The 144,179-nt window shown below is 46.5% G+C and overlaps 1 protein-coding gene across 1 annotated transcript; it reads left to right on the plus strand.

Moving 5' to 3' along the window:
* The first annotated feature begins 4,512 nt into the window (after positions 1-4,512).
* LOC144805848 (uncharacterized) lies at positions 4,513-112,181 on the plus strand. Its single transcript, XM_078672327.1, has 4 exons — positions 4,513-6,398; positions 30,801-30,895; positions 81,076-81,198; positions 110,688-112,181. Exons 1-4 carry the CDS (start codon positions 4,658-4,660, stop codon positions 112,044-112,046), a joined length of 3,318 nt encoding a protein of 1,105 aa, XP_078528453.1. The 5' UTR covers positions 4,513-4,657; the 3' UTR covers positions 112,047-112,181.
* The last annotated feature ends 31,998 nt before the right edge of the window (positions 112,182-144,179 follow it).

The raw sequence follows: 144,179 nt of genomic DNA on the forward strand, positions 1-144,179 counted from the left end.
CGTACACTGCCTATCATGTTTTCATTTTTCATTCCAACCTCGAGCTACTTGCACTTTCTAATATTCGTTTCTTACACCTCGGGTAAACGTGATACATTCATGGTTTATTTCTGATCAGGATTTCTAGGGACTATCAACTTATCTTCCTCTTCATAGTGCTTGATATCTTGGTTTTATGCTACTCGTTTTTTGTAATTTTACTTATGGTTTTTGATACAATTATGTTTGAATCAGTAATGATTTTGCAGCATGTGATTTATTTTATTCTGTAAATGTGTTTGTGCAATGTGACACTTGAAAAGATCCTACATATATTTTTTCTACATTATTTTCAGACTACCCCTGACGAAGGACTTTAAAAGTCTGAAATGCATTGGGTGAACTCTCAATGGTCTTTTTGAAAATCTTGGGAAATTTAAGGATGTTAAACTAGCAATCAGCTACAGGATACATACAATTTCCTGTGAAGAAACATGGAATAAATTACGATGGAAATCATGATTTTTTGAAGTTTGAATATATTCTTCAAGACATTCACACATCAAATTGGTTTTGCTCAGAGAGACGACACTCATTCCAAGTGTCGCAACCTGTTTATAGATGATTAGAGGACAGCCGTGTTGGAGACCTTAAATGTTTAGTGATGTTTGTTTTAAAAACACTGTGGTTGTTGCACACTGGGTTGCTCGGTTGAAGGCGTGAGTCGAAACGCGTAGGCATTGTGTGTTGAGTGTTGCTGCATTATAGAATTAATAAAACAGTAGTGAGTGCTTGGACAATGGTGTGTCGTCTTCGTGGGACACAGAGTGAGAGTGCGGCTGATCGTCCTTTGAATGAAGTCGTTTTGAGGTGGCTTATCGCAGGGCCATTGTTGTAAATCATTATGCGTGGTTAAGGCATATGCATGGTAAAGACTTGCGTGGTAAAGGTGTTACGTGGTCAAGGCATATGCATGGTAAAGACTTGCGTGGTAAAGGTGTTTCGTGGTAAAGGCATACGTGGTAAAGGCATTTGTTGGATTGTATGACATTACAATTATTCTAATCCTACACTATCTCTTGACTTGAAACTAAACCCTGAGCGTTGATAAACTGGACACAGACAGCCCAAAAAAAGTGTTCACCTCCTCAGTTAGGACCTCCCAGGTGAGCTTCTGAAATGAAGCTTGTGAGCTCCGTACTGCCAACCATGGCCTCTTCACTATCAGGCCATTATCATACATCTGCTGTGTGCATGCTTCAAGTGTGTACCCTGCCACAGCTAACAATGAACCCTGTCGAGTGAGTACACAGACCGAGGGGATTAGGGAGCTGAAGGACATGGAATGAGGTAAACCTGGATAAAAGAAATATGGGAATGGAGAAATGAGACTTCACCTGTGGACATCAGACACCTCCTCCCGCTCTACCAAAGCCCTGTTGAGTCACAAAGTAGCATCCTGGCCTTCAGACAGACAACAATAAGTCAAATATCTTGTTAATGTTGAAAAACAAAAACAATTATTAATATGCACACATCTGTTTGATGCTTGATATTTCAGTTAAATTATTGGTTGTGATGGATTCTCTATAAGGATTAAATGACTGATATCGTTGAATAATAAATTACATGATTTAATGTTTGTTTGCCAAATCTGTGTGCGCAACATAAAGTCGGGCCCATTATAATAACCCCTCATTCTGTTTTACAAAAAACCCTGGAAGGAGCTGCTGATTGAAATACAACATGATCTTAACTTTAACTAGTTTAGGAAGAACTAAAGTCTTAGGGGCAGATTTATGTCAGACTTGCGCCACGTTTACGCCGCCGTTGCGTCACGCAACGGCACAGAAACGTGGTGCATCCCTGCGACCTATTTACAACGTGACGCATCTAGGCAGATGCATCACGTTGTAAAGCCCTGCGACACATGGAACCTGCGTCAGGTTTCATGTGGGCGTTCTGTCGCAGGGTGGGCGTTCCCTCGTAGGAAAGCCCCGTAAAACTGACGCAGTGAAATCTACAAGATTTCACTGAGTCAGTTTTACGAGGCTGCTGCGTCAAATCCTTACGCCTGCTTGAAGCAGGCGTAAGGAGTGATGCACCACGTTATGTATGGGTGGCCTCTGTACATTGCAGGAGTTGCGTCGCACTTGCGACGCTACTCCAGCAATGCGCCGCCCGTATACCACAAGATGCGTCACACATCTGCCCTTCCTTACACCATGGTGCGCCGCATTCTAAATGCGGCGCATCTGTGGTGCAGCAAGGAGGGAATTGCGTGACGCATCAGTTCTGGCGCATCCCTGCTGATTTGCAGAGATGCGCCAGAACTCATAAATCTGCACCTCACTTTTGTAAGTTGTCATTCAGTTCAGAATCAGGCACTAGTTTAAGGGAGATGGATATATATTACGCTGATAGAAAATCCACCTCAACTCAGGATAATGCTCCACTCTTCTAGGTTACTAGGATCCAGAAATGCTTGAGCCAGGAGGGCTGTAAATGTGTTGAAGGGGACTTAGGGGCTTATTACGAGTGTGGCGGTCTTCCAATGGGACTACCACAGCGGCGGTACCAGGCAGACTGCCAAGCCCATTGAGAGCCCGCCGCCGGATTATGACCTAAATCCAGGGTGGGTGGGCGGTGAAGCAGCAGTCTCCCGGCGGCTGTATTAGGCTCATTGGAGAACCTAAACAGCATATAACCACCTTAAGAGTGCCTGCAGCACGTTCCTGCACCATGTCATGAATGCCACACTGTGCAGGAACAAGGGCGCAATTCCATGGGGTGGCACAACATGTGCCCCCCGCATGCAACCCCAGGAGCAGAATCGTCCGGGGCCCTGTGAGGGCCCCCTTACCTGCATGTCCTTGATCCTTTTCATGGCGGGGTCCCCGCCAGGGAAAAGGACGGTGGATATGCAGACCGTAATATGATCGGCGATGTCGGCATCGGCACTGCCAACATATTCGGGGTGTTTGCAGACCGCCTCCACAGCAGGATCCTTGATCCTGGCGGGGGGGGCGGTCCCACCACCACACTCATAATACAGCGGACAGTCTGCCTGGATGGTGGCAGTTGGACCGCAACCGCGAGTACGGCGATCATGAGGACCGTCGCACTTATAGAAAGACACTTAATAAGCTGCCAGGTAAAGGCGGGAGTTGACATTTGAGCTGATCCAGTATGAACAGGAAAGCATTGTGGAAAAAGGTGTCTGGAGTTACCTTTGTCATATATACTTCCTAAAGAGCTAACTTTGTCATGTATACTTCCTGAAGAGTTACCTTTGTTATACACTTCCTAAAGAGTTACCTTTGTTATATACTTCCTGAAGAGTTACCTTGGTTAAATATTTCCTGCAGAGTTACCTTTGTTATACACTTCCTAAAGAGCCACCTTTGGTAGATACTTCCTGAAACTGAATTAACGGCAGCGCTTCCTGATTCCTCTCTTTTTCCACAATCTGTTCTGTTTAATTGAAATCTTGTCCATGTACATCTACCTAAAACTGTACCTGTAGCACGAGTGCTCTGTGACTGCCCTTTCTTTAGTAAGTTACTCAGTGAATAATGGTAAATCACTGCCTTTTCAGAAGTAAATACAATGTGACATGTTCAACCACAGTTTTAATGAAATATCCATGTATGGTAAAATGTTCCTTACTAAATTTCAAATATGGTAGAGAAGAGATGTCTTCTACAGCTGGTTAAATATTGTGTATTCACATTCTTTACGTTTGCATTTAGTAATATTGCATTTCTTTACATCCAACAGAAAATAAGTCTTAAATGCATGGATTGATTATGAATAATGAAGATAACACATCAAACCTGCAAAAATTATCAAAAATAAGGAGCTCCAAAAACATCAGTGAAATCAGAGGCAGAGGACAGATCCAGGAAGAAGCAGTCAAAGGCAATTCAGTGAATACGAGTCTGAGCTCTGCACCTCGACACCCGAAGACGAAGAAATGACCTCAACAAAACCAAGACAACAAAACTGATAAACCACCTGCAGATCAGCTTTGATCATGAGGCCGGTATGAGAGTTGGAGGAAGGTCTAGTGTCTATTTGGGATCCATAGCTTGGAACAAACTCCCTCTTCAGCTTTGAGCTGTTAGTAACGTGATAATGTTTAAAAAATGTTGGCAACTTGGCTTTTTGTCCATGTTTGAAACAACCGGATTTACTTTCTTTTCTGACCTGTGCATTGCCCCGGGACACTCTTTGGAGTAGCTGTACACATTACGAGTCGCTTCAACATCATGATATGGCTAGAGCAGTGCTTCGCTATCAAAACTGGTAACAGACCAGCATTCAGTGCTCTAGGTGTATTGCAAACTCTTTCTAGCCAAACCACAGGCACCAGGGAAAAGCACAACGAAGTGGAGCCTAACAACTGAAGGCTAAAGGAAAGCGGAGATCTGCTCTCTGAAGTACAGAGTATTGTCCCAATTTACACCTACCGGAACAAAGATTAAGCTTTACCCGCAAGCATGCAAAGCCATTATCCATTCTAAAGATGCAATCACCCACAAGGAAGCCTTACTGATATTATGAATGTGGCAGGTATTTAGTGAGTCTTGTATTTTATTGTTAAATCGGAAATCAAGCGTCCACAATATCAGACACATACAGGGAATGTGAAAATAACACAAGTGGTTTATTAACTATGCTGACCCTTCAGGAAACACGGTCAGGAGAAAAATCGTGCAATTCCACTGAATATGTCAAGAACTTTAGCCAATTAGAAACCATAAAAGAGCATCAGCGAATACAAACAGGGGAAAAACCATACCATTGCAATGAATGTATAAAGAGCTTCAGTCGGTTAACAGACCTCCAAACACATCAGCGAACACACACAGGGGAAAAACCATACCATTGCAAGGAATGTGTAAAGAGCTTCAGTCAAATTTCAAACCTCCACACACATCAGAGAATACACACAGGGGAAAAACCATACCATTGCAACAAATGTAAAAAGAGCTTCAGTCAAATAGCAAACCTCTACACACATCAGAAAATACACATAGGGGAAAAACCATACCATTGCAGTGAATGTGTAAAGAGCTTCTGTCGGTTACAAGAACTCCAAAAACATCAGCGAACCCACACAGGGGAAAAACCATACCATTGCAAGGAATGTGTAAAGAGCTTCAGTCTAATATCAAACCTCTACACACATCAGAAAATACACATAGGGGAAAAACCATACCATTGCAGTGAATGTGTGAAGAGCTTCTGTCGGTTAACAGACCTCCAAACACATCAGCGAACACACACAGGGGAAAAACCATACCATTGCAGTGAATGTGTGAAGAGCTTCAGTCAATTATCAAGCCTCCATAGACATCATAGAATACACACAGGGGAAAAACCATACCATTGTAAGGAATGTGTAAAGAGCTTCAATCACATTTCACAGCTCCACACACATCAGAGATTACACACAGGGGGAAAACCATACTATTGCAGTGAAAGTGTGAAGAGTTTCAGTACGTTAGCAAAACTCCAAACACATCAGCGAACACAAACAGGGGAAAAACCATACCATTGCAAGGAATGTGTGAAGAGCTTCAGTCAATTATCACACCTCCGCAGACATCAGAGAATACACACAGGGGAAAAACCATACCATTGCAGTGAATGTGTGAAGAGTTTCAGTACGTTAGCAAAACTCCAAACACATCAGCGAACACACACAGGGGAAAAACCATACCATTGCAGTGAATGTGTGAAGAGCTTCTGTCGGTTACAAGAACTCCAAATACATCAGCGAACCCACACAGGGGAAAAACCATACCATTGCAAGGAATGTGTGAAGAGCTTCAGTCAATTATCAAACCTCCACACACATCAGCGAACACACACAGGGGAAAAACCATACCATTGCAGTGAATGTGTGAAGAGCTTCTGTCGGTTACAAGAACTCCAAATACATCAGCGAACCCACACAGGGGAAAAACCATACCATTGCAAGGAATGTGTAAAGAGCTTCAATCACATTTCACAGCTCCACACACATCAGAGAATACACACAGGGGAAAAACCATACCAGTGCAGTGAATGTGTAAAGAGCTTCAGTCAGTTAACAGACCTCCGGAGACATCAACGAATACACACTGGGGAAAAACCATACAATTGCAGTGAATGTGGAAGTAGTTTTAGGTCACAATCAAACCTCCACACACATCAGAGAAAACACACAGGGGAAAAACCCTACCATTGCAATGAATGTGGGAGTAGTTTTAGCGTACCATCAAACCTCCGGACACATCAGCGAATACACACAGGGGAAAAACCATACAATTGCAGTGAATGTGGCAGTAGTTTTACTTACTCTTCAGCATTAAGAAATCATCAGCGAGCTCACAAAGGGGAAACAAATCTTTTAAATGCCATGAATGATTGAAAAGCTGAAGTCCATTATCAATCCTAAACAGGCATCAGCAAACAAACGCAGAAGAAAAGCCTTCAAGTGCAATGAATGTGTGAAGAAATGTAGTCAATTATCAAGCCTATGTAGACATCAGCTTGCTCTCACTCTGTAAATACCATACAACTGTAGTGAGTGTAGAAGTACCTTTAGGAAATCTTTTGCATTAAGGATTCATCAGTTAATGCTCACAGAGAAAAATCCTTTCAGGTGCAGTGAATGTGTGAATATCTTCTGTCAGTTATAAAACCTACGAATACATCAACTAACATACACAGAGTAAAAATGGGCATTGCAATGAATGTCAGAAGTGATTTTGTCAATTGTGAACACACCTGGGGTAAACCGTACAATTGCACTAAAAGTGTGACGAGCTTTTGTCAATTTCTGATCCTACAGAGCCTCAGCGAACACACACCTTCATTATAAATAATACTAGAGATGCAGTGAATTCAGAAAGAACTTAATAACAATAGCAATAATTTAGACTCATCTGAGGACATTGACAGGAACAGAAGAGTGCAGTTATTGTGAGATGAAGGAATTACAGGAAAAATATGTATAATTATGTGGGATATTCAAATACCAGATGAATAAAGACTCGACTAGATGAAAAGAAGAAAACCAAAGATTTGTAGAATAATAAAAGTGTCTGTTCCCAGTGATTGTTCACTTCGGTACACATTGAAAAAAACAATGTGATATAACAGGAAATCCACTGGGAGACTAGCACAATGTGGAATAAAAGAAAAGAAACACTGGCGGTTTTTATTTGGCGGTGAAGAGTTACAAAGAAAAACATCCAAGAGATCCTGTTCATGCTACTTGTAAAAGTGTAGGGATGAATACGATTCTGCCTGCACACATTGCTATATTAGCATAAGTGAGTTAGTTGCTCAAACGCCATTTTGCTGTTTTTGCACATGACACTACATGTCTCTGTTTTTATAAAGACAAACAGCTTGCTTTTCCTTCACATGAGAACGGTCTGTTTTTCACATCTCTAGACTCACACTGCGACCTCAAGTCTGCACAAAGTGTTCAATGTTAAAATAACAATGTATGCTGTTGATGCAGGTTGATCGGTCCACGCTCTAGACACAACACAAACAGAGCTGCTCATTTTTGAAACTCAGGTGCTTTTAATATTGCACTGCATGCATGAGACTAGCACTTGGAAAAAACCTTTCAATCGACAAAGAGCTGTGCTGATCTGGGATGTGATTCACTTCACCTGACTTTGGAGGTATGGGGTTCCCGGTTTTAACCTAGAGAACTTCTATTATTATAATACCTAGCTCCTAGCAAGGGGAGGGTGGTACACAAGGCGCTATAGACCTGGTTCCACTATCATTATAATATGATTTCTCCCTTTGTATTTTATGGAATTGTAACAATGTTGATTGTATTGATTTTATGCATCTTTTTACTTATGTTAGCAAAGATACTGCATCTTAGAGCACGTAGTTGAAATAAACATTTTAAACTATACATTGACTCTGATTACTCACATTGTGGACATTTATGAGAGTAAAATCAAAAGAGTGTTCTTGATTCCCACTATTCCTGAGAGGTCCCAAAGTCGCTTGTTCATTGGTAGCTTTGCTGTAGTACGGAGAATGAATGAGGCACTGTTGCTAGTCGGATAGGGGTTCTGGGCACTGAGGTGGATTTTTGGTACACCACAAAACACTGAGGTCCTGGTTTCCTGCGCATAGTTCTGTGCATGAGCAGAATTCCCGCAACATGGCGCCCAAAGTCTTGATTAGTGCTTGTATCTGTCCACAATACCCTCAACACCTTTTCCGGTTAACAGGCGTGACGGATGAACCTACCTATACAAATGTGTTATAGGTTAATTCAAGCATGAGATTCATGAAAAGGTTCACATTTTGAATTACATCAACATTATTATTATTATTAATGTGAATATTTACACACAGGTACATATTTTAGATTGTTTAGTGCAATACCAGAAAGAATAGAGGCTTCAAGCTAGATAATTAAAACTTTATTGTGTTTCTGCATTTTACACAGAAAAGTGACAAAGCCCTGATGATAGTCTGGGAACTGGTTTCCTCGGACTAGAAATGCGTCGGCACATCTGAGGGAGCAATCAATATCACTAAGCATTTGAACTAGCTCTGGCTGGTTGTAAAAGTCATCCTTATTTTAGGACGTGCTCCTTCCTTTTGACTTTGTCTCTTCATTCTTTATTAATTCAGATTAACTTTTTTGAACATTTCAATTGTTTGTGTTTGTATAGTGAATTTTTTTGTGGAATGTATGATAATTGTGTATATGAATTGTAAATATTTTGTTTGTAAATAGTTAGATGCTGGAATTTAAATGTATTGAATGTACAGTTTTTCCTTTTTTGCGAAACTTTCAAAAGAAGAATGACATTTTTTTTCGAAATAGACAAGTATAAATAAATATACCGGGTCAAACTCAATAAGTTTGTGTTTCTCCTATGATCTGATATAAGTTTTGGGAAATTAATTGGGTGTAGACATATTCTTGTGTTTTCTGGTTTTGGATTATCGACATTTAAATTCATGTTGTCGTACAAGTGCGGTACAGAACACCCACAGTTCAGCTCTCGTTAACAGTCTGATGTGAAAAAGATTTAAGATCACACAAGAAATTTCAAATAGCTTTTTTAGTCATAACCTGTCCTCCGTTAGTTGTCAATGGACAGTGTTCACTTGTGGCGGCAAACAAAAACAATTTAAAAGATTGGCCATAGGCTATAAAAACAGCCCAGGTGTCTTTGCCGCACGTGTCGTCTCTTTGTTAGATGGCATTTATCCTAATGGGTACTCGTACATTGATGATATTTATCTAATGGACGACGAATTATGGCCGCATCTGTGTCGCATTGACCGCATCATAGTTATGTTTGCGGACTTCAGTTATAAATTTATCTTTGCAAAGTCAGACATTGCGGAGTTCACTGTTGAGCCCAGTGTTGTTCCTGGGCTCAACAATGAAGGTAGAGGTCTTGCACCTCACTGCCTGGAGAAATGTGCATGTTTATGGTCTCCTAAAACTCTGAAAAAACTACAATCCTTGCTGGGATTTTTGAAATTGCGGGCGTACTTATATTCCCAATTATGCCCAGCGTATCAAACCTCTATATGCTTTGATACAACCAACTTTTACCAAGTCATGCTGGCTGCCGGGACATTCAGCTATTCTGCAATTTTTGCAGTCTGATCTTCTTGAATCTAAGTACTTATTGACTCATGATAACCACACTAACCTGGTAATAAGAATTGTGCCTGGTGCCATGGGTTTCATGTACTTGACGGTTAATGAAGGAGACACAGTGCTTATCGCTTACAAGTCACACTTGTACGCTTCGGCTGAAAAGCGATTTTCTTCTGTCGAGAAAGTCTTGACAGCTGTACAGATGGCGATTCTAAAAGAGAGAGCGCAGTCACAAGGAAAACACATGTTGGCTGTTACACCTTATACTGCATTTGAAGAAGTGATGAAAGCCAGTGTACCAAATTCTAAAGTTTTATATCCTAATTTGATACAATGGGCAACTTCGTTGACATCTCCGGATGTCACATTTATCTTTGCCCCTTCATTGCAAACTCAGGAGTTCTTACAGTATGAGTTTGTTCATCCTGCTCCTATGTTCATGCGCACGCTTGAGGATTACCATTGTATCATTAACACTGACAGTTCGGCGCAACCGGCAATAGGATCTAAGCATTCTTATTCAGTGGCCTGCGCAATCGTGGCTGGTACCATGGTGAATGGAGAATTCAAGTCCGATGTCGTGCACACGCAGACATTAGGTGACTGTACCGCCCAGTTGGCAGAGCTACGTGCTCTAGTGCTTGGGTCAGTGAGAATGAGGGGTAAAATGTCCCAACCCCTTACTAGCTGTTTATTGAGCAATGGTCCCTCTTTTCTGTCAAGCTTGCCCTCGGCATGGGGAAACCCCTAACCCCCTATTATAGCAAAGTTTGAGAAAGGTGTGTCAGGGCAAGCTTTGTTTTTTATAGTCTATTATGGAAAAATTCCAATTGCACGAGAGGACTCGTACCGGCATTACACCAAAATCAGGGAATCCCTATTTATCCACAGAAAAGAACGACCAGATATACTTCTTCAACCTGATTCGTAACACCCTGAGGAAGCCCCAGGCCGGATGGCCATGTAAGGGGTGAAACAAGTGTTGGCTGTTCTCCTACGTACTATCACGAATATAGTAACACCTTCATTAAAACAAAAAAATGAACCATTGTGTGATTGGAATTTTTCCATAATAGACTATAAAAAACAAAGCTTCCCTGACACACCTTTCTCAAACTGTGCTCTAGTGATTGCATTGGAGTTTGCAGACCCTCGTGTGACTACTTTAATTGTGAGTGACTCTTATTACTGTGTTCAGTCCTTCAATAAAAATGTATTCTTTTGGACTCAGAATGACTATCGTGATTCCAAAGGGGGCACAATTAAGCACAAGATGAAATGGGTTTGAGTCGCAGAAATAAAGAACGTCTGCTTCTCGTAAATGTAATTCATACTCTTGGTCACCAGCGTGTAGGAGTACACGCTGTTGGCAACAGTCTTGTTGATGAAGCAGCAAAGACCGCAGTAGCAACATATGTAGTAGCAGCAGTTACAAGGTCCAACAGTAAGAATGATGATGACATCTTGGCAGCTATAGCTGCTACAGAGATCGGTGATAATTACCCTAAGGGTTTCCCTTCTAAATACTCTTGTCATTTAAGTCCTGATAAAGTTCCCTATGTGAGAATTAACAACGTTGGTGACAGGATGATTCCCGACGCGGACCACAGGCTACCCTTGATAACAGTCTCTCACAAAGGCATAGCCTCGGTTCATGCCGACGTTTCAGAATACACACAGGGGAAAAACCATACCATTGTAAGGAATGTGTAAAGAGCTTCAATCACATTTCACAGCTCCACACACATCAGAGATTACACACAGGGGGAAAACCATACTATTGCAGTGAATGTGTGAAGAGTTTCAGTACGTTAGCAAAACTCCAAACACATCAGCGAACACAAACAGGGGAAAAACCATACCATTGCAAGGAATGTGTTAAGAGCTTCAGTCAATTATCACACCTCCGCAGACATCAGAGAATACACACAGGGGAAAAACCATACCATTGCAGTGAATGTGTGAAGAGTTTCAGTACGTTAGCAAAACTCCAAACACATCAGCGAACACACACTGGGGGAAAAACCATACCATTGCAGTGAATGTGTGAAGAGCTTCTGTCGGTTACAAGAACTCCAAATACATCAGCGAACCCACACAGGGGAAAAACCATACCATTGCAAGGAATGTGTGAAGAGCTTCAGTCAATTATCAAACCTCCACACACATCAGCGAACACACACAGGGGAAAAACCATACCATTGCAGTGAATGTGTGAAGAGCTTCTGTCGGTTACAAGAACTCCAAATACATCAGCGAACCCACACAGGGGAAAAACCATACCATTGCAAGGAATGTGTAAAGAGCTTCAATCACATTTCACAGCTCCACACACATCAGAGAATACACACAGGGGAAAAACCATACCAGTGCAGTGAATGTGTAAAGAGCTTCAGTCAGTTAACAGACCTCCGGAGACATCAACGAATACACACTGGGGAAAAACCATACAATTGCAGTGAATGTGGAAGTAGTTTTAGGTCACAATCAAACCTCCACACACATCAGAGAAAACACACAGGGGAAAAACCCTACCATTGCAATGAATGTGGGAGTAGTTTTAGCGTACAATCAAACCTCCGGACACATCAGCGAATACACACAGGGGAAAAACCATACAATTGCAGTGAATGTGGCAGTAGTTTTACTTACTCTTCAGCATTAAGAAATCATCAGCGAGCTCACAAAGGGGAAACAAATCTTTTAAATGCCATGAATGCTTGAAAAGCTGAAGTCCATTATCAATCCTAAACAGGCATCAGCAAACAAACGCAGAAGAAAAGCCTTCAAGTGCAATGCATGTGTGAAGAAATGTAGTCAATTATCAAGCCTATGTGGACATCAGCTTGCTCTCACTCTGTAAATACCATACAACTGTAGTGAGTGTAGAAGTACCTTTAGGAAATCTTTTGCATTAAGGATTCATCAGTTAATGCTCACAGAGAAAAATCCTTTCAGGTGCAGTGAATGTGTGAATATCTTCTGTCAGTTATAAAACCTACGAATACATCAACTAACATACACAGAGTAAAAATGGGCATTGCAATGAATGTCAGAAGTGATTTTGTCAATTGTGAACACACCTGGGGTAAACCGTACAATTGCACTAAAAGTGTGACGAGCTTTTGTCAATTTCTGATCCTACAGAGCCTCAGCGAACACACACCTTCATTATAAATAATACTAGAGATGCAGTGAATTCAGAAAGAACTTAATAACAATAGCAATAATTTAGACTCATCTGAGGACATTGAGAGGAACAGAAGAGTGCAGTTATTGTGAGATGAAGGAATTACAGGAAAAATATGTATAATTATGTGGGATATTCAAATAACAGATGAATAAAGACTCGACTAGATGAAAAGAAGAAAACCAAAGATTTGTAGAATAATAAAAGTGTCTGTTCCCAGTGATTGTTCACTTCGGTACACATTGAAAAAAACAATGTGATATAACAGGAAATCCACTGGGAGACTAGCACAATGTGGAATAAAAGAAAAGAAACACTGGCGGTTTTTATTTGGCGGTAAGAGTTACAAAGAAAAACATCCAAGAGTTCCTGTTCATGCTACTTGTAAAAGTGTAGGGATGAATACGATTCTGCCTGCACACATTGCTATATTAGCATAAGTGAGTTAGTTGCTCAAACGCCATTTTGCTGTTTTTGCACATGACACTACATGTCTCTGTTTTTATAAAGACAAACAGCTTGCTTTTCCTTCACATGAGAACGGTCTGTTTTTCACATCTCTAGACTCACACTGCGACCTCAAGTCTGCACAAAGTGTTCAATGTTAAAATTACAATGTATGCTGTTGATGCAGGTTGATCGGTCCACGCTCTAGACACAACACAAACAGAGCTGCTCATTTTTGAAACTCAGGTGCTTTTAATATTGCACTGCATGCATGAGACTAGCACTTGGAAAAAACCTTTCAATCAACAAAGAGCTGTGCTGATCTGGGATGTGATTCACTTCACCTGACTTTGGAGGTATGGGGTTCCCGGTTTTAACCTAGAGAACTTCTATTATTATAATACCTAGCTCCTAGCAAGGGGAGGGTGGTACACAAGGCGCTATAGACCTGGTTCCACTATCATTATAATATGATTTCTCCCTTTGTATTTTATGGAATTGTAACAATGTTGATTGTATTGATTTTATGCATCTTTTTACTTATGTTAGCAAAGATACTGCATCTTAGAGCACGTAGTTGAAATAAACATTTTAAACTATACATTGACTCTGATTACTCACATAGTGGACATTTATGAGAGTAAAATCAAAAGAGTGTTCTTGATTCCCACTATTCCTGAGAGGTCCCAAAGTCGCTTGTTCATTGGTAGCTTTGCTGTAGTACGGAGAATGAATGAGACACTGTTGCTAGTCGGATAGGGGTTCTGGGCACTGAGGTGGATTTTTGGTACACCACAATTCACTGAGGTCCTGGTTTCCTGCGCATAGTTCTGTGCATGAGCAGAATTCCCGCAACATGGCTCCCAAAGTCTTGATTAGTGCTTGTATCTGTTCACAATACCCTCAACACCTTTTCCGGTTAACAGGCGTGACGGATGAACCTACCTATACAAATGTGTTATAGGTTAATTCAAGCATGAGATTCATGAAAAGGTTCACATTTTGAATTACATCAACATTATTATTATTATTAATGTGAATATTTACACACAGGTACATATTTTAGATTGTTTAGTGCAATACCAGAAAGAATAGAGGCTTCAAGCTAGATAATTAAAACTTTATTGTGTTTCTGCATTTTACACAGAAAAGTGACAAAGCCCTGATGATAGTCTGGGAACTGGTTTCCTCGGACTAGAAATGCGTCTGCACATCTGAGGGAGCAATCAATATCACTAAGCATTTGAACTAGCTCTGGCTGGTTGTAAAAGTCATCCTTATTTTAGGACGTGCTCCTTCCTTTTGACTTTGTCTCTTCATTCTTTATTAATTCAGATTAACTTTTTTGAACATTTCAATTGTTTGTGTTTGTATAGTGAATTTTTTGTGGAATGTATGATAATTGTGTATATGAATTGTAAATATTTTGTTTGTAAATAGTTAGATGCTGGAATTTAAATGTATTGAATGTACAGTTTTTTCCTTTTTTGCGAAACTTTCAAAAGAAGAATGACATTTTTTTTCGAAATAGACAAGTATAAATAAATATACCGGGTCAAACTCAATAAGTTTGTGTTTCTCCTATGATCTGATATAAGTTTTTGGAAATTAATTGGGTGTAGACATATTCTTTTGTTTTCTGGTTTTGGATTATCGACATTTAAATTCATGTTGTCGTACATGTGCGGTACAGAACACCCACAGTTCAGCTCTCGTTAACAGTCTGATGTGAAAAAGATTTAAGATCACACAAGACATTTCAAATGGCTTTTTTAGTCATAACCTGTCCTCCGTTAGTTGTCAATGGACAGTGTTCACTTGTGGCGGCAAACAAAAATAATTTAAAAGATTGGCCATAGGCTATAAAAACAGCCCAGGTGTCTTTGCCGCACGTGTCGTCTCTTTGTTAGATGGCATTTATCCTAATGGGTACTCGTACATTGATGATATTTATCTAATGGACGACGAATTATGGCCGCATCTGTGTCGCATTGACCGCATCATAGTTATGTTTGCGGACTTCAGTTATAAATTTATCTTTGCAAAGTCAGATATTGCGGAGTTCACTGTTGAGCCCAGTGTTGTTCCTGGGCTCAACAATGAAGGTAGAGGTCTTGCACCTCACTACCTGGAGAAATGTGCATGTTTATGGTCTCCTAAAACTCTGAAAAAACTACAATCCTTGCTGGGATTTTTGAATTTCGGGCGTACTTATATTCCCAACTAAGCCCAGCGTATCAAACCTCTATATGCTTTGATACAACCAACTTTTACCAAGTCATGCTGGCTGCCGGGACATTCAGCTATTCTGCAATTTTTGCAGTCTGATCTTCTTGAATCTAAGTACTTATTGACTCATGATAACCACACTAACCTGGTAATAAGAATTGTGCCTGGTGCCATGGGTTTCACGTACTTGACGTTTAATGAAGGAGACACAGTGCTTATCGCTTACAAGTCACACTTGTACGCTTCGGCTGAAAAGCGATTTTCTTCTGTCGAGAAAGTCTTGACAGCTGTACAGATGGTGATTCTAAAAGAGAGAGCACAGTCACAAGGAAAACACATGTTGGTTGTTACACCTTATACTGCATTTGAAGCAGTGATGAAAGCCAGTGTACCAAATTCTAAAGTTTTATATCCTAATTGGATACAATGGGCAACTTCGTTGACATCTCCGGATGTCACATTTATCTTTGCCCCTTCATTGCAAACTCAGGAGTTCTTACAGTATGAGTTTGTTCATCCTGCTCCTATGTTCATGCGCACGCTTGAGGATTACCATTGTATCATTAACACTGACAGTTCGGCGCAACCGGCAATAGGATCTAAGCATTCTTATTCAGTGGCCTGCGCAATCGTGGCTGGTACCATGGTGAATGGAGAATTCAAGTCAGATGTCGTGCACACGCAGACATTAGGTGACTGTACCGCCCAGTTGGCAGAGCTACGTGCTCTAGTGCTTGGGTCAGTGAGAATGAGGGGTAAAATGTCCCAACCCCTTACTAGCTGTTTATTGAGCAATGGTCCCTCTTTTCTGTCAAGCTTGCCCTCGGCATGGGGAAACCCCTAACCCCCTATTATAGCAAAGTTTGAGAAAGGTGTGTCAGGGCAAGCTTTGTTTTTTATAGTCTATTATGGAAAAATTCCAATTGCACGAGATGACTCGTACCGGCATTACACCAAAAACAGGGAATCCCTATTTATCCACAGAAAAGAATGACCAGATATACTTCTTCAACCTGATTCGTAACACCCTGAGGAAGCCCCAGGCCTGATGGCCATGTAAGGGGTGAAACAAGTGTTGGCTGTTCTCCTACGTACTATCACGAATATAGTAACACCTTCATTAAAACAAAAAAATGAACCATTGTGTGATTGGAATTTTTCCATAATAGACTATAAAAAACAAAGCTTCCCTGACACACCTTTCTCAAACTGTGCTCTAGTGCTTGCATTGGAGTTTGCAGACCCTCGTGTGACTACTTTAATTGTGAGTGACTCTTATTACTGTGTTCAGTCCTTCAATAAAAATGTATTCTTTTGGACTCAGAATGACTATCGTGATTCCAAAGGGGGCACAATTAAGCACAAGATGAAATGGGTTTGAGTCGCAGAAATAAAGAACGTCTGCTTCTCGTAAATGTAATTCATACTCTTGGTCACCAGCGTGTAGGAGTACACGCTGTTGGCAACAGTCTTGTTGATGAAGCAGCAAAGACCGCAGTAGCAACATATGTAGTAGCAGCAGTTACAAGGTCCAACTGTAAGAATGATGATGACATCTTGGCAGCTATAGCTGCTACAGAGATCGGTGATAATTACCCTAAGGGTTTCCCTTCTAAATACTCTTGTCATTTAAGTCCTGATAAAGTTCCCTATGTGAGAATTAACAACGTTGGTGACAGGATGATTCCCGACGCGGACCGCAGGCTACCCTTGATAACAGTCTCTCACAAAGGCATAGCCTCGGTTCATGCCGACGTTTCAGCGTATGTCTCTATCTTACAGCAGCATTACTGGTGGCATGGATTGTATAAATAAACTTGTAAATATGTCCTTTCTTGTTAAGTATGTCAGCAGATTAAACCTTCAACTGCTGCACGGCCGCCACAAACTCAGCTGTACATATCCAATAGACCACTTGGTTGTGTTTATTTAGATCACTGCTGACGTTTTTCTGCTGATACTGCGTATAAGTATATCTTAGTTGCAGTGGATTCATGCACACGTTTTCTCTGCGTTTGGCCACAAAGGAGTGCTGATGCTTGAACTGCCATCAGGGATTTGCATGTCTTTGTGGGAATTTTTGCATGTGGCACCTTCCATTCTGATCAGGGTTCAGCGTTCACCTCTAAGGCGTACAAGGTAGCCATGGGGTCTTTGGGGGTGCAGGTGAAATTTTTGTCTCCATACTGGCCTGAGGGCAATTCTGTTGTGGAGCGAATGAACTGTGACTTAAAGCAATCTTTGACAGCTAGGGTCTTAGGTACTACGTGCACTAAATAATCTTCCTAGAAGATCTCTGGGTGGGCAGACCCCATACGAAATGCTCTTTGGCATAAAAATGTTTTTCCCGGACCTTGATGGTCTAGACATGGCGGCGACAGCCGTAACTTTTGACGTAGATAATCATTCTGCTGTGTTACAGAACCTACAAGAGACTCGAGACAGTCTTGCAAAGGAACACTTGCCCTCCACATCTGGAGCTGAAGCTGATCTACAGATTCCGGTAGTTAGCTGGCTATCCCGAGTCGGTGACCTGGTCCGTGAGAAGGTGGAGATTAGAACAAGAAGGAGTTCAGCCCCTCTTATCATGCACCCACTTCCAGGGAAACAGGTACGACTCCATTGACAATTTCAAACTACAACGAGTGGCCGATTCTTCTTAGTATGACTCCTGCTGTCTCTTGTCCAGCAATGCTGAGAAATTCTGTTTTGGCCTTGGCTGACACCAACAGGCCTGACCTTGCTATAGAGATGTCCACAGTCACTAATCCATTATTAAATCCGCCAGCTGGCGATCCAAATGAAGATACTGAGTATACATATCCCACGGATGTGTCTTTGCCTGGTGTGTAGACAAGTCCAGGTGACCAGTCATGTTTTTCCTTTGACTCTGACTCTATAACATCAAGTGTACCATTGAGGTTTTCTATTTTTGTTACTTGTTTTAAAAGACATTTTTTGGTTCCACCTTGGACTTACGTCTGGTTGGTTCTCAACTCCATTTTTTTGTTTATGTCAGTTGGATTTGTGATGGTATTTTGTCGTCTGGTAAATGGACACTATATAACTGAACGATCAAAAATCATATTAATTGATGGAAGTTTGGCCCCACACTCCTTTTCACACATCATGAAAAGAGACCATACTTTTGTCAACATCACAGCCTAGCCTGTGCTAGATGGGATTATATGAGATGCTGTAAAATTTCAAATTCATGGACCCACAGAGGTGGTTAATGTTCCTAATGTACTTCGTGTTTCAATGGGAGATGTTGTGAAGCAAAACATACATTCTGATGATTAGGATGTCCAAGCCATTGAATCTCTCTTTTCTGATTTGAAATATTATGCTGCCTTTGATGCTGAGGATTTATATTTAGACTCTGCAAACTACGCCGACTTGTTCTGTTACCAACACTATGGCCATCACTTTCTGCATAAGGCTAATACATTTAGAAATATGGTTAATTACACCCAATGGGAACATTGTCCTACTCCCATAGAAGGCAGCTCAAATACCCTTTTGAATAAATTCACATATTTTACTGACTTTGATCGGTCTAACCTGAGCTCATTTTATTTTAAATTAAATTACAAATTGAATTCAAAAGCGAGTCTTACTCACTCAAAATTGTTGTATTCCAAATCCTTCATGGATCAGTTAGTAGTGGGTGGCTACGAGCTATGGAAAGATACCATAGATCTTAAATCTGTTTGGGGTTCTAGACCTTGCCAAGTGCAGGGCACTGACGATTTACACCGAGCATGTCTTATTCCGGGCCACATGTTGTTTTTAAATATTACGATCTCACAAACAACTTGTCTTGGTTTGGCCACTTCAAAACACATGAATAAAATTCCCCTAAAATTCCTAATCTGCATTCTTACCCTAATTGGAACAATCATACCGATAGGTCCTTTGATGAATTACAATTGTTAATTGCAAACTCCTCCTTTAATATTTTGTCCCTGGATCCTGAGTGTTGGCTGTTGTGGCCAACAAGTTTTGATTCTTGTCAACATGGCTTTCTGGGTTTAGCCCCTGGCCTTACACAGGACAGAACAGAACTGATCCCCGTTTCGACACTTCCCATTCAGTTACCACCTATTCAGTGAGGAAATTATGTCAAAATTGGCTGAAACATTCCACCCTTTCATCTGTTAAACATCATTTATCTTTGTTGACTGACAATGTTGGTTTAACTGATTTTGTTAAGGGTCCTGTGAGTGGAGGATCTAAAAGATATGTATATGTGCTACTTACTATGAAGTTTGGAAACTGTCGCAGGTTGAGGCTGCTTCCCGTTTAAGAGCAATAGATCAGTCTAATTTGGAAAAAGTGCTTGCTGTCATTGATAATAGCATTACCACACTCTCTTTTAGGATTTACACCTTCGATAATATTGTTTCATCTGTTGTGGATATTGTGTAAGATGATGTTTCTGTTTTGTTCCATGGTCAAAATCAATTGCGCTCCATCACGCAGTTTGCATGGACCTTACAAACTTTAAAATCTGGGAAAGTGCGTTGGAACTACATTAATATTTCGTCAGTGTTTTTACTGGTTATTTTAACAGAATAACAACAGTTCATGTCTATGAAGGATGCGTCATATTCTCTATTGCATATAAAAAAATTAGAACCATTACCATTTTCTGTAGCCAAATCTAATTCAGCTGTGTGGCTCAGCCATGGTTTAATAACATTGCCTTATCCTCTGTTTAAGTTTAGTTCATGTATGAAACACTATGCCCTGGGTAGATGTGAACCACTTGGTACCGCTTTTCTCCATGAAGTTTGGTCTCTGCCCTTCACACTGCGAGCTCAAGTCTGCACAAAGTGTTCAAGGTTAAAATAACAATGTATGCTGTTGATGCAGGTTGATTGACACACGTCCTAGACACAACACTAACACAGCTGCTCATTTCTGAAACTCAGGTGCTTTTAATATTGCACTGCATGCATGAGACTAGCACTTGAAAAAAACCTTTCAATCGACAAAGAGCTGTGCTGATCTGGGATGTGATTCACTTCACCTGACTTTGGAGGAATGGGGTTCCCCGTTGTAACCTAGAGATCTTCTATTATTGTGATACCTAGCTCCTTGCAAGGGGAGGGTGGTACACAAGGCGCTATAGACCAGGTTCCACTATCATAATAATATGATTTCTCCCTTCGTATTTTATGGAATTGTAACAATGCTGATTGTATTGATTGTATGCATCTTTTTACTTATGTTAGCAAAGATACTGCTTCTTAGAGCACGTAGTTGAAATAAACATTTTAAACTATACCGTGTCTCTGATTGCTCACGTTGTGGACATTTATGAGAATAAAAACCAAAGAGTGTTCTTGATTCCCAGTATTCCTGAGAGGTCCCAAAGTCGCTTGTTCTGGGTTTTTCTATTCATTGGTAGCTTCGCTGTAGTACGGAGAATGAATGAGACACTGTTGCTAATTGGATCGGGGTTCTGGGCACTGAGGTGGAGTTTTGGTACACCACAATACACTGAGGTCCTGGTTTCCTGCGCATAGTTCTGTGCATGAGCAGTATCCCCGCAACAATAGCAGCTCTAGAAACAATGCTTGGAAGGGTATTAAGGGTATTAAGGGTATTAAGGGTTTAAAGGGTACTAAGAAGGGTATTTTCAGCTAACTTTAGGGATTAGTGATAAAACCTATAAACTCAAAAAACTTGGACTGAGTCCCTGCAAGAAGAACTAATTTAACAAGCACACACTGGTGAATAGTCACAGCTGATTGTGGTGTTTGGTTGTATTCTACAACAGTAATGATTCAGTGACAGCGGTCAGAGAACAGTTTCCAAAAGCAAAGTGAAAGGAGAAGAATGTGAACTGTCACTCTCGGAGTTATTGCTTGCAGTACACAACATTTACCACCCAAGCCCTGATGCGGAACAAGTAAAAGGATCAGAATGAGATCTGCGAATCTCTGTGTTAATGCTTGCAGTGCACTGCATTTACCACCCAGGCCCTGACATGAAAGAATGAAAGGAGAAGAATGTGAGCTGTGACTCTCATGGTTAATGCTTGCAGTGCATGGCATTCACCACCCAAGCCCTGATGTGGAAGAAGTGACGCCAATGTCCATTGTTGCATCTGTAAATGCACCCATCATAGTGGCCCTTTACCAGAGGTGTTTGTCATCAAGCTGGATTTTAATGCACCGCTGACTCTGTAGCTGATTCATGATTAGATGGATTATATACAACAGAGGTGTTTATCATGAAGCTGGATCTTAACTCACCGCTGACTGTAACTGATTCACGGTTAGATCAATGGTATATAGCAAAGGTGTTTATCATCGAGCTGGATCTTGGCTCACTGCTGGCTATGTAAATGAGTCACGGTTAGATCAATGGTAGATAGCAAAGGTGTTTATCATCGAGCTGGATCTTGGTCACCGCTGGCTCTGTAAATGATTCACGGTCAGATGAAGTGTATATAACAGAGGTGTTTATCATCGAACTGGATCTTAACTCACCAATAGTTGTGTAAACGTGTCACGCTTAGATGAATTGTATATAACAGAGGGGTTTATCATCGAGCTGGATCTTAACTCACCCAGCGCTGTTTATGCAACTGATTCATGGTTAGATGGATTGTATACAACAGAGGTGTTTATCATCGAGCTGGATCTTGGTCACAGCTGGCTGTGTAAATGAGTCCCAGTTAGATTCATTGTATAAATATATGTTATGAATTTCTTATTTACAGAGATTCATTCAACCAAATTCTAACTAGTTATAGGACAGAATCAATGCATGACAGCAAAATTATTGATAGTAATTATTGTGGAATGGAGGAGCACAGTACAAAGAGCGTCTCATAAACCTATAGTTCAAGTTCAAGTTCAGGTATTTATAAAGCGCACTACTCACCCAGAGGGTCTCAAGGCGCTAGAGGGAGGGGTTCATTGTTTATCGAATAGCCAAGTTTTCAATTCTTTTCTGAAGGAGATGTGATTCTGAGTAAGGCGGAGGTGGGTGGGGAGTGAGTTCCAGGTCTTGGCAGCCAGGAAGGAGAAGGATCTGCCGCCCATGGTGGTTTTTCGGATGCGCGGGACTGCGGCGAGGGCTTGAATGGATGATCTTAGTTGGCGGGTGGGATAGTAGAAGGACAGTCGGGAGTTGAGGCATTCTGGTCCTAGATTATAAAGGGCCTTGTGTGCGTGGGTAAGAAGGCGGAAAGTAATTCTTTTGTTGACGGGAAGCCAGTGGAGGTTTTTTAAGTGACCGGTGATGTGCTCTTGGCGCGGGATGTCTAATATGAGTCTCGCTGATGCGTTTTGGATGCGCTGGAGCTTTTTCTGCAATTTTGTTGTAATTCCGGCGTAGAGAGTGTTGCCATAGTCCAGTCGACTCGTGACCAGTGCATGGGTGACAGTCTTTCTTGTTTCGAGGGGGATCCAGCGGAAGATCTTTTTGAGAATGCAAAGCACGTTGAAGCAGGAGGACGATACGGCGTTGACTTGTCTGGACATTGAGAGAGAGGAGTCTAGAATGAAGCCAAGGTTACGTGCATGGTCAGTGGGTGTGGGCGCTGAGCCCAAAGCGGAAGGCCACCAAGAGTCGTCCCACGCTGAGGGGGAGGATCCAAGGATGAGCACCTCAGTTTTGTCTGAGTTGAGTTTTAGGCGGCTCTGTTTCATCCATTCGGCTACTTCTTTCATACCTTCGTGGAGGTTGTCCTTGGCGGTGTTGGGGTCTTTGGTGAGGGAAAGTATCAGCTGGGTGTCGTCGGCGTAGGAGATGATGTTGAGGTTGTGTCGACGTGCGATGGGGGCGAGGGGACTCATGTAGACGTTGAAGAGGGTGGGACTGAGTGAGGAGCCTTGAGGTACGCCGCAGATGACTTTGGTGGGCTCTGAGTAGAAAGGGGGAAGTCGGACTCTCTGTGTTCTCCCGGCTAGGAACGAGATGATCCAGTCCAAGGCTTTTCCTTGTATGCCGATGTTGTTGAGGCGTTGTATGAGGGTGCTGTGACAGACAGTGTCGAAGGCGGCGGAGAGGTTGAGAAGAATGAGGGCCACTGTTTCACCGTTGTCCAGGAGTGCTCGGATGTCGTTGGTCGCTGCAATGAGGGCAGTCTCGGTGCTGTGTTTGGCTCGAAAGCCGTTCTGTGAGGGATCCAGGGAGTTGTTGGATTCAAGGAAGGCTGCGAGTTGGCTGTTGACGGCTTTCTCGATGACTTTGGCCGGGAAAGGGAGGAGGGAGATGGGTCGGTAGTTTTTCAGTTCTGAGGGGTCTGCTGTTGGTTTTTTCCAATCAAGGGTGAAGGGTCAGCAGTTATAAAGTAATAGTTATTTGATTTTCTGTTTTTGTTGAACCGCTCCTGCAAAGGTCATAATCCAGAATGTTGCTCCTCCTAGTTCTCGGACTAACTCATCATTTTATACTTTTTCTCATAGTATGAGAGGCTATTTTTCCAAGCCCCTGTTTGTTCTTACAGTGATAAAGTTCTAGCAAAGGCTATCTATGGAGCTACTCCACTGTGATTACTGAGTAAGATCTTCTTACACCTTTGCCAAGTTACCTGTAAAAGAGAATTTTATGAGTTTGTCTAGGGGCTAGTAATTCCATAGTTCTATGAGTGCTTAACTATAAATATTATATATATATATTTATATATTTATAAACTGGAAAAAAACAACGTTTACAGGGACGTTCTAGTGAGGAAATAGAATTTAAAAAACCTGAGAAATTAGCTAAAAAACCAAAGATTACAGGGACGGTATAGTTCCGTTCACAATTTATACACAAAACCATAGAAATTCAGCAGTAATGGTTAGAGGTATCTCAAGAAACTATAACTCGTGCCCTCGGGTAACTATAACTTGCGCGCCCACCATGCAGTTTTCTTATCAATAATTTCACTGCAAATGATATCATCAATGATGGCATAGAAGTTATCAGGAGTGACGTAATATGTGGGGTAATTAGCAGTGCATGGCCAGGGTGCGAGTTATAGATACCTTAGGGCACTGCCCCAGATGCTCCAAAATCCAGCATTGATCCGGCTCGCAGGGAGAAGCTAAAAATGCTGCGCCCTGCATACAAGAGCAATTTTTTCATCTGTTTCTCTGCCCACTTCATAGAGGGCAGGGAACGGGGTCCCCAGACTTATTAATGGCCCTGGGAGGGGTGCATGTTGCCGCATTCCCATTTGCTTTTACAGCCTGCCCCCCCAGAATGGGGTTCCTGGGGCTGAAATTGTCCTGGGGAGGGGGCTGCATGTCCCCCTCCCTCATGATTTTTTCATTAGTGCCTGGGGATGCCCCCCTTTAAATCGAAATCGGCCCGGGGAGATGGGCTGCATGGCTCCCCTCATTACAATTACGGCTGGGTCCCGGGTAACGGGGTTCCCAGGTCTGAAATTGGCCCAGGAGGGGGGCATCTTCCCCCCTCCCCTCTGGTTTGGATAGCTGGGCCCCGGGGTGTTGTGGTCCCCAGGGCTGAAATCAGCCCGGGAGAGGGGCCACGTGCCCCCTCCCCTTAAGTTTGGATGGCTGGGGAGTGGTGGTCTCCAGGGCCATAACTGGCCTGGGGAAGTGGGGCCAAGTGCGCCCCCATCTCTCCTAATTCTGCTGCTAATTATCCCCAGGATCTGGCCCACCCGGGGCATTATAAAAAACAAGCAGGCCTCTCATTTCAGCTACTTCCTGGAAAGTTTTGAGGTGATCCATCAGGCGGGGCCCGAGAAAAACAGGGGTCCCCCCCTTGTATTTTCCATAGACTTCTTTAAACAGTGCTGTAGCAAAATCTGCTGAACAGCATTACACTAACTTTGGCATAAAGCTAGATCTTGGCCCGCAGATTTAGCTTTTTGTTATTTGGTGTAAATCCGATCAGTAGTTTTTGAGAAATGATGTGTCAAAAATAATTGTATATTTAGGCAGTTGGTGTCCAGAGGTGCTTTGATTGTCCAAATTAAGAGGCAGTAGTCAATCCTGATTGGTTGGTTTCAACCTGAACAATGTGTTTTGGCAGCCTTTACCAGACTCCGGGACATAATAAATTAATTAAACAAGCATTTTCAATGCAATAGGTTTCGCATCTGCAAGAGTTTAAGCTATAAGCACTGTGAATGACAATGCCTTTTATTTATGTTTTAAGAAACAAAACTTAAATAAAAGTGATTATCATGTACAATGCCAATAACACAAACTCTCGTAAATGCGAGACCCAGTGCACTGGGAATTGGAACCAGCAGAGAGATATAGGGAAAGAGAAAGATGGAAAGAGCGAAGGAACGAGTACACATGTCGAGACAGAGAGGAAGAGTGAAAACACTGTGACCGTAGATAAATTTCATTCTACTGAAACTAAACGCAAATGTAAAACTTCAAAACATGAAAGCATAATTATTCCACTTACCTTGGAGAAGTTGATTGAAGGGGGTAATGAAGCCCATGGCTGACTTGGTGGCCGGTTGCAAACAGAGTTGCAGTTTCAAAAGTGCAGGACACTGTAAACAATTTAGAATAACACTGAAAGCGGGAGCCAAAGCAACCCTAAGCTGGGTAACCAAAGCTGTTTTCATTGCCCCGTACAAGTCCTGCAGTGGAGCAGCGAGCACTAGGATTGGGTGATGGCTTCCAAGCCAATCATAGTAGCTCTCCACAAAAAGTCTGGGGTAACCATTAGAGCAAGCAGAAAGATACATTATGTACATTTCAGAACCAATGAAGGCACGTCCATCATGGAATTTTCCAAGCAGATGTCGTTAAACAGTGAAATACAAGGAGTAAGTTCTGATTCTGAGACCGGGCACACACTATCTGCTGTTCAAGGTCGTTCTTCCCATCCCTGCCACTGGACAAGTGGGAGAAGGCCTCTATATGGTGGGAAAGGTATGCGCTAATAAGAACAGCTCCTCATCCACACACACAAAGCCCTCCATGACACCGGCCCTGCGCACCTCAACAGACGACTCAGCTTTTACACCCCCACCCGCAAGCTCCGCTCTGCCAACCTCACCCTCGCCGCTGTCCCCCGCATCCGAAGAACGACAGCTGGAGTCAGATCCTTCTCCCACCTCGCAGCCAAGACCTGGATCACCCTCCCCACCGACCTCCGGCAGACCGAAGACCTCTCAAGACCTGGCTCTTCGATCAGTAGCAACTCCCCCCCCCCAGCGCCTTGAGACCCTCACGGGTATGTAGTGCACTTTACAAGTGTCCTGATTGATTGATTGATTAGTGAAGCAAAACTCAACCCTGGAGCAATGCAACTCAGAAAAGGTAATTTCTCAGAAATAGCAAATGATTAGTTTCAATCATGATTCAAAATGGCGCCCAAATAGAAAATGGTGCACCAAATGCTAACTTACATATAACAATACATAAACAAAATCATTTCTATTCTAACAGGGGGGTGGGTATCCAAGGAGGGGCATGGAGTAGTGCAGAGGGAGTAGGGAATCCAAAGAGTAAGATTGAGCAGCTCAGAGTGAGTAGGGAATCCAAAGAGCTGCTGGAGTAGGGAATCCAAGGAGCGGCATCGAGCAGCGCAGAGGGAGAAGGGATTCCAAGGAGCGGCATCGAGCAGCGCAGAAGGGAGTAGGGAATCCAAGGAGCGGCATCGAGCAGCGCAGAGGGAGTAGGGATTCCAAGGAGCGGCATCGAGCAGCGCAGAAGGGAGTAGGGAATCCAAGGAGCGGCATCGAGCAGCGCAGAGGGAGTAGGGATTCCAAGGAGCGGCATCGAGCAGCGCAGAGGGAGTAGGGATTCCAAAGAGCTGATCGAGTAGAAAATACAATGAGTGTCATCGAGCAGCTCAGAGGGAGTAGGGAATCCAAAGAGCTGATCGAGTAGAAAATACAATGAGTGGCATCGAGCAGCTCAGAGGGAGTAGGGATTCCATTAGTTGTTGTTGGGGTGCACCTCGCTTGCTGCACTCCACACTGTTCACACGTTTGGAATCACTTTACTATTGCACGTTGTACCAAATTCTGTCTCTCTGCTGGTGGCTTTGACTGTGCCCTGCCATACTCTGTCAAACACAGGGGTGATATGGGGTGCATAGCAAATCTTTTTGCTGGAAATAATATATCTGACATATCTCACTTTCTTCCTGTGAAGAGGCACCGGCTTTTTGCTCGTTTTCTTGCCAAGTCTTCTAACTTCTCATACACTGTAAGAAAGTAAGTTACTATTTCTCTTCCTGGTGAGGACCCTGGTCAGTCCACTCTCACAGTGGATGTAGAGTTGGGCCTGGCCTCTCTGGACCTCTCTGTCACCAAACAGAGTGAAGAGCTTGGCCTCTCCAGCCTGGGTCTCCCCTCCGTTACACTGGTTGCAAAGCCTGTTCTCTTTGGGGCTCTCCTCTGGCACACTGGGAGTAGAGCCTGGGTTCTAAAGTTCTCTCCTCCATCACACTGGGATCAAAGTTTGACCTCTCCAGATCTCTCCTTCATCACACTGATGATGGACATAGTGCTGAAACCTTTAAACCATTCACCCCCAGTCAAGAGATCTGGGTTTAAACCATTTTTCTTTTGCTCATTATATCACCCTAGTTTGGACCCAGGCATGTGGTAATCAGTCCTGACCTTGCTCCTCATGGCCACAGTCCAACCCGAATCGCCAGGCCAGGTCCTCACTGGACCGGAAACAAGCATCTTGGGACTGGTTTCAGGGTATAACCCCTCATCAGCCAGGCGAGCCTGAATCCAGTGGCACGGCGAGCAAGGGACCCACGTCTTGGAATACCCTTGGCCGTGTAAGGCATAGACAGCAAACACAACAAGACAATGAATGGAGGGCTGACAGTTTCTAACCACTCATCCCCAGTCACACTGTTAGCTTAGCCAGACTGCTCCAGGTCTTTACTCCATCACACTGGCCACAGAGCCTGGCATATACCGTCACTCTGGAAGAAGAGACTTGAACTTCAAAGGCTTCTCTTTGGTAACACTGGGAGCAGAGCCTGCCTTGTCCACCATCACCCTCAGCGTAGAGCCTGATTCTTTCCCTTGGTATGGAGCGTGTCTCTTCTCCACCATACTGGGCTCCTGGGGTCTATCCTCTCTAGCAGTGGGTGCAGAGCACGACACCTCTGTGCATTAATCCTTCACACTGGGTGCATAGACTCCTCTTTCCCCTGAAATATAGGTGCAGAGCCTAGTCTGAAACAGCACCTAAAAAAACACATGCTGATGGATTTCTGAATTCCTGTTTGTTGACACCCTTTGGTCCAATGTACTGGGCATCTTTGGAAGGCTTTGTAATTTGCTCCTTTAGGATACTTCCTCCCATAGAGATGCATGTTGTGAGTCGCATCATACTGATGTCCGCATTTTCACAGAAAAGTACCAATGGAACACTATGTAATATTCATGACAGAATATTGTCTACTACATTATATATGTATACAGCAAGCCTGTGATAAACAACCGACTTTCAATTCACTTCAGTCCATAAACACCAGTACCGCGGCTTCAATTTTACAGCGTGATTTAATCAAATACTGCCAGCAACATCCCAACGCGTTTTGGAGCCTTGCGCTCCTTGATCACGGATAAGGTTACATGTTACTTCCGATTCTTTTGAAGAACTCACCATGTGAAAAAGAAAACATCTTTAGTCTTTTTCTTATGATACATTATATAAACTTAAATGCAACTTTGGAGAGACAAAATTAATTCATCATTTTGTAACATCCTTATTTAGATTTCAAAAAGTGATACTTGTAAAATTCACATAACATTATGTAGCAATCACCGATATGCTACACTTTTAGAATCAATTGGTCCAATCCGCCCTGGTTGGTATACATGAATGTGAATAACTTTGTTAGATAATCCCATTTTTTTGTCATAATTAATGAAGATCAATCGATCATTCAAACAAAATTGATTCATTGTCACATGGTTGCACTACATCTGACTTTCAACCCTCCGCTGTTGATTAAAATAACTCCTTCAATTTCAATTCTGCCCAAGTGGGCCTATTATCATTTGATACGATATATTCAAACTGCATTGTCATAGTTTTGATTCATTAATTTGATTATACTTCACATCCATGTTTTTAACAATAAGAAAATAACATTCCTATCGTACAACACTAGTTAGATATTATAGCTCTCCTGCGTCTCAACGATATCTTCATGTATACTGCAAAAAAATAGACAAAAGATAGTGATTAAAATCAAATATGTAGCTATATATTTCAAATAAAAAACATATGAACCTAATAACTATTTTAATCCTTCAGTCAGTAATGATTAACTAAGATGTACCGCTAGTTCTTCATCAAGTGTAAGGCCTGTGGGATGAAGGGCGTTGTACCTGATAATCAATTTTGATTCTAATCTTCTTAGTTCTAATATTCTGTTGCCGCCCCGTCCTCGAATTGGAACACTATCAAGCACACTGAATTTCAGCAGGTTACAATTCTGGTTATGGAAGTTTTTCAAATGTCTCGCAATGGGGTATTGTTGATCTTCCTTGCAAATAGCTCGCATATGTTCTAATGCTCTTTTTTGGCCTTATGGACAGTACTCCCGATATAGAATTAATTGCATGGACATTTGAGAGCATATATTGCTAATTCTGTAATGCAAATAAAATGTATTAGGATATTGTATGCTTTTTTGTTTTTCGGATAGTTTAATTGCCTTGCCATTATCGCTAAACTTATATGCCTTGCATTTTCTACAAGTGAAAAATCCTTTGATGTCAGTCTTATCCCTTTTCAGATTATGTAAACAGTGACTCAACATGTCATTTAGGAATCTCACTTTTCTGAAAGTGATGGCTGGCTTGTCTCCAACAGGTTTTACTAAATCTGGGTCTGATTATAAAACTTCCCAGTATTTTTTAAACAAGGTTCACCTGCCAGGCGGGGTTTTTAAAAGATGGAATGAATCTATTTTGCTTGTCCTCATCCTCATCTGTCTTTTTCTTTGGTACTAGCAATTCATTACTTTTGAGTTTTTCAACCTTCTTACTAGCTTGTCTAATGGTTTTCTTACCCTCTCTCAACAAATCTTTTCATCATAAGCACCTTTTCTTTCTGAAATCCCTCTTCGGTGCTACAGTTTCTTTTCGAACGTAATAGCTCTCTGTAAGGGATGCTTTGGATTAGAATGGTAGGGTGGCAGCTGTCCGTGTGCAGTAGACTATTGCCCGCTGTTTCTTTTCCTACCTCCTCCAATTTCAGAACTAGAAACTCAATGGTAGTTTTGTTGATGTTGCTACTAAATGATAGGTTTAGGGACGTATCATTGAGTATGTTGACAAATTCGCAAGCTTTATTCTGGGTACTCTTCCAGATAAAAAAGATGTCATCTATGTATCTGACCCAGAGGACGACGTGGTCTTCAAAGTGTCTGATGTTACTGACAACTTGCTTCTCCCACCAGCCCAGGTACCACCCGGCAAAGCTGAGGGCAAAGCAAGTTCCCATCACCATTCCCTGGGTTTGTCTGTACAGTATTTTATTGAAAATGAAGAAATTGTTTATTAGGCAAATGTGTATCATATCTAAAATCAAAAAACTGGAAAAGATGGTATACATTATAGATGTATCTAAACCTTGGTCCTGAACAAGGTGGCGATGTAAATTGAAGATGTCCATGAAAACGTGGATTGACGGGGTTAAAATTGTCCATTGTTGCCTGACTTCACAGGACAAATGTAAACAATGTATAATGTCTTGTACTCAAAGAAGAGTTTTTGTCTATTTGTCTGATATTTAATTGTGAAGTTCCTTTTTGAGTGTTGTGACAGATACATATCTACACAGATGTACAACATTAATTGGAAATGTGTATTGTTTTGAGATTGATTAAAGAAAAACCTTTTTGCACTCTCAGAGGTGACAAGTGTAGTATTGATTATTTACACATTGTGCAATATGATTGTACTAAGGAGGAACAGAAACAGCATTCTTGTTCATTCTTACCTATATCTCAGGTGTTGAGTTATTGTGTATTTTTTGAGTATTCATTGGCACTCTATTACCTAACGTTTCTCACTCCCTCTTTGGTTAACTTCAAGCAAACCCTTGGACTGTCCTCTGTTACTCTTAGTAAAGAGTCTGCCCTCTTTGGGTCTCCTAACTCATGCCCTGAGTGCAGTTTGTCTTGTCCCTGACATACTTCATGTAGAGCCTGGCCTCTTCTTTCCACGCAGGGCTCAGAGCCTGGCATCTCTCATGTGCCACTGGGTGTGTGCAGTCACTGTCACATTTGGTGCAGGGCCTCAGGCTTGTTTATGAGAGCCCTGCGTCACTTTTGCACCACGTAACGGGGTACATGCATTACGCAGTGCTCTCAATCGATTTAAGAAGCCACACAAAGCCTCCCTGCGTTGTTTTAAGTTGCCTCAGAAATCATGAGTAACGCAATGCAGTGCAGGTCACTATGTCGCCTTAATCTGTGCCCGAGAGGCTTTCCTTGGGTGTTGCGGTGGGCTTTGCCACAAGGCTTTCCTTGGGTGTTGCGGTGGGTTTTCCCGTGAGGCTTTTCTTGGGTGTTGCGGTGGGTTTTCCCACGAGGCTTTTCTTGGGTGTTGCGGTGGGTTTTCCCACGAGGCTTTTCTTGGGTGTTGCGGTGGGTTTTCCCACGAGGCTTTTCTTGGGTGTTGCGGTGGGTTTTCCCACAAGGCTTTCCTTGGGTGTTGCGGTGGGTTTTCCCGTGAGGCTTTTCTTGGGTGTTGCGGTGGGTTTTCCCATGAGGCTTTTCTTGGGTGTTGCGGTGGGTTTTCCCACGAGGCTTTTCTTGGGTGTTGCGGTGGGTTTTCCCACGTAACACATACAGAATTTGACGCCGCCCCAGATTTACAAAATCATGTAAACCTGGGGAGGTGCCAAGTGTGTACGCCTCCTAAGGTGAGGCGTAGTGAAAAGACATTCTGCAGGAGACACTCAAAGAGAAAAACACCTCTTAGCATTGTTTGTGTTCAGGAAAGTGCCCCTGCACAAAAACAACCTTGCATGCAGCTGAGGTACCCTTGCATTGGTGCTGGGCTGCCAAAACGGCGCCAGTGCAGGAAGAAAAGACATGAATGCACCGTATTGCCGTGCTGCACTGCCCTATGCCAAAATCCCATAAATGAGCCCCTGGTTGCCGGACCTGTCACACTGAGTTCAAATCCTCACTTCTCTGGGTTCCCTGTCACACTTAATTACGTCTCCTGGCTTCCACTTCTGTTTGCGTTTATCTGTTTCCATAATCATGCTTGTCCCTCATTAACAAGGACTGTATTCCACTCACAGCAGTAACCTCCCTGGAATTCTTCCATGTGCAATCCTGAGTGTCTCCGTATCTTGAATTACCAGCCCCGCAAAATCCTGACCCACTAATTACGGGTCTGGAAACCCCAGACTCATAAGTTCCAGACCCAGAGACACAGGTGCAGTTTCACAGCATTTGCACTGCATACCGCCCAGCACTAAGAAATAGACATAGAACATGAGATGGGCTCAAGGAGGCTAAATCATATCTCCTTGCAGGGATCAACAATGCACTTACAGAGATAGCCTAGTAAGAGCCGCTGAATTAATCTCAAGTTCTATTTTAGATTGCTATTGTACAACTGAACGTTGATGAAAGTTAGCTATCGGTATCTGTAACAAGCATTGGGACATTTTTGTTATTGCCTCTGCATTACACACTTCCCTTTTGGCACTAAATGGCTAATTCATCAACCTGAAATGCTGTTTTGGAATTGTTATTTATCTCGTACTGTTACATTTTATAATGTGTATTAAACTTTAAATCCTTAATTTTTTTAAGTACCAATATGATGTTTGTATGTTACGGTTTTAATTAACTGTAGAATAAAAGAATAGCTCACTGCATTTGGCATTTGCCTGAAATTGGGGTGCTACATTTCGGACCCATTCCTTCCAGAGTATGGTGGATCCAGTTGCCGTCCACTCCCTTCACAAACCGTCTCAGCTCCAGTGACGTAACAAAGGCCCCCGCAGTTCGAGGTCCCCCGAGCTCTAGGGGGCCCTCTCAGCACAGTACCCTGGCCTGAGAGCTCCTGAGTGAGTCCAGAGGGGGGCTCCTCCATGTACTTTGCAAGGGGCCACCGCAATTCTTACACCACTTCTCTGCTCATGTATAAATAGAAAGATGACATGAGTGGCAGAGGAGAGAAGAAATTGAGAAGAACAAATAGGAAGAGGAAGGGGGAGGGAGAGTAAAAAGTCTATCCTCCCTGTCCACCAGAGAATACCAAGGAGGAGAAGACTTGGGCGGGACTCTGCGGAAGAGTACCGCAGACAGGAGGGCGAGGAAGAACCTGAAGGAACCCATGCAGACCTTAGGGGTCGCACTAACCAGAGTGACGGACAGAAAGTCCAGGAAAGCGGATGTGATGGAATGCTATAAGGAGGGACTACAAAAGAGCCCAGGTGCAGCTGGTGAGAAAGCAAAAGACACACAATTTATGGACGGAATGCAGAACAAATCAAAACCTTCACTCACAGTCAATAGATCTGGGTTAAATCAATCATTCTTGTGCTCACCATGCCACCCCAGTTTAGACCTGACCATACGCGAATCAATCTTGACCCTGTGCCTCATGGGAACAACCCAGCCCGAACTGCCAAGCCAGGTCCTCCCTGGACTGGATACAAGCATCCTAGTACTGGTTTCAGGGTTTCACCCCTCTTCAGCCAGGATAGCTTGATTCCAGTGGCACAGTGAGCCCAGGACCCACGTCTGGGCATACCTGGTGCACTTATGGTGAGAAAGCAAAAGACACACAATTGATAGACGGAATTCAGAACAAATGAAATCATTCACCCCCAGTCAATAGATCTGGGGTAAATCCATCATTCTTTTGCTCACCATCCCCCCCAGTTTAGAGCCCCAGTGAGCACTTATTTCTTTTTTCATTTTTCACCCGAGTGGGACGGGTATGCTCAGACGTGAGTCCTGTGCTCTCCATGCCACTGGAATCAAGCAATCCTGGCTGAAGAGGGGTAAAACCCCGAAACCGGTTCTAGGATGCTTGTTTCCAGTCAAGGGCGGACCTGGCTTGGCAGTTCGGGCTGAACTGTTCCCATTGGGTGCAGGGTCAAGACTGATTTGCATTTGGCTGGGTCCAAACTGGAATGGCATGGTGAGCAAAAAAACAATAGATTTAGGACCCAGATCTCTGTACTGGGGTGAATGTATGACATTGTTCTGCATTCTGCCCATCAATAGTTCTTTTTGCAGGTACAGCTGGAGCAGAGGAAGCGGATTTGGAGTACACAGAGCAAGGACCCCCGATGTTGGGTTTGAGCCCAGCCACTATTCAGTAGGGTGATGGCCTCCTCCGGCAGGTTAAACAAACATAGAAAAGAGTCAGCTAGGGTTGAGTTTAGGAGAAGCCTCCTGAAAAAGTTTATGATCAATGGGTGGAGGGTTCAAGGTGCAACAAAGAGGAGAATGAGGGGAAACATAGCAAAATATAAATTATGTTTTTGAAAAGGACCGATTTGGGAGCATGATTAATTCTTGGCTATCCTGCGAGATCGACGAACGGAGACAACACTACTGCGGCATTTACGCCCGCCATTTAGAGCACCCGAAAGGACCCTAACGATCCAGACGATCTACTTTCCCTATACCTTATAATATGCCCTGAAGAAGCCCCAGGCTGGTTGGGGAAACACGTTTTGGCTGTCAGTTTTGTTCTCTAACTCACTCTCATGGATAGAGTGACAACACTCATGACATCAGCCGAGAAGAATTTAAGAGAGCTTCTTCGAATGGTGCACTTGCATTTGTTAAGTGTCCGCTTGGCACCTTGCAAGGCCTGGCAGGCTTTAAGAAGGGAGCAGCATCAAGATCTTGAGAGGTGAAAAGAACTGCTACATAGTACCAGAACACAGCTTTTACCTGTCTGCAGCAAGGCACTCATGTCTGCACTAAGCCCCTGCGTAGGACGTCCTCCTCCAGGCAGTGATGGGAGTACAACTGAATACACCTGGTATGCTGATCTCCTGTCAAGCGCCATACTGGGTGCAGCACACTCCCTCTAACACCTAACAACATGCACATGCCACTTAACGCACCCTTCCATCTCTGGACGCATGGGTGCGCAGAGCTCATGGCACGAGAAGGACATTCTTGCATCTCCGAATCAGATGACAAGAGGTAAAATTAATCGCTCACAGTAAAGGAAGCCAATGGCTGGAGTGGGCTGACCCACTGCCCGATGCTGAAGCAAAATGTGAATGACACAACAACAGACCAATGGATGAGACCCCTTGAACAGTATAAGCAAGGCAGCTTTTTGTATGGTCGCCCCCAGGATTTTTTGACCGATGGTTTTTAGACTCTAAGAGAGAACTGAGGCCTGCTAGCCAGACCTCCGCGTCAGTGCCCTGACCGCAAAACTTGTACGTTACATTGGCTTTACCCACTTGGTATCGGCTACCTTACCTATCAGTCCCTTGTATGTGGTACCCTGGTAACCAGGGCATGTAAGTTAGAAGGTCACCCCAAGTACTGCAGCACTGGTTGCACCACCCTGGGTGTGATGAAGGTCAAACGAGTCTCCCAGCTACTCACTGCAGACTGGAAGAGCAGTTTCAAACTGCTTGCCCGATGTTCCCATTTAAAGCCATGGCAAAGTCAAGTGTGCCCTTGAAACATGAGTAAGTTACCCCTAAGCAGGTCTACCGAGACCTAAGGCAGGGTGCAGCATATTTTACATGTTCTGCAAGGAAAAGTCTGCAACTGTTGTTTTTATTGTGGAAGACTTGGTCGCCCCATCGGCGAGTTCAGGTTTACATGCTGACACCTCAGCTGTGCTAAATCCTGAATGGTGTAACCAAAGTTGATACTACAAAGTATCAAACAACTCTTGCATTAAGCCCCACTTGATTCTGAAGCTTAAATTAATGTAATATTTACAGTGTGCGACAAGTATAAAGTTGCCACTTTGTAACCTTCTGTCTGCTATGCCTTTAGCGGTTACTTATGGAGCTTGCGTCTGAGACAGTTTTCTGCCCTCCCGGGGAGCCATGTTAACGACTCCAAGAAAGGAGACAATAGGGTCCTGCAATGGAGAGAGGTGTTACCTCCCTCCTACAGGAAGCCATGCGGGATTTGACCCAAAATATGACCTTCAAAGATGAAGCTGCCTTTGAAGAGCAAAAGGGGAACACTTGGCAGAGGGGCAGCTCCATTGTTTAGGCAGACTAGCTGACACCCGGGAAGGAGAGGGGAAAACGGTTGTAATTTTTCAGGACATGTAGCCCCCTCATTAGCCACTCCTCTGGGTTGGGGCTAGAGAGCTTTGGACACTGAGAGAGGGGGTTCTGCTATCTTGGGAGCGGGCAGAATGGTGCATCATGGGATGCCCACATGCCACACTTCCCAAGAAGTGGTTATCAGGAAAGAGGGTACCTGGTAGCCCAATGGCTACAAGCTGCACCATACCCTGAGGGCACTTTTCTGTACATAAATAGAGCTACCTGGCACCCAGATCTCATCTGGACTGGAAGAAGGACCGAAGAAGGACTGCCGCGCTGCACCGTGGAAACGACAAAGAGAGACTGCACTAAAATGGGGTGCACATACTGAACCTGGTGGTAGGCGAAGGAAAGGGACTGTACCTGCTGTTTCCAGAGCCCAGCCAAAACCAAGAGACTCCAAGGGGCAGTTAGCTGTCCTCCTGTTCACAGAGCAGGGCTACAGCAACTGAGAAGCCTGCTAGGGGAATCCATATTTAAGGGTCTTTTGACCCAAAGTAAAAAGAGCAAGGAAAACAGCCTTAGATCAGTCCTCAAGATATGATTTAAGCCAGGACAGAGCTTTCCCTTGAGTTCTAATCTTCAACAGCCTTTGCCGCAGGATAGAATGCGAGACCGTGTGAAACGCTAATAACAAATCCAATTCTACAACCGTAGCCGATGCACCCTGAACCAGATTAGACTTGATAAATTCAGAGACCTCCAGTAAGGCCAACTCTGTACTGTACCCTGTACTCTGCGTTTCATGGAAAAAGGAGTTTGATTCCATAAAAAGAGAAAGCTGTCTATTAGCCACCTTTTCCAGCATTTTGGCTACTGTGGGAAGAATGGAAAGTGGTCTGAATTTGCTAAGAGTTTTGGGGTCAGCATTAGTTTTGTTAACAGTGGTACCAGGAGGGACTGTTTTCACCCCTTCAGAACAAACAGCAGACGTCCGTGAGGCATTCAGCAGTTTGTTCAAAATGTGGTTAACAAACAGCAAAGCTGATTTCAGGATTTCAGGGAGGATTTCAGGGAGGCAACAGTCTCGGGCAAGCTGAACTTGCAGATGGAAGAACATATAGGTCTAGATTTTTCATATATTACTTAATCAGGTTGTCACCCTATTTAGGGACTCACATTTCTGACAGAAGAGTGACACAGAGCCCAATTCACAGAACTAACTTAATTCTGGGAGTTTTTAAGGACCAGTTAAAGGTGAATTGCTAAATTACCTTTCTTGCTGATTATGAACCACATACGTGTCCTAACCACATCTGTTAGATCGATGCAAATCTTTTAAGAGAGGAAAGTGCTTTAATCCTGTGGGCTCGATTCACAGAACTAACTTAAGACAAAATCCTAAATGTACTACTTTTGGTATTCACAGAACGTACTTACTACTTTTGGTAGGATAGAGCCATGTCTTCAACTTCTTCCTGAACTGCAGCAAGTTCTCCATCTGCCTGAGTTCAGTTGGGAGTTTATTCCAGGCCAGTGCCGCTGCAATACTAAAGGCCCTTCCTCCTGATTTAGGTCTTTTAAATCTAGACACTCTTACCAGCTTAGCTGATGAGGAGCGGAAGATGCGCTAGGCAGCGTACTTTAAAACGGCTGCTTAGAAACATGTTGTGTTTGGTGTCAAACACCTTGGAATCATACCTCCTGCAGGGGAGATATGATTCCACCCTTCTAGAGGGACTTGTGTGAAACACCGGTACACCAGCTTTTTCGACCTGGGCATCACAAAATAGATGATGCCAGGCACAGACACAAGTCTGCCCTCCTGCTGCTGAGCCAAGCCTGACAATAGGTTTCCTGTCACAGGGAGGTGTGACCAGCTCCCAAACAGTCTTAAGTGTATTGGGGCTGGGTGGATGCACTCTTAGAGTGCCAGAAAGTCTGCACTGGGGGCACATTTGGTGTTCCCATGCATAGTCCAGCTCAAACCGGTTGCAGAATCCATTTGTTCCTGCTCTGGTGTGAAACTGGACAAAGGACATGGGTGTAGCCTTCCCCCTGTCCTAACGCTCCCCTAGGAGGGTCCCTAGGGTTAGTCGAATGCCTTCCCTGGGTATAAAGTGGGAAACCTGACTACAGGACTTTGGATTTTACCTGGACTAAACTCTGCAAGCAGAAACCAAGCACTTCAGTGGTCTACACTTCACTGGATGATAGAAGAATTTCCCTTGGAGTAAAGGAGTTACTCCCCTGCATCAGCAGGCCCCTAAGAACATCTGCCCATTTGCATCTCCCGAGCTCCTGTGTACTCGGAAGATTTCTGCAACACAGGAGGTGGGTTCCCAAGCATCTCTGAGGTCGATCTGCTCTCTCAGTAATCCTGAGACCCGTATCCCTCATGGGGACGGTGCAACCCGAACCCCTGTGCACTGAGTACTTTTTCAGCAGCATATGCTCTTTGGCAATCCCAGAGGCTGTGCATTGGACTAATTATAGTCCCAACCCTGAGCAGTATTTCCACTGAAGATTTCCATCCTCCACTCCACGAGTGCTCTGTGGTCCGGTGCTTTGTGATTCCCTTCGTGATTCTGGTCTGTTGGCCTGAGGGTTCTAGCGAGGGTCAATTTGATTTTCCTTGGGCATCCCTGATTGCTCCAGACGTGCCCTGACTCCCCATAGTTTGGTGAGTTCCCAGGACCTTGCTGGTCCTCACCGTAACCTGTTTCCTCTGCCGGCGTGGGATGCCTTTGCCAAGGCTTGTTGATGTTCAATCCAGACACTGACCCCTCAGCACTCAACAGCTCACCTCTGGACTTTGGTCATCATCAACGTCTCCTGTTCCCCATGGCTGCAGAGTCAAGCATCATATCTTCACACCTGAAGCTCCCGGCATCGGTGGGCATTCGTCTATCGAGCCCCTGGTCACCCTGAAGTGACCCAGACTCTGTCCCCTCTGCTTTCAGGTTCTTATCACCTCAGATCTAGGCTTGGACTCCACCCGACAGTTTTCATCTTCCTGGCAGCACCACACCATTGAAAACGACGAGGGTTTCCGACACCACTTGACCCCTATGCACCCGGCTCCTCTGGGATAGGTAACACGGGCACCTCAGTACTCACAAGGGTGCTGGCCTTAGAAACTGCCATATTCCAAAGGGTTTGATTGAAGTCCTCTCCGAAGTGTCCTTGAACTGTTATTTTCTAACCGTGACTTTCCAATAGAGTTGTACGGAGCACACGTCTGTGTTCCCACACTGCCCCCGCCCTCCATGGGCTCCCAGTGTCACTCCTTTGGGTGGTTCCTTGGGGACTCAGCGCTTCTATGTGCTCTAGGCACTGTGTCTAGTGAAGTTGTTGTTGTTATACCATTTTTTTAATATATGGTTCGGCCTCTCCTTGGAGCCTGCTGTGTATTGTGCTATTTACTGTTGTTCTATTGATTAAGTAGTGTGTGTTTTCTGCTCTAATGTAGTATAGGGGTTAGCAGAGAGTGTTTAGAAATAAATAACACTTGTGTGGTTCTCCTTTCATTTGAGTACTCAGGAGTTTGTGCTCTGGTAAAACAAGCTGCTGTACACTCCTTCAAGACTTAGCCTGAAGACTGCTCTCCATAGCTACCAATAGGATAGTTTTCATAAAGGTTATCTTTGACCTCATACATCATAAGGGTCGTTTGGACAGGTGCAAGGTGCCCACTTTAACTAGAGGACAGCATATACCAGCCCAACTACTCACACTCAGCCTGGAATGTATAGAAGTATGTCATCTGCGTAAAGTGTGTCATCCGCATAAAGCATAATTCTATCCTTATGATTGTCTCCCCAGGCCAGATCCCTGACCTGTGCATCTAAGTGGAACCACTCCACCAGAGTCTCAATATTAAGGGCGAACAATAGGGGTGTGAGAGGATAACTAAGTCTGGTGTCTTTCTATGTGGAGAGTGGGGCCAATAATGGGTTATTTAATCTCACTTGTGCCCAAGGGGAGGTATAAAGGGTATTGACAAAACAAATGAAACGAGGCCCAAAATCCTTTTTATAGTACAATTAGCATAAAAGGCTAATGTACCATGTCAAAAGTCTCCTATATACAAAGCAAAAGTAGGGCAGTTGGGCTGTGGAAATCGTGCACATCTGAGGGTATAATATGGGGGTGCCGGAGACAATTATGAGCGCTCTTATTAGGCATAAAGCCATTTTGATCATCATGCAGTAGTGTTCGGACGACATTATGTAATCTCAAGGCTGTTACGTTTGCACAGGCTTTAGTTTCGATATTATTAATTACTGAAATTGAATTATAGAAGGCACCGAGTTGTGTGGGCACTTATGCGGCTTCAGAGTAACTGAAATAACCACCCCTCACAAGAAGTCAGAAAGCATGCAATTCACAAAGGCCCCTTGAAACATCAACTGTAAATGCAGAATAACCAGAAAAGCACATTTCCTGAAGAATTTAATAGTACACCCCTTGGGACCTTGGTCCTCCCTTGACAGTGCCCACACTGAAAGGTCTCTTATGATGGGATTTTGAAGTTTAGCAGAAGGGGGATTGTACACAAAAATATAATATTTCGTAGTAATGGGTGAATGTCTCTGTAATATCTGTACTTGACCCTCAGTGGATAACATTGAAGGGACAATTCTTGACATATGGCCTTTGTTTGGAAGCCAGTACAAACATTCCCAGCCTGGTCACCCACTTCATACTATGTGAATATAACTAACCTGTCCATCCAGTAATATCAATCTTCTGCTTTAGTGTGGTTCTCGGATGTTAAAGGAGTTGAGCTGCTTTGGTATGGTTTGGATTCACCTCCCTCTTTTCTACCTGAATAATTTGGTCTTCTGGGTCAGTATTCTCCCTCTTCCAATTTTCGAGCTTACGCGTAAACTGAGCCATGGTATTTCCTCTAGTCACTACCTTGAATGCTTCCCAAGCTGTAACTGCTGAGTAGACTGAACCCGCAATAATGTAAAAATAATCTATGATCTTATCCCGCAGATGTTTCACAAGAGTATCATCTAACATTCAAACACCATTTACCCTGCAACTCCCATTGTCAATGTCAGGAGGTTTATAGGACCGGTGAATGATCGGAGAACCCACTGGAGAGAATGACATGTTTACCTTTGTCGTCTACATGAACTATCTGTACTGAAAATGGGAAGGACCTACAGAGGCAAATGGAGAATGGCGACCCCTGTGGACCACTGAGTAAATCCTGCATGATTGACATGGTGTATACATCCTACCCAAGAACACACACTTTGTACCTAGTAAATGAGCTCCTTGAAGTAACAGGATATCAGGGGTGTGATGATCAACAATCCAACATAACAGCCCCATCTCAATTTTAGTTTTTAAACCATTATCATTCCATGACTTTATACTATATCCCATCTCAATCTGACAATTCGTTAGTCATTAGAATCAAAGCGATCCTGGTAACCAGAACAAAATGAAACCTTAAAGAATCTAAACTGAAATCCATCCCCCTAACAGACCCACCCTATATTTCTATCCTAGAAATATCAGTCACCCAAATCATATGTAATAATCACATGTGAAACTCAATGGCAAAAAGTGAAAATAGAAACAAGCAAGCAAAAGGAGTGATGCACTTTGAATGAAGAGTCCCTTTTCTTTTCTCTTTCAGGGGCTTTGTATTGTGCAGAAAAGCGGAACATGAAGTCAGTCCTTTCATAATGGTCTCTGTTGCCACTTGCGTGTTATTTCCCCTGAACCCCTGGGTATGGTGAAGACGGTCTGCAGCAGGAGCAACTTCTACCCCCAATGACTTAAGGTGTGCTAGATTCTTTGATGCCTCATCGGTTTTCGTAGTGTACTTTGCGGGATGAAGATATTTCATCAGACGCCCTTTCAATCCCCCGGATTTGTCAGCTGAAAACATTTCAAAGGGAATATCTTGACCCAGCACAGTGGAACAAAGGTCCTATCCTTCACGCCCATTTGTAACTCTAAGAGCATCTGTGAGAAAGTGCCTCGTTTGACATGGTTATCCCCTGTTTTGTGCTGCCTGGTTTTGATGTGGTTTCAATTGTAGTGCACAGGGTCTCCTGTGCCAGTGCTTTTTCCCAAAACATATCCACAATTGGTATGTCTGCCCCCTGTAGGTCCCTAGTAAATGGTACCCTGGGTACCCAGGGCCTGGGAGCTGAAGAGGGTCCCCTCGTACCCTCCTCAGTGGGACCATGCCACAGCCCTTGCAGCTTGCATGCCCATGTGAAAGAGAAAACAACAAGGTTGACATGGCACTCTACCTGAGTGCCATGCCAGACAACACTGCCTGAAGGTATAGGTAAGTCACCGTTCTAGCAGATCTCAAAGCCCTAAGGCAGGGTGACCTATACCACAGGTGAAGACATATCTGCATGAGCAGATATGCCCCTACAATATTAGGGTCCATTCTTTAATATTGTAAGTGCCAGTGAAGCCAAACAGAGTACATGGGCTGGAAACTCGACAGCTCGATCTCCACAGCACCATGATTGTTTCCCTGAACACAGGGGTGTTTGGTACCAAACTACTCCTTTCAATGTATCCACACCAATGCCACTGTGAGATTTATTATACCATGTACTCAGAGGGCACCTCAGAGGTGCCCATGAAAACCTACCAATCCTGGTGTGGTTTCTAACCGGCTGTAGGCATTTAGCTACCACCAGACATGTTTCTGGACCCCTGGGTGGAGAGCCCCTTCTCTCTTGGACCAGAAACAATGCACATCCTGGGTGAAGGTGTCACACCTCCTCCCCCAGGATGGGCCGGTGCTCAAAGGGGAAGCTTCAAAGGCCTGCCGCCTTTGTAATATGCAATCCTGTGCCTCTGCTGCTAAAAGAAGACGGCAGCCTCCGGTTTACACCTTCACTTCATGTGGGAAAACCGGTGGGAAAACTTAGGAGAATAAGGGATGTGCCCACCTCTGCCAATCCACCCCTCAGGTGGGGAGGCGGGGTGAAGCACATCTTTCAGTCCTCACCATCTTGAAGATGGGTAGACCCGCCAATCTGGGCTAGGTCTGTGCACACTCCCACAGGAGGGTGGCATCATTGATGTGTAGTCAACCCAGGTAAGGTGCCAATTGGCCCTACCTGCTACTCCCCTAAAATTCCCCTAAATTTGGTATTTAGGTGGCTCGACCAGTCCTGGAAATTGGATCTGCGATGACTTAAGAAGAAAGAAGAGGTCTCTGCAGAGAAGACTGAATACGACGACTGCCTTGGCCCCATCCCAACTAGCCAGTCTCCAGCTTCTGCGAACCTGCAACCTGCCTTGCAGCTGTGACCTCTGAAAACCCTGGGAGGACTGCTGCCTTTGAAAAAGACTCCAATCGCCCATGGACCGCGGATCTGTCGAGAAGAAATCAACTCCAAGGGCTCCGGATCCAGCTGGAACCGCGATCCCTGCACCCGATGCCCACGGCCCGAGTCTGAGTGGCCCACCTGCCCAGTGAAGTCTCCCCAGTGATTCAGACCTCGAATCCAGTGTTTGCTGACCGCTCCCGCCTGACCTCCATGACGATGCCTCTAGACTGAATCCAGAGGCTCTGCCTGACCGTGACTGGCTCAGGTAAGAAGACTTGGAAGTTGAAAGGCATCCCTGCACCCGGAGCCCCTGCGCCTTGGTGAGCTGAACCAATTGTGCCCCTACCACACCCTGCCTCTCTACTTACCGCTCTGTAGTTGGTCTCCCTCTTGCAACCTCCGGTGAGATGCCTGCAGCCTGTTTGTCAAAAGCTACAAACTCCATTCAAAATCATTGGGCACCCAACGCTGATTTAGCATCCAGCTGCCCCTCTGCCCTGGTGGTGTATGCTTGGTGCTGCTTGCCCCCCCTGTGCTTGTGCAAACCCCCAAAGCTTAGCCTCTGCAACTGATCCACTTACCTGCAAGCAGTGTGGCTCCAGGCACCCCCAGTCTCTATTGAAAGCATTGGGCCGAACTCTGACTCTGACCTCTGCACTCAGCCGCCCCTGTGCTGCTAGCGGTGCAGTTTTGGAACTCACCTAACCCGTGCTCCTTGCTGACCTCTGCACTCAGCCGCCCCTGTGCTGCTAGTGGTGCAGTTTTGGAACTCACCTAACCCGTGCTCCTTGCTGACCTTTGGGCCCAAATACTGGATTTGTAAGTGTGGAACTTACCTGTTAAACTGCATTATTGTTTTCACCGCAGGGAACATTGAACTGCTTCAAACATATTCTAAATGCCAACTTTTAAAAGCGAAAGTATTTTTATTTAAAAACGTACTTACCTTTTTGCGAAGATCTTGGTCTTAAAATGAAATACAAACAAAGTATGTTTTTCCAAAAGTGGTGTGGATCTCCTTATCGAGCCGTGTGTCCATTATTGGTCAATGTTGTGCAATAAATGTCTTCCACTCCTCTGTGTGAGGCCTAAGGCTGCTCGCCCACACTCCCACTAATAGAGCACCTTGGGTTTTACATTGAGCCCTGTACACTTTTGGGGAACCCCTGATCTCTGAGCATGGAATGACCACTTAGTGGGCAAACCATATACAAAGCTAGATTCATGTACATTTTGAAGGGCTTCTCTTAGTGAACCCACTTCGGCACAGACTCACTTTAGTCAAATCTAAGAATCTGCAGAAACATAGACAGCGCCTTCAACCACTTTCTCCAGGAAACATAAGTTGGACTTCTCTCTCAGAAAAGACTGTATGCTTTTTCGAGGGCAATTTAGTTGGAGAAACATCACAGTGTGAAAATCAGGACACTGAAGGTACTCATAGGAACTCAAGCGAGGAACCACTTTGTGACCATTGTAGAGTTGAACAACACTGACATGAAGTGCAAATAAACTGAAACAAACATTTCATTTCTTTTTGCAGAGATCAGCACTCCTCTGGTCTGAATGCTGATAGTATAGCGCCTGCACTGCTTCCAGACGCTTTCATCTCTGAGCTAAGAGCATGCTCCCCCCCTTAGTCCAGATGAGCGCTCATGTATGGGCTTCACATAGCTCAAGGTTTTGAGATTCTTAGGAGCCAAAACAAACTATCCTATTGATGGCCTCACAGGAAGTGATGTCACATAACATTTGACTTTGATAATGTCAGAGGAAGAGACATTAGTGACATTATAGGAATGATGAGTACACAGGTAACATCCAAATCATTAATGCAGACATCTAAATTAACATTACACCAAAAGTATAATCTGTGCAGCCGCAAGGTGAAATATTGAAAATGTATTGATATCAAAATGTCTGACAGTGGGTTTGCTGAACTCTATGAAGTGAATAGTGTCTCCCTCTTTAGTTGTAAGCGGCTACTCTGCACACAGTAGAAGTGCGAGCAAAGTCACATATGGAGTACTAGGACCCTCTCCCGTCTCCCAGTGATAAGATTCAGCAAGGTGTGAGGGAGACTTCAGCACAACCTCTAAATGTGTGAGTGTCACTCATGATGAGTGAGACTTGAAGGCTCTGATGTGTGCATGTCGCATCTGATGTCACTGCCCAGGCAACAAATGCAACTTGCCTGACGGTGCTACGAAGTCCTCCTTCAACCGCACATTGATGGTGTGTGGATGAGGAGTGACTCAAGCTATGAGAGAGGGTTACCACCTGACCAGTCTTTTATAGGAATGGCATGGTCAGTATTTTCTAGTCCCGGCCAGTACAAACGTAGGAAGATTACTTAAAGCTGGCATTTTTCCTCTAATCAGTGCAAACTTATAATATCAAATATAAGCAGAAATCACTTTAAAATGTGTTCTAGAGCTGCCTTAATGAATCCTGACTGAGAGTTAAAGTGAATAAAGACAACAAAGCCATGTTAAAAATGAATGCAAACACTTTTATTGAAAGTCTTATTGAAGAATAATATCCGGGCCGTTGCAAAATCTTAAAACATGACCAAAGGTGGCACCTCTAACAAGAGCCTGTATGAAGGAGTCTGACATTAGTTAGCGATGGAATACCCTCTCATCCTCAGAGCCGGCACCGGTCACTCACTGAGGGAGAAATCTGTGAGAGTCAAACCTGTTGTTCTGTCTCATTAATTTATTGAGACTGCAATTTACTTTATTTTGTTTTATAAGTGAAACTTTGGGGGGAGTGAGTGGGTAAAAAATGCAGAGAAATGAAAACTTAATTTGGGGCAAATCGTTGGAAAGTTGTTTGAATACACACAGCCCTATCAAATATAAAGAATTACCCACAGAAACAGGAAAAATAGAAAAACAGAAAAACGTTGACTAGTTTAATTCTAGCAGTTTTCTTACATTTTTAGGTCTCGCCCTGGAACAGGGACGGAGACTTATAGTCGGCTGATGCCGGGGAATGAGGGACACAAAACTGGCACGATTTTTAGCAGTCGGATTTGGCTGCGCGAACGCGCACGTTCCGTCCTGCGCCGCCCTCCCAGCCTACTGCGCATGCGCCGCCCTCCCAGCCTACCGCGCATGCATGCATGCACACAGACACAGACACACACACACACACACACACGTCGCAGACAGACACTCGCTCACACACACACCCCCTCCCCCACAGTCACACACACGCACTCCAAGACACATACACACACGCACGCACACACATACACACACATACACAGGCCGCCCCCCCCCCGCGCCTACATGCTCCTCTCCCTCCGCCCGCCCGCCGCTCAGCAACGCACTCACCGGCTTCCTCTCCTCAGCTGCAAGGCCCGGCAGCAGGACTCTTCTTCCCTCCTTCGGCACCGGGGCGCAGGGTAGGCTCCTGCCTGCTCCGGTGCTCCCTGCTCCCAACACGGCTCCAATCGCGGCACTTCCGTGGGAGGCGGGGTAGGCTCCCGCCCTCCTACTTCCTGTTTCCGGGTGTCGCGCCGGCCTGCCTGACTTCCTGGTCGCAGGCCGGCAGAGTAACGAGGATGTTTTGCGGTATGTATTTATTTATTTAATTATGCATTTTTATATAGCGCAGACTTTACCCGAAGGCGGTATTTATTTATTTATGTATTTATGCATTTTTATATAGCGCGGACTTTACCCGAAGGCGGTATTTCTTTATTCATGTATTTATGCATTTTTATATAGCGCGGACTTTACCCGAAGGCGGTAATGCTTGCCTTAGCGTAATGGTGTTCCTTCTTAATTTATTGGTGGTGTCCCTGTTAGAATTATTCCCACTTTTAGTCTAGCAATGCTTGGCATGATGTTGGCATCTTTGGCATTATTGAGCCCATCCCTGGTATAATGGGACCACAACGTATTGTGGGCATTCTTGACCCAATTGTGCTTCTCTTCACCAGCGGTGATGGTCATCCCTGGCATGCGATGGGTGTTCATGGAATTGGATGTTGATATGTAGACATGTAAAGCCAGACTCTGTCCATGGGGCAGTAATATTCATGAGTACTTGATGACATGGAGATCAAAGATACAACTAAAACTGAAAAGCCATTATTTTGAGAGACTGTCATATTTGTTTTTGGGAATCAGAAATATTTATTAAAATGAAATGCTTGTAATAACAAGCCAATGCATGATTACCAGCTGTGATCGTGTTTTCAAAATGTTTGTAAAGTTGATATTAAAGTGATAATTCATGCTAATTTCTGTAGTCTTATTTACATCTTGTTTACAATTATACTATACTACTAATGTATGTTTACTAGCCATAACTGTACTGTTATATGTTACATTTTAATTACAGTGTTTGCCTTTTACAATCATTTTCTTACAAACTACTTCGTAAAACAAAAATATTTATGGCTAAAATATTTTGCACTGTTTGCACAATATATTTGTGATGTTTACACTTACCTATTTGAAATTAAAATGTACAAATGGACATTTAATCAATTACCATTAAAAAGTTTAACTTTTTTGCTAAGATATTCTTGTAATCTTTTATGCAAACAAATTTAAATACTGCATAAATAATTTTAACAACAAATACTTTATATGTAGCTTTTTATGTACATAAGAAAACTATAGCATAAAGCAAAAAACATTGCCATTTACAATAATAATAGCTCAAACTTAAATAATGCGAGACCTATTGCATTGCAAATGCTTGTTATGTATTTAATGAAATTCAGGCTGTCATTTCCAATTCACTCTTGAAGACTGAAGGAGGCGGCGGTTCCGTCTGCGGCCACCAGAGGGCGCTCATCGCCTGCTGATGAAACCCACTGAGCTGCACATTCGTGCCAAGCTACCGAGGGGTTGAGCAGGGGTTGTCTTGGTGGGTGACTTCCCTACCCTAACTAGAAATGGTGATTTCTGCCTGGCCTTGGCACAAGCCTCGGCCAACCAGGGATCCCATTTCTAACAACTCCTAAAGACTGGAGGCGGCGGTTCCGTCAGCAGCCACCAGAGGGCGCTCCTCGCCTGCTGATGAAACCCACTGAGCTACACATTGGATGAAAGGGATAAGGGTTTCCTCTTCCGGGTCAGCGGCGGCAGAGACAGCACCAGCAGCTGCGGTGACAACACTTCTGGCCTCTCCTGGTGTTTGCAGCCTGCTGCAGAGGAGGAAGGAGCCCTGTCTGTCTGTGCAGTTACCTTCAACTGCAGACCGCCCTCAGACCCCAGATCTGCCCCTCAGCCCTAGGAGGAGGAGAGAGCCTGGACATGTCTGCACAGGTCTCTGCTTAGGTAAGAGATTGTTAGCACCTTCTGCTGTGTTTGTAGAAATAGACTGGATATTCCTGGAGGGAATCTCTGCAGGAGCCGGGCTGAGCTGGGCTCTTCTATCCGGGGCCCCTGGGGTTGAGCTGGGCTCTTCTATCCGAAGCCCCGGGGACTGAGCTGGGCTCTTCTATCCGGGGGCTGAGCTGGGCCCTTCTATCCGGGGCCCTGGGGCTGAGCTGGGCTCTTCTATCCTGGGGCCCTGGGGCTGCGCTGGGCTCTTCTATCCGGAGGTTCCTGGGGCTGAGCTGGGCTCTTCTATCTGGGGCCCCTGGGGCTGAGCAGGGCTCTTCTATCCGGGGGCCCTGGGGCGGAGCTGGGCTCTTCTATCTGGGGGACCCTGGAAGGGCTGAGCAGGGCTCTTCTATCCGGGGCCCCTGGGGCTGAGCTGGGCTCTTCTATCCGGGGAACCCTGGGGCTGACCTGGGCTCTTCTATCCGGTGTCCCTGGGGCTGAGCTGGGCTCTTCTATCCGCGGGCCCTTGGGCTGAACTGGGCTCTTCTATCCGGGGGCCCTGGGCTGAGCTGGACTCTTTTATCCTGGGGAACCCTGGGGCTGAGCTTAAATCTTAATTTGGTGCAGAGTCAGAAAGTTGTTTGAATACAGACCGTCCTACCAAATATAAAAAATTACCCACAGAAACAGGAAAAATAGAAAACATTGTCCAGTTTAATTCTAGCAGTTTCTTACATTTGCATATAATTAATGAAATTCAGGCTATTTCCAATTCACTCTTAAAGACTGGAGGCGGCGGTTCCGTCAGCGGCCACCTGAGGGCGCTCCTCGCCTGCTGATGAGACCCACTGAGCTGCACATGGGCTGAAAGGGAGAAGGGTTTCTTCTTCCGGGTCAGCGGCGGCAGAGACAGCACCAGCAGCTGCGGTGACAACACTTCTGGCCTCTCCTGGTGTTTGCAGCCTGCTGCAGAGGAGGAAGGAGCCCTGTCTGTCTGTGCAGTTACCTTCAACTGCAGACCGCCCTCAGACCCCAGATCTGCCCCTCAGCCCTAGGAGGAGGAGAGAGCCTGGACATGTCTGCACAGGTCTCTGCTTAGGTAAGAGATTGTTAGCACCTTCTGCTGTGTTTGTAGAAATAGACTGGATATTCCTGGAGGGAATCTCTGCAGGAGCCGGGCTGAGCTGGGCTCTTCTATCCAGGGCCCCTGGGGTTGAGCTGGGCTCTTCTATCCGAAGCCCCTGGGACTGAGCTGGGCTCCTCTATCCGGGGGCTGAGCTGGGCCCTTCTATCCGGGGCCCTGGGGCTGAGCTGGGCTCTTCTATCCTGGGGCCCTGGGGCTGCGCTGGGCTCTTCTATCTGGGGGACCCTGGAAGGGCTGAGCAGGGCTCTTCTATCTGGGGGCCTCTGGGGCTGAGCTGGCCTCTTCTATCCGGAGGTTCCTGGGGCTGAGCTCGGCTCTTCTATCTGGGGCCCCTGGGGCTGAGCAGGGCTCTTCTATCCGGGGGCCCTGGGGTTGAGCTGGGCTCTTCTATCTGGGGGACCCTGGAAGGGCTGAGCAGGGCTCTTCTATCCGGGGCCCCTGGGGCTGAGCTGGGCTCTTCTATCCGGGGAACCCTGGGGCTGACCTGGGCTCTTCTATCCGGTGTCCCTGGGGCTGAGCTGGGCTCTTCTATCCGCGGGCCCTTGGGCTGAACTGGGCTCTTCTATCCGGGGGCCCTGGGCTGAGCTGGACTCTTTTATCCTGGGGAACCCTGGGGCTGACCTGGGCTCATCTATCCGGTGTCCCTGGGGCTGAGCTGGGCTCTTCTATCTGCGGGCCCTTGGGCTGAACTGGGCTCTTCTATCCGGGGGCCCTGGGCTGAGCTGGACTCTTCTATCCGGGGGTCCTGGGGCTGAGCAGGGCTCTTCTATCCGGGGCCGCTGGGGCTGAGCTGGGCTCCTCTATCCGTGGGTCCCAGGGGGGCTGTGCTGGGCTCTTCAATCCAGGGCCCTTGGGGCTGAGCTTGTCTATTCTCTCTGGGGGCCCCTGGGGAGGGCTGGACTCTTCTATCCGGAGCTGGGCTCATCTATCCAGGACCCGTGGGCTCTTCTATCTGGGAGCCCTTGGGACTGAGCTGGGCTCTACTATCTGGGGGCCCCTGGGGCTGCGCTGGGCCCTTCTATCTGCGTCCCCTGGGGCTGAGCTGGGCTCTTCTATCGGGGGCCCCTGGGGCTGAGCTGGGCTCTTCTAGCCGGGGGCTTTTGGGGGGTTGGGCTCTTCTATCCGGGGCCCCTGGTGCTGAGCTGGGCTCTTCTATCCGGGGCCCCTGGGGCTGAGCTGGGCTCCTCTATCCAGGGGCCCCTGGGGCTGAGATGGGCTCTTCTATCCGGGGGCCCCTGGAGCTGAGCTGGGCTCCTCTATCCAGGGGCCCCTGGGGCTGAACTGTGCTCTTCTATCCGGGGCCCCTGGGGCTAAGCGGGGCTCCTCTATCCAGGGGCCCCTGGGGCTGAGCTGGGCTCATCTATCTGGGGGCCCCTGGGGCTGAGCTGGGCTCTTATATCCAGGGCCCCTGGAGCTGAGCTGGGCTCCTCTATCCAGGGGCCCCTGAGGCTGAGCTGTGCTCTTCTATCCGGGGCCCCTGGTGCTGAGCTGGGCTCCTCTATCCAGGGGCCCCTGGGGCTGAGCTGGACTCTTCTATCCGGGGGCCCTTTGGGGGTAAGCTGGGCTCTTCTATCCGGGGGCCCTCGGGGCTAAGCTGGGCTCTTCTATCCGGGGGCCTCTGGGCCTGAGCTGGGCTCTTCTATCTGGGGGCCCCTGGGGGGGAGCTGGGCTCCTCTATCCAGGGGCCCCTGGGGCTGAGCTGGGCTCTTCTATCCGGGGGCCCCTAGAGCTGAGCTGGGCTCTTCTATCTTGGGGCCCCTGGGGCAGAGCTGGGCTCTTCTATCCACGGGCCCCAGGGGGGGCTGGGATGGGCTCTTTTATCTGGGGCCCCTGGTGCTGAGCTGGGCTCTTCTATCTGGGGCCCCTGGTGCTGAGCTGGGCTCTTCTATCTGGGGCCCCTGGTGCTGAGCTGGGCTCTTCTATCCGGGGACCCCTGGGGCTGAGCTGGGCTCTTCTATCTGGGGGCCCCTGGGGCGGAGCTGGGCTCTTCTATCCAGGGGCCCTGGGGCTGAGCTGGGCTCTTCTATCTGGGGGTCCTGGGGCTGAGCAGGGCTCTTCTCTCCGGGGGCCCCTGGGGCTGAGCTTGGCTCTTCTATCTGGGGGCCCTAGGGGGCTGAGCTAGGCTCTTCTATCCAGAGGCCTCTAGGGGGCCGGGCTGAGCTGGGCTCTTCTATCCGGGGCCCCTGGGGATGAGCTGGGCTCTTCTATCCGGGGGCCCCTGGGGCTGAGCTGGGTACTTCTATTCGGGGCACTGGGGGCTGAGCTGGGCTCTTCTATCTAGGGGCCCTGGGGCTGAACTGGGCTCTTCTATCTGGGGGCCCCTGGGGCTGACCTGGGCTCTTCTATCCCTGGGGGGCTGAGCTGGGCTCTTCACTATGGGCCCCCGGGGCTGAGCTGGGCTCTTCTATCCGGGGGCAACTGGGGCTGAGCTGGGCTCTTCTGTCCGGGGCCTCTGGGGAGCTGAGCTGGGCTCTTCAATCTGGGGCCCCTGGGGCTGAGCTTGGCTCTTCTATCTGGGGGCCCTAGGGGGCTGAGTTAGGCTCTTCTATCCAGAGGCCTCCAGGGGGCCGGGCTGAGCTGGGATCTTCTATCCGGGGCCCCTGGGGATGAGCTGGGCTCTTCTATCCGGGGGCCCCTGGGCTGAGCTGGGTACTTCTATTCGGGGCCCCTGGGGGCTGAGCTGGGCTCTTCTATCTAGGGGCCCTGGGGCTGAACTGGGCTCTTCTATCTGGGGGCCCCTGGGGCTGACCTAGGCTCTTCTATCCCTGGGGGGCTGAGCTGGGCTCCTCACTATGGGCCCCCGGGGCTGAGCTGGGCTCTTCTATCCGGGGGCAACAGGGGCTGAGCTGGGCTCTTCTGTCCGGGGCCTCTGGGGAGCTGAGCTGGGCTCTTCTATCTGGGGCCCCTGGGGCTGAGCTGGGCTCTTCTATCTGGGGCCCCTGGGGCTGAGCTGGGCTCTTCTAACCGGGGGCCTCTGGGGGCTGAGCTGGGCTCTTCTATCCTGGGCCCCTGGGGCTGAGCTGGGCTCTTCTATCCAGGGCCCCTGGGGCTGAGTTTGGCTCTTCTATCTGTGGCCCCTAGGGCTGACCTGGGCTCTTCTATCCGGGGGCCCCTGGGGCTGAGCTGAGCTCTTCTATCCGGGGGCCCTGGGGGGCTGTCCTTCTGGCCCTGGGGCTGTTTGTGGGAATCATGTGTGTTAAAGAGGGGATCTGTGCACTGCATCTTAATGCACTGTTAGGAATCTGTGCACTGTGGTGCATCTTGCTGCACTGTGGGAAATATGTGCACTGCACTACATCTTGCTGCACTGTGAGGGATCTGTGCACTGTGGTGCATCTTGCTGCACTGTGAGGGATCTGTGCACTGTGGTGCATCTTGCTGCTCTGTGAGGGATCTGTGCACCGTGATGCATCTTTCTGCACTGTGGGAAATCTGTGCACTGCACTGCACCTTGCTGCACTGTGAGGGATCTGTGCACTGTGGTGCATCTTGCTGCACTGTGAGGGGTCTGTGCATTGTGATGCATCTTGCTGCACTGTGAGGGATCTGTGCACTGTGGTGCATCTTACTGCACTGTGAGGGATCTGTGCACTGTGGTGCATCTTGCTGCACTGTGAGGGATCTGTGCACTTTGGTGCATCTTGCTGCTCTGTGAGGGATCTGTGCACTGTGATGCATCTTTCTGCACTGTGGGAAATCTGTGCACTGCACTGCACCTTGCTGCACTGTGAGGGATCTGTGCACTGTGGTGCATCTTGCTGCACTGTGAGGGGTCAGTGCATTGTGGTGATCCTTGCTGGACTGTGAGGGATCTGTGCACTGTGGTGCATCTTGCTGGACTGTGAGGGATCTGTGCACTGTGGTGCATCTTGCTTGACTGTGAGGGATCTGTGCACTGTGGTGCATCTTGCTGCACTGTGGGAAATATGTGCACTGCACTACATCTTGCTGCACTGTGAGGGATCTGTGCACTGTGGTGCATCTTGCTGCACTGTGAGGGATCTGTGCACTGTGGTGCATCTTGCTGCTCTGTGAGGGATCTGTGCACCGTGATGCATCTTTCTGCACTGTGGGAAATCTGTGCACTGCACTGCACCTTGCTGCACTGTGAGGGATCTGTGCACTGTGGTGCATCTTGCTGCACTGTGAGGGGTCTGTGCATTGTGATGCATCTTGCTGCACTGTGAGGGATCTGTGCACTGTGGTGCATCTTACTGCACTGTGAGGGATCTGTGCACTGTGGTGCATCTTGCTGCACTGTGAGGGATCTGTGCACTGTGGTGCATCTTGCTGCTCTGTGAGGGATCTGTGCACTGTGATGCATCTTTCTGCACTGTGGGAAATCTGTGCACTGCACTGCACCTTGCTGCACTGTGAGGGATCTGTGCACTGTGGTGCATCTTGCTGCACTGTGAGGGGTCAGTGCATTGTGATGCATCTTGCTGCACTGTGAGGGATCTGTGCACTGTGGTGCATCTTACTGCACTGTGAGGGATCTGTGCACTGTGGTGCATCTTGCTGCACTGTGAGGGATCTGTGCACTGTGGTGCATCTTGCTGCACTGTGAGGGATCTGTGCACTGTGGTGCATCTTACTGCACTGTGAGGGATCTGTGCACTGTGGTGCATCTTCTGTGCACTGTGGTGCATCTTGCTGCACTGTGAGGGATCTGTGCACTGTGGTGCATCTTGCGGCACTGTGAGGGATCTGTGCACTGTGGTGCATCTTGCTGCTCTGTGAGGGATCTGTGCACTGTGATGCATCTTGCTGCACTGTGGGAAATCTGTGCACTGCACTGCATTTTGCTGCACTGTGAGAGATCTGTGCACTGTGGTGCATCTTGCTGGACTGTGAGGGATCCGTGCACTGTGGTGATCCTTGCTGGACTGTGAGGGATCTGTGCACTGTGGTGCATCTTGCTGGACTGTGAGGGATCTGTGCACTGTGGTGCATCTTGCTTGACTGTGAGGGATCTGTGCACTGTGGTGCATCTTGCTGGACTGTGAGGGATCTGTGCACTGTGGGGCATCTTGCTGGACTGTGAGGGATCTGTGCACTGTGGTGCATCTTGCTGGACTGTGAGGGTCTGTGCACTGTGATGCATCTTGCTGCACTGTGAGGAATCTGTGCACTGTGGTGCATCTTGCTCCACTGTGAGGAATCTGTGCACTGTGGTGCATCTTGCTTGACTGTGAGGGATCTGTGCACTGTGGTGCATCGTGCTGCACTGTGAGGGGTCCGTGTACTGTGGTGCATCTTGCTGCACTCTGATGGATCTGTGCACTGTGGTGCATCTTGCTGCACTGTGAGGGATCTGTGCACTGTGGTGCATCTTGCTGGACTGTGAGGGATCTGTGCACTGTGGTGCATCTTGCTGGACTGTGAGGGATCTGTGCACTGTGGTGCATCTTGCTGCACTGTGAGGGGTCTGTGCACTGTGATGCATCTTGCTGCAGTGTGGGAAATATGTGCACTGCACTGCATCTTGCTGCACTGTGAGGGATCTGTGCACTGTGGTGCATTTTGATGCACTGTGAGGGATCTGTGCACTGTGGCGCATCTTGCTGCTCTGTGAGGGATCTGTGCACTGTGGTGCATCATGCTGCACTGTGGGGGATCTGTGCACTGTGGTGCATCTTGCTGCTCTGTGAGGAATCTGTGCACTGTGGTGCATCTTGCTGCTCTGTGAGGGATATGTGCACTGTGGTGCATCTTGCTGCACTGTGGGGGATCTGTGCACTGTGGTGCATCTTGCTGCTCTGTGAGGGATCTGTGCACTGTGGTGCATCTTGCTGCTCTGTGAGGGATATGTGCACTGTGGTGCATCTTGCTGCACTGTGAGGGATCTGTGCACTGTGGTGCATCTTACTGCACTGTGAGGGATCTGTGCACTGTGGTGCATCTTGCACTGTGAGGGATCTGTGCACTGTGGTGCATCTTGCTGAACTGTGAGGGATATATGCACTGTGGTGCATCTTGCTGCACTGTAAGGGATCTGTGCACTGTGGTGCATCTTGCTGCACTGTGGGGGAGCTGTGCACTGTGGTGCATCTTGCACTGTGGTGCATCTTTTACTGTGAGGGATCTGTGCACTGTGGTGAATCTTGCTGCACTGTGAGGGATCTGTGCACTGTGGTGCATCTTACTGCTCTGTGAGGAATCTGTGCACTGTGGTGAATCTTGCTGCACTGTGAGGGATCTGTGCACTGTGGTGCATCATACTGCTCTGGGAGGAATCTGTGCACTGTGGTGCATCTTGCTGCTCTGTGAGGGATATGTGCACTGTGGTGCATCTTGCTGCACTGTGGGGGATCTGTGCACTGTGGTGCATCTTGCTGCTCTGTGAGGGATCTGTGCACTGTGGTGCATCTTGCTGCTCTGTGAGGGATATGTGCACTGTGGTGCATCTTGCTGCACTGTGAGGGATCTGTGCACTGTGGTGCATCTTACTACACTGTGAGGGATCTGTGCACTGTGGTGCATCTTGCACTGTGAGGGATCTGTGCACTGTGGTGCATCTTGCTGAACTGTGAGGGATATATGCACTGTGGTGCATCTTGCTGCACTGTAAGGGATCTGTGCACTGTGGTGCATCTTGCTGCACTGTGGGGGAGCTGTGCACTGTGGTGCATCTTGCACTGTGGTGCATCTTTTACTGTGAGGGATCTGTGCACTGTGGTGAATCTTGCTGCACTGTGAGGGATCTGTGCACTGTGGTGCATCTTACTGCACTGTGAGGTATCTGTGCACTGTGGTGCATCTTACTGCACTGTGAGGGATCTGTGCACTGTGGTGCATCTTACTGCACTGTGAGGGATCTGTGCACTGTGGTGCATCTTACTGCACTGTGAGGGATCTGTGCACTGTGGTGCATCTTGCTGCTCTGTGAGGGATCTGTGCACTGAAGGTGCATCTTGCTGCACTGTGAGGAATCTGTGCACTGTGGTGCATCTTGCACTGTGAGGGATCTGTGCACTGTGGTGCGTCTTGCTGCACTGTGAGGGATCTGTGCACTGTGGTGCATCTTGTGCACTGTGGTGCATCTTGCTGCACTGTGAGGGATCTGTGCACTGTGGTGCATCTTGCTGCACTGTGAGGTATCTGTGCACTGTGGTGCATCTTACTGCACTGTGAGGGATCTGTGCACTGTGGTGCATCTTGCACTGTGAGGGATCTGTGCACTGTGGTGTGTCTTGCTGCACTGTGAGGGAGCTGTGCACTGTGGTGCATCTTGCTGCAATGTGAGGGATCTGTGCACTGCGGTGCATCTTGCTGCACTGTGAGTGATCTGTGCACTGTGGTGCATCTTGCTGCACTGTGAGGGATCTGTGCACTGTGGTGCACTGTGAGGGATCTGTGCACTGTGGTGCATCTTGCTGCACTGTGAGGGATCTGTGCACTGTGGTGCATCTTACTGCACTGTGAGGGATCTGTGCACTGTGGTGCATCTTGCTGCACTGTGAGGAATCTGAGCACTGTGGTGCATCTTGCGGCACTGTGAGGGATCTGTGCACTGCGGTGCATCTTGCTGCACTGTGAGTGATCTGTGCACTGTGGTGCATCTTGCTGCACTGTGAGGGATCTGTGCACTGTGGTGCATCTTGCTGCACTGTGAGGGATCTGTGCACTGTGGCGCATCTTGCTGCTCTGTGAGGGATCTGTGCACTGCGGTGCATCTTGCTGCACTGTGAGGGACCTGTGCACTGTGGTGCATCTTGCTGATCTGTGAGGGATCTGTGCACTGCGATGCATCTTGCTGCACTGTGGGAAATCTGTGCACTGCACTGCATCTTGCTGCACTGTGAGGGATCTGTGCACTGTGGTGCATCTTGCTGGACTGTGAGGGATCTGTGCACTGTGGTGCATCTTGCTGGACTGTGAGGGATCTGTGCACTGTGGTGCATCTTGCTTGACTGTGAGGGATCTGTGCACTGTGGTGCATCTTGCTGGACTGTGAGGGATCTGTGCACTGTGGTGCATCTTTCTGGACTGTGAGGGTCTGTGCACTGTGATGCATCTTGCTGCACTGTGAGGAATCTGAGCACTGTGGTGCATCTTGCTCCACTGTGAGGAATCTGTGCACTGTGGTGCATCTTGCTGCACTGTGAGGGATCTGTGCACTGTGGTGCATCTTGCTGGACTGTGAGGGATCTGTGCACTGTGGTGCATCTTGCTGGACTGTGAGGGATCTGTGCACTGTGGTGCATCTTGCTTCACTGTGAGGGGTTTGTGCACTGTGATGCATCTTGCTGCAGTGTGGGAAATCTGTGCACTGCACTGCATCTTGCTGCACTGTGAGGGATCTGCGCACTGTGGTGCATCTTGCTTCACTGTGAGGGATCTGTGCACTGTGGTGCATCTTGCTGCTCTGTGAGGAATCTGTGCACTGTGGTGCATCTTGCTGCTCTGTGAGGGATATGTGCACTGTAGTGCATCTTGCTGCACTGTGGGGGATCTGTGCACTGTGGTGCATCTTGCTGCTCTGTGATGGATCTGTGCACTGTTGTGCATCTTGCTGCTCTGTGAGGGATATGTGCACTGTGGTGCATCTTGCTGCACTGTGAGGGATCTGTGCACTGTGGTGCATTTTACTGCACTGTGAGGGATCTGTGCACTGTGGTGCATCTTGCACTGCGAGGGATCTGTCCACTGTGGTGCATCTTGCCGAACTGTGAGGGATATGTGCACTGTGGTGCATCTTGCTGCACTGTGAGGGATCTGTGCACTGTGGTGCATCTTGCTGCACTGTGGGGGATCTGTGCACTGTGGTGCATCTTTTACTGTGAGGGATCTGTGCACTGTGGTGCATATTGCTGCACTGTGAGGGATCTGTGCACTGTGGTGCATCTTACTGCACTGTGAGGGATCTGTGCACTGTGGTGCATCTTACTGCACTGTGAGGGATCTGTGCACTGTGGTGCATCTTACTGCACTGTGAGGGATCTGTGCACTGTGGTGCATCTTGCTGCTCTGTGAGGGATCTGTGCACTGAAGGTGCATCTTGCTGCTCTGTGAGGAATCTGTGCACTGTGGTGCATCTTGCACTGTGAGGGATCTGTGCACTGTGGTGCATCTTGCTGCACTGTGAGGGATCTGTGCACTGTGGTGCATCTTGCTGCTCTGTGAGGGATCTGTGCACTGTGATGCATCCTGCTGCACTGTGAGGGATCTGTGCACTGTGGTGCATCTTGCTGCACTGTGAGGGATCTGTGCACTGTGGTGCATCTTGCTGCTCTGTGAGGGATCTGTGCACTGTGGTGCATCTTGCTGCACTGTGAGGGAGCTGTCCACTGTGGTGCATCTTGCTGCAATGTAAGGGATCTGTGCACTGTGGTGCATCTTGCTGCACTGTGAGGGATCTGTGCACTGTGGTGCATCTTGCTGCACTGTGAGGGATCTGTGCACTGCGGTGCATCTTGCTGCACTGTGAGTGATCTGTGCACTGTGGTGCATCTTGCTGCACTGTGAGGGATCTGTGCACTGTGGTGCATCTTGCTGCACTGTGGGAAATATGTGCACTGTGGCGCATCTTGCTGCACTGTGAGGGATCTGTGCACTGTGGTGCATCGTGCTGCACTGTGAGGCATCTGTGCACTGTGGTGCATCTTGCTGCACTGTGAGGGATCTGTGCACTGTGGTGCATCTTACTGCACTGTGAGGGATCTGTGCACTGTGGTGCATCTTGCTGCACTGTGAGGAATCTGAGCACTGTGGTGCATCTTGCGGCACTGTGAGGGGTCTGTGCACTGCGGTGCATCTTGCTGCACTGTGAGTGATCTGTGCACTGTGGTGCATCTTGCTGCACTGTGAGGGATCTGTGCACTGTGGTGCATCTTGCTGCACTGTGAGGGATCTGTGCACTGTGATGCATCTTGCTGCACTGTGAGGGATCTGTGCACTGTCGTGCATCTTGCGGCACTGTGAGGGACCTGTGCACTGTGGTGCATCTTGCTGCTCTGTGAGGGATCTGTGCACTGCGATGCATCTTGCTGCTCTGTGGGAAATCTGTGCACTGCACTGCATCTTGCTGCACTGTGAGGGATCTGTGCACTGTGGTGCATCTTGCTGGACTGTGAGGGATCTGTGCACTGTGGTGCATCTTGCTGGACTGTGAGGGATCTGTGCACTGTGGTGCATCTTGCTGGACTGTGAGGGATCTGTGCACTGTGGTGCATCTTGCTTGACTGTGAGGGATCTGTGCACTGTGGTGCATCTTGCTGGACTGTGAGGGATCTGTGCACTGTGGTGCATCTTGCTGGACTGTGAGGGATCTGTGCACTGTGGTGCATCTTGCTGGACTGTGAGGGTCTGTGCACTGTGATGCATCTTGCTGCACTGTGAGGAATCTGTGCACTGTGGTGCATCTTGCTCCACTGTGAGGAATCTGTGCACTGTGGTGCATCTTGCTTGACTGTGAGGGATCTGTGCACTGTGGTGCATCGTGCTGCACTGTGAGGGATCCGTGCACTGTGGTGCATCTTGCTGCATTCTGAGGGATCTGTGCACTGTGGTGCATCTTGCTGCACTGTGAGGGATCTGTGCACTGTGGTGCATCTTTCTGGACTGTGAGGGATCTGTGCACTGTGGTGCATCTTGCTGGACTGTGAGGGATCTGTGCACTGTGGTGCATCTTGCTTCACTGTGAGGGGTCTGTGCACTGTGATGCATCTTGCTGCAGCGTGGGAAATCTGTGCACTGCACTGCATCTTGCTGCACTGTGAGGGATCTGTGCATTGTGGTGCATCTTGCTTCACTGTGAGGGATCTGTGCACTGTGGTGCATCCTGCTGCTCTGTGAGGGATCTGTGCACTGTGGTGCATCATGCTGCACTGTGGGGGATCTGTGCACTGTGGTGCATCTTGCTGCACTGTGGGGGATCTGTGCACTGTGGTGCATCTTGCTGCTCTGTGATGGATCTGTGCACTGTGGTGCATCTTGCTGCTCTGTGAGGGATATGTGCACTGTGGTGCATCTTGCTGCACTGTGAGGGATCTGTGCACTGTGGTGCATTTTACTGCACTGTGAGGGATCTGTGCACTGTGGTGCATCTTGCACTGCGAGGGATCTGTCCACTGTGGTGCATCTTGCCGAACTATGAGGGATCTGTGCACTGTGGTGCATCTTACTGCACTGTGAGGGATCTGTGCACTGTGGTGCATCTTACTGCACTGTGAGGGATCTGTGCACTGTGGTGCATCTTGCTGCTCTGTGAGGGATCTGTGCACTGAAGGTGCATCTTGCTGCTCTGTGAGGAATCTGTGCACTGTGGTGCATCTTGCACTTTGAGGGATCTGTGCACTGTGGTGCGTCTTGCTTCACTGTGAGGGGTCTGTGCACTGTGATGCATCTTGCTGCAGTGTGGGAAATCTGTGCACTGCACTGCATCTTGCTGCACTGTGAGGGATCTGTGCATTGTGGTGCATCTTGCTTCACTGTGAGGGATCTGTGCACTGTGGTGCATCTTGCACTGCGAGGGATCTGTCCACTGTGGTGCATCTTGCCGAACTGTGAGGGATATGTGCACTGTGGTGCATCTTGCTGCACTGTGAGGGATCTGTGCACTGTGGTGCATCTTGCTGCACTGTGGGGGATCTGTGCACTGTGGTGCATCTTTTACTGTGAGGGATCTGTGCACTGTGGTGCATATTGCTGCACTGTGAGGGATCTGTGCACTGTGGTGCATCTTACTGCACTGTGAGGGATCTGTGCACTGTGGTGCATCTTGCTGGACTGTGAGGGATCTGTGCACTGTGGTGCATCTTGCTGGACTGTGAGGGATCTGTGCACTGTGGTGCATCTTGCTGGACTGTGAGGGTCTGTGCACTGTGATGCATCTTGCTGCACTGTGAGGAATCTGTGCACTGTGGTGCATCTTGCTCCACTGTGAGGAATCTGTGCACTGTGGTGCATCTTGCTTGACTGTGAGGGATCTGTGCACTGTGGTGCATCGTGCTGCACTGTGAGGGATCCGTGCACTGTGGTGCATCTTGCTGCACTCTGAGGGATCTGTGCACTGTGGTGCATCTTGCTGCACTGTGAGGGATCTGTGCACTGTGGTGCATCTTGCTGGACTGTGAGGGATCTGTGCACTGTGGTGCATCTTGCTGGACTGTGAGGGATCTGTGCACTGTGGTGCATCTTGCTTCACTGTGAGGGGTCTGTGCACTGTGATGCATCTTGCTGCAGTGTGGGAAATCTGTGCACTGCACTGCATCTTGCTGCACTGTGAGGGATCTGTGCATTGTGGTGCATCTTGCTTCACTGTGAGGGATCTGTGCACTGTGGTGCATCTTGCTGCTCTGTGAGGGATCTGTGCACTGTGGTGCATCATGCTGCACTGTGGGGGATCTGTGCACTGTGGTGCATCTTGCTGCTCTGTGAGGAATCTGTGCACTGTGGTGCATCTTGCTGCTCTGTGAGGGATATGTGCACTGTGGTGCATCTTGCTGCACTGTGGGGGATCTGTGCACTGTGGTGCATCTTGCTGCTCTGTGATGGATCTGTGCACTGTGGTGCATCTTGCTGCTCTGTGAGGGATATGTGCACTGTGGTGCATCTTGCTGCACTGTGAGGGATCTGTGCACTGTGGTGCATTTTACTGCACTGTGAGGGATCTGTGCACTGTGGTGCATCTTGCACTGCGAGGGATCTGTCCACTGTGGTGCATCTTGCCGAACTGTGAGGGATATGTGCACTGTGGTGCATCTTGCTGCACTGTGAGGGATCTGTGCACTGTGGTGCATCTTGCTGCACTGTGGGGGATCTGTGCACTGTGGTGCATCTTTTACTGTGAGGGATCTGTGCACTGTGGTGCATATTGCTGCACTGTGAGGGATCTGTGCACTGTGGTGCATCTTACTGCACTGTGAGGGATCTGTGCACTGTGGTGCATCTTACTGCACTGTGAGGGATCTGTGCACTGTGGTGCATCTTACTGCACTGTGAGGGATCTGTGCACTGTGGTGCATCTTGCTGCTCTGTGAGGGATCTGTGCACTGAAGGTGCATCTTGCTGCTCTGTGAGGAATCTGTGCACTGTGGTGCATATTGCACTGTGAGGGATCTGTGCACTGTGGTGCGTCTTGCTGCACTGTGAGGGATCTGTGCACTGTGGTGCATCTTGCTGCACTGTGAGGGATCTGTGCACTGTGGTGCATCTTGCTGCTCTGTGAGGGATCTGTGCACTGTGGTGCATCTTACTGCACTGTGAGGGATCTGTGCACTGTGGTGCATCTTGCACTGTGAGGGATCTGTGCACTGTGGTACGTCTTGCTGCACTGTGAGGGATCTGTGCACTGTGGTGCATCTTGCTGCACTGTGAGGGATCTGTGCACTGTGGTGCATCTTGCTGCACTGTGAGGGAATTGTGCACTGTGGTGCATCTTACTGCACTGTGAGGGATCTGTGCACTGTGGTGCATCTTGCACTGTGAGGGATCTGTGCACTGTGGTGTGTCTTGCTGCACTGTGAGGGAGCTTTGCACTGTGATGCATCTTGCTGCACTATGAGGGATCTGTGCACTGTGGTGCATCTTGCTGCACTGTGAGGGATCTGTGCAATCTGGTGCATCTTGCTGCACTGTGAGGAATCTGTGCACTGTGGTGCATCTTGCTGCACTGTGAGGGATCTGTGCACTGCGGTGCATCTTGCTGCACTGTGAGTGATCTGTGCACTGTGGTGCATCTTGCTGCACTGTGAGGGATCTGTGCACTGTGGTGCATCTTGCTGCACTGTGGGAAAAAATGTGCACTGTGGCGCATCTTGCTGCACTGTGAGGGATCTGTGCACTGTGGTGCATCGTGCTGCACTGTGAGGGATCTGTGCACTGTGGTTCATCTTGCTGCACTGTGAGGGATCTGTGCACTGTGGTGCATCTTGCTGCTCTGTGAGGGATCTGTGCACTGTGGTGCATCTTGCTGCACTGTGAGCGATTTGTGCACTGTGGTGCATCTTGCTGCACTGTGAGGGATCTGTGGACTGTGGTGCATCTTGCTGCACTGTGAGGGATCTGTGCACTGTGGTGCATCTTGCTGCACTGCGAGGGATCTGTGCACTGTGGTGCATCTTGCTGAACTGTGAGGAATGTGTGGACTGTTCACTCATTGTCATGACACCATCCACTGAGGGAGAAATCTGTGAGAGTCAAATCTGATTGTTCTGTCTTATGAAGTTATTGAGACTGTAATCTACTTGTTGGTTTATTTTATAAGTGAACCTTTGAAGGGAGAGAGCGGGTAAACAAAGCAGACAAATGTAAAACTTAATTTGGTGCAGAGTCGGAAAGTTGTTTGAATACACACAGTCCTACCAAATATAAAAAATTACCCACAGAAACAGGAAAAATAGAAAATATTGTCCAGTTTAATTCTTGCAGTTTCTTACATATAATTAATGAAATTCAGGCTATTTCCGATTCAATCCTAAAGACTGGAGGCGGCGGTACCGTCAGCGGCCACCAGAGGGCGATCCTCGCCTGCTGATGAAACCCACTGAGCTGCACATTTGATGAAAGGGATAAGGGTTTCCTCTACCGGCAGCAGAGACAGCACTAGCAGCTGTGGTGAGATCACTTCCGGCCTCTCCTGGTGTTTGCAGCCTGCAGCAGAGGAGGAAGGAACCATTGTCTGTCTGTGTAGTTATCTCCATCTGCAGACCCCCCCTCAGACCCCAGATCTGCCCCTCCCACCCCCAGAAACAAGGGGGAGGAGAGAGCCTGGACATGTCTACACAGGTCTCTGCTCAGGTAGGAGATTGTCAGCACCTTCTGCTGTGTTTGTAGAAATAGACTGAATAATCCTGGAGGGAATCTCTGCAGGAGCCGGGCTGAGCTGGGCTCTTCTATCCGGGGGCCCCTGGGGGTGAGCTGGGCCCTTCTAGGGGAGCTCTGTGGCTGAGCTGGGCTCTTCTATCTGGGGGCCCTGGGGCTGAGCTTGGCTCTTCTATCAGGGGACCCCGGGGCTGAGATGGGCTCTTCTATCCGGGGCCCCTGGGGTTGAGCTGGGCTCTTCTATCCGGGGGCCCCTGGGGCTGAGCTGGGCCCTTCTATCCGGGGGCCCCTGGAGCTGAGCTGGGCCCTTCTATCCGGGGGCCTCAGGGGCTGAGCAGGGCTTTTCTATCTGGGGCCCCTGGGGCTGAGCGGGGCTCTTTTATCCGGGGGCCATTGGGGCTGAGCTGGGCTCTTCTATCCGCGGGCCCCTGGGGCTGAGCTGGGCTCTTTTATCTGGGGGCCCTGGTGCTGAGCTGGGCTCTTCTATCCGGGGGCCTCTGGGGCTGAGCTGGGCTCTTCTATCCGTGGGCCCCTGGGGCTGAGCTGGGCTCTTATTTCTGGGGCCCCTGGGACTGAGCTGGGCTTTTCTATCGGGGCCCTGGGGCTGAGCAGGCCTCTTCTATCCGGGGGCCCTTGGGGCTGAGCTGGGCTCTCTATCCTGTGAACCCTGGGGCTGAGCTGGGTTTTTCAATCTGGGGCCCCTGTGGCTGAGCAGGGCTCTTTTATCCGGGGCCCCTGGGGCTGAGCTGGGCTTTTCAATACGGGGGCCCTGGGCTGAGCTGGGCTCTTCTATCTGGGGGCCCTGAGGCTGAGCTGGGCTCTTCTATCCGGGGGGCCCCTGGGGCTAAGCTGGGCTCTTCTATCAGGGGGGTCCAGTGGCTGAGCTGGGGTCTTCTATCTGGGGGCCCCTGGGGCAGAGCTGGGCTCTTCTATCTGGGGGCCCCTGGGGATGAGCTGGGCTCTTCTATCCGGGGTCCCTGGGGCTGAGATGGGCTCTTCTATCCGGAGCCCCTGGGGCTGATCTAGGCTCTTCTATCTGGGGCCCCTGGGGTTGAGCTGGGCTCTTCTATCTGGGGCCCCTGGGGTTGAGCTGGGCTCTTCTATCCAGGGGCCCCTGGGGCTGAGCTGGGCTCTTCTATCCGTGGGCCTCTGGGGCTGAGCTGGGCTCTTCTATCCGGGGCCCCTGGGGCTGAGCTGGGCTCTTCTATTTGGGGGCCCTGAGGCTGAGCTGGGCTCTTCTATCCGGGGCCCCTGAGACTGAGCTGGGCTCTTCTATCTGGGGCCGCAGGGGCTGAGCTGGGCTCTTCTATCTGGGGGCCTCTGGGGCTGAGCTGGGCTCTTCTATCCGGGGGCCCTGGGGCTGAGCTGAGATCTTCTATCCGGGGGCCCCTGGGGCTGAGCTGGGCTCTTCTATCGGGGGCTCCAAGGGCCGAACTGGGCTCTTCTATCCAGGGCCCCTGGGACTGAGCTGGGCCCTTCTATCTGGGGCCCCTGGGACTGAGCTGGGCTCTTCTATCCAGGGGGCCCCTGGGGCTGAGCTAGGCTCTTCTATCCGGGGCCCCCTGGGGCTGAGCTGGGCTCTTCTATCTGGGGGCCCCTGGGGCTGAGCTGGGCTCTTCTATCCGGGGGCCTCGGGGGCTGAGCTGGGCTCTTCTATCCGGGGGCCTCGGGGGCTGAGCTGGGCTCTTCTATCCGGGGGCCCCTGGGGCTGAGCTGGGCTCTTCTATCGGGGCTCCTGGGGTCGAACTGGGCTCTTCTATCCAGGGCCCCTGGGGCTGAGCTGGGCCCTTCTATCTGGGGCCCCTGGGGCTGAGCTGGGCTCTTCTATCCTGGGGCCCCTGGTGCTGAGCTGGGCTCTTCTATCCGGGGGCCTCTGGGGCTGAGCTGGGCTCTACTATCCGTGGGCCCCTGGGGCTGAGCTGGGTTCTTATTTCTGGGGCCCCTGGGACTGAGCTGGGCTTTTCTATCGGGGCCCTGGGGCTGAGCTGGCCTCTTCTATCCGGGGGCCCTTGGGGCTGAACTGGGCTCTCTATCCTGTGGCCCCTGGGGCTGAGTTGGGTTTTTCAATCTGGGGCCCCTGGGGCTGAGCAGGGCTCTTTTATCCGGGGCCCCTGGGGCTGAGCTGGGCTTTTCAATACGGGGGCCCTGGGCTGAGCTGGGCTCTTCTATCTGGGGGCCCTGAGGCTGAGCTGGGCTCTTCTATCCGGGGGGCCCCTGGGGCTAAGCTGGGCTCTTCTATCAGGGGGTCCAGTGGCTGAGCTGGGGTCTTCTATCTGGGGGCCCCTGGGGCAGAGCTGGGCTCTTCTATCTGGGGGCCCTGGGGATGAGCTGGGCTCTTCTATCCGGGGGCCCCTGGGGCTGAGATGGGCTCTTCTATCCGGAGCCCCTGGTTCTGATCTGGGCTCTTCTATCCGGGCCCCTGGGGTTGAGCTGGGCTCTTCTATCCGCTGCCCCTGGGGTTGAGCTGGGCTCTTCTATCCAGGGGCCCCTGGGGCCGAGCTGGGCTCTTCTATCCGTGGGCCTCTGGGGCTGAGCTGGGCTCTTCTCTCCGGGGCCCCTGGGGCTGAGCTGGGCTCTTCTATTTGGGGGCCCTGAGGCTGAGCTGGGCTCTTCTATCCGGGGCCCCTGAGACTGAGCTGGGCTCTTCTATCTGGGGCCCCAGGGGCTGAGCTGGGCTCTTCTATCCGGGGGCCTCTGGGGCTGAGCTGGGCTCTTCTATCCGGGGGCCCTGGGGCTGAGCTGAGATCTTCTATCCGGGGGCCCCTGGGGCTGAGCTGGGCTCTTCTATCGGGGGCTCCTGGGGCCGAACTGGGCTCTTCTATCCAGGGCTCCTGGGACTGAGCTGGGCCCTTCTATCTGGGGCCCCTGGGACTGAGCTGGGCTCTTCTATCCAGGGGGCCCCTGGGGCTGAGCTAGGCTCTTCTATCCGGGGGCCCCTGGGGCTGAGCTGGGCTCTTCTATCTGGGGGCCCCTGGGGCTGAGCTGGGCTCTTCTATCTGGGGGCCTCGGGGGCTGAGCTGGGCTCTTCTATCCGGGGGCCTCGGGGGCTGAGCTGGGCTCTTCTATCCGGGGGCCCCTGGGGCTGAGCTGGGCTCTTCTATCGGGGGCTCCTGGGGCCGAACTGGGCTCTTCTATCCAGGGCCCCTGGGGCTGAGCTGGGCCTTTCTATCTGGGGCCCCTGGGGCTGAGCTGGGCTCTTCTATCCTGAGGCCCCTGGGGCTGAGCTGGGCTCTTCTATCCGGGGGCCTTGGGGGCTGAGCTGGGCTCTTCTATCCGGGGGCTGAGCTGGGCTCTTCTATCCGGGGGCCCTGGGGGGCTTTCATTCCTGCCCTGGGGGTGTTTATGGGCATCATTTTTTGTTGAAGAGGGTATCTGTGCACTGCATCATACTGCACTGTGAGGAATCTGTCACTGCACTGAATCTTACTGCACTATGAGGAATCTGTGCACGCTGCACTGTATCTGACGGCACTATGAGTAATCTCTGCACAACCTCCCTCTGCACAATGGAAATCACTGCATGCTGCACTGCATTTTACTGCATGAGGAATATGTGCTACTGCACTGCATCTTTACAACACTGTGAAGAATCTTTGCACTCTACACTGCATCTTACTGTAATGTGAGAAATCTGTCCACGCAGCCTTGCATCATACAACACTGTGAGAAATCTCTGCACGCTACACTGTATATACTGCACTATGAGCAGTCTGAACATGCTGCACTGCATCTTACTGCACTATGAATAATCTATGCACACTGCATTGTTTCTTACTGTACTGTGAGCATTATATGCGCACTGCACTGCATCTTACTACAGTGAGAAATATGTGCACACTGCATCTTACTACTATAAGAAATCTGTGCACACGTCACTGCATCTTACAGCACTACGAGAAGTCTGTGCCACTGCACTGTGAGACATCTGTGCACACTGCACTGCATTGTACTGCAATGAGTAATCTATGTACACTGCACTGCAGTTTAGTGTTCTATGAGAAATCTGTGTACACTGTGCTGCGTCTTATTCCACTCTGAGAAGTCTGTTCACACTGCACTGTAACGTAGTACACTCTGAGAAACCTGTGAACGCTTCACCGCCTCTTACTGCACTATGAGGAATCTGTGCACACCACAGTGCACCTTACAGCACTATGAGAAATTTGGAGTACTGCAATGCTATTTACTGCACTGTGAGAAATCTGTGCACACTGCACTGCATCTGATTGCATTATGAGGAGTCTGTGCAGTGCACTGCATCTTATTGCACTATGACAAGTCTATGTCAGTGCACTGTACTGTATCTAACTGCACTGTGTGAAATCTATGCACACTGCACTGCATCTGACTGCATTATGAGGAGTCTGTGCAGTGCACTGCATCTTATTGCACTATGACCAGTCCATGTCAGTGCACTGCACTGTATCTAACTCCACTGTGTGAAATCTGTGCACACTGCACTGCACCTTGCTGCACTATAAGGAATCGGTGTCACTGCACTTCGTCTTACCCCACTACGTGAAATCACTGAAGGGGGTGGACTGAGCTGGGTTCTTCTACCTGGGGACCTCTATGAGGGTGAAGGGGCTTTCCTTCCGGCCCTGGGGACTTTTGTGGTCATTATGTGTGTTTAAGGGTGAATGTATGCACACTGCACTGCATCTTACTGCACTATGAGAAATCTATCACACTGCACTGCATCTTACTGCACTATGAGAAATCTGTGCACACTGCACTTCATCTTACTGCACTATGAGAAATCTGTGCACACTGCACTGCATCTTACTGCACTATGAGAAACCTGTCACTCTGAACTGCATCTTACTGCACTATGAGAAATCTGTGCACACTGCATGCATCTTACTGCACTATAAGAAACCTGTCACACTGCACTACTTTTTACTGCACTATGAGAAATCTGTGCACACTGCCCTGCATCGTACTGCACTGTGTGGAATCAGTGCATGCTGCACGGCTATTTGCACTATGAGCGATCTGTGCATACTGCCATGCATTGTACTGCACTATAAGAAACCTGTCACACTGCATTGCATCTTACTGCACTATGAGAAACCTGTCACACTGCACTGCATCTTACTGCACTATGAGAAACCTGTCACACTGCACTGCATCATACTCCACTATGAGAAATCTGTGCACACTGCCCTGCATCGTACTGCACTGTGTGGAATCAGTGCACGCTGCCCTGCATCGTACTGCACTATGTGGAATCAGTGCATGCTGCACGGCTATTTGCACTATGAGCGATCTGTGCATGTTGCCATGCATTGTACTGCACTATGAGTAGACTGTGCACCCTGCACTGTGAGACATCGGTACACATTGCTCTGCTTTTTACTGCACTTTGAAGAGGATGTCTGTGAAAACGGCCCTGCTTTTTGCTACTTTGTGAGAAATTTGTGCTCAGCTTACTAATAATCTCTGAGAACCGAGAACATCTGTACATTGCATTGCTTTTCCTTGCTCTGTGAGGGCTGTTGACAGGAAAGCTGATGTGCACACACTGCACTGCTTTTTATTACACTGTGAGGGGGATTTAAAATAAAAGAGAATATCTGTGCAGACTCCTCTGCCTTTGACTATTCTGTGCAGGGTCTTTAGAGCCCATCTGTGGTCTGCAAACGGAATCACTTTTTACTACAGTCCGAGGGGCGTTTAAATAAGAGAACATCTGGGCACGCTGCACCGCTCTTTACTCTTCACTGGGAAAAAGCTGTCCATACTGCACTTCCTTCTGCTACACTTAGGGGCACACAGCACAGCACAGCAAGTCACCTAGCTGCACTGCGTGATAGTGATAGGGCAGGAATGTGCTGTATCTATCTGAGTGAGTGGATTTGTGAGTGGCTCTTTGGATGAGTCATTGGTTGTGTGAGTATTGGTAAGGGTCTGTGAATGGGTATGTGAGGGGTTATATGGGGTTGGGATTGGGTGTATGAGAGGTTCTATGGGATAGGAGTGGGTGTGTAAGTATCTGTCTGTATGTTAATGTGAGTGGCTGTATTGGTGAGTGAATGGGAGCATGAGTGGCTGTATGGATGACTTAGTGGGTATCTAAGTGGCTGTATGAGTGAGTGGACTTGTGAGTGGCTCTTTGGATGAGTCATTGGTTGTGAAAGTATTGGTATGGGTCTGTGAATGGGTATGTGAGGGGTTATGTGGGGTTGGGATTAGGTCTATGATAGGTTCTATGGGGTAGGAGTGGGTGTGTGAGGGGTTCTGTGGATGTTGTCATTAGTGATGGCACTGACCATGTCATGAGTGATGCAATATGTGAGGTCATAAGCAGTGCATTGCAGAGCCATAAGTTATACTTAGCTCAGGTAACTATACCAGCTGAATTTCTATGCTTTGACCCAGTGAAATCTGAACCTAACTCTAACGTCCCTGTAACCTGTAGTTTTTTCAGTGAATATATATATGTATGCTCCATATGTATTCTGCCTTGCCTGTCACTCCTGAGAAAACAGCCACACCAATGCAGTAGTATTTTATCACTGGTATTTATTCGTAAAACGAAACTGGTGCGTTTCGATCTGACAAACTTTTTCACATAACCCGTTTTTCTCTATGTTCATTGCATTTATACAACGTGCAAAAACGCGTTCAAGTAAACATAAACAAAATACTTCACATTCCGTCATTCCTCCTCAACTCTTTGTCAACAAAAAATGTATCAATGACGAACAAAAGCAGTTATTTAGTAAACTAAGTTTTACCAATAATATTGACTTTAGCCACCATATATTAGGTATAGTACAGTTTCTATGACAGTTGTTCAGCTATGTTTGGCTTATTTCTGAATTACATTTTTATTTTGATAAACAATTTCTTGTTAGAGTCTAGTGCACTAATTCAAAACTGACAAACAAATGCTGCTGTGCTTAAGGGGATAGTACCCAAATTAAACTAAATCGTACTTCCACCTCAGTGAATAAAAAAAGGTGTTGCCACATGGGGGTCGCCTTCTGTAGTCTCCTTAACGCTACCAGCAGATGTGCATGGAAGCTTCCAAATATTTATAAGTGAGAAAAAGAGCAATTTAGTATACCAACGTAACGCAAGTACAACCTAAGTACAGTCTTCTTTGTGTTTCATCTTGGAAAACTATTATAAGAGGAGAAAATAATATCGATGGTGAATGTGATATGTCTACAGAAAGAAATATATACATTTGTGACAATTAGAAATATCATCAAAAGAAAAGAAAAATGAGTTACACATAGGAGCTTCTAATTTAAAGTGTGTGTAAAGCTCTTAGCCCTGGTTCATACCATGTGGAGCGAGACTTCCTGCCTCTAGTATGCACCTAGATTTCATTCTGCATAATGCAGTAGTTCTGTTGCCACCCCTAGGGTGTTTCTCAACAGTATCAATGCCAAACAATCTGGCTTTGGTCCAGTCTCCATCACGGTGTTCCCTGAAGTGTTGTGCTGTGCTGTAGCTCATGTCTGCATTTGTGATGGCATGTCAACGTTCGAGTATACGCTTTTGTATGGGAAAGGTAGTCGACCTTATATACCATCTGTCACATGGGCAGATGATTACATATACTATATAGTCTGTTTCACAACTGATTGGTTAGTGATACAGTGTGCTTCCTAATCCTGTCTAGGGTAATCTCATAGACGTTAGTGCTGAATTTACACGCCTTGCAGTGACTACATTTTATGAAACCTCAACTCTGTTGCAACCAAGTTTGTGTGTTGCTTGTGAGATGGCTGTGTACTAACATGTCTTTTATGGAAAGATTTCTCTTAAAAGTGATGTTGGGTGTATTTGCCTATCTTCGTTCTCAAGGTGGTATCATGTGTTAGTATTGCCCATCTACTCTTTAAGATCTTGCATAAGTTGTTTGTTTGACTTGTAAACGTGGTGATAAATCGTATCAGTTCTTTGTCAGGTTCCCTTGATATGTGTGGTTTTCCTTGTAAAAGTTCACATCTCGATTTTTCATCAGCCCTTATGCTAGCTTTTATAAAACTTTTCTTAGGATACTTTCTGGCACTAAAGCGATTTAGCGTGTCCAGTTTGGTTCTCCTACAGCCTTCATTGGTGCTACTGTTTCTTTTGGCTCTCAGAAACTTGCTATAGGGTATACTCCAGCAGTAGCTTGGTGGATGATAGATCTGCAAGGAGGATCGAGTTGCCAGCAGTGTTCTTCCTATAGAGATCAGTCTGGAGTGTGCCATTTTTGAGTGAAACTTTGATATCAAGGAAATCCACTGTTTCCAGGCTGTAATTCATGGTGAATCTCAGATTGATGTTGTTGTTATTGATGACAGATGAAAAGATTTTAAGGTCTTCCTCACTCCCTTCCCAAACGAGGAAGACTTTGTCAATATACCTGAGCCACACACTGATTTGATCAATGAATCTATTCTGATCTTGATTCCATAGGACGTGCTCCCCCCACCAGCCCACCAAAAGATTGGAATAGCTGGGGGCGAAGCATGTCCCCCTGGCTGTTCCTTGTATTTGCTTATAGAATGTGTTTTCATCTGTGTGTGTTGTAGTACCTTAGCATCTCTCATTCTCCGAAAGTATTTACAGGCATTCATTCTATTTTGATGCCTAATACTAGTGTACAGACTTTCAACATCTAAGCACTCTAGCCAACATTCCTTGTCCCAACACCGATTATTGGATTTTTGGATGAAGTCTTGCGTATCTCTAATGTAGGAATCCAAATTCTGTGCATATGGCGCCAGAAAATTATCTACATAGATTGAGGTATTCTCAAAAATACTATTTTTTTAGGAAACAATGGGATGACCTGGTGGGTATAGTGCATCCTTATGCACCTTTGGTAACAGGTAGAGTGTGGGTATGGTAGGTGTTTCATTTTTTAGGGACTGTAGTTAATCCCAAATGAGTAGTTGGTGTTCATGCCACTCCAGTAGTGTTTCTTTATAGTGTGTAATTACATTTTGTAAATATTCCCTGTCAGTTCTAATGAAACAGGTGCTATTCCTCACCTGTCTGTGTCCCTCTTTTACATAGTTCTCTCTACAAATTATCACTATGTTGCCCCCCTTGTCTGAGGGTTTAATGATTATTGCCTGATCTTTCTGTAACTCAGTGAATGGGTTCGATTGTCTCTTGTTCAAATTACTCTGTTTCAAGTGTTCTCTACTTAGTTTCAAAATGTCCTCCGCAACTATGTCTGAGAATAAGTCAATATTGTCTTTGGGTAGTTGGGGTATGGATCTAGATAGAATTCTAAAATTTGTTGCCTCAGTACCCCCTGTGTCGATACCAAGGATGTTGTTAATATTGTCAATATTAGTGGGATCTAGAGAGCCTTTGGAATTACCAGATATGATTGTGGTCTCTTCCATTCCTTCTAAACTGTGTAGTGTTTGTAATGTCTTAAGGTCTCTTATTGTAAGTGCAGTCCGGGGAGAAGTGGTTGTTGTTGTCACATCAATTGTTTTCCTGTTTGGATGTAATGCATGCATTTTGTACAATTTCAACTTCCTAACAAACTTAAATAAATCTATCCTTAATTGTGCATAATTTACTTGTGACGTAGGACAAAATGATAATCCAAGTCTAAAAGTCCCAATGTCCTCATGTGTGAATTGTGTTTTAGAGAGGTCTATTACCGCTACTTTCTTTGATTGTACTGCCGTTACTTGTTCTTTCCATGCTGGCCCCGTATTCTCATGCCGCTGTTTGTTTGTTTTCCTTCGTTGCCTGCTTCTGTGGTTTTCACTTTTGTGCCCCTTACTCTGCCTCTTTGTTTTGACTGAAATGAGTATTTGTTTTTTTTTTGTAGCATCTGAAGTTCCTTGGAGAAAAATCTTTGGTGCCATCTTGTTTCTCAGTACGATCCGAGTTCAGAGCTCTGGTCCGTGCCTGATTCGGATACTCTCTCCTCCATTGCTCCCAGTGTTCTATCTTTAGCAATTTGTTGGCGGGCTTTATCAAAGTTTTTGGCAAATATCAGAATCCTTCCTGCTGCGTAATCAGTTCATCCCAAAGGAATTTATGTTGTTTGCGCTCTATTACATCCTTTTCAAGGGTCTTGAGCAGTGTTCCCTGTAACGCGCGCGCGCGCGCAGCTTGCTGACCCCGAGCGTGCAGAGTCCCGTGGAAAGCGCGCACACATCCATCCTGTGAGTGCTTTCGCGCCCCCGCGTTTAAAACGCGAGCGGCGCGAAAACGGCAATTCCGTGTTTGGGGGAAAGATCATAGATTGCTCCGCACTAATGGGCTGTGGCTGCGGGCTGTTTGTGGCCCTTTGGGAAAACATTTGGTAATAGCAGCACCGTCATGCGCTGCAATTAACAAACATTTTCACAATGGCTCACAATCCGCCCCCAACCGCGCTCCCTTAAGAGAAGACATTTAGCAAGTCTAAAAGCATTCGTGCTTTTGGACTTGCTAAATGTCTTCTCTTAAGGGAGCGCGGTTGGGGGCTGATTGTGAGCCATTGTGAAAATGTTTGTTAATTGCAGCGCATGACGGTGCTGCTATTAACAAATGTTTTCACAAGGGGCCACAAACAGCCCGCAGCCACAGCCCATTATAGAACAAATTTAGCAAAAGAAAAGACAGGATCAGGCGGTGTCTCCCGCCTCTATTTTGCCACTTTCAATCATGTCACCTCACCAGCCCCTCCTCGCTAGTATTACAGGTCTCTGTTGTGGCTGGCTCGGGCATATGCATGTGCGCTCTGCGCTCTGCTCAGCTGACAGTTCGGGCGGGACAGAGGCCATAGCTACCAATGTTTAATCATAGCTGCCAAGGTTTCAGATTGCTATGTGTGACATTTTCATAATTTCACTGAAATTATGTGTGACATTTCAGCGACTATGAGTGACACTTGCTCGCGGACAAAATAAAGCAATTAAGAAGAGGGAATCATAAATATCAAATTACAATCATTTGAGTAAAGAGAGAGTTTACTTTAGCTGCTTCACAGCATAAGAAATAATAGTTAAACAACTAATTTATCAGACTGCAGCCAACATTTCAGAAAATAGATAAAGCAGACTGGAAGGTGTCCATAATTTATTATAGTCAGGTGATTGGTTAGCAGACTTACTCGATTGCTGCCGACCACATGAGCTGTAAGTAGCGCTGCATTAGAAAGTGGAGCGTGGGAGGCGCTCATTTAGGCCACAGCTAGGCTGATAGCAAAGTCTCACTGACCAGAGTTTCAGAACACTTTACTTAGAAGGCGACGATCCAGCTCTGTTGTTAAGATTATGCTCAGTCCTGATGGCACGAAAGCTGTGATGTATTGGGAATTGCACATTTATTATTGCAAAAAAAGTTACTGGCACTAGCCTTTACTTTCACCCATCTCTGCAGTTTAGACCACAGTTGCCAACCTTTTAGTACCTCACAATAGAATTTGACAGCCATCATAGGGTTTTAACCAAATGCATGTTACATTTTCTTGCCTGAGAAAAAACGTCCAGGATTCGTGCATAACAGGAGTTACTTGTTGAAACGCAGCATGTACGACCAATGTACAGATCATTCTCGCAAACTTTCGCACGCCCTCCAAAGACACTAATCTGCACAAAACCCGCCAATCATTGAAAGAAGACATCTAAACAAAGGCAGATTTATGGAATTTGTTAATGTTTGCAATAACGGTCTTCTAAAATTTTAAATCAACATTGTTACTTATTTTGTTTTACTTGGGCAACAAATGGGTTTAGTCACATATTTCAGCACGTACTGTTTTCACACGGTAAAATAAGCACACGCACTCGGGTGGCTTATACTTACTTTGACCCTTTTGCAGGCAGAGACTAAATTAAGATTGCTATGGGGGACATTTTTATAATTTCTATGTAATCTCGAGTGACATTTCAACAAATGAGAGTGACACTTTCAAGCAAAATCAAGCAATGAAGATGACGGAAACATAAAGATGAGACATTACACCCCTCAGATAGCTGTAATTTCTTTTATTTATAGGTTTTTCCTCTTTTTCATGGCTGGATTTTACTCGCCAGAAAGGGTCACTCAGTTGTTGAAATGTCACTCATAATTACACTGTAATTATGAAAATGTCACAAACAAGCAATCTGAAACCTTGGCAGCTATGTGTAAAGCACACATCGTGCTTTTGAGCTTGCTGCAGCCAAGCCTCTTAAAAGTTATACACAGCAGTAGTTGGCTGCCAGATTGTGAGCTGTGCATGGAGATAGACGAAGGCCGCTGCGAGGCTTTGCTGCATGCAGCTGACTATACATATATGAGGGTGTTGTCCTCGTGTGAAGAGTTGGATGTCATGCATGTTCCTGGCCTCCAGCTATTTTCAGGCATCAATTAAAATGTCTAGATACTCTGGTGATTAATAGTCTTGCTGGAAAGAGATAGAGGTTTGTCTAGTGCGATTTATGTGTGAAAATCCAGTCTTTTCACTTGTTTAAGCATGAGTTTGGATTGATATTTGGCGCTGCACCCACACGCGCGGTCTGGTTCCTGGCGCACATAACCATGGCTGCAGCGCACAGAGACCCCACACTGCCGCACACAGAGGAAAAAAATTAGAGGGAACATTGGTCTTGAGGCGTTCTTCAATTGGCTTAAGTATTTTCTTAACAGCTTCCTGATCTTTCTTTCTCAAATTCATCCATTATGCCCTTGATTTTAGTTGTTAGTTCCGTATGCTCTATCCATGCACTCCTGAACAGGATTCTGAGCATGGTATTCGAGCATGCATTAGTATTTTCTGTCCAATCCTTCAGTAGCTCAGGTCCAGGATTTGCCAATGTGGAGATTATAAAGTTTTTCAGGCCTCTCGTTATCCTGTTTACATCAAGGTAATTTTGAAGTGATGTGGCTACTCACCATCGACTGATTTCCTTTGTCCTCATTTTTCCAGTGTAATTCCTCGTTGTTTCAAAGTGCCAGTTGGGCCATCGGCAACACTTACATCGACAGCGCCGTCTCCTCTCACAGCTGACTTAGATTTAAAGATTCTAAGAGCCGATGCTTCGCTTTCCTTTAAAATTTCATTCGCCATGTGTATTCCGTATACTGCGTGGTGTAGGTGTAAATACCTAACACACCTTAGTCACTGAAGGTTAAATCCCTTCTATGTGTCGCCAGACCCCCGTGTGCGAGAAAATGCACGCTATGTGTATATATATATATATATATATATATATATATATATATATATATATATATATATATATTCGGAAACAAGAAACCACGCGGCACACTTCTTGGCAGCAATTATTTACGTTTATTTCAGGTCTAGCGCAAAACTCCTACGCGTTTCGAACAAACGTTCTTGATCACGGCAGTGTTCTACATTAGTCCCTTTTCAATTTCCACATTTTATACTCTCACTCATTACGTTTGCAGAGCAATGAATTATGGGCCATGTAGTTGTTATCAATCTTATATATACTTTACATTTGTCATTTTTATTATTGTTAAGGGTAGTAGTGGGGTAGCTTATCATGAAGTGATGCACTTATACACGTATACTCTTTAGTAGAATATTTGGTACGTGTTTCACGGAAGGACATAAAGAATTTCCGTGAATAATTAGCATCCCAGTGCCTTTCACTGAATGATATCGCCTTTGTTCCTCGGGCTGAGTGCCCTTTACCCCACTTATTACCTTTCTGTCACTTGTAATAGGCCATTGTATCATATTCTACATTGTGCTGCAATCCTTACAAGAAATTCCGCCCAAACCAAACTGTACATATCACATTGTTATGAAAGTTTCTCTTTTTTCATTTCTAAAGATGAACATGCATCTCCTCATCTGCATTCAGTCCCAAAGGATGTTTTGTTTTAAATTTAATTATCAGTTTAGACTCCAGTCTTCTTAATTTGAGTAGTCTATCTCCCCCTCGTTCTTGTTTCGGGATCGTAGCCAGGCCTAAGTATCTTATGTCTTGCCACGTCTTTCCAGCATGAGTTCTGATATGTTTCGCCATGGCATATGCATTGTCAAGATTTTGAATTGCCCGGATATGTTCTAGTATCCTCTTTTTTAATGAACACTTTGTACTGCCTATGTATTCTTTCCCACAGTAACATTTCAACATGTAGACTACAAATGTTGTTTCACAGGTTATTTTGGTCTTGATAACAAAGTCTTTACCTGAGGGATCTTTCAGAGTTGTTGTGTTTTGTTCAATCTTGCATGCTTTGCATGTCATGCATTTTGTAAATCCGCTGCTTCTTTTTTGAAGCCAGTCTACAGTTTTTTTCGTTGAGAAGTGACTTCGCACCAAATGGTCCGAGAGATTCGGCGCTCTTCGATATGAGATTAGCGGCCCGGTTCCAAATTTGGTTCCTATGTCTGGGTCTTTCATAAGTACATGCCAATATTTTGATAATATTTTCGGAACTTTGTAACTTTCTTTTGTGTAAGTTGCAATCATTCGCGGTTGGTCTTCTTTTCCATGTTCAGTCTGCATGTGCTTTTCATTATTCATTGTTCCGTTGTCTTGATTTTCCTTAGTCAGTGTTTCTATTCTTGATTTCAATCTTGCTTTTTGTTCCCCCTGAATGATGTCAATGTGTTTGTATCCACGTTCTATAAAGCGATCTTTTGTGTCTCTGAATTTTCTTTCCATTTCCTCATTCGTCGAGCAATTTCTTCTCATACGGAGAAATTCTCTTATCAGTTTCTGGGGGTGAAAACTTGATCCATGGAGGATGCTGTTTGTAGCAGTCTGTTTTCTTTGTGTGGTCGTTTCTATTTTGTTATTTTGTATAAAGACCTTTATGTCCAAAAACTCGATTTCTTTGGGACTGATGTTATATGTGAATTTTAATCCCTCTTCATTGTTGTTGAGGATGTTAAAAAAGGTCTCAAATTCTGTTGATGTTCCTTTCCATAGAAGAAATAAATTGTCTATGAAGCGCACCCATAGCGCTACTTTGGCCATGTGTTGTGAGAAGGAAACTCCCATAGCAGTTCCACACTTTTGCTGGTACATTTTTTGGTTAAAGAGAAATACATTATTGTACAAACACATCCTGATCATGTCAATTATCATTTTTGAATGCTCTCTTTCTGTGATTGGCCTCTGTTTTAAGAAGAATTCGATGGCTCTGATTCCCTTTTCATGGCTTATGGAAGTGTAGAGAGACACCACATCTATTATTACTAAAAGATAAGATGGATGCCAATCTGTGTTCATTAATAGTTTCAAGAAATCCCCTGTGTTCTTTATATGTGAGTGAGTGAGTGAAGTAGTGTGGCTCACTGGTTAGAGGCGGCAGACCCGAGAGCAGAGGACGGCCCGGGACCAGGGTTCGATTCCCGGCGCGGCAGGTTTCTGGACCAGGGTCAGCGGACTCGATAATTCTCTCGCCTCGGTGCCCACTCTGATCAGCGATCACACTCGGCAACTCTGGGCATTAGCTTGCCTCATCTTCACTAACGGCCCCACCAGACCGCCGGGGATGCCTGGTCTCACCCTGGAGATACCCATTAAGGGACCATCTCTCAGGGAAGCCAGGAAGGGTTTCGCAGCGGTCGAAGCGCCTTGGGACCCTACGGGTAAGTAGTGCGCTATATAAATGCCAATACATTTACATTTACATACATATATAGGATGTTAATGTTGGCACTATGGGAGCAATAAAATAGTCTACATAATTTGCAATGTTTTCATATAGCCCGCCACAATTTGAGATTATAGGCCTTCCGGGAGGTCTATTGAGTGTTTTGTGCACTTTTGGTAAAAAGTACATAGTCGGTGTGACAGGATTTTCCACCATAAGATATTTCTTTTCATTCTCCGAAATTAAACCTTTGTGTAACCAACAGTTCAGTTGTTTTTCAAGCTCTGTTATAAGTTCTGGAATGGGATTTTTTGTTAATGGTTCATAATTCTTTTTTTCATTTAGTTGGCGAAGGGCTTCATCGATGTAATGCTGTTTATCCATTATAATGGAAAAAACAATGGAATACCACTGCAAAAAGAGGCACAAACCAACAAACCAGTGGATCAGAGTCTGATTTCAGCGAAGGTGAACAAAGGGTGGCTGGAATACGTAGTTTTTCTTTTTTAGAGGAAATGGAGCTGCTCTATCACGAGCAGCAGACACCACGCTACAATCCAGGAGGACGGGGATATCTGAGACAAAGAGCAAGAGGAAGGGGCTCACAGTACTCAGGAAAACAAAACACAAAACAAGACGAGGGAACCAACAAAGGAGGGCGATACAATTTGAGATCCAGACCAGGGAAAAGCTAATCACAAAGCAAAAAGGAACGCCAAACCTGGTAATAAACTTATCAAGATATAATCAATTTCAAAATTTCTTTATTCGACTGTCAAGAATGCAGTCATAAAAGCATGTAAAATACATATATATACAGTTCATTCATGAAAAAGTACAACAGACAGGTAAAAAACAGGCAATCACAAAAAGGATTAAATGATGACATAGTCCAATATGAGTGTACTTAATTGGGACATGGTTACTTATATAATACAGTTCAATTTAGGATCAACCTTCCATACTTAGTCTGAACTTCAGGGCTGTTTTTAAAAAGTTACAAGTAAAAAAAGTGCTATCGCCATGCAACATTTGGAGATATAAAAGTGCTGGCTTAATTTGCACAAAGTTTAATTTTTTAAGCAAGGGTTTTAAAAACATATCTCGTGGTCTCGAGTAAAAGGTACACAGGAATAAAAAGTGAGCCAGGTCTTGCGGAGACTTATTGTCGCAGCCGCAAGGTGGCAACACTTGGCCTCTATGGGCTCCACTCGGTACAGCTAACAACAGGTGGTATAGACCAAAACGGAGTCTGCTCAGCAGGAAGCGCTCATGTCTTGATATATGCCAGGATAAATATGGTTCAGAGCGCATACAAGTCTTGGTTAAAATATGGCTCATTACGCTGGCCTTCTTCAACTCAATTTCTTCCCTATCAAGCTGTCGATTTAATAGGAAAGTATCCTTTACATAATTAACATCTTTCTTGGCAATGTGCTGAGGTGTTAAATAAAGATCCAACCTGCCCAGATCTTTAAAGCAATTTCTAATATATTTCAGCCAGGGTATCTTGAGTTGCCCTTCCCAAGTGAGGGCTTCGGAAAGGATATTGTGGGTCAGTGGTATTGAGACATTGAGCCAACAGTTCAACCAGCAGAGCAGAGGATTTACAGCAATTTTATCTCCTATGTACGGTGTGCCCAATTCCTCGTGAACGGAGAAATTAGCGGTGCTTTTTGGTAAACTCAAAACCTGTTTCAGGAAGTTATTTTCAAGAGTCGCAAGGGCATCTGCTGGTGCGAAGCCCCATAGTTCGCTTCCATAGCAGGCGACCGCAATGCTTTTCGCTTGGTAAAGCTTCATTACGGCGGACACTGGTGTGTTACCCATTTTGCGTGCAAAGTCCATTATTCCAGCGTTGGTCCTTAATATTTCACCTTTCTTTTTGTTTATGGCAGGGCCCCATGAGAGTTTGTGATCAAACAGTACTCCTAGGTAAGAAAAGGTTTTTGTAGATGGTATTTTTTCCCTGTTAACGGAGAAGGGGTAACATTTTTTTGGAGCTGAGCCAACCATCATGACGAATGATTTGGAGTTGTTGACATTCAGGCCACGTGAGGTCATAAATTGGAGAAAGGAATCTAGTAGTTTTTGAAGTCCGAGTGCAGTTCTGGATATAAGGATGGCATCGTCCGTGTATAGCAGAACAGGCACGCCCTTTTTCCCAATGCGGGGATAATCCGTGTCAGTTTTTAAAAGGTGTTCTTCGAGTCCATTTATATATAAGTTAAAAAGAAAAGGTGCTAAAATACAGCCCTGCCTGACCCCCCGGTTGATTTTAAAGTCTCTCGTTACTTTCAGATCTTTTGTGTAACGGACATTGGCACGTGTGTCGTTATGGAGGTCAGCCAAAAAGTTGATCAGATTATTTTCAACGCCCATGTTCTGCAGGACTACCCAGAGTTTGCTTCTATCGACACAATCGAAGGCCGAGGAAAGGTCCATAAAGGCGATGTATAATGTTCCTTCTCTGGCTTGAGTATATTTGCCACTGATTAAATATAGGTTCAGACATTGGGTAGTTTTAGCGTGTCCTGGTCTGAATCCATACTGGACGGGGGTCATTATATTGTTTTGTTTGGCCCATGCATTCAGCCGGTTTAAAAGGATCCCTCCCACTACCTTTGCAACTGAGTTTATCAGAGAAATTGGTCTATAACAAGCCGCTTTTGTTCTGTCACCCTTTTTATATACAGGGATGATAGTAGATGCTCCCCATGACTTAGGAGCCCCCACTACGGCCCCGGCATTGCTGACAGCTGTGAGAATTGGGGCCCAAAAAAAGATGTTAGATTTGAATAGATCTGGTGGAAGACCGTCTGGGCCCGGTGCTTTGTTACTAGAGAGACCATGAATCCCTAATTCAACTTCTTTGATAGTGAAGTGCAGTGGAGTACTTTCGGGGAGTTTAGGTGATTGCAAAGTCTGTGGAGCGTCACTCTTAAAAATGGCACTGAAGTGAGAGATACAGTCATTCTCGGGTATGACTGTTCCAAGGCTTTCAGCATTCGGGTCATCAAAGAGTGGCTTGTTGATTATACTCCAAAACTTCGAGCTATTGCCCAGGATTGAGGGATCGAGCAGAGACTCCCAAGTTTTAGTTTTTATAGTCTTTTTACGAAAAGCAAGGGCATTTTTGTATTCTGCACGAGAGGCCTTGATAAGTGCGGAGTCTCTTGGCTTGTTCTTGAGGGCAGCTTTTAGTTTTCGATTGGCTGAGGAACAGGCATGATCAAACCATCGAGGGTTTTGGGCAGTTGTTCCCTTGACAGGTACAGACAGCAATTGGTCAATCCTTTTTGTCACCACTGCAAAAGCAGATAAGATGGATTCCGGGGGAGCGGAGTTTGAGACACAGAGATTGAGTTCAATTTCACAGTGCTTGACGACGGTCTCGTGCAGATTGTCACTGTTTATCAAGTTCCATTTCAGGCGGCGGTTATTATTAACCGGCTTTGCACTCCTGGGTCCTTAATGTTTTTTCGGAGTACAAAAGGGCTGCGTTGTAACTCAAGGTGAAGAGGGTTGTGGTCACTGTGAATACTTTCAATGATGTCAAAGTTTAGAACCTGCTGGGCCATACCAGCTGAAAGGAGGATGTGATCTATGAAAGAACCTGACTCAGATCCTTTATAGGTTGGATTTTTGAAGGTGAAAGAGTCGTCTTTCAGGGATAGTGCCATGGTTAGGTTCGTGGTATCCATTAAGGTGTTCAGTTTTGTACCGCGATGACAATGAGTAAAGTGAGGACCTGTTTTATTTCCACAGCCCAAAGAGCCCAGAGGTGATATAAGAGGGTTTCCACAGATGTGCGTGTTGAAGTCACCAAGGATTATTTTATCCTGGGGCAATTTTGTCCGACTATCACTTAAGTGATTTTGAAGAGTGACAATGTTACATTCGCTCAGAGTAGAAACAGAGTTGTAGAAATTGACCAGGGTTATTCCTTTCTTCCCCTTTCTGAGGACCAAGATCTGGATGTTCCTACTGTCCAGCTGCACACAGTTTATCTCAGATTTAAGGGACAGACTAATAAATGTTGCTAAGCCCCCCTTTGCCCTGCCACTGGGCGATGGGGATGCATGAACAAAGAAGCTCTGGAATCCCTCAATGAAGGTATTGCTGTCTACTAGCCAGGTTTCCTGAAAACATAGGATGGTGTACCTATTAACAAAGGATACCCACATCGGGTCATTGATTTTGGAGGCCAGTCCTGCGATGTTCCATGACAGTATTTTAATTGGATTGGAATCATTGTGATCTAAAGTTGATGCAGGGGTTGTGTTAAAAGGATGATGCGTTTGTACGTTGACATTTGTTACAGAGTTCATCTTATGATTTTTGAGGATAGGTGAAGATTGAGAGACCGTAGAGATAGAGAGACTATGAACTTCAGGTAACGGAGGGGCAGGGATGTGTTCTGAAGAGGGGCTGGCTAAGTAGATAGGTCTCGTCATTATAGCAGTATTGGCTACATTGACCTCTGGGGGGTTCGAGGTTATTAATAAATTGGCCTTGCATACTACAAAGTTATCTACCCTGTCCGGGCATAAGACGAGAGGCAGGTCAGATGGCAGTCAATCAACCTCATCCAGTTGGTCATGGTTGTAGAGTGCCTCATATCTATTGGACGTTTGGAACCCATAGTTATTGTACTGAAAATTGGAGTGGTTATAGGCTCGATGGTAACTGGCCCCTTGTCTATCAAATGTTGCTTGGGGTTGGTAGTTATACGTTTTGCTTACCCAAGGGTGAACGTATGGGTATGGTTCTAGACCCACTGGCATGCCTTGATTGGGAACGAGAGGAGCCGGCCAGGGTTGAGGGTTTAGCTGTGAAATAAAAGGTCCTTCTTGGATATACTTATGTTTAATTTTATTCCTTTGAGTATCTGAGCGAACTGGATAAAAATAGCTTAGACCCATTGTACGGATCAAACTATTTGTCACGGGGCTCCTCCAGTCTGCAATAAATTTCGCCGCTCCTATGTATTTAAAGGTAACCACAATGCAGTCGCCCTCTGTGGATTTAAAACGAGTACCCACCCACTCTACTCTTTTAACATGTTGAATGGTTCCTGTTATGTTGGGAGGAAGAGGCCTGTGTGTAGTTAGCCATTGCATTACTTTGTTCTTCAGTTCCTCATGCGTTTCCTCTCTATTTACGTCTGCTTTCGGTACCCCAATCATAACTATTGTGTAGGGATTAGACTGTGGTGGTAAATTTATATATGGTAGTGATCGAGTTATAGTGGGTCTAGGTTGCTGTGCTCCTATTACTTTTGTATGGGTATTGACGTTTGAAGGAGCCGAGTGCCTTGTATTCTCAGTAATTCCTGTGTTTATATTAGGTGGATAACCCTCTGTTGCCCACTCACTATCATCGTCATCCTCACCTACCTGGGCGTTTTGCGTGTTATCTGTAGGTATCACTGTAATCGTGTCAGTAAGATGAGCTATTTGTGGGATTGACGTCGAATCAGATGTGGGGGGACTCTGATGCTGTGATTTTTTTTTGTTTACCTGTGTTCTTTGATGAATCACTTGTTTTTTTTACAGTTTTTGAGTTTTTTACATTGAGAGGTGTAGTGGCTGGAACAAAGGTGGTTGGTGTATTGGGTATTTTGAGTAATCTAAGAATACTAGATGATATATCGTTTTGAGCCCTCTCAAACTTACTCAAGGCCTTTTCAATATTAGCAATTTGTTGGCTAATAGGTTGTAGGAGTGATTTAATCAAAGTTTCAATCTCACTCATAGATGGTATGTTCGTGCTACGCTTATTGTCTATATGGCCTGTTTCCTCGTTGACCAGGGAACTACCTGTATTGTTCTTGGTGTTTCCATATGCGTCATGATCCTGTCGGGGAAGTTAATGAGGGCCCCCCACGTGTTGGTTCAGTGGGTTTCCCCAGGCTTGTTTTCTGCCACATGTCTTTAATAGAGCGTTTGGGTTTGCCTGAAAAGAGGTGGGTTTTCCTCATAGGAAGTTTGCTTCTACGCTTTTTTCGAGTGCCCTTAGGAGGATTAAGTTGTTTAAGGGTTTGAGGTTCTGTTAAGTCAGTGGCCAATAGAACACTCTCCTCTGGGTGGGCAACCAAAACTGAGGATGTAGCATTTTCCTGTTGATTATTGTTTACACGATTAGTTAAAATCATGAGACTATTGTCCAAATTATTCGCTGTTGATTCAGTGGGCAGAGATTTAGATGTATTTTCTTTAACGTGTGACCTTGGTAATTCCGAGAATGATTGCATCAGTAGAGACTCCTACGATGAGGCAGTGTCGTCCATGTTTTGGGTATCATTAGTAGTGTGCGTGGACAAGTCTGGGAAGCATAAATTTGGTGTCAAATAGAGACGCCTCTCTGTGTCCTGAATAGCATCCGCCACAACATTTATCGTTTTTTGCAGAATTTTATCTATTGCGGTTATAGTGGGTAGAGGTGTACTCACAGTTTTAAGTCTGCTAGTTGATCTTGTTGCCATCGGTGTTTTTAGTGTTTTGGTCATCCTTAAGCAGTGATTGGTGCCCCGTTCTCCGTTTGTAGTTTATGATGGATGTGGCTTGCGAGTCCTGACAATCGTGCTTAGGGGGGTGGCCCGACCCGGCCACTTCAGGCCCCTGAGGGCCACAGAGGGCCCGCCCTTTGCCCGGGCTTCGCCCCGGGCGCTCTCGCGACGCGGGGGTGACACTTCCTTTATGCGCCGCCTGGCGCGATGACAAGGCGGCTGGCACCGCTAGGCCTGCTGGAGAGTGTAGTTTTAGAGTCCCCCTCCGCTCGGCGGCCGCGGTTCTTGCTCCAACGCTGCGGCGGGAGGGGGACGCAACAGGCAGCAGGCAGGTAGGGTTATGGAGGTCAGCACTCCCTCTTTGGGCTCCTCGTTAGGCACTCTCGGCCTCTGGTGCTGCACTGGTCAGTATCGCCGCGTCACCCGCTCTGCCGGGGTGACGCTTCCTTTATGCGCCGCCAAAATCAAGCCACCACATCAGGATGTGATATATGCAATATGGAAGACGTGCCGCATATACGCATCGCCTATGAACTTGCAAATGAAGTGACAGGATCCCAAATATCAGAAACCCAAATCTTGGACCAAATGGAAATTACAACTGACAAATATATGAAGACTTTCAATTGGCTCAGTGTTTGATGTTCCTTTTTGCTTTGTGATTAGCTTTTCCCTGGTCTGGATCTCAGATTGTATCGCCCTCCTTTGTCGGTTCCCTCGTCTTGTTTTGCGTTTTGTTTTCCTGAGTACTGTGAGATTATAATGGATAAACAGCATTACATCGATGAAGCCCTTCGCCAACTAAATGAAAAAAAGAATTATGAACCATTAACAAAAAATCCCATTCCAGAACTTATAACAGAGCTTGAAAAACAACTGAACTGTTGGTTACACAAAGGTTTAATTTCGGAGAATGAAAAGAAATATCTTATGGTGGAAAATCCTGTCACACCGACTATGTACTTTTTACCAAAAGTGCACAAAACACTTAATAGACCTCCCGGAAGGCCTATAATCTCAAGTTGTGAAATTATATGAAAACATTGCAAATTATGTAGACTATTTTATTGCTCCCATAGTGCCAACATTAACATCCTATATAAAGGACACAGGGGATTTCTTGAAACTATTAATGAACACAGATTGGCATCCATCTTATCTTTTAGTAACAATAGATGTGGTGTCTCTCTACACTTTCATAAGCCATGAAAAGGGAATCGGAGCCATAGAATTATTCTTAAAACAGAGGACAATCACAGAAAGAGAGAATTCAAAAATGGTAATTGACATGATCAGGATGTGTTTGTACAATAATGTATTTCTCTTTAACCAAAAAATGTACCAGCAAAAGTGTGGAACTGCTATGGGAGTTTCCTTCTCTCCAAGCTATGCGAATCTCATGATGGGGTGGTGGGAGAGGAACATAGCTTGGAGAGAAGAAAACGACCAACACATGCCAAAGTAGCGCTATGGGTGCGCTTCATAGACGATTTATTTCTTCTATGGAAAGGAACATCAACAGAATTTGAGACCTTTTTTAACATCCTCAACAACAATGAAGAGGGATTAAAATTCACATATAACATCAGTCCCAAAGAAATCGAGTTTTTGGACATAAAGGTCTTTATACAAAATAACAAAATAGAAACGACCACACATAGAAAACAGACTGCTACAAACAGCATCCTCCATGGATCAAGTTTTCACCCCCAGAAACTGATAAAGAGCATACCGTACGGAGAATTTCTCCGTATGAGAAGAAATTGCTCGACGAATGAGGAAATGGAAAGAAAATTCAGAGACACAAAAGATCGCTTTATAGAACGTGGATACAAACACATTGACATCATTCAGGGGGAACAAAAAGCAAGATTGAAATCAAGAATAGAAACACTGACTAAGGAAAATCAAGACAACGGAACAACGAGTAATGAAAAGAACATGCAGACTGAACATGGAAAAGAAGACATACCACGAATGATTGCAACTTACACAAAACAAAGTTACAAAGTTCAGAAAATATTATCAAAATATTGGCATGTACTTATGAAAGACCCAGACATAGGAACCAAAATTGGAACCGGGCCGCTAATCTCATATCGAAGAGCGCCGAATCTCTCGGACCATTTGGTGCGAAGTCACTTCTCAACGAAAAAAACTGTAGACTGGCTTCAAAAAAGAAGCAACGGATTTACAAAATGCATGACATGCAAAGCATGCAAGATTGGACAAAACACAACAACTCTGAAAGATCCCTCAGGTAAAGACTTTGTTATCAACACCAAAATAACCTGTGAAACAACATTTGTAGTCTACATGTTGAAATGTTACTGTGGGAAAGAATACATAGGCAGTACAAAGTGTCCATTAAAAAAGAGGATACTAGAACATATCCGGGCAATTCAAAATCTTGACAATGCATATGCCATGGCGAAACGTATCAGAACTCATGCTGGAAAGACGTGGCAAGACATAAGATACTTAGGCCTGGCTACGGTCCCGAAACAAGAACGAGGGAGAGATAGACTAATCAAATTAAGAAGACTGGAGTTTAAACTGATAATTAAATTTAAAACAAAACATCCTTTGGGACTGAATGCTGATGAGGAGATGCATGTTCATCTTTAGAAATGAAAAAAGAGAAACTTTCATAACAATGTGATGTGTATAGTTTGGTTTGGGCAGAATTTCTTGTAAGGATTGCAGCACAATGTAGAATATGATACAATGGCCTATTAAAAGTGACAGAAAGGTAATAAGCGGGGTAAAGGGCACTCAGCCCAAGGAACAAAGGCGATATCATTCAGTGAAAGGCACTGGGATGCTAATTATTCACGGAAATTCTTTATGTCCTTCCGTGAAACACGTACCAAATATTCTACTAAAGAGTATACGTGTATAAGTGCATCACTTCATGATAACCAACCCCACTACTACCCTTAACAATAATAAAAATGACAAATGTAAAGTATATATAAGATTGATAACAACTACATGGCCCATAATTCATTGCTCTGCAAACGTAATGAGTGAGAGTATAAAATGTGGAAATTGAAAAGGGACTAATGTAGAACACTGCCGTGATCAAGAACGTTTGTTCGAAACGCGTAGGAGTTTTGCGCTAGACCTGAAATAAACGTAAATAATGGCTGCCAAGAAGTGTGCCGCGTGGTTTCTTGTTTCCGAATTCATTGGAGACACGTTCCCGGTCTCGAACGCGGGCACCAACTGGAAGTGTTCCCTCTGCGACGGGAACAATTGTGAGGAATGAATATATATATATATATATATATATATATATATATATATATATATATATATATATATATAACACTAGCTGTCACCAGTAGGTAGTTATAGTTAGGATCTTTTTTTGTTTTGCTAATAACTTTGGGTCCATTTGGAGAGTCTACAAAAGTTTTAAAGCTACCATTCAATATAGCTACTGTCTGGAAAGCTTTGGGGTCATTCGTCAGTAGATGTCAGAAAAAGGGTGGTCACAAATGCGTTTTCCCCATGCAATTTCCCATAGGGTTTTAGACATGACTACAGCCCGGACCGCTAAACAGAATTACACCAAATTTGGCGGCAAGCTAGACCTTGGTCCAGAAAGATCTTTTTGTAATTTTGTGACAATCCATTGATTAGTTTTCAAGTAATTAAAAAGAAAAAGATTCAGCAGCATGACCGTCTCGCGGCAGCACCTTGCAGCTCTCTCCTCCATGGTCAGCCGACAGCCTCGCTTCAGCCCCTAGGCCCCCTCTACATGCTGAGCTGCATGGGAGCCCCCAGGTAATTGTTGCACTTTGCATCCGGGTCTGCATGTGCTTATGGCAGAGCACCAATAGGGCACTGGGGTTGGCACTCTCAATAACCATGTGTTTATTGGGAAGTACTTGTTTATGGTGCATGTGAACCGAGGTGAAAGGGGCTTGCTGCTTTTAGGGTTTACAGTGACATCTCTGCTCTGTTAGATCCACTGTCCGAGTGCAAAGTAAATCCCTGCATGGACAGGGTCAGCGAACTGACAGCGCAGTGTACGCTTCCTAGCAACCAAACTGACGACGTGGGCCACATAGCGGTGCATGCTCATCCCTCAAACACAGAGGTTAGCATCCCACACCTAATCTTTTTGCTGACACACACAGCAACAAAATAATACACTGAGCAGTACATGTTTTCTAGGCATCTAGGATCTGGGTAGTCACACACAGTTGGCTGTGACATTTCTGCTATAACCAGCAGTAGCTACTTAATTATGCATGTATTACTAAACCGTGTATTCTCTCAATATTTGTTTGATTGTTTGTTAAAAAATGTCAAGCTCATTTCATATACTGTAACCCTTGTGCACACTGCAGTAGCTTGCATGCTCACTGTACTTTGCTGTAGTACACACTGCTGAGCAATACATGGTTCCTTGAGTGCAATTTAGCGCCGTGGCAAGCTATGCGTCCCTGTTAGACCTGACACCCTTGGCGTAGTTTTTCCCCCATCTTTTTGCCTCTGACTCATGTATTTTTGATGCTGTGCTGGATTTCGTTTTTGCTGGTTTAGATGCTTTGGACACTCTACCACTGCTGATCAGTGCCAGAGTGTAAGTGCTCCCTCTGTAAATCGTCATATTGATTGGGTATACCTGATTGGCATATTTGTATCACCATGAAGTCCCTAGTAAAGTGCACTGGGTGTGCCAGGGCTGGTGATGACAGATGCTACTAGTGGGCCTGCAGCGCAGATTGCACCACCCACATAAGTAGCCCTAAAATGGTGTCTCAGGCCTGCCAGCGCAGGGCCTGTGTGCAGTCAATGGACTGCCATGTCAGCCTGGCCTGTGTCCCCACTGGCTGGGCCTAACCCTTCCCTGTCTGTGCACATCAGTCAGCCCTATGGAAGGCTCAAGGTACTCCCCTGGGCAGGGTGCAGTGCATGGGTAAGGTAGAGCATGTACTAGTGCAAGTAACATGCTCTGGTAGTGAGCAGCAGCCATTTTGTGTGCTCACTGCTGCAAGGTTATCTTGCTCCATAGAGTAACATGGGGGAGGCTGGTCCCATTGGATCCCAGCCTATCTTCCCATAGGAACAAGATGGGACATAAGTGCTTGATATCCCTGAACTCAGAATTTAATGAGCTAGCAGCAGAGTACAAAGTTCCCCAGTGATGGTGTGAATGTGTGGAGATAAGGGATGGTATAGTCTATACTGTGACTGGAAGGGTTCCCTAGTCGGAACTTGGAGAGCCTCATACACCCAGAGTATTAGGTGTGAAACACACCCTTACTGGAGGGTATCCAGTGTCATCATCGACTCACTGCCCCTCGACAGACCGGCGCTGCAATGTCTGCCGGAGTACCTACAGGTACTCTTTTAGCGGGTTCTTTAGTTCCTTGCCGATGGTGGGTGTGAGTGAGGAGAAAAGGGAGTGTAGTCAGTGAAAATGTGAGTGATAATAAAAAGGGTAAAACAGTCCACACTGAATTTTATTAACGTGGCTGGTTCCCTGGTTAAAAGGGGTGAGAGAGGGGAGCTAGAGACCGTAACAATGTATAGAACTCTAACTCAACCCCCTGGCGTGGTCAACATGTTTCTCGCCGGAAGGCGATTCGTCAGGACCTAAATACAGTGCTACACAGGAAAACACATGTGAACTAAATACTCATTCAATATTTAGACAGTAAATACAACCTCTCACAGTCGGAGGAAAAGAGGGCCACGGGGTCCTGCTCTATTTAGGCGACCCTAGGGGAATTGCATAGGGCCTCACAGCATACTCCCGTGAGGCCAGCGCTAATAGGTTACTGGAACCTTGTATAAGGCGCTGGGACGGCGGAACACCTACCCCTCACGCTCGCGGCACCTGGTCAGGATTTAATAACACATCTTTTAGGAAAGGTTGTTTTTAAATTCTGTGTTTGAGAATAGTACTTTTAGAAAGTGGCTGTTCTCTTGTCTAACCTTTCTGTGTGCCTGGGACTGTTTGTGGATTGACTATCTGGGTTGAGGATGACAGGGTCTGCAGAGCCCCCAGGGTGTTAGCTGAGCCAGCCCGTGGATGAAAGGCAGCATCTGCTGCCAGGGAAGTGGGAGGAGATAGCACCTGATAGTGAAGGGCTGTGCCTGCCTGACCACAATGCTGGCTCCACCTCCCGCTGGGCGACTATCACCTCTGTCCCTGATACTGAGAGGAAGAAGGAAGCCAGGAAACCCCCAGAGCCCCAGCAAAACCCAGAACTGGTTTGGACCGGGCTCAGGGCCCACTTGCACAAAGACTTCAAAGGACTTCAAAGACTTTTTGGGGTATAAGAGAAGGACCCCTGACAACAGAAAATCAGATTCTACAATCAAGAGGAACCTCTGCCAGAAGGACTGCTGAAGGAGCTGATGGAAGATTGCCTTGCTGTGTGCTCTAAGGGCTGACCTATCCTGCTATCCAACTGAAGGAGAGGAGAAGAAAGGGACTTTGCTGTGTGCTGTGACCCTGCCTGCTTGAACCCAAACAGACTTTGCTGTGTGCTGTGTCGTCAACCTGAATCTCCAAGGGCCTGAGAAGAGCTGGCCTCCTGTTCCTGGAACCCAGGGTTAAACGGATCCTAAAGAGACTCTTAGACGCTCTGAGATCGTCTTCATTTCCAGCCTGCGCTCTGCAAACCATCCGCCAGCCGTGGGAGGGAATCGGTGTGTTTATCGACACACAACCGACGCTGGCCGTGGGACTGCTTTGCTTCCCCCGTGAGCTGCTGGTTGCGTAAGCTGAAAACGTTGAGGGCGGCCTCTCTACATCGTGTGCCTGTGGGGGGGACTGCTGTGCCCCGAATCGCCAGATCCACGCATCACCGCCGTGACCCGGGACTCAAAACCGCTAAGGAAATACACTGCCAGCGGCCCGGGACCCGTGAGCAGCACCGGAGCGGCCGTGCTGGGATTGGCTCGCTCAGGGAGGCTCGCCCGAGAAGGGACGCGCTGCCATTGGAGGACCGCCAGGGACTACACGAAGGAGCCGCGCTCCTATTGGCTGAGGACCGGAGAGGCGTGCGGCGTCATCGGAGGCTCGTCCCGAGAGCCGCGCACGGATTGGTCGAGCGCCTGTGCCCCTCGAGAAGAGGCGCTGCTGCCGGGGAAGTCTTCCTGCCAGCCCCCGGGACTTCGCGTGTCTGCTGCCTGCCCTGCGTGTGGCGAACTCGTCACCAAGGACCCCCGACTGTTGTGGGGGCATAACGGAGAGCACGGGGAAGGTGACCGGAAGCGCTGAGAGCGCAGGGGAGACCGGAAACTCGCCGATCAGAGCGGGTAAGACAGCCTGAGAGGAGCGGTGAAGGGCATTAGCGCCAAATCGATCCTAGAGTCAATTTGACCGTATTTACAACCACCAACACGTTCTACAGACTTGAGACTGTTTCTTAAATAAGAACTTCCTATTTACAAGTGCAACCACTAAGATTATGTGCAACATTTACCTGAAGAAGTAACTAACGTATGTTGATAATTCTTGCTGCTGAAACTAGATAAAATTATATATTTTTATAAAATATACTTACCTGTGTGGTCTCAGTTTGTGGTGGATTGGGGATTATTGTTGTGTTGAGTGCAATTATTATACACATTGCCTAGGGGATAAGCCTGCCTGCTCGCGCCAAGCTACCTAGAGGGAGAGCGGAGGTTATCTACTGTGTGTATTCCTTCACCCTGACTAGAAGCAAGGGTCCCTACTTGGTCTAAGGTCCTTACCTCTGCCAATTAGAGACCCCCAGATCTAACAGTCCCTATACACCACTATTGTGACAACCCTGCTGAGCATTGCATGCTTCCAGTCAGACGCTCATGGCTGACCTTGCATACTTCTACGCACGGTAATGAGGCAATCACTGCTGAGCCAAACATGCTTTGTATACTGGGTAGTTGTGCACACTGCGGAACCACGCATGCTTCATCTTCATTTCATTTGTGCCCACACAGATGAGCCATGAATAATTTCTCAACGGTACAATTGCACATGCGCACCCGCCCTCTGCTGCTCCTTTCGTGCTTCATACACTGGTGAGTTTTGCACTTTTCTTAACCAGGCATGCTTATGATACTGTGCAGTTGTGCACACTACTGAGCTGTGTCCTCAATGCACCCTTTAGCCAACTGTGAAACACTCTCTCTTGCCTTGCATGCTTCTTTTAAGGTGCAGTTGTGCAGTATATAACATAACAACAGTGGACAGTGAAAAGAATAAAGGAGGTGGCCTACTCATAGCCACAACTCCTGAAGTGAACATCACCTCTATGGAGTCCATAAGCACAAACAAAATGGAATTATGTATCTTTAAAATGAATGTTCTGTTGGGAGGAACATGGGGAGGAGCATTAGTGTACAGACCTCCAGGCCCCATATATGACTTTCCATATAAGTTATTGGAGTTTATTGCTCCACATGTATTAGCCTCCAACTCTTTCCTTCTGGTCGGTGATTTTAACTGTCATGCAGAACTATTACATGACCCTGACACGGATCAGTTTATCACAAGTTTCAGCACCTTGGAACTAGTTCAATTGGTAATTGGGCCTACGCATATTGCGGGTCATACGCTTGACCTATTGTTAACAAACTCTACAATGTTTAAGGTTGAGTCTCCACTACCATTATTGTGGGCGGGTCATTTTCTATTAAAATTTGTTATTCTAGATCCTACTATCAATGCGGTCCCCTGCAGGGAAGTCTTTTTACTACTACCTTCAGGTCAGCTCTACCCAGCACAATTGATAACATTGATCAATGTGCGATCTCCCTTATAGAACAATAACCAATGCTTTGGACAAAATTGTTCCTCTCACCAGAGTTACAATTAAAGCCAGAGCCGCTCCTTGGTTCACTGAACAATTAAAGCTAGTGAAGCTCTCTTGCAGGACTGCAGAGCGAAAATGGAGGAAAACTAAAGACCCAATAGATCATAAATTATATAAAGATGTTCACCATAAGTATATGGAAAACATAAGACAAACAAGAAAATTACTTCTCCTTAGCCGTATCGAGAAGGCAGCAAATTCAAACAAAGAGCTCTATCAAATTTTGAAGGAATTCTCAACCCCGCCTGTTCGGTCACAACTTTCTACCTCTCAGAACTGGATTTTTATTTTTTTTAAAAATATTTTTTATTAACATTTTTTCAATAAACTCACATTACATTATGATATGCATAATTTGGCAACAGTGATGTTGTTGTTCAACCAGCGGACATGCCACCTGCATACGGCAGGGACACCAGGGGTTGTAGTCCACTTGTCTTTACTGTAATGCGATTTCGAAGGGAACTGGGAGGGATAAACTGGGGATGCATTGCGGGGGGGGAGGTCAGGGAATGAGGATCGTGGAGGATGTCCGGGTCGTGTCAGCTACAATCTGTTACTGTGGTCTTGTATTGTTTGTAGGGGCTATCAGATGGACGAAGTCACTAGGTGCAGTAGAGAGTGCAACGCGCAGCGATGTGCCCATATAACACATGATTGTTTGGGGCGTGGGGGTAGCGGTATACGTACTCTATTGCGAGGTCTGCACTGCCGGGACCGTAGGTCATGTTGAGAGGTGTTGGGATACGTGCGCGTATGTGATTGTTTAAACTGGTGGGATAGCATGGCCCACTCCAATGATATGGGGTGTTTTCGCAGTCCCTTTGCTTCCTCCTCCCTCAGGGTTTCCTCCTCTGCCTTTGCCCATTTCTGCACCGCTCCTACCCATGCCTCCATCGGGGGGGCCCGATGTGGCTTGCCAGTTCATGGCGATGTTCCTTTTGGCTAGGAGCAAGGATAGAGCCGCGAAGCGGACTTGCACTTTGTGTGTTTTCGGCCTTAGGAATACTCCGAGAGTGACTGCTTCCCACGTGTGTAACGCTGTAAGTCCTGTGAGTGCTTTGATTGTGTCCAGAATTATAGACCAGTACTGTCGTAGAGTGGGGTAGCTCCAAAACATATGTTGGAATTGCGCGTCTGATGAGTGACATCTGGGACAGAGGAACTGAGTGTCTGGGTAGAACCACTTTAGGCACACTGGTGTTTGATATGCTCTATGCAAGATATAGAACTGTATGTTTTTAAAGTGTGCATTTCTTGACACTTTCTTGGGGAATTCCAGTGCTCTACCCATTCCCTGTCGTGTAGCTGTCGCCCAAATTCGTCTTCCCAGGTTGCTCGAAGATTATGAAGTGGTCTGTTAGCGAGTTCTCTCATGGACTTATACAGCCAAGTAACCAGTGTCGGCCGATACCCATATATAGGATGGTGTGGATGACCGGGCGTGTTGACGGCTCACCAGCTGTAAGATCACAGTGTGGGCGATAATTGTCTATGAGCTATCAGTGTGTTAAAAACTGTCCCGGGGGGGAGGTCATATTCCTCCATGAGCTGTTCGTAGGGACAAAGCTGCCCTCCCGTGAATAACGCTTCTGCCTCGGTTATCTCGCATTCCGTCCATGCACGGAGCGTGGTGAGTGTAAAATAAGTTTCCCGTTTGGGCCAGCCGACTAGTGGCAGCTGAGGGGAGTAACATGGGGTCCCCGCCGTTATTCGATGAATTCTTTGCATATACCAGTGGGCCAAGGACACTTGCAGTGGATACGTCCGTCGAGGTTTGGTACCCAGAAACAGCAGACGACGAAGTTCGGGAATGGGGACTGGGCCTTGCACTGTGTATGTTTCCCCGGTATGCCTACCCGCCGTCCAGTACGACAGCCACTGGAGTTGTGCCGCCAGGAAATACGACTCGAAAGCTGGGGCGCCCAGACCCCCCTGCGTGGTGGGTAACTGCAGTTTGGTGAGAGCTATCCGGTGTCCGCTAGCCCCCCATATAAGTGTGCGGAGGAGCGCATCTAGTTCACGAATGAAAGTCCTGGGTGGAATAACTGGTAAATTCGTGAAATAGTATAATAGCCGGGGAAGAATGATCACCTTGGCTATGGCTACTCGACCGATCTGGGCCATCGGGAGGCTCCTCCAGAAGCCCACCGACGATCTGATGCCGGCTAACACTTTACAGTAATTACCCTCATAAATGTCAGTGGGGGAGTGGTACAGACGGACACCGAGATAACGGGGAGTGCTCATGCTCCAGGGCAGACTGCGCACCCATTCGTATCTCCCGTGGCTCAACGGACGGGTGCAATGGGTAAATTGTGTTTACCTTGAGTTCAGATGCCTCCGCGAACTCCGTCAAGGCTGTCCATATGGGTGAAAGGTCCGCAGTTATATCTCAGATGTACATGAGGAGGATGTCCGCGTATAGGGAAACGCAGTGGACTGTGTCCGCTATGGGAATGCCCCATGTGGGCCTCTCCCGATGCAAACGTATCGCCAGTGGCTCCACTGCCAGGGCGAAGATCAGGGGTGACAGGGGACAGCCCTGCCTAGTACCTCTCTCCACCCGGAATGGGGACGAGACGTATCAGCCTAGTCTGACACGAGATGTGAGGTTGGTGTAAAGGAGCCGCGTGTACTGCAGAAGAGTTGGACCTTTTCCTGCCTGTCGCAGGATGGCAAAGAGGTAAGGCCACGTGAGAGTATCAAAGGCCTTTTCAAGATCGAGAATTATACAGGCCGCGTGAGGGTACATGTCTCCCACCTGATTCTGGACATGAAACATCCGCCTTATGTTTTGGGACGTGTTCCTGCCGGGGACGAACCCCCACTGATCCAGATGGACCAGGGGTCATAGAATTTGTTCATATCTATCTGTCAGAATTTTCCCCAATATTTTACAGTCGGCAGAGAGGAGTGTGATGGGGCGGTAGGAAGACAATTGTTGTGGGTCTTGGTGTGGTTTGAGAAACGTCACTATGACAGATTCGCAAAGAGAGTTTAGCAGCTCCCTCCTCTCAAGTGCATCCGCAAACGTTTGCGTCAGACAAGGGACCAATAGGATGGAGAAGGTACTGTAGTATTCAAGAGGATCGCGCAGGAGACGTCTGCTGCTGATATTTTGGCATCCAGTGTGGTTTTGTCTGCTTCTGTGATGTGTGGGATCGGCAACGGGTCTGGAAAGTGGCTTATCCTGTCTAAGATGTGTTGGGGTGAAATAAATCACAGTGTAGTATTCTTGGAAAGCATTTAAAATGTCCATTTGGGAGCGCACTAGGTCACCCGAGGGATTTATTTCTACCTCTCATGACTGGATAGACTCTCTTTCAATTATTTGATGATAAGATCATGGCTATTCATAATTCCTTCCCTGCACAAGATATTAGCAATGACACAGGAAATGTTTCAGTAGCTGCCTTTGATCCCTCTCATATTTTGGAAGAATTCACCCAGTGTAGCTCTGAAGAAGTGACTAAAGGTTTCATAAAAGTTAAATCTGGTTCGCCTGCAGACCCTTTGCCACCGACCTTTTTCCAACTGTAGCTCCAGCCCTCACCAATCTATTCAACAAATCATTGTCTGTATCAGAATTTGACCCAAAATATTTAAAACTGCCAGAGTCAGGAATATATTTTAAAAATCTACTGCAGATCCAAAACTTCTTTCCAACTATCGTCCTATATCGTTCCTCCCTTATTTCAGTAAGATGCTTGAATCACTGGTTAATAAACAGCTCGTTGTCCATCTTGAAAGCATGGATTGCTTGACCCCTCACAAGCTGGCTTTAGGAAAGCCCACAGTACCAAAATAGCTTTGCTGGAGGTATCTGATAATATCAGGCTGGCACTAGAAAATGGACAGTCATCTATCCTCGTTCTGCTATACTTATCTGCAGCGTTCAACACCATCTCCCACAGCATTCTTGATCATCAGCTTTGGGAGATTGGTGTCAGGGGAAAGGCTTTACAGTGGCTCAAAAACTAACCGATCGAACTAAGATAGTACAGGTAGGAAATACCAGCCCCTGTAGTAGATCAGTCAGGATGGGAGTACCACAGGGCTCTATCTTGGGACCCACACTCTTTAACCTTTATGTGACCCCTCTGGCCAAAGAGATTAGATCCCATGGCTTTGATGTTATGTTGTATGCTGACGACACTCAGATCCTGGTCACTCTTGGTCCAGACCCATTGGAAACCAAGTCCTGTTTCAAAGATTGCATGTCTCATATTGATAAGTGGATGTGCACCAACCGCTTACAGTAGAATGGAGGAAAAACCGAGATAATGCTCTATGGCAAGGCTTATGAGCATTGGTCACCTGATTGGTGGCCCTCAAGCCTTGGCCTTTGTCCTACTCCAACAAAATCTGGGCTTTCAAATGGACAACACACTGTCAATTAAAGACCATGTTAATAAGAGAGTTGGCTCATGCGTAGCCTGCGCAAAGTTTCAAGTGGATTCCGACGGAGGCAAGAAAACCACTAGTCCAGGGACTAATTATTAGTCGTATTGACTATGGGAATGCCCTGCTAACTTCTACCAATGAAAACCTTCTCTCAAGGAGGCAGGTTCTGCAGAACACAGCAGGAAGGCTGGTACTTAATCTTCCACCAAGATCTCCATCGACACCCAGTTTGAAGCGTTTACACTGGCTGCCTGTAAGAAAACGTATACGCTTTAAGATTCTTTGCATGATGCATATGAATATGTAAGTAAAAGGTCCAGATTTGTGGACCAAAAAGTTAAGCTGGTATCAACCTGGTAGAACTTTGAGATCCAGCAACCAAGCACTCATCTCCCAGAATCCGTACCACCACATGTGGAGGGAAATCTTTCTCGTTCCTTGCTCCGTCTCTTTGGAACAAACTGTTCTTATATCTACGCACCACAAGTGATCATAACTCTTTTCGTAGGAATTTAAATACATTGCTGTTTGACATCTAACTGCACCAAATCAAGTTCTTCTCAGAGTTCCCCACCAGCGCCATGAGACTTTCGAGTGATATGTGCGCTTAATAAATATTCTATCATTTGATTTGATAGTGTTAGGCCTTAAATGCTTAGTGTGAAAATAATGTTTGCATACATCTGAGCCATGCTTTCTTTTTTACACAGTACAATTGTACACACACTTTAGTACCATATATACTTTATATAGACTGCTGTGCTGCGGAGTATAAACAGTTACGCCTTTCATGCTTCCTGTATGGTGCAGTTCTGCACACTGTTAACTCCTACCTGGTTTGCTGTACAATGCAGTTGTGCACACTACAACACAGTACAATTGTGCACACCTGCGCTATCCTGCTTTCAACCCGTGTGCCAGTCACACACACACACCAGACCACACCCCCCACACACATCTTGTATGGATCCAATACAGCGCAGTTGTGCACAAGACTGTTAAGCTATGCTTGCTGTGTTTGTATCCTCTACAGCGCAGTTGTGTGCACACAGAAGAGCTGTGCACGACATTTGCATAGCATAAGTTTGTGCACGCACGCACAGAAATCGCCTCTTATTCTTCCTACATAGAGTATATTTGTTTTTTGTTTTTTTTATTTCACAAATGTTTATTGGTAGTTTCCAAAACAAAAACATACAATAAAAAAGCATAAGGGACAATAAGTAAATGAATGGAAAAATATCTGTATTGGGAGTGACAATCACAGAAAATCAGAGTAAATTAAGACTAAGACAAAAATAAAGCAATAAATGGAAGCAGCATAGTAACTGTCATAAACATCATATAGTATCTACACAAGGGTGATGGACACTGGTAATACAGACTTCAATGTTCCCTGGGAAGATTACCTGAAGCAGACAAGTACGTTACAGAGTAGGCTTGGTGGTAAGTATATGCGGTCATATGGGCATGAAGGTTGGGAAGTGTGGTGAAAAATCATGGGGGTTTAGGTACGCTAAAATAATTGTCAAGGGAAATCCATATTTGTCTATGAGGAGGGTGCCATGGGGTATTTTGGAGAGAGATATTATTAGCACCTCTAAGCTTGGTGATCCAGTTTAGCCAACATTTAAAGGAGGCTTTACGCGTCTCCTTCCAGTTGTTCAGAATTATCTTCACAGCAACGGTGAGCAAAAGGTCAATTAAGGCCCTGTCATCATCTGAGAGCGAATCAGCTCTGGTAGAGCTCAGCACTAAGGTAGAAAACTCTTTGGTGGGGGAGAAGGAGAAAACTTTTGCAATGAATGCAAAGACTTTGTCCCAGAAGGCTGTAACACAGACACAGCTTAGTAAAAGGTGTTCAAGGTCACCATCTTTCTCGTTGCAGTTCCAGCATGTGGCATTGTCTCTAATATTGTCCAAAAAGCTTTGTGGAGAAGCCAAAACTTGGTCTGGGAGAGTGTAGGGCTTATTTTGTATCTCATGGTTGATTCCCAGGTTTTGGACCACTCCACTTCTGAAATTGGTACCGAAGAGTATGATTCCCAGAACTGCCAAAGGTCTTTATTGAGATTGGAATGCTGTGGCCGTAGGATTTTGTAAAGCCTGGAGACCTGGTGGCCCAACCTATTGAAGGCAGCTAGGGAGCTTGGGAGGGAGGGCGGCTTTTTGGACAGTTTTGCTTTGAAGTTTGCTGTTTTAATATTCCAAAAGTTGTAAAATTCTATTGCTTCTAGATCATATTTGGTTTGGAGTACTTTAAAAGAGAATGGGTAAGAATTACTAAACAGTTGGTGTGGGAAAAATATACCTTTTATTAATCCAGATCTAATTGTGTAGTGGTTTCCCTTTGTACATTATTAAGTGACTGTGCCATAGCGACTCCGAGTCAGAGCACCTCATGTGGTTAGTCAGGAGTTTATAAATTTTTAGGAGGTCAAGTCTTGTATTTTTAAAAATGGATATTGAGCAACCGGCCGTATTCATTTTAGCAGTAAGAATGGACGCTGGAGCAAGATTTTTGAAAAGGGCTTTCTCAACGTTTACCCATCCAGGAATGTATTCAGCTGGTGGCGCGAGCCAGTAAGAGCCTTGTTTGGTAAGGAAGGCAATCTGGTATAGTTTAAAATCCGCTAGATTGACCCCACCCAAGGGTTTGTCGATGCGTAGCTTTTTTAGGCTAATTCTAGCCTTTTTCCCTTTCCATAGGAATTTAAAAAGTAGAGTATCTAATTTGTGATGGAAGTACTGGGACAAGGTGAGAGGGAGCATTGTAATGAGATAATTAACTAAAGGGGAGATCATCATTTTAATGGCTTTGACCCTTCCCCATCAAGTTATAAAATGGGGGGACCAGCCATCCAGTTGTGATTTAATTTTGTCTAGAGTGATGGATTCATTGTGATGAAGTGTTTTGAGAAGGGAGATGCCGAATTCGATTCCCAGGTATTTAATAAAACCAGTTTTCCATGTGAGGCCTGAGGCACCCAGCATTTCTCTGGTACCATAAACGTTTAGGAGCTTAACCTCTGACTTGTCACGGTTCAATTTGTACCCAGAGTGTAGCGAGTATCTTTCTATGGTAGTCATGAGAGATTTGATGGAGGTCTCTGGATTCTCTGTCGCCACTAGAATGTCGTCAGCGTATGCAGCTAGTTTCACCTGTGTGTCCCCGAAGCTCACTCCCGCTATTTCTTTATTTTTGTTTTATGCCTGATATGAGCGGTTCAAGGGCCAGGAGAAACGGGGCTGGAGAGAGGGGGCAGCCTTGCCTGGTGCCCTGTTGTAAACGAAATGAGTCCAAAAGGGAGCCATTGATAGCGATTCTAACAGACGGTGAAGAATAAAGGGCCATTACCATATTGATGTAGGAATTCCCTAAATTAAAGCCTAAATTAAAGGCTTTCATGCAGTGATGTAATAAGGACCAAGATACTCTATCGAACGCTTTTTCAGCGTCAAGGGTTATGGCCAAAATTGGGGTGGGTATTATTTTGGCTTTCTAAAGGATATGGCATAATAGTTTTGTGTTGTCATTGGACATACAATGTTTTAAAAATCCCACCGGGGAGTTACTGATTAATTTGGGGAGAATGGCATTAAGTCTACTCGCTAGAATTTTCGCATACATTTTGCAGTCCAGATTTATAAGCGAAATGGGCTGAAAGTTTCTAGTTAGAAGGGTGCCTTTACCCTCCTTCGGGATAACAATTATAGTGGCTTCGCCCATTGATTCCGAAGCACTGCCAGAGGAGGCAATCGAGTTAAAAAGTTTTAAGAACATGGGCGAGAGCGACTTATCAAATGCTTTGTAGAAGCTTGCAGAAAACCCATCCGGACCGGGGGCTTTGTTGCTTTTAAGTGATTTAATAGAAGCCAGGATTTCCGTGTCTTTGATGGGGGACCCTATTGTAGAACTATCTTCATCAGAGAGTTTGGGGAGGTTCAGGGCATCTAGGTAATTAGTGCAAGCGACCGGGTCGAATGACATCTTGTTCTTGTAGAGGTCTTCATAAAAGGTCTTAAAGGTGTCTACAATTTTTTCTTGTTTGGCGTGTGTATTGTTAGCGGAGTCTTTGATTGATGAAATAGTGAGTAATTTTTGTCTGTGTTTGAGGTAGGACGCCAGAAGTTTTCCAGCTCTATTCCCTTCGCATAGTTTCATGGCTTTGAACTTATTAACCCAAACACCGGCTCGTCTGCTTGCAATAGTGTTATATTCGTACTTCTTATTGATCAGTTGCTCTAAAACCAGTTTGTTATCAAGGTCAGTCGAGTGGGTGGTTTCTAGGATCTTGATGTCTTTTTCAAGCTTGTCTAGATCTACATTAAGTTTATTATTGGTCCTTGCTCTAATGCCAATAATCACCCCTCTAATTGTGGCTTTCAGGGCGTCACAGACTGTGGAGGTGTTCATATCAGGGGAATCATTCAGTGAGATGTATTCCTTTATGGCGTTTTCTATTTGTTGCTTGCTTTCAGGGTCCGATAGAATTTCCTCATTAAATCACCAGTGTTTTGGGGGTAAAATCGAATGGGAGCACGCAAGTTTGGCGCTAATGCAGGAGTGGTCAGAGATCAGCTTTGGAGCGATGTCTGTTTCCTCGATGAGGTAAGTGAAAGGGCTAGAGATTAAAATGTAGTCAATTCTGGAGTATGAATTATGTGGGGCTGAGTAGAAGGTATAGTCCCTCCCATCAGGATGTTGGAGGCGCCAAGAATCCTTTAGTACGAATTTGGTGCACAGGCGAATGAGTGACTTGTGGGAGCGAGAATTTTGGAACATGCATTTTGATTGTCGATCTAATAAAGGGTCCATTGGGAGATTGAAATTGCCGCCTACAATTAGGAGTTCATCTTGTGGGATGTTCTCTATGGCTAGGGAGACTGATTCCCAAAAGTCTGGGGCATCAGAGTTAGGACCGTATATGTTTACTACATAAATGGGATCTTCGTCCATTAACAGGTGGGTAATTAATAGTCTTGCATCTGTGTCGTGTGTGTGTGAGGTAACAGATAGGTTCGATTTTTTTGAGATTATGGTGATCACTCCTCCCTTCTTGTGGTTTGTCGAGGAGCAGAGTGTGTGGGAGATCCAGTTGAGGTTAATAAAGCTTATGCCCTCCTCTGAGAGCTTAATCTCTTGGAGCAGGATGATATCCCCTTTTGATTTAGATAGGTATTCAAAAACCTTCCGTCTTTTCACTGGGTAGTTGAGACCCTTGACATTCAATGAGACTACATTGAGATTTTCAGCTAAGAAATTGATTTTAACCATCTAAAGAGTTGTGGTCGCAGAGAGAGCCGCCCTCTGTATACCAGTTGTTGCGCGGTATGAGACTACAATTTGAAGGGTTCGTGGTTTATCTCTAGTATGTGGGCATTGGTAAACGCATGACCTGTGTGATACTATAAAAGCGTTATCTTTCGCAACGTAAAAGAAACAGAAAACAAAGCAGCAACGTAAAAGAAACAGAAAACAAAGCAGAAGGAAACAACCAGTGTAGTATACAACCCCATTTTCAATCCCTCCCCACCCCTCTCCCCCATCTCACCCTTGTCCCCCACATCCCCTCCCTACCTCCCTCCCCGAATGTAAGAACTTAGGATGTAAGACAGCAGTACCGTCTATGGGCAGAACAGAGATATTAAATGAGAGACATTGGCTCTTCAGGCAAAACAAGATTAGAGGCCTATACTACATTAGACCCTGAACAAGTAACCAGGAGCATGGATGATAACAAGTTAAAGAGTGAATTATAGAACAGCATAACTTCATGCAAGAATCCTGCTGCCTGCATGCGTCACAACAGTCTGATAGTGGACCCTGCTGAGCCATGCATTCTTCAGAATTATTTGTGCTCTGATTGCTGAGTCATGCATGCCTCTTTAGGGTTTTTGCAGACGGACTGCTGAGCCATGCATTCTTCAAATGTATTTGTGCTCTGATTGCTGAGTCATGCATGCCTCTTTAGGGTTTTTGCTGATAGACTGCTGAGCCATGCATCCTTCAGTGTCTGCAAGATACTGTACCGCGCTAGCATTTATACAGTGCTTGCATTGCTTTTGTTACAGTTTATCCAAGAGTGTTGCTCACACCGGGGCATGTCTCAGAGCATGGTTTGTTGTGTGCTCCTGGAAGCCTTCAGTGGTATCCAGGAGTAGAGAACCACTTAGTGCTTTGATTCTTCTTGTGAGACCTAGTGTATGCAATAATAGTTATACATTAACAATAATAATAACGACAACTGAAATGATTGTAATAAATGCAACAACACAAAGAGAGCTCAGTTTGCATATCCTCACTTTCTCACAATGCTTTTAAGTGCTTTATTGCAGCCAACAAGACTGACATTTTTGTCACTGCCCCCATTTCTGTTCCTCATTATCTGTTCTTGTCTTCAATAGCTTGTTTATGCCTGGTGTTCTCCTGGTGTTCCTCCTTCACCCTCTTCACTTTTCCATTTTCCTGTTCATCTTGATGTCTCTCTAACGTTGTATGAAATAAAAAGGATTTATAGAGCGCAAACAAATGCCTAAAGGTGTCAATGAGCTGACAGCAGTTAGTCCTAAACAAGGAACCCTCACCTGGATCTCTCCCTCGAGGCAGACGGCCTCCAGGTGTTGTGTTTCCTGAGGCTCTGCTCCCCTGAACTAAGGGGTCAATGTTGTGACATCCACGCAGCAAGGGTCCACGTGAGGTCGCAGGAATAGGATCCAGTAGACACCAATACACCGCCTAGTACAGATGGAAGCAGACGCAGAGGGGTACACCCACCTACCTGTGTGCCTCCTCTGTACATCATAAGCCCCTAACTATGCACCTCCTCTGTTTATACCTCATAGGCACCTACCTCTGCATCTCCTCTGTTTATACCTTAAGAGCACCTGCCAGTGCACCTCCTCTCTTTATACCTCATAAGCACAACCTGTGCACCTCCTCTGTTTGTACCTCATAAGCATCTACCTGTGCGCCTCCTCTGTTTGTACCTCATAAGTACCTACCTCTGCATCTCCTCTGTTTATACCTCATTAGCACCTACCTGAGCTCCTCCTCTGTTTATACCTCATAAGCACCTACCTCTGCATCTCCTCTGTTTATACCTCATAAGCACCTACCTGTGCACCTCCTCTGTTTGTACCTCATAAGCATCTACCTGTGCGCCTCCTCTGTTTGTACTTCCTAAGCACCTACCTGTGCACCTTCTGTTTATACCTCATAAGCACCTACCTGTGCTGCTCCTCTGTTTGTACCTCATAAGCACCCGCCTGTGCGCCTCCTCTGTTTGGACCTCCCAGATAACCTTCTGAAACGAAGCTTGTGATCAACATACTACCAACCATGGCCTCTGCACTATCAGGCTATGACTATTATCTGACGTCTGCTGTGTGCATGCTTCTAGTGTGTAGAGTGAGTACACAAACAGAGGGGAGTAGGGAGCTGAAGGACATGGAATGAGGTACACCTGGATAAAAAAAATATGGGAATGGAGGAATGTGACCACCTGTGGACAACAGGCACCTCCTCCCGCTCTACCAAAGCCCTGTTGAGTCACAAAGTAGCATCCTGGCCTTCAGACAGACAACAATAAGTTAAATATCATGGAAAACAGGAACATGGAAAGCAATTATTAATATGCACACATCTGTTGGATTGGGGGATATTTCAGTTAAATTATTGGTTGTGATGGATTCTCTATAAGGAATAAATGACTGATATCGTTGAATAATAAATGACATGATTTAATATTTCTTTGCTTTATCTGTGTGCACAATATAAAGACGGGCCATTGGAATCAGCTCCTCATTCTGTTTTACAAAAAACCCTGGAAGGAGCTGCTGATTGAAACACAACCGGATCATAACTTTACCTACTTTAGGAAGAACTAAAGACTCACTTTTGTAAGTTGTCTTTCAGTTCAGAATCAGTCAATAGTTCAACGGAGATGGATATATATTACGCTGATAGAAAATCCACCTCAACTCGGGATAATGCTCCAGTCTTCCAGGTTAGAAGGATCCAGAAATGCTTGAGCCAGGAGGGCTGTAAAATGTGTTGAAGGTGACTTAGGGCCTTACTACGAGTGTGGCGGTCTTCCAATGGGACTACCACAGCGGAGGTACCAGGCAGACTGCCAAGCCCATTGAGAGCCCGCCGCCGGATTATGACCTAATCCAGGCTGGGTGGCGGTGCAGCAGCGGTCTCGCGGCGGCTGTATTAGGCTCATTTGAGAGTATAAACAGCATATCACCACCTTAAGAGTACCTGCAGCACGTTCCTGCGCCATGTCATGCATGCCACACTGTGCAGGAACAAGGGTGCAATTCCATGGGGTGGCACAGCATGTGCCCCCGCATGCAACCCCAGGAGCAGATTCGGCCGGGGCCCTGTGAGGGCCCCCTTACCTGCATGTCCTTTATCCTTTTCATGGTGGGGTCCCCGACATGAAAAGGGCGGTGGATATGCAGACCGTAATATGCTCAGCGATGTCGGCATCGGCACTGTCAACATATTCAGGGTGTTTGCAGACCGCCTCCACAGCGGGATCCTTGATCCTCGCGGGGTGGCGGCCTCGTGGGGGTCCCACCACCACACTCATAATACGACGGTCAGACCACCAGGATGGTGGCAGTTGGACCGCCACAGTGAGTGCGGCGATCATGAGGGCCGTCGCACTCGTAGTAAGGCCCTTAATGAGCTGCAAGGTAACTGGCAGGAGTTGGCATTTGAGCTGATCCAGTGTGAACATGAAAGCATTGTGGAAGACGGTGTCTGGAGTTACCGTTGTCATATATACTTCCTAAAAAGTTACCTTGGTCATGTATACTTCCTGAAGAGTTACCTTTGTTAGACACTTCCTAAAGAGTTACCTTTGTTATACACTTCCAAGTTACCTTGGTTAAATACTTCCTGAAGAGTTACCTTTGTTATACACTTCCTGAAGAGCTATTTTTGGTAGATACTTCCTGAAACTAAATTAACAGCAGCGCTTCCTGATTCCTCTCTTTTTCCACAATCTGTTCTGTTTAAATTAAATCTTGTCCATGTATATCTACGTAAAACTCTACCTGTAGCACGAGTTCTCTGTGGCTGCCCTTTCTTTAGTAAGTTACTCTGTCAATAATGGTAATTCACTGCCTTTTCAGAAGTAAATACAATGTGACATGTTCAACCACAGTTTTATTGAAATATCCATGTATGGTAAAATGTTCCTTACAAAATTTTAAATATGGTAGAGAAGAGATGTCTTATCCAGCTGGTTAAATATTGTGTATTCACATTCTTTACATTTGCATTTAGTAATATTGCATTTCTTTGCATCCGATAGAAAATAGGACTTAAAGGCACGGATTGATTATGAATAATGAAGATAACACATTAAACCTGAAAAAATTATCAAAAATAAGGAGCTCCAAAAACATCAGTGCAATCAAAGGCAGAGGACAGATCCAGGAAGAAGCAGTCAAAGGCAATTCAGTGAGTGTACGAGTCTGAGCTCTGCACCTCGACACCCCAAGACGAAGAAATGACCTCTACAAAATTAAGGCAACAAAACTGACAAATCACCTGCTGTATAAACAAGCGTCCAACACCAGCTTTGATCATGAGGCCGGTATGAGAGTTGGAGGAAGGTCTCGTGTCTATTTTTGATCCATAGCTTGGAACAAAATCCCATTTCAGCGTTGAGCTGTTAGCAATATGATAATGTTTAAAAAAGGTTGAAAAATTGGCTTTTTGTCCATGTTTGAAACAAACTGATTTACTTTCTTTTCTGACCTGTGCTTTGCCCCGGGACACTCTTTGGAGTAGCTGTACACATTGCAAGTCGCTTCATCATCATGATGTGGCTAGAGCAGTGCTTCTCTATCTAAACTGGCAACAGACCACCATTCAGTGCTCTAGGTGTATTGCAAACTCTTCCTAGCCAAACCGCAGGCACCAGGGAAAAGCACAACGAAGTGGAGCCTAAAAACTGAAGGCTGAAGGAAAGGAGAGTTCTGCTCTCTAAAGTACAGAGTATTGTCCCAATTTGCACCTACCGGAACAAAGATTAAGCTTTACCCGCAAGCATGCGAAGCCATTATCCAATCTAAAGATGCAATCACCCACAAGGAAGCCTTACTGATATTATGAATGGGGCAGGTATTTAGTGAGTCTTGTATTTTATTGTTAAATCTGAAATCAAGCATCCAAAATATAACACGCATACAGGGAATGTGAAAATAACGCAAGTAGTTTATTAACTATGCTGACCCTTCAGGAAACACGGTCAGGAGAAAAATCGTGCAATTCCACTGAATATGTCAAGAACTTTAGCCAATTAGAAACCATAAAAGAGCATCAGCGAATACAAACAGGGGAAAAACCATATCACTGTACTGAATGTGTAAAGAGCTTCAGTCGGTTAACAGACCTCCATAGACATCAGATAATATACACAGGGGAAAAACCATACCATTGCACTGAATGTGTGAAGAGCTTCAGTCGGTTAACAGACCTCCATATACATCAGAGAATACACACAGGGGAAAAACCATACCATTGCACTGAATGTGTGAAGAGCTTCAGTCGGTTATCACATCTCCAAACACATCAGCGAACACACACAGGGGAAAAACCATACCATTGTACTGAATGTGTGAAGAGCTTCAGTCAGTTATCACACCTCCAAAGACATCAGCGAATACACACAGGGGAAAAACAATACCTTTGCAATGAATGTGTAAAGAGCTTCAATCAGTTATCACACCTCCAAATACATCAGCGAATACACACAGGGGAAAAACCATACCATTGCAAGGAATGTGTAAAGAGTTTCAGTCAATTATCAAGCCTCCATAGGCATCATAGAATACACACAGGGGAAAAACCATACCGTTGTAGTGAATGTGTGAAGAGCTTCTGTCGGTCACATGAACTCCTAATACATCAGCAAACACACACAGGGGAAAAACCATACCATTGCAAGGAATGTGTAAAGAGCTTCAGTCAACTTGCAAACCTCCACACACATCAGAGAATACACACAGGGGAAAAACCATACCATTGCAGTGAATGTGCCAAGAGTTTCAGTACGTTAGCAGTACTCCAAACACATCAGCGAACACACACAGGGGAAAAACCATACCATTGCAAGGAATGTGCAAAGAGCTTCAATCACATTTCACACCTCCACAGACATCAGAGAATACACACAGGGGAAAAACCATTCCATTGCAAGGAATGTGCAAAGAACTTCACTCAGATTTCACAGCTACACGTACATCAGAAAATACACACAGGGGAAAAACCATACCATTGCAGTGAATGTGTGAAGAGTTTCAGTACGTTAGCAGAACTCCAAATACATCAGCGAACACACACAGGGGAAAAACCATACCAGTGCACTGAATGTGTAAAGAGCTTCAGTCACATTTCAAACCTCCGCAGACATCAGAGAATACACACAGGGGAAAAACCATACCATTGCAGTGAATGTGGCAGTAGTTTTACTTACTCTTCAGCATTAGGAAATCATCAGCGAGCTCACAAAGGGCAAACAAATCTTTTAAATGCCACGAATGCTTGAAAAGCTAAAGTCCATTATCAATCCTAAACAGGCATCAGCGAACACACACAGAAGAAAAGCCTTCAAGTGCAATGAATGTGTGAAGAAATGTAGTCAATTATCAAGCCTATGTAGACATCAGCTTGCATACACTCTGTAAATACCGTACAACTGTAGTGAGTGTAAAAGTACCTTTAGGAAATCTTTCGCATTAAGGATTCATCAGTTAATGCACACAGAGAAAAACCTTTCAGGTGCAAATGTGTGAATATCTTCTGTCAGTTATTAAACCTACGGATACATCAACTAACACACACAGAGTAAAAAAGAGCATTGCAATGAATGTCAGAAGTGATTTTGTCAATTGCAAACACACCTGGGGTAAACCTTACAATTGCACTAAAAGTGTGACGAGCTTTTGTCAATTTCTGATCCTACATAGCCTCAGCGAACACACACCTTCATTTAACTCACTTAGAAATATTCCTAGAGATGCAGTGAATTCAGAAAGAACTTACGAACATTAACAATAATATTGACTCATTTGAAGACATATACAGGAGCAGAACAGTGCAGTTATTGTGAGATGAAGGAATTACAGGAACAAATATATAATTATGTGGGTTATTCAAATACCAGATGAATGAAGAGTCGACTAGAAGAAATGAAGAAAACCAAAGATTTGTAGAATAATAAAAGTGTCTGTTCCCAGTGATTGTTCACTTCGGTACACATAGAAAAAAAAACGTGATATAACAGGAAATCTACTGGGAGACTAGCACAATGTGAAATAAAAGAAAAGAAGCACTGGTGGTTTTTATTTGGCGATGAAGAGTTGCAAAGAAAAACATCCAAGTGTTCCTGTCCATGCTACCTGTAAAAGTGTAGGGATGAATATGATTCTGCCTGTACACATTGCTATGTTAGCATAAGTGAGTTAATTGCGAAAACGCCATTTTGCTGCTTTTGCACACGACACTACATCTCTGTTTTTATAAAGACAAACTGCTTGCTTTTCCTTCACATGAGAACGATCTGTTTTCCATATCTCCAGACTCACACTGCGACCTCAAGTCTGCACAAAGTGTTCAAGGTTAAAATAACAATGTATGCTGTTGATGCAGGTTGATCGGCCCACGCTCTAAACACAACACGAACACAGCTGCTCATTTCTGAAACTCAGGTGCTTTTAATATTGCACTGCATGCATGAGTCTAGCACTTGGGAAAAACCTTTCAATCCACAAAGAGCTCTGCTGATCTGGGATGCGGTTCACTTCACCTGACTTTGGAGGTATGGGGTTCCCGGTTTTAACCTAGAGATCTTCTATTATTATAATACCTAGCACCTAGCAAGGGGAGGGTGGTACACAAGGCGCTATAGACCTGGTTCCACTATCATTATAATATGATTTCTCCCTCTGTATTTTATGGAATTGTAACAATGTTGATTGTATTGATTTTATGCATCTTTTTACTTATGTTAGCAAATATACTGCATCTTAGAGCACGTAGTTGAAATAAACATTTGAAACTATACCGTGTCTCTGATTGCTCACGTTGTGGACATTTATGAGAATAAAAACAAAAGAGTGTTCTTGATTCCCACTATTCCTGAGAGGTCCCAAAGTCGCTTGTTCATTGGTAGCTTCGCTGTAGTACGGAGAATGAATGAGACACTGTTGCTAGTCGGATAGGGGTTCTGGGCACTGAGGTGGATTTTTGGTACACCACAATACACTGAGGTCCTGGTTTCCTGCGCATAGTTCTGTGCATGAGCAGAATTCCCGCAACATGGCGCCCAAAGTCTTGATTAGTGCTCGTATCTGTCCACAATACCCTCAACACCTTTTCCTGTTAACATGCGTGACGGATTAACCTACCTATATGAATGCGTTATAAGTTAATTCAAGCATGAGATTTATGAAAAGGTTCACATTTTGAATACTACCCTTTGTTGTACTGCAATTTATATAAATTGTTTTTCTTCTCTATGTCCTCATGGGTGATATTGACATAGCTCAGCATAGTTGGACAGCGCTCCGGCGTCATCTGACGCAGTTTGGAGTACCAGACGATGGTATGTCTGTTATCTTTGTGGTGAGTGCATATTCGGCGTTCTCCTTTGAGCTTTTCTACTCTTGGGTCACGTTTCCTGCAATAAATGCAGATGAGGATACATTTCATACATACACTCACACTGCGATTCCTGTGAACTATACTCCATATAGGACACAAGAGATTCCAGTTTCGCCATGGCAGCATAGTGTTTGGTTGTATGGCACCCTCCCCCACACCGTAACTCCGGGTCGGTTAGGTCGCTTGTCAATTCCTGGGGCAACTTGGCCAGTCTTAGCCGGGTTCACACCATATCCACGTTATCTCAATGCCCCGATTGACGACTTGTGTCAACTTTATACCTCTTTTGTTGGGGTACATAGGGCTTTGGTTCAATATGTTTCTTGCAGCGGAACAAATTGGACCGGCCGGGATGTAGATTAGTCCATTCATGGTTAATTCGGTTAATTCGGTTAATTCGGTAATGGGCAAGCACCCTCAAACTAAGTACAATATGCTTTATTGTCTTGCTGAGAAATTTGACCAACTGGAAGCAGTGTTTCCTAATACCACTCCTGTGGAAAAACACAGGATTCTCACAATTAATTTGCAGAAAGACTTATTGCCAGAGTTAACAGATTGTGAGATTTGGGGTAAAGTATTTGCAGCAGAATATGCAAAGTATTTCTGCGCGCCGTCTATGAATGTCTTGCCCTCTGTGATCAAGCATGTTCCGGATGAGCACAGTGCGGAGGCGGCTGTCGAGTTGAGAATGAGGCTCGTTGGAGTGTTTGACGTAGTTGCTGATCTCCTCTTTTGTAATGTAAGGGGAGATGCGGTTAACTTTCAGGTGTCGAATGCTTTGCGCCTTGTCCAAGACGTCAACAAACCCCGAGCGTTACCATGAATTATTGCGGAGGCTTATAAGACCATTGGCCGCAATAGTTTGGGTGTTAAGCCTTTTGCTAAAACAGCAACTCAACCGCAGACTCAGATAGCAAAGTCTACTAAAGACAACCATCCAAATTTTCCAAAACAGAATTGGAAGAATAAAAATCAGGGGAAGCAGCAAAAGAAACAGGGATCGCGTCCGGCGTCGCGATACCAGCGTCGCTCCGAAGCCGCCAATTCCTTTGTTGTGCATGGCGCAGCAGATTTAAGGCGCTGCCACCGTAACTGCACCCATTTCAGACACCATCTTGCTGGGAGGAAGGGTTGCTTCCAGTTGTTGGACGCCTCCCGCCGTCCCAGTATATTTAAGGGGCGTCACATACTATAGCTGTGATATTTGCCATATTCTCCCCTGAGGGGGAAGCCGGGGGCTCTCAGCTCTTTTCTGTTTACTGCCTTACTGCACGCTCTAGAAATACGAAGTACGTGTATTTTAAAATCTGTATATATTTTAACAGCTCTATTTTTAACGCTACCTCTTTGCACTTCGGCGCGAGACTAGTGTTGCTCCGAAGCCGACAATTCCTTTGTTGTGCACGGCGCAGCCGATTTAAGGCGCTGCCACCATAACTGCACCCATTTCAGACACTATCGTGCTGGGAGGAAGGGTTGCGGTCCAGTTGTTGGACGCCTCCCGCCCTCCCAATATATTTAAGGGGCGTCACATACTATAGCTGTGATATTTTCCATATTCTCCCCTGAGGCGGAAGCCGGGGGCTCTCAGCTCTTTTCTGTTCACTGCCTTACTGCACGCTCTTGAAATACAAAGTACGTGTATTTTAAAATCTGTATATATTTTAACAGCTCTATTTTAAACGCTACCTCTTTGCACTTCGGCGCGAGACTAGCGTCGCTCCGAAGCCGCCAATTCCTTTGTTGTGCACGGCGCAGCCGATTTAAGGTGCTGCCACCGTAACTGCACCCATTTCAGACACCATCTTGCTGGGAGGAAGGGTTGCGGTCCAGTTGTTGGACGCCTCCCGCCCTCCCAGTATATTTAAGGGGCGTCACATACTATAGCTGTGATATTTGCCATATTCTCCCCTGAGGCGGAAGCCGGGGGCTCTCAGCTCTTTTCTGTTCACTGCCTTTCTGCACGCTCTTGAAATACGAAGTACGTGTATTTTAACATCTGTATATATTTTAACAGCTCTATTTTTAACGCTACCTCTTTGCACTTCGGCGCAAGACTAGTGTCGCTCCGAAGCCGACAATTCCTTTGTTGTGCACGGCGCAGCCGATTTAAGACGCTGCCACCATAACTGCACCCATTTCAGACACCATCTTGCTGGGAGGAAGGGTTGCGGTCCAGTTGTTGGACGCCTCCCGCCCTCCCAGTATATTTAAGGGGCGTCACATAATATAACTGTGATATTTGCCATATTCTCCCCTGAGGCGGAAGCCGGGGGCTCTCAGCTCTTTTCTGTTCACTGCCTTTCTGCACGCTCTTGAAATACGAAGTACGTGTATTTTAAAATCTGTTTATATTTTAACAGCTCTATTTTAAACGCTACCTCTTTGCACTTCGGCGCGAGACTAGCCTCGCTCCGAAGCCGCCAATTCCTTTGTTGTGCACGGCGCAGCCGATTTAAGGCGCTGCCGCCATAACTGCACCCATTTCAGACATCTTGCTGGGAGGAAGGGTTGCGGTCCAGTTGTTGGACGCCTCCCACCCTCCTCTAAACCCGCCCCTTACATGTACAAAAACATTAACCCTCCCCATCAGCGGGCGGGCGCGCCGGCGGCACGCCAAAGGCAAGCCCGTCTGCGCCCGTCCGCGCCTGGACCGGGCCCAGGGCCACCACCCCTGGTCCCCTTAACCCAGCGACTTGTCTACACTACTCTAATATTAAGCTGCTCGAGATGCGTGCTCACAATCACTGCGATTGTCGAAAGCTTGACCCAATATCCCTTCCCGGTCTTTTCACACAGTTCTGTCCTCATTGTATGGTTTCTATCCCCCTCGCCATTAAATCACCCTCCAGTGCTAACAAACATACACATACCAGCATATCAATAGCACTTTCTAATGTACGCTCGCTCGGTAAACACCGACAGGATATAGCAGACTTGATAGAGGATAGGAATTTAGGTATATTATTCATGACCGAAACTTGGATGGACAATTCATCCGACCCAGACCTAGTGATTGCAGTCCCAAGAGGTTTCACAATCTATAGACACGATAGACAGCATAAAAAAGGGGGCGGAGTAGCGATTATCGCCCGTGACTCACTTAATGTGAGAATTACTGCCACCCCGTCATCCTCCTGCGAAGCTTTGCAATTCGCAATCATGCTATCCCCTTCCAACAACTTCAAAGGGATCCTCGTATACAGACCACCTGGATCACGACCACGATCAGACTTTATCACAGATTTGAGTTCTATCCTGGAATCCCTGGCTCTGGAAGACTCTTTTACAGTTTTGGGTGATTTTAATTTTCACCTAGACAAACTAGAGGATAGGGATACTTTATCTCTTATCTCGGATATGAAGACATTTGGTCTTCCCCTTCTGGTTAACTCTCCTACGCATGACGGTGGCCATACACTGGATGGCATCTTCTCCAATCTGGAGGATATCCACATAAATCAAATCCTCCCTTTCACTTGGTCAGATCATTACGCCATCTTGGGCTCCATCATCATCCAGGAAACACTCACCGCTAAAGTATTCGCCAATTCCCGTCAACCGTTTAAAGCCTGGAATGACATAGATAGTCCTAGCCTGAAAAAGCTACTTGGTAATTCCAACCCCATTTTTTCCGCAGACCCCAACATTGCCACCAATCAATTCCACGACTGGCTGGGTACTGCCGCTAATTCACTGGTTCCCACTAAACAGGTGACCAGGAACAGACTCGCCTCCTCGGCACCTTGGTTCACTGAAGAACTAAGAACCCAGAAACAACTCTGCAGGAACAAGGAGAGGCATTGGCGGAAGGCCTATAGCGAAGACAACAGAATTAGCTACAAGGAGACGTTGGTCAAATATAAAACCATGATCAGTGAGGCTAAGAAAAAGTACTTTAGTGAATGGATAGAGCTAGCAAAAAACTCCTCTAAGGAACTTTACGATACCACCAAGCAGCTAGCTGGTTACTCCCCTGATCTGAACCCACCTCCCTCTCAATCTCTTTGCGATGCCCTGGCTACCTTCTTTTTCACGAAGGTCAATGACATCTTCTCGGCTTTCTCAAATAATACTAATACCCCCTCTATTACCCAAACCTCGACTTACTCTGCACCCAAGTTTACTCATTTTACAGATATCACCAACGCTCAAACTGCGGAAATCATCACCACGATCAAAACAGGCTCTGCACTTGATCCTTGTCCTTTTAAAATTCTTCCACCTATTATCGATGTGATTATACCTGCCATTACTCTAATCTGCAACACCATGTTCAGATCAGCTATTTATCCAGACGCCCTAAAAAAACTCTCCTCAAACCATTACTAAAGAAGCCTCACCTTGATAAGGATGAATTGAAAAACTACCGGCCAATTGCAAGCCTTCCATTCCTGGCCAAAGTGGCCGAAAAAGCAATGAATTTACAACTATCTGCTTTCATAGAGGAACATCATTTACTCGATGATACTCAATTTGGGTTCCGCCGATTCCACAGTACAGAGACTGCGCTGATCAAAGCCGCAGATGACATCAGATCTGTTAGACCTGTCAGCCTTAGGGTGGTCTTTCCCCGTGATTTTTTTGCCCTTGCCTCATTTTTCCCACCTTCTTTTTGTTGGCCCTTAGGTCTTCGGGCACCTTTTCATAGCTAATCTGTGTTAGGGTGCAGGTGCTCTCTACTTCCAACATGGCTGCCACTGGCCCCTGCTACTGCAGCGTGGTCTTTTTAGTGTAGCACCCTAGTTGCCAGGAGCAGGCTGGGTCCCCATACAATGTTGCAACACCAGCCACCCAGCCCCTGTCCATAGTTAGAGTGGGGAAGCTCCTGGAACCTTCCAGAAGAAAGGCGGACCTGACTTTTCCGGCCTTAGAGAGTGGTCACCTGACCTGGGCATATATAAGCAAGGGAGGGCATCACTGACCTGGGGAACCCACGCAGGAGTTTTAGGCGGGAGGGCCTAGTGAGGAACCTATGCTACTGGGAGTGACAGGATTAAGGTGCTGCCTCTGAAGCTGGGTGAGGTGTCCAAAGCTAGCCCCCTGATCTGGCCCAGTGGTAAGGAACCCCAGGGCCCATCTGCAGTGACTGAGGAGTAATTCTTCAAGCCTTCAACTCATCACCCCCCCCCTTCCACTTCAAGAAACAAGCAACTAAGGGCGCAGAACCATCCAAGCACCAAGAAACCTGCTTCCTGGGACCAGGTACTGGACTGTGCTGCCCTGCGCATCCCCTGCCTACAACTGGGCCTACCTGTCTCCCCCTGACTGAACTGTGGGCCAAACGCTACAATTTGCTCCCATCCTGCCTGCCTTGAGCTAACTCAATGTAATACAAGAAAATTTGCCTATGCCTCCAATTCACATTAATTCAAGCAATGAATGGTTGTAGATAAACCATAAGTTTATTAGTTTATCCTGACCGGAGAACTGGTGGTCCCATGGATTCTAGTCCATGGGAACTGTTTTACAAAAAGAATTGAAAAGTTTGATTAGCAAACTTCGTACTCAAGCCATTTTTCTTTAAAGAAAAGTAAAACCGCATTGGAGTGCGGCATACCTTATAGATGTAAGCCCCATATGGCTTCTGTTTGACAATATCGTTTATGACAGGCGGGTCTGGGCTGCAACAAAAGCGAAACTAGTGTCACCAGATTAATTTCAATTCTTTTTGTAAAACAGTTCCCATGGACTAGAATCACCGCCCTGATGAGAATCCTGTAAATAAAGCAACAGGATTTGAAACGCGTCGGCATTTGACTTGACATTAATGGCTTTTGTCAGTCATATAAAATGGGCTTTTTCTGAGTATCTGATACAAACGAATCCAGTTCATGAGCTAGGAGTTGTTCCTTTGAAAATATTCACTCCCGCTCTTGCACGCTGTTGTATTCATAACTCTAGAACTGTGAATTGTTTACCTGTTTTTTCATTTCACTTCTGATTTATTTATGTCCATGTATGTATCATTCAATGTAATGTTTTTGGTTTTTCAAAAAAAGTCTTTTTCACTGTAAATACGCACATATCATTTCACTGAATTACGTGTGGCTAGAAATGAAGTTGATGGTAATTCTTTGTCTGTTCTTTATAAAGCAAGTTGTTTAAATCACGAATTGATTCAGTGACAAAAAAGTTTTGTCAGGATAAACTAATAAACTTATGGTTTATCTACAACCATTCATTGCTTGAATTAATGTGAATTGGAGGCATAGGCAAATTTTCTTGTATTACGTTAGTGTGGCCCTGCCTACCCTCCCTCCCATTGGGCCCAGCCACCATTGTGGGTTTAATTTTCTGAGCTAACTCAAGGCAGGCAGGATGGGAGCCTGCCTGCTCCCAGGCAGGCTCCCATCGGGGTTAGCTGAGACTGGGTCCTGCTCCCCCGGGGTTAGCTGAGACTGGGTCCTGTTGGCCCCCTTCTGAATGTGCCTCGAATATTTGGAGGCTGGAGGGTCAGACACTTTCCTCATTATGGTAGCAAGGTGGATATCTGACTATGGTTACCCCCAAACTTTTTGCCTGGTGTTTAGCTGGTTTTTGACATAGTTGGCCTGGGATCCTGCTATTCAGGGCCCCAGGCTAATTGCTCTCTCCTTAAAATGGACTCCATGTACCTTGGGTGCATACACAATTGGAACTGGTTCACCTTATAGGCCCTGTAACAGTGTACCATAGGTACCCAGGGCATAGGTGTAGCCAAGGCCTACCTGGGGCTGCAGCATGTATTGTGCCACCTCTGGCCTGGCCTCCATATTTTGACACAACTGGCTGATCACTCAGCTGGGGTAAGTTGGTGTAATCACCTCTTGCTTAGATATAGTATCCCTATATCTAACCTTAACTGGACACATGTTAACCTATAAGCCATTCCTATGGAAGGCCCCTGCAATCCTGGGGGCAGAGTGCATGGTTTCATGTGAGATGGTGCTCTAGCATGAGCTGAGCCTGTCTGCTGCTGTCAGGAACAACTCCCTTAGCTGTTCCGGGATATTGCCATACCATATACTCTTAAGTGCATTATAATCCTCGCGGTTATTTGCTAACTTTGGTTTGGCTTTATCAAAACATGTCGAGTAAGGTGTCATACGATTTGGAATACTATCCCCTCGACAGTTCTGTTGACGGGGATAGCATTCCACCCTTCTAGAGGGACACGACATGTACCTAGCCTTAACCCCGGTTAAAGTTAACCAGAGCCTCAGCATCACAAAATGGATGCTGCCACCACAGACACAAGTCTGACCTCCTGCTGCTGGGAGTCCTTCCAGCGAGGAGGGCTTGGACAAAGGGTTTCCTGCCTTGGGAGGTGCGAGCACCACCCCAGACAGGATTTTGTGTATTGGGTAGGACAGGGCTGAATAGATTGAGACATGCCCGGGGCACACAAGGTGTCCTCGTGCATAAGCCACTCCAAACCGGTCCTGGGACTTTCCAGACCCAGGCCTGGCGAGGAGCTGGACAAAGGAAAGGGGGTGTAACCGCCCCCCTTCCTGGTCCCACCCAGAGGAGGGACCTAGCAGGTGATCCACCCCTCAGATTGGGAATAAGAGTGGGAGCAGTGCCATAGCACCTCGGATCATCCTGAAATCAACTTGCAACTAAGAAGACGACTGGACTTCGACATTCTGCTGCTCAGAAGACTGAAGAGTATCTCCCTTGTGGCCTAGGAGTGGCCACCCTGTGAACACAGGTACCAACCAGCAACTCGACGTGTGCTTTGCCGTCGCCTCCCGCCAGAGCTCAAGCCCAGAGCCTGACAAGACCCAGACTTCTCATAGCCCGATCCACAGTCCCTGCAAAGAAGGGACCCGTGGAGGCACCGAGAGACGTGGGACCGGACCTCTTGGAAGGCCCCCGATAAGCTGACTGCGCAGCAACCGAGGCATCCTCGACGTTGTGCTTTGAGGACTGAGAACCCCTACTACAGAGCAGCCCTTGCACTGAAGATCAGCCCCCCGGCTTCTCCACGATCTGCGTGGGGCCCTTTTGCATTGTGCCACTCGACGCGCCATCCCGGCCACTAGCCACGTGGTCAGCGGCCATCTTCGTGACGAAATCTACAAACTACACTGCGGGTCTGGTTGCTCCAGACTTGCCCTCGCTCCTGTTAAAAGGAGCACCCGCTCTGACCTTGCTTGTCCGAGTGATGAGCCTTTTTCTATTCCTGCATGGCTTGCATTAGCCAAGGCCTGTTTGCTCCAATCAAGTGGCCGACACCGCCAACAGCGAGAAGCCTGTGTGCGACAGCTCGTGATTGATTCCTGGACGTCCTCGACCTCTTCGTGTCCACGTGGCTGCAGAGAGAAGCTACACCTCAATGCCTGTTTGCACCCAACATCACCTGGTTCCATCCTGGTTCCACGGTAGTCACTGGCTAGTGACTTTGAACATTGTCCCCTCTGCTTTCAGGTCTTCACAACTTCAGATCCACCCTTGGATCCACCGGAACTCTTCACATCGAGCCGCCTGCAGCATCTTCAGCTCCAAGCACCATCGACCAGCGTGACGAAACCCGACACTACTTCGACCCTATGCACCCGCGTCCTGTGGGTGAGGTAACTCAGCAACTCCGGTGTTCCCACACTGGTACACACCTCTAGTGTCTGTGTCTTAAGTTTCCCTCCTCTAGGTAACTTGGAAGGTTCCTTTCTAACTAACTTTATAACTTTTACGCACCATAGACATTGCATTGGTGAGTGCGTGCACTTTAAACACTGCACCCGAGTCCCGCGGGCCTTTCCCGACTAAGTCACTGCTAGTCCCGATCAGCTCCAGTGATTCCCAAGGCCCTAGGCCTATTTCCTTTTCGATTGGTATCTCTTTTACCACTTTCTTAGTATATGGTTTAGGTGGTCCCTAGGGCTTATCCATATTGTGCAACTGTTGTGTATTTTAAACTGTCTTGTGTTTAATGCTTGTGCTTCTGTGCTCATAAAGAGTCCAGGGGATATTTGTAGTTAATAAATCTATATATATTTTCAATATATATATGTGTGGTGTCCTTTCATTTGGTATTCAAGGGGGTTGTATATGGTAAAACAGCTTGCTTCACATGCCTTTCAGAGTTTAGCCTAAGACTGCTTTGTCCACGCTACCACTAGGATAGCTGGTCTATAAGGTTGACTTATAACCAATCATCATAAGGGTTGCTTGGCATGGTACAAGATGATCACTAGAACTAGTGAGCATCATATACCAGGCCAACTTCTCACATTGGTGAGCAGCGGATTCGGATTTGAGCTTGCTGTTGTTTTACCATTACAATCTTTGAGATTATCATTTGAAATATCATACAGGTACCTGCTAGGTACATATAAAACAATACTAGTATACTTAAGTTCTACTGAACTTAGTTGTTGTAGAGGATAGGGAGTAGCACACCCTGACTACAACTACTAGATATGTTTAGTAGGTAAACACCAGTGTAGGTAGACTGCAATATATCCACCCACACTAGAGCAATGTCTGGGGGAGAGGGTTCCACTGGGAATGTCTCTCTTGAGAGTGACCCTCCAAAGGCACCATCCGGATTTGCTATATTTTCCTTTAAGGAACTAAGACAGCTTTGTGTCTTAAGGGGTCTGAAGACAGGGCCATCCCCTACTACAGACCACCTTAGAGAGCTCTTAGACCAGTCTGAGGCTCTAAAGACCTCTAAAGCAGACCCCACAGGGAATGCTGAAGGAGGCACTCCCACTGAAGATGACAGTACTGAGACCACTGTCCCCATAATCCAGGTAGATGAGAATGACCAAGTCACTGGAGCTCCTCAGGCAGATGAGGAGTAAGAAGAAGAGGAGACAGAAGGGGAGCAGTGATTCTGATGATGGCAGAAATAGTCAGGTACTAGTCAGCAGGCTTAACCAGACTAACGTAAGTATATTTGGGACTGAAGCAAGGATGACCTTGCCCAGGCACCCAGGTGGACTTAACAAGGAGCATAGGAGGAGGAGGAATCACTCAGGTGACTCCAATACCTCCCAGGCTTCTAGAGGTTCTCATGGTCACTCCAGGAGGGAGATGACTAGCCCTCAGAAAAGGAAACCTGAGGCCAAAATGAGAGAGGCTGAACCTAGGATCCAGAGACAAGAATTAGAAGTTGCCCTGTCCCAAGAGAAACTTGCTAGAGCAAGACAGCCTAGAGAGAGTGGGTTAATTGAACCCACTGGTGGCAGCACTATCCAGAAGGATAAAGACAGGTCTTTTGATACCAGAAACCTGAGTAAGATTGTGCCCCCCTACAAAGCTGGGGATGGTATCCACAAATGGATGACTGTACTTGAGAGAGCCTACAGAGTACAGCAGATCCCTCAGGAGCATTGGGCAGCAATCTTGTGGCTCTCCTTTGAAGGTAGAGGCCGAGACAGACTCCTCACAGTTAGTGATGAGGATTCTAGAAACTACCTGGTCCTGAAGAGTGCTCTGATTGATGGGTTAGGCTTAACCACTGAACAGTACAGGTTAATGTTCAGAGATACCCAGAAGACACAGACTCAGGACTGGTCTGAATTTGTTGAATGTGCCACTAAGGCTCTGGAGGGCTGGTTGCTGGGAAGTAAGGTTACAGACTATACAGGATTGTATAATTTGATGATGAGAGAGCAAATCTTAAATAATTGTCAAAATCAGCTTCTACATCAGCACCTGGTTGACTCTGATCTGACCGCTCCACAAGAATTGGGTAAGAGGGCAGACAAATGGGTCAGAACCAGGATCAGGCCTAGGAACCAGGGTGGTGACCAAAAGAAAGAGACTACCAAGCCTCAAGAGAAGGGTGGGGATAAATCCAAAGAGAAGACTTCCCCCGGGCCCCAAAACTCCAATGGAAAGGGTGGGCCCCAGAACACTTCCTCTACAGAGAAAAAGCCTTACTGCCATGCCTGTATACAGGTTGGACATTATAAATCAGACAGCTGTTGTCCAAAGAATGGTAATAAGGAGAATATACCTCCAAGTAAAGCTCCAACACCTCCTGTCACTGTTAGCAGTGGTCCCCCCGGTGGTGGGAGCACCCCCAAGAATTTGGGTGGGTTTACTTTTGGGGGTCAGGTGGATTCTGGCCTAACCAGGTCCCCTAACTCAGATACTTACAGGAGCCCCTCATCAATGGTTTGAAAGTTGAGGCCTTTAGAGACACAGGGGCTAGCCTCACCATGGTGGCTGAATGTCTAGTCCCCTCAAGGCAACTTTTACCTGAAGCCAAATATCAGGTGACAAACATTGATGGCATAGAAACCAAACATCCCATGGCAGTAGTCAATCTTAGCTGGGGAGGTGTCACTGGCCCCAAGAGAGTGGCAGTGTCAGCAAACTTGCCTGTAGATTGCCTACTTGGTAATGATTTGGAAATCTCAGCCTGGGCTGAGGTTGAACAGTAAACCCATTCTAGAATGGTAAATCTCCATGGAAAGGTTAGTGGGGCTGTAATGGCTACAGCCCCAATCCAAGAAGTCCTTCCTGAAAAGGTTGGGAGGGCTGAGCAAACCTCAGCCCCATCTTTAGCTAACTTCCCTCCTGAAAAGATTAGCAGAGCTGTGATGATAACAGCTCATACCCAAACTGAGTCTCCTCCTGAAAAGGTTGGTGGGGCTGTGATGGCCACAGCCCAAACTCAAACTGATACATGGGTAGTGAAGCCTGAAATGATGGATCACTCCACCCAAACTGAGAGCATGGAGGAGGAAGAGAAATCTCCCCCTCACCAGACATTAGGAAAGGATCAGCCTCCTCAGGGAACTGATCTTATCCCTGATGAAGGAACTGTCTCAGAGGTTGTTAGGCCTGGCCTGACAGAGCCCCTGATGGCAGTGGGCCCTTCTCAGGTGGGACCCAGTCTGGAGCAGGTAACCTGCCCCTCTCTACATTGCCTTACTCAGCCCAGGGCTGCAGAGGACAAGAAGGACAGTGAGCCCCAAAGGGCCCCCTGTCAAATAAAGCACCCCCATCAACAGATTAGGGGCACCGAAACTAGTAGCCCTAGTGAGGTGAAAACTTTAAAAACTCCTGAGGGAGCCCCATTAAACGTAGTTAGGGACCTCCCACAGATGGATTCTGTTGGGCACAGCCAAACCTGGGGCCCCAAGGCACCAAACCTGACCTGTCCATCCAGTAAGCCAAACAAAGGGACCCAGCCTCCAGCTTTAGGTAGCCAGAGGTTGACCCTGAGAGCACAGTGCAACTCAGTCAAAGAAAGAAAGGCACACATGGTGGAGAGTGATTGGAGGAAGTGGAGTCCTACAGAGGAATCTCACTTCAGTACTCCATCCCAACACCAGCCTTTAACTTTGCAAAGACACACCACAGGTAGAGATTCCCTATGGTGGAGACCCTCAGATACCCTTAGGGTGAGGGATTGCTTAGTGGACCATGAGACAGGGGGTTACCAAGCCAGAGCTGGTACTTCCTTATAAGGCCACTTAGGCAATATAGGCTTACCTGGTCAAGGATAGCCTTATCTCCTTTTGTTTGGGGGAGGAGGGGGGTTGTGTAGGAAGGTGGATATCTGACTATGGTTACCCCCAAACATTTTGCCTGGTGTTTAGCTGGTTTTTGACATAGTTGGCCTGGGATCCTGCTATTCAGGGCCCCAGGCTTATTGCTCTCTCCTTAAAATGGACTCCATGTACCTTAGGTGCATACACAATTGGAACTGGTTCACCTTATAGGCCATGTAACAGTGTACCATAGGTACCCAGGGCATAGGTGTAGCTAAGGCCTACCAGGGCCTGCAGCATGTATTGTGCCACCTCTGGCCTGGCCTCCATATTTTGACACAACTGGCTGATCACTCAGCTGGGCTAAGTTGGTGTAATCACCTCTTGCTTAGATATAGTATCCCTATATCTAACCTTAACTGGACACATGTTAACCTATAAGCCATTCCTATGGAAGGCCCCTGCAATCCTGGGGGCAGAGTGCATGGTTTCATGTGAGATTGTGCTCTAGCATGAGCTGAGCCTGTCTGCAGCTGTCGGGAACAACTCCCTTAGCTTTTCCGGGATATTGCCATACCATATACTCTTAAGTGCATTATAATCCTCGCAGTTATTTGCTAACTTTGGTTTGGCTTTATCAAAACATGTCGAGTAAGGTGTCATACGATTTGGAATACTATCCCCTCGACAGTTCTGTCGACGGGGATAGCATTCCACCCTTCTAGAGGGACACGACATGTACCTAGCCTTAACCCCGGTTAAAGTTAACCAGAGCCTCAGCATCACAAAATGGATGCTGCCACCACAGACACAAGTCTGACCTCCTGCTGCTGGGAGTCCTTCCAGCGAGGAGGGCTTGGACAAAGGGTTTCCTGCCTTGGGAGGTGCGAGCACCACCCCAGACAGGATTTTGTGTATTGGGTAGGACAGGGCTGAATAGATTGAGACATGCCCGGGGCACACAAGGTGTCCTCGTGCATAAACCATTCCAAACCGGTCCTGGGACTTTCCAGACCCAGGCCTGGCGAGGAGCTGGACAAAGGAAAGGGGGTGTAACCACCTCCCTTCCTGGTCCCACCCAGAGGAGGGACCTAGCAGGTGATCCACCCCTCAGATTGGGAATAAGAGTGGGAGCAGTGCCATAGCACCTCGGATCATCCTGAAATCAACTTGCAACTAAGAAGACGACTGGACTTCGACATTCTGCTGCTCAGAAGACTGAAGAGTATCTCCCTTGTGGCCTAGGAGTGGCCACCCTGTGAACACAGGTACCAACCAGCAACTCGACGTGTGCTTTGCCGCCACCTCCCGCCGGAGCCCGAGTCCAGAGCCTGACAAGACCCAGACTTCTCACAGCCCGATCCACAGTCCCTGCAAAGAAGGGACCTGTGGAGGCACCGAGAGTTGTGGGACCAGACCTCTTGGAAGACCCCCAATAAGCTGACTGCGCAGCATCCGAGGCATCCTCGACGTTGTGCTTTGGGGACTGAGAACCCCTACTAGCGAGCAGCCCTTGCACCGAAGATCTGCCCCCCAGCTTCTCCACGATCTGCGTGGGGCCCTTTTGCATTGTGCCACTCGACGCGCCATCCCGGCCACTAGCCACGTGGTCAGCGGCCATCTTGGTGACGAAATCTACAAACTACACTGCGAGTCTGGTTGCTCCAGACTTGCCCTCGCTCCTGTAAAAAGGAGCACCCGCTCTGACCTTCCTGGTCCGAGTGATAAGCCTTTTTCTATTCCTGCATGGCTTGCATTAGCCAAGGCCTGTTTGCTCCAATCAAGTGGCCGACACCGCCAACAGCGAGAAGCCTGTGTGCGACAGCTCGTGATCAACACCTGGACGTCCTCGACCTCTTCATGTCCACGTGGCTGCAGAGAGAATCTACACCTCAACGCCTGTTTGCACCCGACATCACCTGGTTCCATCCTGGTTCCACGGTAGTCACTGGCTAGTGACTTTGAACATTGTCCGCTCTGCTTTCAGGTCTTCACAACTTCAGATCCACCGGAACTCTTCACATCGAGCGGCCTGCAGCATCTTCAGCTCCAAGCACCATCGACCAGCGTGACGAAACCCGACACTACTTCGACCCTATGCACCCGCGTCCTGTGGGTGAGGTAACTCAGCAACTCCGGTGTTCCCACACTGGTACACACCTCTAGTGTCTGTGTCTTAAGTTTCACTCCTCTAGGTCACTCGGAAGGTTCCTTTCTAACTAACTTTATAACTTTTACGCACCATAGACATTGCATTGGTGAGTGCGTGCACTTTAAACACTGCACCCGAGTCCTGCGGGCCTTTCCCGACTAAGTCACTGCTAGTCCCGATCAGCTCCAGTGATTCCCAAGGCCCTAGGCCTATTTCCTTTTCGATTGGTATCTCTTATACCACTTTCTTAGTATATGGTTTAGGTGGCCCCAAGGGTTCATCCATATTGTGCAACTTTTGTGTATTTTAAACTGTCTTGTGTTTAACGCTTGTGCTTCTGTGCTCATAAAGAGTCCAGGGGATATTTGTAGTTAATAAATCTATATATATTTTCAATATATATCTGTGTGGTGTCCTTTCATTTGGTATTCAAGGGGGTTGTATATGGTAAAACAGCTTGCTTCACATGCCTTTCAGAGTTTAGCCTAAGACTGCTTTGTCCACGCTACCACTAGGATAGCTGGTCTATAAGGTTGACTTATAACCAATCATCATAAGGGTTGCTTGGCATGGTACAAGATTATCACTAGAACTAGTGAGCATCATATACCAGGCCAACTTCTCACATTGGTGAGCAGCGGATTCGGATTTGAGCTTGCTGTTGTTTTACCATTACAATCTTTGAGATTATCATTTGAAAGATCATACAGGTACCTGCTAGGTACATATAAAACAATACTAGTATACTTAAGTTCTACTGAACTTAGTTGTTGTAGAGGATAGGGAGTAGCACACCCTGACTACAACTACTAGATAGGTTTAGTAGGTAAACACCAGTGTAGATAGACTGCAACATATCCACCCACACTAGAGCAATGTCTGGGGGAGAGGGTTCCACTGGGAATGTCTCTCTTGAGAGTGACCCTCCAAAGGCACCATCCGGATTTGCTAGATTTTCCTTTAAGGAACTAAGACAGCTTTGTGTCTTAAGGGGTCTGAAGACAGGGCCATCCCCTACTACAGACCACCTTAGAGAGCTCTTAGACCAGTCTGAGGCTCTAAAGACCTCTAAAGCAGACCCCACAGGGAATGCTGAAGGAGGCTCTCCCACTGAAGATGACAGTACTGAGACCACTGTCCCCATAATCCAGGTAGATGAGGATGACCAAGTCACTGGAGCTCCTCAGGCAGATGAGGAGGAGGAAGAAGAAGAGGAGGCAGAAGGGGGGAGCAGTGATTCTGATGATGGCAGAAATAGTCAGGTACTAGTCAGCAGGCTTAACCAGACTAACTTAAGTATATTTGGGACTGAAGCAAGGATGACCTTGCCCAGGCACCCAGGTGGACTTAACAAGGAGCTTAGGAGGAGGAGGAATCACTCAGGTGACTCCAATACCTCCCAGGCTTCTAGAGGTTCTCATGGTCACTCCAGGAGGGAGATGACTAGCCCTCAGAAAAGGAAACATGAGGCCAAAATGAGAGAGGCTGAACCTAGGATCCAGAGACAAGAATTAGAAGTTGCCCTGTCCCAAGAGAAACTTGCTAGAGCAAGACAGCCTAGAGAGAGTGGGTTAATAGAATCCACTGGTGGCAGCACTATCCAGAAGGATAAAGACAAGTCTTTTGATACCAGAAACCTGAGTAAGATTGTGCCCCCCTACAAAGCTGGGGATGGTATCCACAAATGAATGACTGCACTTGAGAGAGCCTGCAGAGTACAGCAGATCCCTCAGGGGCAGTGGGCAGCAATCTTGTGGCTCTCCTTTGAAGGTAGAGGCCAAGACAGACTCCTCACAGTTAGTGATGGGGAGTCTAGAAACTAACTGGTCCTGAAGAGTGCTCTGATTGATGGTTTAGGCTTAACCACTGAACAGTACAGGTTAATGTTCAGAGATACCCAGAAGACACAGACTCAGGACTGGTCTGAATTTGTTGAATGTGCCACTAAGGCTCTGGAGGGCTGGTTGCTGGGAAGTAAGGTTACAGACTATACAGGATTGTATAATTTGATGATGAGAGAGCAAATCTTAAATAATTGTCAAAATCAGCTTCTACATCAGCACCTGGTTGACTCTGATCTGACCTCTCCACAAGAATTGGGTAAGAGGGCAGACAAATGGGTCAGAACCAGGATCAGGCCTAGGAACCAGGGTGGTGACCAAAAGAAAGAGACTACCAAGCCTCAAGAGAAGGATTGGGATCAATCCAATGAGAAGACTTCCCCAGGGCCCCAAAACTCCAATGGAAAGGGTGGGCACCAGAACACTTCCTCTACAGAGAAAAAGCCTTACTGCCATGCCTGTAAACAGGTTGGACATTATAAATCAGACAGCTGTTGTCCAAAGAATGGTAATAAGGAGAATATACCTCCAAGTAAAGCTCCAACACCTCCTGTCACTGTTAGCAGTGGTCCCCCCGGGGGTGGGAGCACCCCCAAGAATTTGGGTGGGTTTACTTTTGGGAGTCAGGTAGATTCTGGCCTAACCAGGTCCCCTAACTCAGATACTTACAGGAGCCCCTAATCAATGGTTTGAAAGTTGAGGCCTTTAGAGACACCGGGGCTAGCATCACCATGGTGGCTGAATGTCTAGTCCCCTCAAGGCAACTTTTACCTGATGCCAAATATCAGGTGACAAACATTGATGGCATAGAAACCAAACATCCCATGGCAGTAGTCAATTTTAGCTGGGGAGGTGTCACTGGCCCCAAGAGAGTGGCAGTGTCAGCAAACTTGCCTGTAGATTGCCTACTTGGTAATGATTTGGAAATCTCAGCCTGGGCTGAGGTTGAACAGCAAACCCATTCTAGAATGGTAAATCTCCATGGAAAGGTTAGTGGGGCTGTAATAGCTACAGCCCCAATCCAAGATGTCCTTCCTGAAAAGGTTGGGAGGGCTGAGCAAACCTCAGCCCCATCTTTAGCTAACTTCCCTCCTGAAAAGATTAGCAGAGCTGTGATGATAACAGCTCATACCCAAACTGAGTCTCCTCCTGAAAATGTTTGTGGGGCTGTGATGGCCACAGCCCAAACTCAAACTGATACATGGGTAGTGAAGCCTGAAATGATGGATCACTCCACCCAAACTGAGAGCATGGAGGAGGAAGAGAAATCTCCCCCTCACCAGACATTAGGAAAGGATCAGCCTCCTCAGGGAACTGATCTTACCCCTGATGAAGGAACTGTCTCAGAGGTTGTTAGGCCTGGCCTGACAGAGCCCCTGATGGCAGTGGACCCTTCCAAGGTGGGACTCAGTCTTGAGCAGGTAACCTGCCCCTCTCTACCTTGCCTTACTCAGCCCAGGGCTGCAGAGGACAAGAAGGACAGTGAGCCCCAAAGGGCCCCCTGTCAAATAAAGCACCCCCATCAACAGATTAGGGGCACCGAAACTAGTAGCCCTAGTGAGGTGAAAACTTTAAAAACTCCTGAGGGCGCCCCCTTAAAAGTAGTTAGGGACCTCCCACAGATGGATTCTGTTGGGCACAGCCAAACCTGGGGCCCCAAGGCCCCAAACCTGACCTGTCCCTCCAGTAAGCCAAAAAAAGGGACCCAGCCTCCAGCTTTAGGTAGCCAGAAGTTGACCCTGAGAGCACAGTGCAACTCAGTCAAAGAAAGAAAGGCACACATGGTGGAGAGTGATTGGAGGAAGCGGAGTCCTACAGAGGAATTTCACTTCAGTACTCCATCCCAACACCAGCCTTTAACTTTGCAAAGACACACCACAGGTAGAGATTCCCTATGGTGGAGACCCTCAGATACCCTTTGGGTGAGGGATTGCTTAGTGGACCATGAGACAGGGGGTTACCAAGCCAGAGCTGGTACTTCCTTATATGGCCACTTAGGCAATATAGGCTTACCTGGTCAAGGATAGCCTTATCTCCTTTCGTTTGGGGGGGGGGAGAGTTGTGTAGGAAGTTGGATATCTGACTATGGTTACCCCAAACTTTTTGCCTGGTGTTTAGCTGGTTTTTGACATAGTTGGCCTGGGATACTGCTATACAGGGCCCAGGCTAATTGCTCTCTCCTTAAAATGGACTCCATGTACCTTAGGTGCATACACAATTGGAACTGGTTCACCTTATAGGCCCTGTAACAGTGTACCAGGTCCCCTAACTCAGATACTTACAGGAGCCCCTCATCAATGGTTTGAAAGTTGAGGCCTTTAGAGACACCGGGGCTAGCATCACCATGGTGGCTGAATGTCTAGTCCCCTCAAGGCAACTTTTACCTGATGCCAAATATCAGGTGACAAACATTGATGGCATAGAAACCAAACATCCCATGGCAGTAGTCAATTTTAGCTGGGGAGGTGTCACTGGCCCCAAGAGAGTGGCAGTGTCAGCAAACTTGCCTGTAGATTGCCCACTTGGTAATGATTTGGAAATCACAGCCTGGGCTGAGGTTGAACAGCAAACCCATTCTAGAATGGTAAATCTCCATGGATAGGTTAGTGGGGCTGTAATGGCTACAGCCCCAATCCAAGATGTCCTTCCTGAAAAGGTTGGGAGGGCTGAGCAAACCTCAGCCCCATCTTTAGCTAACTTCCCTCCTGAAAAGATTAGCAGAGCTGTGATGATAACAGCTCATACCCAAACTGAGTCTCCTCCTGAAAAGGTTGGTGGGGCTGGGATGGCCACAGCCCAAACTCAAACTATTACATGGGTAGTGAAGCCTGAAATGATGGATCACTCCACCCAAACTGAGAGCATGGAGGAGGAAGAGAAATCTCCCCCTCACCAGACATTAGGAAAGGATCAGCCTCCTCAGGGAACTGATCTTACCCCTGATGAAGGAACTGTCTCAGAGGTTGTTAGGCCTGGCCTGACAGAGCCCCTGATGGCAGTGGACCCTTCCAAGGTGGGACCCAGTCTTGAGCAGGTAACCTGCCCCTCTCTACCTTGCCTTACTCAGCCCTGGGCTGCAGAGGACAAGAAGGACAGTGAGCCCCAAAGGGCCCCCTGTCAAATAAAGCACCCCCATCAACAGATTAGGGGCACCGAAACTAGTAGCCCTAGTGAGGTGAAAACTTTAGAAACTCCTGAGGGAGCACCCTTAAAAGTAGTTAGGGACCTCCCACGGATGGATTCTGATGGGCACAGCCAAACCTGGGGCCCCAAGGCCCCAAACCTGACCTGTCCCTCCAGTAAGCCAAACAAAGGGACCCAGCCTCCAGCTTTAGGTAGCCAGAAGTTGACCCTGAGAGCACAGTGCAACTCAGTCAAAGAAAGAAAGGCACGCATGGTGGAGAGTGATTGGAGGAAGCGGAGTCCTACAGAGGAATCTCACTTCAGTACTCCATCCCAACACCAGCCTTTAACTTTGCAAAGACACACCACAGGTAGAGATTCCCTATGGTGGAGACCCTCAGATACCCTTAGGGTGAGGGATTGCTTAGTGGACCATGAGACAGGGGGTTACCAAGCCAGAGCTGGTACTTCCTTATAAGGCCACTTAGGCAATATAGGCTTACCTGGTCAAGGATAGCCTTATCTCCTTTCGTTTGGGGGGGGGGGGTTGTGTAGGAAGGTCGATATCTGACTATGGTTACCCCCAAACCTTTTGCCTGGTGTTTAGCTGGTTTTTGACATAGTTGGCCTGGGATCCTGCTATTCAGGGCCCCAGGCTAATTGCTCTCTCCTTAAAATGGACTCCATGTACCTTAGGTGCATACACAATTGGAACTGGTTCGCCTTATAGGCCCTGTACAGTGTACCATAGGTACTCAGGGCATAGGTGTAGCCAAGGCCTACCAGGAGCTGCAGCATGTATTGTGCCACCTCTGGCCTGGCCTCCATATTTTGACACAACTGGCTGATCACTCTGCTGGGGTAAGTTGGTGTAATCACCTCTTGCTTAGATATAGTATCCCTATATCTAACCTTAACTGGACACATGTTAATCTATAAGCCATTCCTATGGAAGGCTCCTGCAATCCTGGGGGCAGAGTGCATGGTTTCATGTGAAATGGTGATCTAGCATGAGCTGAGCCTGTCTGCTGCTGTCGGGAACAACTCCCATAGCTGTTCCGGGATATTGCCATACCATATACTCTTTAGTGCATTATAATCCTCGCGGTTATTTGCTAACTTTGGTTTGGCTTTATCAAAACATGTCGAGTAAGGTGTCGTACGATTTGGAATACTATCCCCTCGACAGTTCTGTCGACGGGGATAGCATTCCACCCTTCTAGAGGGACACGACATGTACCTAGCCTTAACCCCGGTTAAAGTTAACCAGAGCCTCAGCATCACAAAATGGATGCTGCCACCACAGACACAAGTCTGACCTCCTGCTGCTGGGAGTCCTTCCAGCGAGGAGGGCTTGGGCAAAGGGTTTCCTGCCTTGGGAGGTGCGAGCAGCACCCCAGACAGGATTTTGTGTATTGGGTAGGACAGGGCTAAATAGATTGAGACATGCCCGGGGCACACAAGGTGTCCTCGTGCATAAGCCTGTCCAAACCGGTCCTGGGACTTTCCAGACCCAGGCCTGGCGAGGAGCTGGACAAAGGAAAGGGGGTGTAACCGCCCCCCTTCCTGGTCCCACCCAGAGGAGGGACCTAGCAGGTGATCCACCCCTCAGATTGGGAATAAGAGTAGGAGCAGTGCCATAGCACCTCGGATCATCCTGAAATCAACTTGCAACTAAGAAGACGACTGGACTTCGACATTCTGCTGCTCAGAAGACTGAAGAGTATCTCCCTTGTGGCCTAGGAGTGGCCACCCTGTGAACACCGGTACCAAACAGCAACTCGGCATGTGCTTTGCTGCCGCCTCCCGCCGGAGCCCGAGCCCAGAGCCTGACAAGACCCAGACTCCTAGACTTCTCATAGCCCGATCCACAGTCCCTGCAAAGAAGGGACCCGTGGAGGCACCGAGAGACGTGGGACCGGACCTCTTGGAGTACTCGACGTTGTGCTTTGGGGACTGAGAACCCCTACTACCGAGCAGCCCTTGCACCGAAGATCAGCCCCCCAGCATCTCCACGATCTGCGTGGGGCCCTTTTGCATTGTGCCACTCGACGCGCCATCCCGGCCACTAGCCACGTGGTCAGCGGCCATCTTGGCAATGAAATCTACAAACCAAGCAAAAAGAAGACAGAACCTCTAGAGGGGCCTATATTTCTTTCAACATTGAATATATCCAAATGGTTAGTAAAAAGATGCCAAAGAGAGATCCTTGAAATATTATTCAAACATGAAAAAATTTTATTAGACTATTTTGTCATTTTTTATAAAAAGGTTTTAGAGACTCTTATATATAAATACATTTCATTATCACTGTGCAAATCAACATTTTTACATGCATTTGGTGATAATCCTATCATTCAAAATGCCCTCTAGTAGCAATTGGTCCTATTGATCAGGAACACAGAATCACACATTCATCACACAGTATCAATACAGAATAAAGGACATACCTAACAACATAAACAACTAAGCAAAATTGTACAGGACATTGACTGACACAAGTGATAGCTCTAAGGTGTACTTAAGAGGGTACGTATAGGAACCTAGATGGAGTGGTTCTATTGGTTATGATGTAGTTGACCAAATCGTATCCAAGACAGGGATGTTGGGCCGACGTACGTTTCGGTGAAAGTCACCTTCCTCAGGGCCAGAGACAAAAGACTAACAAACAAGTGATACAAAATCTTAAAAATGTGAGGGCAACATACAAAGTTCTGAAAAACAGAGAATAAAAGAAATTTAAGTATCATGATCTCTTTTGCTTTTTTACATTTTTACATCTTGATTTTAATCTATGGCATCATATATACACACATATCTGCTTTGCAAATTCAGGGGTTTAATAAAAACTCATAGCTAGCTAGACATCTTGCTAAGTATAGATTAGGTAGACCAGAGACGTTGTGAATCCACATAGTGAGGAGATAGAAAGAAAAGTCCAAACAGATGAGCCCAGTAGGTCTAGTTCACCTAAAATGGTGACTGGCAGGGTGCCTAGAGCATGCAGTGCTTTTAAGATCTGTGGTAATGTGCTGTTACCCCAATTTGAGAAAAAAATAATAAAAATATAGGGATTACCTATGATTTGGAGAATCTACATATGTGGATGTTTAAGATTCTGGCTGGACTTTTTGGAATATGTGCTGAAAAATTAGAATACAGAGAGTTTCTGTAGTTTTATGGTACGAAAAGAGTTTATATTTATAATGCTGGTGTTATTGGTTGTCAATTACCTCAGAAAGAGAGGCAAATGCCTTAGGGTTTCCTTATTGTTTGAGCCACCCGGGGGACTTCTGAAAGCAGAGGAGTAGTTTCTGTATAAATACAAGTATGAAGGTGAGCAATAGATTAAAGCAGAGCTCAAAGTGAATTTATGACAGATGGTGGTTGCATTACCTGTTAGAGAGTACACGATGTATTGATAGTAAAAACTTGGGTTGTTTGGTTTAGGGCGCCATGATCTATATAATGAAATAATCACACATATAGGTAACGATTTAAAAATTGTGACTAAGATTACGGGGCACGCAATGTTAATGTTAGCTGTTCCCTGATTGAGGCTGCTCTAATGCGGAGAGACTTAACGATAAGAAACGCTTACGGAATTTGAATTCCTACTGGTTTTGTGAAGGAGAGGTTAAGCGTTATTTATGGAGGTCTCCGCTTCACAGTGAATTATTGTAACATCGCTTTAAATTATAGCTATAGCTTTTTGAGTTAATGCAGCACTTGGCGATAAGAGACACTTACGGAATTTAAAGGAGAAGCTGAGCGCTAGTTAAGGAGGTTTCCGCTTCACAGTGAAACATTGTAACATCGCTTTTAGCTATAGTTTATTAAGTTGATGCAGCACTTTTTTATCATGCTAGATGGAACTTGCGGGCGGTTCGTCGTACCTGTTTAGTAGCGTTATTTTCCCTCATACAGTGCTTCCGAGGGTTCGGCTCTTCGTCGGTAGTTCGAGTGAATGACCGTGTCTAGAGTTAAAAAGACATATCGGTCAGAGATACACGCGAGCTATTTCAACAAAGCCTGAAATACCATCGGAGAGAGTAATTTGAGACTCGCCGATAGTGCAGTTTGACATAACAAGGAGCTCGCAACAGCGGAATGTGGTTGAGAGCTTATGCAGAACGCGTTGGAAAAGCGGTTCTTACCTTACTCTTAAGATGCTACTGCCGCGACCGGGGGTTCTGTGGAAAGAGTTCCGCTATGAGGCAGAAACAGGCATGTGTAGCAATTTAAATATAATGTAACTACTGGAGCCAGGTGGGAAGTCGTAAACACAAAGATAGGACTAATACTATGTTGTGAGGAGGAACATGGTAAAAGGACTTTGGCTGAGATTGCATGCTCTTTGGCATCCATCTTATAACGGAGGAGGGTAATAAGAAATTACCAAATGTGTACATAAAACGACAGAAGTTGGTTGAGACAAAAAATGTCAACACTTCATAGGGAAGAATTAAACAGCAAGGTACCGGATTGTGACAGATCTCGACACGATTTAAATATAGTGTGACACAGGGTATCATTTATTTGTGGAGGTTTGCAGCATCTCATGAGCTGGAGCCAGATATGAATAGCTGAAAACACATTTTTGGATGGCAAGGGTGTTAGTTACAGATGTTGCCATATTTTTAAACTGTGACTATCCACGAGATTTCTTCATTGTGCCCAAAACGGACTGTGTCCAGATGATGTATCCAAAAGGTTTCGCGTTTTTTTGCGAAAAATCGATGGATCTTTGCCTGGAGGTGCGTGAACGCGTTCTAATATCCCCCCTCTGGGCCTCAAAATATTTGGGAGAACTCTCTCTTCTCATAATGAAATCTACAAACTACACTGCGGGTCTGGTTGCTCCAGACTTGCTCTCGCTCCTGTAAAAAGGAGCACCCGCTCTGACCTTGCTGGTCCGAGTGATAAGCCTTTTTCTATTCCTGCGTGGCTTGCATTAGCCAAGGCCTGTTTGCTCCAATCAAGTTGCCGACACCGCCAACAGCGAGAAGCCTGCGTGGTACAGCTCGTGATCAACTCCTGGACGTCCTCGACCTCTTCGTGTCCACATGGCTGCAGAGAGAATCTACACCTCAATGCCTGTTTGCACCCGACATCACCTGGTTCCATCCTGGTTCCACGGTAGTCACTGGCTAGTGACTTTGAACATTTTTGCCTCTGCTTTCAGGTCTTCACAACTTCAGATCCACCCTTGGATCCACCGGAACTCTTCACATCGAGCTGCCTGCAGCATCTTCAGCTCCAATCACCATCGGCCAGCGTGACGAAACCCGACACTACTTCGACCCTATGCACCCGCGTCCTGTGGATGAGGTAACTCAGCAACGCCGGTGTTCCCACACTGGTACACACCTCTAGTGTCTGTGTCTTAAGTTTCACTCCTCTAGGTCACACGGAAGGTTCCTTTCTAACTAACTTTATAACTTTTACGCACCACAGACATTGCATTGGTGAGTGCGTGCACTTTAAACTCTGCACCCGAATCCCGCGGGCCTTTCCCGACTTAGTCACTGCTAGTCCCGATCAGCTCCAGCGATTCCCAAGGCCCTAGGCCTATTTCCTTTTCGATTGGTATCTCTTATACCACTTTCTTAGTATATGGTTTAGGTGGCCCCAAGGGCTCATCCATATTGTGCAACTTTTGTGTATTTTAAACTGTCTTGTGTTTAACGATTGTGCTTCTGTGCTCATAAAGAGTCCAGGGGATATTTGTAGTTAATAAATCTATATATATTTTCAATATATATCTGTGTGGTGTCCTTTCATTTGGTATTCAAGGGAGTTGTATATGGTAAAACAGCTTGCTTCACATGCCTTTCAGAGTTTAGCCTAAGACTGCTTTGTCCACGCTACTACTAGGATAGCTGGTCTATACGGTTGACTTACAACCAATCATCATAAGGGTTGCTTGGCATGGTACAAGGTGATCACTAGAACTAGTGAGCATCATATACCAGGCCAACTTCTCACAATTATATCGTAGTGCACCATATTTACAAGCCTGATATGTTCAAAGTGTACCGTATTTACAAGCCTGATATGTTTAAAGTGTACCTTATTTGCCAGCCAGTTAATGAGAGGGAGAGTCACTTCACTGTACTGAATTTTCTTGCAGAGGTGGACTTCCATAATACTCTGATGATCTGATCTGGGTCGCAAACCGATCTGTATTCACAAGAAGAAAGGCTTGTGGTTGATGACTAAAGGCTGTGTTCTTTGAAGTTCCTTGTTAGACTGATAAGTACTTGCTGGAATGTTTTATTACTTTCTAGGAAAAGTGTCCATGAGAGGTTTGATGTGTTACTTAAACGCAATACTATAGTCGCTTCTTGTAGGATCCTCCAGGTTTATACAATTACCCCTTTGCCTGCCAAAGAGTCTGATGCGACAGGCGGGGTTAGTTAATGTTTCATTGCTTAGATGAGCTGGTTATTATTTTAATGAAAAGTCTTACTGAAATGCTTAATGAAATGTTCACCCATTTACAAGATCCATCCGAGATCATGGTGGAACAGCAGTACTAATACTGCTTGATTTATCGGCTGCTTTCGACACGGTCGATCACTCGATTTTGGTCAACCGTGTTGATAACATGGGCATTCAACACACAGCCAAGGAACTTCTGGCATCTTTTCTGTCTGACGGAACCCAGGCTGTCACACTGGGCCCCTTCCAATCGTCCAACGTGTCTCTGCCATGCGGGGTACCACAAGGCTCATCCCTAAGTCCGACACTCTTTAATATCTACGTGTCGGACCTAGCTAACATCATTCGAGCATATGGGATGAGCCTTACCTCCTATGCGGATGACACGCAGTTGGTCTTGGCCATCAAAAACAACGGCGATAAGGTAGCAGAAAACTTTAAAGAAGGTATGTTGGCAATTGGGGACTGGATAGCCCCCAAATGTTTAAAACTTAATTCCGATAAGACGGAAGTCATCACACATGGTGGAGAGTGATTGGAGGAAGCGGAGTCCTACAGAGGAATCTCACTTCAGTACTCCATCCCAACACCAGCCTTTAACTTTGCAAAGACACACCACAGGTAGAGATTCCCTATGGTGGAGACCCTCAGATACCCTTTGGGTGAGGGATTGCTTAGTGGACCATGAGACAGGGGGTTACCAAGCCAGAGCTGGTACTTCCTTATATGGCCACTTAGGCAATATAGGCTTACCTGGTCAAGGATAGCCTTATCTCCTTTCGTTTGGGGGGGGAGAGTTGTGTAGGAAGTTGGATATCTGACTATGGTTACCCCAAACTTTTTGCCTGGTGTTTAGCTGGTTTTTGACATAGTTGGCCTGGGATACTGCTATTCAGGGCCCAGGCTAATTGCTCTCTCCTTAAAATGGACTCCATGTACCTTAGGTGCATACACAATTGGAACTGGTTCACCTTATAGGCCCTGTAACAGTGTACCAGGTCCCCTAACTCAGATACTTACAGGAGCCCCTCATCAATGGTTTGAAAGTTGAGGCCTTTAGAGACACCGGGGCTAGCATCACCATGGTGGCTGAATGTCTAGTCCCCTCAAGGCAACTTTTACCTGATGCCAAATATCAGGTGACAAACATTGATGGCATAGAAACCAAACATCCCATGGCAGTAGTCAATTTTAGCTGGGGAGGTGTCACTGGCCCCAAGAGAGTGGCAGTGTCAGCAAACTTGCCTGTAGATTGCCCACTTGGTAATGATTTGGAAATCTCAGCCTGGGCTGAGGTTGAACAGCAAACCCATTCTAGAATGGTAAATCTCCATGGATAGGTTTGTGGGGCTGTAATGGCTACAGCCCCAATCCAAGATGTCCTTCCTGAAAAGGTTGGGAGGGCTGAGCAAACCTCAGCCCCATCTTTAGCTAACTTCCCTCCTGAAAAGATTAGCAGAGCTGTGATGATAACAGCTCATACCCAAACTGAGTCTCCTCCTGAAAAGGTTGGTGGGGCTGTGATGGCCACAGCCCAAACTCAAACTATTACATGGGTAGTGAAGCCTGAAATGATGGATCACTCCACCCAAACTGAGAGCATGGAGGAGGAAGAGAAATCTCCCCCTCACCAGACATTAGGAAAGGATCAGCCTCCTCAGGGAACTGATCTTACCCCTGATGAAGGAACTGTCTCAGAGGTTGTTAGGCCTGGCCTGACAGAGCCCCTGATGGCAGTGGACCCTTCCAAGGTGGGACCCAGTCTTGAGCAGGTAACCTGCCCCTCTCTACCTTGCCTTACTCAGCCCTGGGCTGCAGAGGACAAGAAGGACAGTGAGCCCCAAAGGGCCCCCTGTCAAATAAAGCACCCCCATCAACAGATTAGGGGCACCGAAACTAGTAGCCCTAGTGAGGTGAAAACTTTAAAAACTCCTGAGGGAGCACCCTTAAAAGTAGTTAGGGACCTCCCACGGATGGATTCTGATGGGCACAGCCAAACCTGGGGCCCCAAGGCCCCAAACCTGACCTGTCCCTCCAGTAAGCCAAAAAAAGGGACCCAGCCTCCAGCTTTAGGTAGCCAGAAGTTGACCCTGAGAGCACAGTGCAACTCAGTCAAAGAAAGAAAGGCACACATGGTGGAGAGTGATTGGAGGAAGCGGAGTCCTACAGAGGAATTTCACTTCAGTACTCCATCCCAACACCAGCCTTTAACTTTGCAAAGACACACCACAGGTAGAGATTCCCTATGGTGGAGACCCTCAGATACCCTTAGGGTGAGGGATTGCTTAGTGGACCATGAGACAGGGGGTTACCAAGCCAGAGCTGGTACTTCCTTATAAGGCCACTTAGGCAATATAGGCTTACCTGGTCAAGGATAGCCTTATCTGCTTTCGTTTGGGGGGGGGGGTTTGTAGGAAGGTCGATATCTGACTATGGTTACCCCCAAACCTTTTTGCCTGGTGTTTAGCTGGTTTTTGACATAGTTGGCCTGGGATCCTGCTATTCAGGGCCCCAGGCTAATTGCTCTCTCCTTAAAATGGACTCCATGTACCTTAGGTGCATACACAATTGGAACTGGTTCACCTTATAGGCCCTGTACAGTGTACCATAGGTACTCAGGGCATAGGTGTAGCCAAGGCCTACCAGGAGCTGCAGCATGTATTGTGCCACCTCTGGCCTGGCCTCCATATTTTGACACAACTGGCTGATCACTCTGCTGGGGTAAGTTGGTGTAATCACCTCTTGCTTAGATATAGTATCCCTATATCTAACCTTAACTGGACACATGTTAATCTATAAGCCATTCCTATGGAAGGCTCCTGCAATCCTGGGGGCAGAGTGCATGGTTTCATGTGAAATGGTGATCTAGCATGAGCTGAGCCTGTCTGCTGCTGTCGGGAACAACTCCCATAGCTGTTCCGGGATATTGCCATACCATATACTCTTTAGTGCATTATAATCCTCGCGGTTATTTGCTAACTTTGGTTTGGCTTTATCAAAACATGTCGAGTAAGGTGTCGTACGATTTGGAATACTATCCCCTCGACAGTTCTGTCGACGGGGATAGCATTCCACCCTTCTAGAGGGACACGACATGTACCTAGCCTTAACCCCGGTTAAAGTTAACCAGAGCCTCAGCATCACAAAATGGATGCTGCCACCACAGACACAAGTCTGACCTCCTGCTGCTGGGAGTCCTTCCAGCGAGGAGGGCTTGGGCAAAGGGTTTCCTGCCTTGGGAGGTGCGAGCAGCACCCCAGACAGGATTTTGTGTATTGGGTAGGACAGGGCTAAATAGATTGAGACATGCCCGGGGCACACAAGGTGTCCTCGTGCATAAGCCTGTCCAAACCGGTCCTGGGACTTTCCAGACCCAGGCCTGGCGAGGAGCTGGACAAAGGAAAGGGGGTGTAACCGCCCCCCTTCCTGGTCCCACCCAGAGGAGGGACCTAGCAGGTGATCCACCCCTCAGATTGGGAATAAGAGTAGGAGCAGTGCCATAGCACCTCGGATCATCCTGAAATCAACTTGCAACTAAGAAGACGACTGGACTTCGACATTCTGCTGCTCAGAAGACTGAAGAGTATCTCCCTTGTGGCCTAGGAGTGGCCACCCTGTGAACACCGGTACCAAACAGCAACTCGGCATGTGCTTTGCTGCCGCCTCCCGCCGGAGCCCGAGCCCAGAGCCTGACAAGACCCAGACTCCTAGACTTCTCATAGCCCGATCCACAGTCCCTGCAAAGAAGGGACCCGTGGAGGCACCGAGAGACGTGGGACCGGACCTCTTGGAGTACTCGACGTTGTGCTTTGGGGACTGAGAACCCCTACTACCGAGCAGCCCTTGCACCGAAGATCAGCCCCCCAGCATCTCCACGATCTGCGTGGGGCCCTTTTGCATTGTGCCACTCGACGCGCCATCCCGGCCACTAGCCACGTGGTCAGCGGCCATCTTGGCAATGAAATCTACAAACCAAGCAAAAAGAAGACAGAACCTCTAGAGGGGCCTATATTTCT

The sequence above is a fragment of the Lissotriton helveticus genome, assembly GCF_964261635.1.
Source record: "Lissotriton helveticus chromosome 1_1 unlocalized genomic scaffold, aLisHel1.1 SUPER_1_unloc_3, whole genome shotgun sequence".
NCBI classification, from domain to species: domain Eukaryota; kingdom Metazoa; phylum Chordata; class Amphibia; order Caudata; family Salamandridae; genus Lissotriton; species Lissotriton helveticus.

Coding starts and splice junctions, on each gene's coding strand:
- LOC144805848 (XM_078672327.1), top strand. CDS start 4,658: ATGCTGACCCTTCAGGAAACACGGTCAGGAGAAAAATCGTGCAATTCC. Junction 30,896..81,075: donor TGCTTCTCCCACCAGCCCAG/GTACCACCCGGC, acceptor TTTTTCATTTAG/TTGGCGAAGGGCTTCATCGA. Junction 81,199..110,687: donor AGAGTCTGATTTCAGCGAAG/GTGAACAAAGGG, acceptor TAACACGCATAC/AGGGAATGTGAAAATAACGC.